The 144,179-nt window shown below is 43.2% G+C and overlaps 2 protein-coding genes across 2 annotated transcripts; both read right to left on the bottom strand.

Annotated features, from left to right (window-relative positions):
* Nucleotides 1-331: 331 nt before the first annotated feature.
* Nucleotides 332-1,878, bottom strand: prr18 (proline rich 18). Its single transcript, XM_041177720.1, has one exon. The coding sequence runs from the start codon at nucleotides 1,699-1,701 to the stop codon at nucleotides 979-981; it is 723 nt and encodes a 240-aa protein (XP_041033654.1). The 5' UTR covers nucleotides 1,702-1,878; the 3' UTR covers nucleotides 332-978.
* Nucleotides 1,879-28,719: 26,841 nt separating this feature from the next.
* On the bottom strand, nucleotides 28,720-89,704 carry sft2d1 (SFT2 domain containing 1). Its single transcript, XM_041217207.1, has 8 exons — nucleotides 89,534-89,704; nucleotides 60,374-60,460; nucleotides 49,574-49,656; nucleotides 41,230-41,311; nucleotides 35,695-35,730; nucleotides 33,801-33,859; nucleotides 30,435-30,464; nucleotides 28,720-29,254 (listed from the first exon to the last, which is right to left on the bottom strand). Exons 1-8 carry the CDS (start codon nucleotides 89,594-89,596, stop codon nucleotides 29,215-29,217), a joined length of 480 nt encoding a protein of 159 aa, XP_041073141.1. The 5' UTR covers nucleotides 89,597-89,704; the 3' UTR covers nucleotides 28,720-29,214.
* Between the last annotated feature and the right edge of the window lie 54,475 nt (nucleotides 89,705-144,179).

The following is a 144,179-nucleotide window of genomic DNA, read 5'->3' as shown; positions in this document are numbered from 1 at the left end:
AATCAAATGTAATTTAAAGAATGCTTACACAGATTTCATTTGCAAATATTTATTGTAAAAATGACAGGAAAAGTTCAGGAATTAAGTTTATTAGGTATAGATTTAAAAAGTATAAAACCTGCATCGTTTAAAGCAATGGTACATTATTTATTTTAAACATTCAAATTGTAAAGTAGTTTACTTTGATTTACTGTACACGTTGCATTTCAGTTGTACATGTTGCCAGCAACTAGTAAGTACAAATATAAAATCTCTCAAAGTCCACTGTTTTGGTAATTCCTCACATTTCATTACAAGTTCATTGCCTGTGAGCGATCACACACTGACTCTCAATTGGTTGGTTATTTCTTTTGATAGAAGCCACGAGAGTTTCATTTTTAATAAAACACTAAGTTGGTAGATCATCTCGATCACACAGCTCTGAACTAAACACCATAGGAGCTTCAATCTCTACAGATTTCGTGAATGAGGGACAATTCCCCAGGAATTGGCAGCACTTCCATTTTTTCCTCTGTTGTTATACAAACATCAAGCCTCTCCCCTCACTTTAACTGAGCCTCATTTTGTGCTTTAGTTTGCTAGGATTTATAGATCCTGAGTTTCTAACGATGGGGTTAATGGAAACAGTATTCACTAGCAATGCTCATCAGTTGTTTAGTCTGCATGAACACGAGCAGCATTATTCTCACTGTTTTCAGTTAGCCCGTGGAAGTAGCAAAGGTGCTGGAGCCAGGGCAGCAGAACAGGACGTAGGACCCACCCCACCCCAGGGCAGGGCAGGGGAGGGGAGGGGATATCCTGGTCTCTGCCTCGCTCTCTCCCTCCACCCCTCCCCAGGCCAGGGGGCAGCCCAGGCTCTGCATTCCCACCACCTCCCCCCACCTCATTGCTCAAAGCGGGGCAGAAGGCAGCTCGGGCTCAGGCCCCCCCACGTCCCCAATTCCCTAGGGCAGGGCGGGTGAGCCCGGGCTTTCCGGGTTAACTGACCAGCCGGGGCAGCCTGGCCGCCGCTTCTACGCCCTGCAGCCACTCCATACACCTTCGCAGCAGCGCCGGGTCGGGTGTTACATCTTCCTCCTCCTCATACTCCACATCGTCGTATTTGTGCTGATCGTTGAGCAGCGAGATCTTCACCAGGCTTCGGATATCGGCCCCCGAGGCCGAGCGGGCCTGCGGCGCCCCCGAGGCCGGCTGGAGCGGCTTGGCCGGCAGCTTGCTGCTGCTGCGAGCCGGGGCCGGGGCCTTTCCCCTCCCCTTGCCCAGCAGCTGCCGCTCCAAGCTGCGCCTCTGGATTACCCGCACGGCCTCGGGGGTCAGGCTGAGCGAGAAGCGCATCTCCTCCGTGCTGTCCATCAGGCTGGTCCGGGACGAGTTGCCGCTGCTCCTTCTGGCCGAGTCCCCGGAGCTGGAGGCCGGTCCGCTGTCATTCGAGCTGGCCAGAGGCCCGGGGCCTGCAGGTTGCGGCTGCGGCCGGCGGCCACCCTGCTTCAGCTTGGCCTCGGGCCACGAGTTGGAAAAGCTGCTGCGAGGAGCGGCCTGGAAGCGGCCAGGGGGCCCGGCCGGCGGCGCTGGGCCTGCGGGTTGCCCTGTCCTCGGCCCCCGTGGGATCACCTGCCGCCTCCCGGGGCAGCCCACGGCCGGGTGGATCGGAGGGAAAGGCACGGCGCTTCGGTATGTCCTCGCAGGGGCGCCCGTCTTCATCACCTCGGCTGCTCACAGGTGGACTGACTGGCCCGAGTGCAGCCGCCGCCGGTTTTATACCGGGCGGGGCGGGCCGGGCTGGGCGTGTGCAGCGTCCCCGGTGACTCTCTGTAAACTCAGTGCTCAGTCTCGCCCGGATATATTGACCTCCCCCTGGCACTGAGCCCAGAGCAGACTGCAAACACCACTCGCTATCAGGCTGCAAGAACACACCATAAATATCAAAGGGAGATCAATTAGTCTATTTCACAGTCTCGCGACATCATGTGTTTTAAATAGCTTGGGACTCCTTACCTAACAGCACTGTGGGAGTACCTTTACAACATGAAATGCAGCAGTTCAAGAAGGTTCAAACACTCCTTCCAGGTGAAATACTAATTTACTCGTACTTTTAATTCAGTTTACTGTATTCGCTGCTCAACGTGATCTCCTCCAACTTGGAAAACCAAATGCTGACCGGGTGACCACTTTGTCGAACACCTCGGCTCAGTACACAAGCATGACCCTGACCTTCTATTGCTTGACGTTTCAATTCACCATCTTGTTCTCATGTTCACATTTCTATGCCTGGCCTACTTCAATATTTCAGTGAAATCCAACAACAAGCTGGAAGAACAGCACCCCATCTTCCAATTAGGCACTTTACAGCCTTCTGGTCTCAACACTGACCTCAACAACTTCCTCTGTTTTGAATCCACCATTCCCCCCCACCCCAAAGTGCCAAGTCTGTAGCTTGTTCTCATGTTTTTGTTTTCAGATTGAGCTGACCTTTATTCAGCTATTAACACCTACTCCAGACCAATGGTCTGTTTCTTTACAACTACCATTACCTTTGCCATTTGTTCCATGGTATCTTTGTCATTAATCTCCTCTGCCCTCAAACCGATTCCTTTCCTCTCTTTTCCAACAGCATAAAACCCATCACATTTCTACCACTCTTCAGTTCCAAAAAAAGAGTCACATTGGACATTAACTATGTTTCCCTCTCCACAAATGCTGCCAGACCTGCTGAGTTTTTTCAGCATTTGCAGTATTTTGCTTTCATCGAAGTATTGTGGACTGTGTGGAGGAAAGTGAAAGACTTCAAGAGGACATGGGCGGACACATGGCAGATAAATTTTAGTGCAGAGAGATGATACATTTTGGTAGGAAGAATGAAGTAGACCATTATAAAATAAAAGACACAATTCCAAAGCAGAGGAACTTTGTACAAATCATTGAAGGTAGTAGGCAAGTTGAGAAAGCAGCTATAAAGGTATACAGAATTTTGAGCATGATAAATAGAAACATAGGGCAGAATTTTCCCCCCGTTGGGGGGGAAGTTTAAGAGCGGGTGCGTGGAAGCGCGCCTCCAATCAGCACCCACAATCGGGGGCCGCCACCATTTTACGTGACGTCTGTGTGTGCGGGGGGTGGGGGGGGGGGGGGGGGCGGGGTGGGATTCCCTGAACCAAGTGTGCGCTCTTTTGCGCATGCACATGAAAAAGCACATTCATCTCCCTGGGGCTAAGTGCTGCCTCAAGGAGATCGGCTGTACAATAAAAAAATGTGAAAAATAGAAGAAAAACATTTCCCCAACACTGTCACATGAGGGGACATGTTCATCAGTTTTAAATACAGTTTAATTAAATTTTTAAAAACCTATACGAAACCTCATCCCGCCTGTAGATGAGGTTTCATGCTTTTTCTAATGCCCACCAGGGTAACTTTAAGGTTGGACGGGTGGGTCCATTAATTACTTTAATGATTCTGTCAATGGCCAATGGCGGTGACGTCGGGAGTTCCACCTGATTTCATCCTGCCCACTCGCCGACCGGGAAATCCTGGCCATAGAGTACAAACAAGGAAGTTATAATGAACCTTTATAAAACTCTGGTCCAGTTTCAACTGGAACATTGTGTCCAATTCTGGGGACCACACTTTAGGAAGGATGTGAAGACTTTTGAGAGGGCACAGAAAAGATTTACGAGAATGGTTTCGGGGAAGAGGGACTTGAGTTACAAGGATAGATTGGAGAAGTCCATGTTGTTCTTGTTAGTGAAGAGAAGATTGAGAGGAAATTTGAAAGAAGTGTTCAAAATCATGAGTAGTTTGGACAGAGAAGATCAGGAGAAACTGCACTTGTTGATGGAAGAGTCAAGAATAAGAGGACACTGATTTAAAGTAATTGGCAAAAGAACCAGAGGTGACATGAGGAAAAACGTTTTATGCAGCTAGTTAGGATCTGGAATGCATGGCTGGGTCAAAATCCTGGAACTCCCTCCCCAACAGCACTGCGGATGTACCTGCACCAAATGGACTGCAGTGGTTCAAGAAGGCAGCTCACCACCACCTTCTCATGGGCAATTAGGGATGGGCAATAAATGCTGGCCTAGCCAGCAGCACCCACATCCCATGAATGAATAAAAAAAAGTGTGATGGAGGCAGATTCAATCGCTTCTTTCCAAAGGGAATTTGATAAGTACTTGAAGGGGGAAAAATAATTGCAGAACTAAGGAAAAAGGAGGGGATTGGGACTTGCCGAGAGAGTCAGCACAGACACAATGGGCCAAATAGCATTCAGCTATGTTGCAATCATTCTATGATTCTTTAAATGGTGGAACAAATTTATTAATGTAAATAGAAGCAAGATCATACTTCAGTTTGCATCACTTTTACAAAACATTGAACTCATGATTTCGTTCCCTCTTGGGTGCAACTGAAGAAGTTTCTTTCGCTGACTCTAACCGATAATACTAAAGTTCTGTACAAATCTCCATGTATAACAGTAATGATATGAGATCACCTCCATAGAAACTGCAGTACAATGATGTAAGAACTGATGAGCTGAGATAATTCAAGATTTATCTTTGCCTAACTGTGCAGCTATGAACCAACCCCACTGCCTCAGAAGTACTCTTGGGCTTTCCAGGTTCCACCCAGTTAACTGAGTTAACATAGCTGTGGATTGTTAATGGAAGAACTTCCATATTGTGACTATGGCAGTAGAAAATTCATTTCAGGTGTGATCCCTCATCAAAACTGTTCAGTTCTGCTGAAGGATCTACACCTGAAACATTAACTTTCAGGTCTCGCCACAGATATTGGCAGAGTTCTGAGCACTTGCAGCACTTTTTCATTTTGCCTCTGAAACCTCTGTTCAAAGTCTAGGAAAGATACATTGCAAGATCAAATCATGGGTTTATGCACTCTCATACATTGAATTTCCACATCAATGAGCATACTGTAGTTACTCATTCTATAAAAAAAGGCGTAGGTAAGTTACAATACCTTCAAACACCATGTGGGAGTTGTGTTGAGGCTTGCATAACTGATGAAAATATTCTTCTGTTAGTAATGTAGTCAAAAATAAGATATGGATCAAGGTCAAAGATTTGAGAATATATTGTTTTTAATGCATGATTTTGAGCTATGTTAGTAAAAGATTTATGTATTGATTCTGTACTTAAAACCAATGCACTGTAGATGGCCTTTGATGCATGTACATTTTGTATGAATAGGAACATTGTCCTGTTATATGTGGGTATTTACTTCTAATACTATTTCTCACTGGGAAACCAAGATGTGGTGTTAAGACTTTTACATTTCTCAAATCAAATTGTAGAATGACGACAACATACAGCAGTATGTAAAGACAGATCTTCACATTCTTACCTTGAATTTTCTGCTTGAACAAAATAAAACTGACTACAGCTAGAAATATGGTATTACACACTCTTTAGTGTAGACATTTAACATTTTGTTGTATACAGTGAGCCTATTCAAATAAAAATATTTTTGTCACTATATTTTGTTTTGATCCCTGTGGGGGAACTGTTAACCAAAATAACAAATTTTACTGAATGACCCCCCCCCTCAACCGACCCGCACCAAGTTAAGAAATTATCAACAGGATTCCAATCTTTGTAGCTTTTACTTTAACATGAATCACACCCAATGCAAATAAAACATGAATCATGTTACAAATGTCCCTGGGCGAGGTCCCCCAATTTGTTAACTTCCCAAATGGGACTCCAATTTTGTTATGCTCCCAGGCAAGAAGGAATGAACTGGCTTCCCTTCTTCACTCAACCAGCTCAGTGTGTCGCAACAAGGTTAATTTAAAATCCCTTCCCCAGTGGTAACTTTCCCCATCCAAATGTATTTTTTTTAGATGGAGCCAATTTAGCCAGGCTTTCTTGAGTCAAAGAACCACTAAGTCTATTAGTTACTAAAAACCTGAGAAAAATAATAAAAATGCAACACACATTCACACAACTCAGAAACGAGGGGCAGAATTTTTCCACTTGTTGAGCCGGCACGGGCCTGACCTGAACAAGTGTAAAATGATGTGCGATGATGTCGGGCGAGTGTCCTGACATCATTGCGCACTCACGTGATATTTTGCTTGGCGGGCACACGGAGTCGGAGCAACGCCCGCCATTAACTAAGAGACCAATTAAGGCCCTTGACAACCCAATTGATGGCGATTTAACATTGCCCATGTGATATTTCGCTCAATTTGCCCACAATTTGCATAATCTCATCCACGGGTGAGATAAGAAGAGTCAGCAGCATTGTCAATGTGAGTGTCATGAAGTTATTAATGTTTATAATATTTTGGAAAGTATTTTTCTTTTAAAATAGAGGTTTAGTCTGCGGGTGTGTCTTAACTGGATTAAAGCCAGCTAGTCTGGGTGCTTTGATATGTACTAGTTCTGATGTGTGAGAGATAGCGTGCATTTACATTTTTTGATTAGAGCATTCAAGAAGTGGGGTGAAAACTGACACCTTTCTAGCAGCTACCAAGCAATATGTTTATATTATTAATAAAATTGGTACCATGAAAGGGGTTTTAGTGTTAGGGAGGTTTAGTTCAGAGGTTGTTGATGCAATGAGAATTAACTCTCAATGGCGCTGGTGGGTAGAACTTCAGTAGTTTTCAGGTGTGCAGAGCGGAGGCTATGTGAGATCAAAAGGCAGCTGTAAGCCTTCAACTGGCTCCACAGAAGCCAAAATGAAAGAACCTCATTTTGAACTTATAAGGTGAAAATTCTTTGCCTGTTGTTTGGTTTAGTCTGTGAGTTGCTGTTGCCTTAATGGAAATTAGTTTGGGAATTTGTTAAAAGTTATGAAAATAGTAATTTGTAGCCATGTGTACATATATTTTAACCTGTGTAAATTAATAAAATGTTTCCTTTAGTTTAATGTAAAACCTCAAGAGCTGGTGGTCTGATTCCTGCATTTAGAGTCGCATCTCAAACATAACATTTAAGGCTGAATCTTAACTATGTCGAGCGGGCTGGGTGGGGGCAGGCATGGAGCCAATTGCCGCCTGCGATCAGCTGCGCGCCGCCATTTTACACAGGCAGGCCAATTAAGGCCCACCCTGCGTAACACACGTTCCGTAACGTTCAGCATTACCTGTGCGGGCAGGGGGAGGAGGGAGAGTTGGGTCCTGTGCGCGAAAGAGCGCAGCAATCTCCTTGAAGCACAGAGCTGCCTCAGGGAGGTTAAGTTGACAATTAAACTTTTTAATAAAGGAAGTAAAAAAAAATTAAACATGTCCCATCATATGACAGTGTCAATGAGCTGGGACATGTTTGTGATTTTGCAAAATTTAATTAATTATTTTATACAAGCTTCAGGAAACTTCATCCCGCCCGTGGATGAGGTTTCCTGAAAAATGCAAAGGCTGCTTGGGCTCTTCGCCTGCCTGCCAACCTTAAGGTTGGATGGGCAGCATGGTTAACAACTTTAATTGCTTTTTTAATAGCCTTAGTAAACTGTTGACAGTTTGGCTGGTGCGCAGTTGCTTCCGGCACACGACCGCCGAATGAAATATTGAAATGACGCGCAATGATGTTGGGACACATGCCCGATGTCATTGCACATCATTTTACGCGTCGGTGTGTCGGGCCCGCGCCTGCATGCTGATGGTAATACTCTGCCCTTAACATTATGGGTTATGACAGTTGTTTAAACTTTCCCTCTGGGATTTTTAAATAACTCCGCTTTACCAACTGCATAGGTCATAACAGTGAGGAGTTTTGGAGATAATTTGCTGCTGGTGGCTTATTGGTACTTGTCAGCTTAATCTCTGATCGGGGCTTCATGCTTAGCATTTCCAGGCTTCATTTCTGGATTCATTGGTGTCTTCCAAACCCCCTGAGGATTCTGACCCTTCCAGGTATCAGACAACCTTCCCTTACCCTGGTATTGGGATTGTGCTCTCTGCTGGAGGCACCTCCTCTCAGGGGGAACAAAGGGGCAGGAGGGAGAGGAGGCCAGGTGTCTCCATGCAGCTACCATGGGAGGGACCTGTAGGACGAGAGGCACAGGCACAAGGGTTTCAGGGCCAGCAGGTAGTCCAAGGTGGAAGGGGCTGCAGAAGATGCCACTATCCTGCTGCCAGGGTTTACAGGCAGCGATGCATCTCCTCAATATGTCCAAGGTGCAATGCTGAAGGAGAATCCACTTCCCCAGGGAGACCGTATCCTCTATCTGTCAGATGATTGGGCCTGGGATCAGCTTCAACTGCGTGACCCCATGCCATTGGCTCTGAAGGTCACAGTGGCCCTCAACTTCTATGCCTCCGGCTCTTTTCAGGTGTCACTAGGAGATCTTTGTGGAGTCTACTAATCATCTGTCCACAGTTGCATCAAGCTGGTGACTGATGCTCTGTTCAGGTGGGTATTGACTTTCGTTCACTTCCATACGGACGAGGCCAGCCAGACAGAGTGAGCCAGAGGATTTGCAGTGATTGCTGGGTTCCCCTGCATCCAGGGTGCAATAGACTGCACACATGTGGCCAGTCAAGGCGCCAGCGGGTCAGCCCGGTGCCTTCGTCAACAGGAAGGGCTTCCACTCCATGGACGTGCAGATAGTGTGTGATCACAGGATGCTGATTTTACAAGTCTTTGCAAGGTACCCTGGCAGCTCCTGTGATGCATACATCCTGAGACATTCCCAGGTGCCGGGGCTCTTCAGTGCTCCAGCGAGAATGGATGAATGGTTGCTGGGTGACAAAGGCTATCCCCTCAAAAGGTGGCTTATGATGCCTCTCCGCCACCCAAGAACAGAGGCAGAGCAGCGGTACAACAGGAGCCACACCTCCACAAGAGCAGTGGTAGAGAGAACCATAGATCTTTTCAAGATGCACTTCCAATGCCTGGACCGTTCAGGGACGCATTGCAATACCCCCTAGAGTGGGTGTCACTGATAGTAGTTGCATGCTGCACTCTGCACAATCTGGCACTGGCAAGGGGGGACCCACTGGAGGAAGAGGATGTTGTCGCAATTGCACAGGCCACAGATGATGAATCCAGTAGTGAGTCAGAAGGGGAGCACGATGAGGAGAACGCTGAGGGAAAGGGGGCAGACCTCAGTAACCTCCAGGGGAGGCAGGGACACCAGGGACACCTTGATCCAATGCTCCTTCAGCTAAGCTGCCAAATAAGAACTACCACCTCATGCCTGGGCTGCCCCCTCCATCCTGGATCGCAGATCCTGGATCCTGGATCCTTTCCTCGGCCCCCAAGATAAACTCAGTGCTTGTGCAATAAGGTTTTGAGCCACCCACATCCAGCATTACATACTGGCCTACCCTGTACCTATAAAACAAATGAAGCACGCTCAGGCCAATAACACAAAAGCAAATGTAATTTAATGTTGGAACTCACATAATATTGAAAGGAACAATATCGGTAGTGTTGGTCACACCATTAAAAAAGAAAAACAAAATGGGTGAACAAAAGATCACCTGTGACCAATCTCTCTTGTGCTTAAAGTGCTTTAAACTTACTTTTGCACGTGCTATGTCAAGGTGCCCCCACGCACACCCCGCCGCACCCCCCCCCCCCCCCCCCCCCCCCCCCCCCCCCCAGCACTGGAGGCAGCCTGCTGACCCTGGTGTCTTATTGGCCTTGATGACCTTGGCAGGCATCCTGTGGCCAGTGGACCCCATGCTGGCCCCGCGCAGGAGGGAGTGGCCAGTGCCATGACTGGCATCTCCGCAGTCATCGCAGCCTCATTAGATGTGATGGTCACTAGCGGAGGGGCGGATGAGCTGCTGCCGTCATCCAAAGTGCCCTGAGAGGAGCCTGCAAAAATGACAGGCAGCTTGTGCACCAATGTGAGGTCGCTGTGGATCTCCCTGCTCATCATTGGTGGACTGCTAACCCAAGCTGGGATACTGGGTGCCCCATCCATCTCATACATGGACATGACCGGCTGAGGTCAGTGCCTGGGGGAGGGCTTGCAAGTCCAAGCACAACCCCAGGAACCCCAGATTCTGTTCCTGGAGCAGTCTGTCCATGAGAGTCACCACTATCTCCATGGAGGAGGCAGTACGCTCGGCGATGAGGGTCAACACAGTGCTCACGCTCCACAGGGACCCCTCCACAATGGAGACAATGGCACACATACCCTGTGGGATCTCTGCCAGATCCTCCTGCGCAACCTGCTGGACATCCAGCATCTGCTGCCTAATGGACAACTCCAGACGCTCATCATCTGCCTTCGACTGAGCATCGTCCTGGTCTCCAGCAGTCTTCTAACTGCCGACGCCCTGGGCACTCTTTGCCTCTGCCTGCAGCTCAAGCAAGTATGATGTGTCCTCATCAATGTGCACCGAGATACAAGCCGCTAAAATAATGCCCACTGCGCTGGCACCTGTTGCAGAGAATGGATGTGACACAGGTGCTTGGGGAACATGGTGGTCCAGAGTCAGGAGTGGCTCTTCAGGGTCCTGAGAGCAAACTCCTGCTGGTGAACCTAAAAGGGAGAAGAAGGACATGTCATTAGCTAAAGTCATCACTCTGTCACTCTACATGCCAGGCACTCTGGTGAGACAATGGAAATCTGCATCATTGTGCCCTCATCTTTCAATGATCAATGGGGACTCCAGGTTCAAGGCTCACATCAATGAAGAGACTGCACCAGAATGGTTGCACAAGCCAAAATTCTCACCTCAGCGCATGGCACTCTTATCTTCACTGCGGCTGCTTGACCGAGGTGCATGGCACCTCTCGAGCTCCAAGGCCTCCTGCTTGTATCTGGAGAGGATGAGAAAGTGTGGGGGTCCTCCACCAGCCTGCGACCTCTGAATATTGTTATGGGATGTCTTCTCCTGAAAGGGCAGAGGAGCATTGATTAGTCCACTCTCTACTTGCAGCACCATTGCAGCCTGGCCAACCCCAGCTGAGGAACACCTTGCAGGGCACATCCAAATCGTGGCCTTCGAGCTGCATGGCACTCAGTCAAAACAGCCAAGGCTCAGCCTCTTGGCCAGCTCTGGCGTGATTGACAGTTGGCTCTCAGACACTAACACCCATGAGCTCTCCGGGGGAATGGCCAGATCAAAACAATTCAACACAACTGACTCATGCCAACACAGTACTCACCCATCCTAAGCGCGGTAGGTCAATGAAGTGTTTCCGGCACTGCACCCAGGTGCGCTGCACCAGGTTGTGGCTGCTCACCCAGGCCGCCACCTCCTCCCATGTCTTCTTTGTGAAGTGAAGTCGCCTCCTCCTCCCATCTCTAGGGACAAGGGTGTCTATTCTGCCCTCCAGAAGGGCAGCAAGGCACTTATCGGAATAACGGGGGGCCGAGTGCCCGGCCAAGTGCCCATCCAATCTCACCTCCTGCCTGGTCTCTGCATCCTCATTTGCAGTCATGTTGCTGCTGCAACTCCAACGTGGGCAGCCTCCCTGGGGCTGCCTGCGCTGTTTTTGAACTGGCTGCCGGGTCGGCCTTTGGACTTGGTGGACAACAGACCCCCACCCACCACCCCTCAGAGGTTTTCCACCGTCGGTCACACTGGGCAGGCCTTAATAGGCCCACCAGCGTGAAATCGAAGTCCAGCCTTGATTGCCGGTGGCTGTCAGCTTCCAGAGCACCCTCGCCCGCCCCCGCTGAGCCTGTTCAACGAGGCAAAATTCTGCCCGAGAATCTAAGAGTCCAAATAAAAGTTTTAATAAAGATACAAATTAGTTTTTGGCTTGTCTATGAGGCACAGATGGTGAAACATTGTGGTTGTTAAGTTGGGTGATTCTGATAGAGCTGACTTTGGTATTTGGTTTGGAGACACTTGGTTCTGCAGGTTGGCTGAAGAAGCTGTCCCATTTCTTTTGTGATTATGGTTTTGCTGACCTTTGCCTCCAGCAACATAAAGAGAGAGAGAAAGAGGGAGAGATCTTCACCTGCGATTGCAGAGGTGACTAGTTGGACTTCTTGTGCTGTCTCACACACAGCACATTAGCACTGTTCTGTGGCTAGCTTTTTAACCCATTTTTCCCTGTGTGTTCCTGTAGGGGGAAAAAAAACATGTCTTGCACCCAGAGTCTGTTTTCTTTGATTTCCGGCCATCTTACACATTTGGAGATATGAATCACCAGGAGATGGATTTAAGGTGACTGCTTGAGATGTGGTAATTAGTCTTTTATCTCTGCAACCATAAGAGATTAATGTTCAGTCTTTTGCATCTTTCCTAACTCCCTTTTAAGTGTTTCTGGAGGAAGAAGGCCTTAACAGCTTTTCAGGTGCAACCTTTCATGTTCTGTCAGGACAGGTCTGTCAGTATAATCCACACAGGAATTTTTCCAGAAAGTGGTCACTTTACGTTATCAGCCATCTCTTGGTCAGTGTCCTTTCTTGTATTACTTTAAAAATCCACACATCATCCTTAAAAAGTTCAATATGCCCGTAAGTAATTCGTGACTGTGATCTGCTTTTCATGGCAATTAACCGGCAAATGATACTTCAAATAAAAAGGTAAATTTCACTTTAAATAGTCAATACAACAAAGATATGTCTTACGTAACCACAAGCACCCACATCACTCCCCTCACAAATGTGGCACTGCTGAAAAAAGAGACATGCTGTCTAAGCTTTTTGCCTTACACCCATCAGGATAGATCAGAAGATTATCAACGGTAAAGTAAACAACAATTTATATTGCATGAGAAGAGAGTGCTGATTGGTTGGCAAGTTGACTCTGATTGGTGAAGGTGTTGCCATGGAGAATGAAGCAGGGAATGTTTAATAGCCAAGCCTTTGTTCATTTCAAACCAAGCAGGTCGACACTAATTGGCCAAGGCATTGCCATGGGAATGAATCATGGAATGGCTGTCCCCCAAGCTTTTGTTTAGTTGTAAAAGGCACAATACGTGGACAGGGTCCTGTGTGTGAAAATATGTGGCTTCTAGCATGTGTAAATGAGCCAAGCTGTGAACCTGACTGATCTTAAATTGGTTTTCAGTGTAGTTCTTAGCACAATCAGAATTGTTTAGAAAGAATTGTCCAATTGCAGAATCACATTTAATGTTGGACAATATGTTTTGAGTTTTGCAAGCATGGCTAGTTGGGTACGGTCAGTACTTTGCCTGTTGTGAACAGCCAAAGGTATGTGATATTGAAAGTACTAACATACAGCCCCTGCTTGCAAAACTCAAAACATATTGTCCAACATTAAATGTGGCACTACATAGCCATCATGAAAAGCAGGTCAGGAGTCCTATCTGACAACAGCTTTCACCTTTGATTTTCACAGGTATGGTTATTATCAGCAAGACACACATCTATGAACCTCCTCTCTCTGTTAGGCCATGATGGTGTAGATTTCCAAAGTTCTTTTATGAACAACCATTTATATCCCATTTCCTGGTTTGGCAACTTCTGGGGAAACACCCAACTCTTTACTGTCTCTGAGCTATTCACACTATTTAGCCAGCTTACACAGTGCCTCCAAGAACTCCTGTCTCCTTTACTGTCAAACAGAAAAAATGACCTCTTCCTGAGAGTGATTTGCTTCTTCTCCTCAAAACAATTCTCCGTGTTCCCCCTTCTGTCTACTTTCTCTTTGTGTCTGCATCTGTGTGTTAATCATCTTCACACTCCAGCTCCTCTGCTTGTAGCTCTCCTTTGTGTTTGTCAATCATTTGGAAGCTTTCTTAACTTCTTTCTTGTTGCTACTGCTTCCAGGTCAATTGCCACCAGGTTAAAAACAAAAAACTGCGGATGCTGGAAATCCAAAACAAAAACAGAAACAGAAATACCTGGAAAAACTCAGCTGCTCTGGCAGCATCGGCGGAGAAGAGTACAGCTGATGTTTCGAGTCCTCATGACCCTTCAACAGAACTAAGTAAAAATAGGGAAGGGGTGAAATTTAAGCTGGTTTGGGGGTGGGGGGGAGAAGTGGGGGGAGATGTTGGGACAAGCAAGCAGTGATAGGAGGAGATAACCAAAAGATGTCACAGATCAAAGAACAAAGAGGTGTTGAAGGTGGTGATATTATCTAAAAGAATGTGCTAATTAAGAGTGGAGAGCAAGACAAGCAAGGTACAGATAGCTCTAGTGGGGGTGGGATGAAATAAGACTAAAAGGGCATAAAAGGTATAAATAAACGATGGGGGGAATACATTTAAAAATAAAGGAAATAGGTGGGAAAAGAAAAATCTATATAAATTATTGGAAAAAACAAAAAGGAGGGGGAAGAAACGGAAAGGGACTGGGGATGGAGGAGGGAGTTCAAGATCTAAAATTGTTGAACTCAATATTCAGTCCGGAAGCTGTAAAGTGCCTAGTCGGAAGATGAGGTGCATTTCCTCCAGTTTCGTTGAGCTTCACTGGAACAATGCAGCAAGCCAAGGACAGACATGTGGACAAGAGAGCAATGTGGAGTGTTAAAATGGCAAGCGACAGGGAGGTCTAGGTAATGCTTGCTGACAGATCGATGGTGTTCTGCAAAGTGATCACCCAGCCTGCGTTTGGTCTCTCCAATGTAGAGGAAACCACATTGGGAGCAAGTTGACTAAGTTGAGGGAAGTGCAAGTGAAATGCTGCTTCACTTGAAAGGAGTGTTTGGGCCCTTGGGCGGAGAGGAGAGAGGAAGTGAAGGGGCAGGTGTTGCAAATTCTGCGTTTGCATGGGGAGGTGCTGTAGGGGGGTGTTGAGGAGTAGGGGGTGATGGAGGAGTGGACCATGGTGTCACGGAGGGAATGATCCCTACGGAATGCCGCCGGGGGGGTGAAGGGAAGATGTGTTTGGTGGTGGCATCATGCTGGAGTTGGCGGAAATGGCGGAGGATGATCCTTTGAATGTGAGGACAAGGGGGACCCTATCATGTTTCTAGGAGGGAGGAGAAGGCATGAGGGCGGATGCGCGGGAGATGGGCCGGACACAGTTGAGGGCCCTGTCAACGACCGTGGGTGGAAAACCTTGGTAAAGGAAGGAGGAGGACATGTCAGAGGAACTGTTTTTGAAGGTAGCATCATCAGAACAGATGCAACGGAGTCAAAGGAACTGAGAGAATGGGATGGAGTCCTTACAGGAAGCAGGGTGTGAGGAGCTGTAGTCGAGGTAGCTGTGGGAGTCGGTAGGCTTTTAATGGATATTGGTGGACAGTCTATCACCAGAAATTGAGACAGAGAGATCAAGAAAGGGAAGGGAAGTGTCAGAGATGGACCATGTGAAAATGATGGAGGGGTGGAGATTGCAAGCAAAATTAATAAATTTTTCCAGGTCCTGACGAGAGCATGAAACAGCACCGAAGTAATCATCGATGTACCGGAGAAAGAGTTGTGGAAGGGGGCTGGAGTAGGACTGGAACAAGGAATGTTCCACATACCCCATGAAGAGACAGGCATAGCTGGGGCCCATGCGGGTACCCATAGCCACACCTTTTATTTGCAGGAAGTGAGAGGAGTTAAAGGAGAAATTGTTCAGTGTGAGAACAAGTTCAGCCAGACGGAAGAGAGTAGTGGTGGGTGGGGATTGTTTGAGCCTCTGTTCAAGGAAGAAGCAGAGAACCCTCAGGCCATCCTGGTGGGGGATGGAGGTATAGAGGGATTGGTGAAGAGGAGGTGGTTGGGGCCAGAGAACTGGAAATTGTTGATGTGACATAAGGTGTCAGAGAAATCACGGATGTAGTTGGGAAGGGACTGGAAAAGGGGAGAGAGAAGGGAGTCAAGATAGCGAGAAATGAGTTCCATGGGGCAGGAGCAAGCTGACACGATCGCCACCAGGTTACATGGACTAGTATTTATTATTATGGAAGAAAATTACAACTGGTCCTTTGCAATCTGTGCAAACTCTTAAAAGTCCTTTTCAAACATTCTTAAAAACAGATCTTTTAAAGGAATTACACAGTTTCCTTACTGTATTCCTTCCAGGTCAAAGGTTATCAAACTCTCCATTGGAAAATATATAATGATATGATATGGCAGGTGGTATTTGCCAGGCTGACCAAATCTACAAAGGAAACTTGGTCACACTATCAACGATTTTACAATTTGTATTTATTACGAGAAGGCTGGTGCATTGAAGTCAGAAGAAATGAGTCCACCACTACCTTTAGAGGTTTTAAAGATTAAATTAAAGCATTTATTAACAAAGAGAAGAAAAATCTTAAACACATACAAGCTACACAGTTATAACAGTTCCCAAAATTTCTCCTTAACCAGATTCCCAACTACACCCCCCCGCTAAGGCAACAGTCCAAATAGATTCCAAATTTATAATGTCATCCAGCAATATTACCAAAAGCACCCACTGGACAATGGATTTCCAAGGCTTTTAACACAACTTAGATTACTGGAACAGCAAACTTCTTTGCGGTGACTACAGGCTTTTCCTCCAATTTTGTTTCACACAGTGACCTTTCGAGATCTCACATGGCCACACCTCACACAGCCTTCCATCCTTCTTTAAATATATTTCTCCCTTCTTGATCTGCAAATCCTATTGTTTCAATTTATTTTTTAGAAGTTACTTTTCCCAGAATATAAAAATCTTCCATGTTCTCATTATGGCCAGCGCTGTTGGGGAAAAATAAACATAACCGGTTTACCTTACATATCTTGTCAGTTGTGAAAACCTTATCACATCCCTTTGAAAATTAAACACTTCTCCACTTATCTAAAAATGAAAATTCCATTCACAATGTCTTTGCTGAGACCTCCCCCTAGTTGACTCATCTTGATTTCAAATGCCTGTTTTACACCTAACTTCTTTGATAATTTAAACCTTGCAGTCTAATCACCTCTAGTTTAATCAAATAAGTCACACACATACACACAACCATACACACATGAAATGCCTGCTTTAAAGTATCGCACAATAATATTAGGAAAAATATGATAGTTCCTTGACAATAAACAACACACTAACCACAGTGACTTGTAGATTGACAAACAGTTCACCCTGATTGGAATTTGTAGAATGTTTTCATCCATTCCTGCAGATATTATATCTATCTGAATAGAAATGTATCTTGAATTCTTCAGTAGGTGCAGTAGGCTAAAAGCCAACTTGCCACGTATTTCTTAAAATCTAGCTTAAATCCAAGGAATGCAGAGAAAAATAGCTACAATATTTATTTTCAAATCACTATTCAATTTTTTATTACAGTCTTATTATCTATTATGAACTATTAAAACAAATTAGTTCAGTCTATTAAATAACCCCTTTAAAAGGTACTATCAAGCTCCCTTGATGGCTAAAGTGAATTTGTCCAGTGATTAGCTGATTCATACAGGCAAGGACAGCACTAACGAAGGTTTGATTCTTGATCTGTGCTGAGTTAGTCAATTTTGCTAATGTATGGAGTTGGTTAGGGAGAGGAATATTGACTACATTTCTGGTTAGTAATTTAGCACTCCCTGTTTGAACTTAACATACACCTGCTGAAAATAGGATCAGACCTACCTGAGATGCCGATGTGATTGAACAATCTGTCACTTACCAACAGGATTCATAGATAAATAAAGGAAACCAAGGCAAAGTATGTACAGTGACCAATGCTTCAAAATCTCAACTTATCAAGGACTGTCTTCAAGAGTGGGATAGTAGAAAATTGAGAAGAAAAATAAGGAGCACTATTTTCACAAAAAGTGGTAAACATCTTTTCCGGTATTGTACAAATAGATGATGCAATGATAAAACACACTGATGTGAAAAGGTGTCATCATGAAGTCTGCAGTGGAGAAATATTTAAGGTAAGATGCTATCAGTGTCTATTTGAGAGTGCAAAGGTTATAAAAAATACTTAATATGGAACGAGATGAATTACGTTGATTATTAGCTGACTAAGTTAGTGCATTGGTCTGACCAGAGCATATTATTTACTTGGATTTTCAGAAGCTCCATGTAAACTGCTTTTAAAGATGATTGAAACTCATGGAAATTAGCTGGCTAGATTGAAAACTTATTTCCTTATTTGAATGACAGGTGAATTGTCCAAGTGCGCTTGGATTTGTATTGGCTCTATCAATATAATGTATTTTTAAAGACATCTTTGTTATAGATGTCTTTAGAATTACCTCACCAATCTGCCTATTTGAAGTACAGGCCTTAAATTCAAATAATCCACAATATGGTGATTAGCAAATGTTAGGCAAAGTGGTTGGCAGGGAGGCAAGATATCATCATCAGAACCTAACAAAATTATTCCCCTGGCTGATAGTATATTGATCCATACAAGCTTACTAAATAGAGGTCCACAAGGGATTGGTGCAAATGATTTTCTCCACAAACTTCTAAAGGAACATAGCAGTGGCAAACACTCATGTGAAATGTATCCATAGATAAAAGGCATGCTTTTATATAACAGCTTATCGTCTGGAGGAATGTATTCAGTTCTGGGTACTGCACCACAGGATGGAAATATTTACCTTGGAGAAAGTGCAGATTCACGAGAATGATACTTGGAAGTTATTGTTAAATCATGAGGATAGGTTGCAAAAGGTACTTCCTTTTGTGTAGATGTTTGAGTGATGCTCAAAACAAGATGTTTCCAATTTCAAAAGGGTTCAACAGGGTACATAATGAGAAACTATTCTTCTAATGGAAGACCTGAACTGTTGTGTTCACTGATTTGTTATATATTTTATATTTCAGAACTTCTTCTTGTGCCTTTCCACGGGATTAAGGATCATCCTAGCCATCCTGAATAACTAGGGCTGTAGAAAGGGCTTTAAACTAAATAGAAGAGATGGGGAGGGGGTGGGGGGTGGGGAGGGGGTCCTATAGAGGGGATATGAAGGCTTACATAGCAAAAAGATATGGCAGGATTGCTGGGTATCATTACCTAAATAGCTGCCATGAGCGAGACAGGAAGGGACAGAGTGTACAAACATAAAAAGCAGCAAATAGGGTCAAAAGGGGAAAAATGGAAAAAGGCAAATTTAATGGCTCTTTACTTAAATGCACACAGTATTCGAACAAAATAAATGAATTAATGGCACAAATAGAGGTTAACGTGAAGCATCTTATAGCCATTATGGAGACATGGTTAAAAGGAAATCAAAACTGGAAACTAAATATTCAGGGGTATATGACTTTTTGAAAGAACAGGCAGGAAGGAAAAGGTGTTGGGGTAGCTTTGTTAGTATGAGATGGAATAAGTACAATAGCAAGAAATGATGTTGGATCGGAAGATGTAGAATCTATATGGGTGGAGGTAAAGAATAACAAGGGGAAGACGACATTGGTGGGAGTAGTCTATTGGGTCCCTATCGTTAGTTATACTGTAGGACAGAGAATAAATCAGGAGATAATGAGGGCATATAAAAAAGGTAGTACATTCATTATGAGTGACTTTAATCTTGATGTAGATTGGGAAAATCAAATTGGCAGAAGTAGCCATGAGCAAGAATTCATAGAGTGTATTCAGGACTGTTTCCTTGAATAATATGTTGTGGATCCAACCAGGGATCAGGCTATTTTGGATCTGATGATATGTAATGAGATAGATTTAATAAATGATATAAGAGTAAAAGATCCCCTAGGAAACAGTGACCATAACATGGTAGAATTTAGCATTCAGTTTGAAAGTGAGAAACTTGGGTCAGAAACCACTGTGCTCAACTTAAGGGTAATTACAATGAAATGAGGGCAGAGTTGGCTGGAGTGGATTGGGAAAGGAGTTTAGCAGAAAAGATGGTTGATGAACAATGGCAGATGTTTAAGAAAATAGTTCATGACTCACAACAAAGATATATCTTAGCGAGAAGAAGGATTCTAGGAAGGGAATAAACCAACCATGGTTAACCAAGGAAGTTAAGGATTGTATCAAATTGAAAGAAAACATACAATGTGGCAAAGATTAGTGGTAAGCCAGAGGATTGGGAAAGTTTAAAATACCAACAAAACATGACCAAAAATAATAAAGAGAGATAAAATTTAAACTTTGAGGGTAAACTAGCAAGTGATATAAAAACGGACAGTGAAAACCTCATTAAATATATAACAAGGAAGAGAGACGCCAACATGAATTTAAGGCCCCTTAGAGAATGAGGCTGGGGAAATAATAATGGGGAACCAGGAAATGGCAGAGTAGTTGAATAAATCCTTTGCTTCAGTCTTCACTGAAGAAGACACAAATAGCATTGCAAAAATACTAAATAATCAAGGGGCAGAACGGGAGAGGAAAAGAATACAATAACTATCACTAGAGAAAAAGTACTATGGAAACTAATGGGGCTAAAGGCCGATAAGTCCCCTGGACCTGATGGGTTGCATCCTAGGATATTAAAGGAAGTAGGTACAGAGAGAGTGGTTGGACTGGTAGTAATCTTCCAAGAATCATTAGATTCTGGAAAAGTCCCAGAGGATTGGAAAACTGCCAATGTAACACACTTATTCAAAAAGGGAGGGAGACAAAAACAGGTAACTTTAGGCCAGTTAGCTTAACATCTGTCATTGGAAAAATGTTAACGTCTATTATAAAGGATGTAATAGCAGAGCATTTAGAAAAACAATATAATTAAGCAGATTTAGCATGGCCTTCATGAAGGGGTAATCATGCCTGACAAATTTATTAGAATTCTTTGAGGAGATAACAAGCAGGATAGATAAATGGGAACCAGTAGATGTAACATATTTGGATTTCCAAAAGGCATTTGATAAGGTGCCACACATAAGACTACTTAATAAGATAAGAACCCATGGTGTTGGGGGTAGCATATTAACATGGATAGAGAATTGTCTAACTAACAGAAGACAAAGTTGGGATAAGGTGGACATTTTCAAGATGGAAATCTGTAACTAGTGGAGTGCTCATGGATCAGTGCTGGGGCCACAATTATTTACAATATATATTAACGACTTGGATGAGGGAAGTGAATGTACTATCGCCAAGTTTGTGGATGTCACAAAAATAGGTGGGAAGGTAAGTGGTGAGGATGACACAAAGAGTCTACAGAGGTATATAGACAGGTTAAGTGAGTGGGAAAAAACTTGGCAAATGGAATATAATGTGGGAAAATGTGAGGTAATGGACTTTGGCAGGAAGAATAGAGGAGCTGAATATTACTTAAATGAAGAAAGACTGAAGAGATCTGAAGCACAGAGGGATTTGGGGGTCCCCATGCATGAATCACAAAAAAGCTAACATACAAGTTCAACAGATGATAGGGAAGGCAAATGGAACATTAGCCTTAGTTTCAAAGAGAGTGGAGTATAAAAATAGGAAAGTCTTGCTAAAACTATACAAGGCACTCATTAGACCACGCGTAGAATACTGTGAACAATTTTGGTCCCCTTATCTAAGGAAAGATATACTGGCATTGGAAGCAGTCCAGAGAAGGTTCACTAGGTTGATCCCGGGAATGGAGGGATTTTATGAGGAGAGTTTGAGTAGGTTGGACCTGTACTCATTGGAGTTTAGAAGAATGAGAGGCAACTTATTGAAAAATAAAAGATTCTTAGGGGCTTGACAGGGTAGATGCTGAGAGGTTGTTTCCCCTTGTGGGTGAGTCTAGGACCAGAGGGCATGATCTCAGAGTAAGGTGTCACCCACTTAAAACAGAGATGAGGAGGAATTTCTTCTCTCAGAGGTTAGTGAATCTGTGGAATTCTTTCCCACAGAGGGCTGTAGAGACTGGGTTGTTAAGTATATTCAAGGCTGAGATAGACAGATTTTCAATCAGTAAGGGAATCAAGGGCCATGAGGAAAAGGCAGGAAAGTGGAACTGAGGATCATCAGATCAGCCATGATCTCATTGAATGGTGGCGCAGACTCGATGGGACAAATGGTCTACTTCTGCTCCTACATCTTATGGTCTTATGATGACTTGCTTCCACTCTGGTTTAATGGGTTCTGAAATGGCTCAAAAGTGCAATGCTCAATCTTCCACATATGGGGTAGGTGGTGCTTGAAGGACTGGGTGGATGGGTTGTTTGGAGGTTTGTAAACTCCCTCTAACACCTTAAATTCACCTCTGCATGTTCCCGACAAAATCTTGATGTGTTCAGTACCTTCATGAATGAGTCTCCTCCATTTTGGTGGGTATGCCTGGCCTCTTCAGGGATGATTTGAGGACAACCCTGAAGTGTTTCCAGTATCCTCCTGGGAGTCTCCTGCCACAACCAAATTCCAAGTAGAGCAATTGCTTCGGGAGTCTGGTGTCGGGCATATGGACATGTTCCGTCCAGTGGAGCTGGAGTGATTTGTGCCTTGATATTGGTTTGGGAGAGGAAGCTGCTGTTTGACCACCTTTCTTGCTACCAGATTTGGAGGATCTTGTGAAGGCACCACTGGTGGTACTTCACCAGTGCTTTGAGGTGCCTGCTGTAGGTTGTCCAAGTCTCCAAAGGTTATAGGAGCATGGGGATCATTGCTGCCTGATAAACCATGATCTCAGTCTTGGGTTTGAAATTCTGATACTCAAATACTCCTTTTCTCAGCTAGCCGAATGTTGAGCTGGCATATTGGAGCTATTAATGAATTTTGTCATCTATGTCTGCCCTCATTGAGAGGTGGTTTCCAAGATACGGAAAATGATCCATATTTTCTAGGATCTCGCCATTCGTTTTAATTGATGGAGTGAGCGGTTTTGCTGTGGGAGTTGGTTGGAAGAGGACCTTAGTTTTCCAGGTGTTTCGTGAGGACCTTAATTTTCCAGGTGTTTGGCCCATTTTTTCATATCCTTTGGAGGAGTTGACAATGACCTGGAGCTCAGTTTTTAAGTGAGTGCGCACACAAGCATCATTTGCATACTGAACATATGAAGGTATACTGAAGGACTGAGGATGGAGTTGGAGTGGTTTTGGTTTTGGATTGAAGGCAGTGGAATGAATAGGTTCCCTATTGTTCTGTAGATTATCTCTATGCCTGTGGGTAATTTGCTGGAGGTGAAGTGCAGTCTTGCAGTGAGGAAGAAGGAGAAGAGAGTTGGTGCACTGACACAGCCTTGTTTGACTCCAGTTTTCACTGGGCTCAGATGTTTGGTAGTTTCATTGGTGAGGATCACGGCTTGCATGTCATCCTGGAGTAGGTAGAGGATGGTGACAAATTTCAAAGGGTAGCCAAAGTTGAGGAGGATACTCCATAAGCTTTGACTGTTGACAGAGTCAAAGGCTTTTGTGAGGTCAAAAAAGGCCATGTATACCATTAGGTACTGTTTCTCACAGTTTTCTTGAATTTTCCATGCAGTGAAGTTCATGTCTGTGGTGCCTCTCAATGGGCAAAAACCGCACTGTTACTCTGGAGGCCACTGGGAGGAGGTGGTTGATGAGGATCCTTGTAACAACCTTCCCTGTGGCTGACACAGGGAGGTTCTTCTATAGTTAACACAATCAGACTTCTCTTCCTTCTTGAAAAGAGCCACGATCACAGCATCCCTGAGGATCCCCAGCATGCACTCCTCTTTCCAGATGAGTTTTATGAATTTGTGCAGCTGTGCCAGGAGTGTATCTCAGCTGTTTTTCAGAAATTTGACAGGGATCCCATCTGCTCCAGAAGTATTGTTGTTTTTCAGCTGTTGAATGGCTTTTTCAACTTCACTCTGGATGGGTTAGTGCCAAGACCGAGCTGGACAGGGCCAGAAAAGGAGCTGAGATTATTCAAGTTGAAGAAAGAGTCTTGGTTAAGCAGTTCTTCAAAATGTTCAGTCCAGCGAGCACTGCACTGCCTACCTGTCCTTCATGCTTGGTTCTCAGCAGGATGGGTCTTTGACTGCTTGGGTCCTAGATGGTCTTAACAGCACTGAAGAAACTGTGATACCTTGTTTGAACAAAGACATAGCCAAGCAAGTGCCAGTGCTTGGACCGTGGGTGTTGCCATGAGGTCTTGTGTTTGACTTGCTGATGGAACAGGGTATTGGTTATGACAAGGTAATATTCTAGACATTTCATCAGGATGACAACTCCATTGGAGTTTGCTCGCTATTCCTTCCTTGCCTATTGCCTCCATTCCCAACATTGGCATTGAACCTCCAAAGAGGATCAGTTTGTCACCTGCTGGGACTAGGGCTAGGGATTGTTCAAGGTCAGTGTAGAATCCCTTCTTGGTCTCATCTGTTGCCTCGTGTAGGAGCATATGTGCTGATAACAGTGGCATGCTGATTTCTCAATCAGGTGAGCTGGGTAGTTATGATGCACTCATTTATCCTATTCTGGGAGTCACTGAGGGGCCAGACAAGCTCATTTTTAATGAAGCCCACCCCATGGAGGCATTGTTCCTTTCCAGGGACTTCATTCCAGAAAGGTATAGCTGCCATCTTATTCTTTCAGTTGACCCTCTCCTGCATGTTGCATCGCGCTTAGGACAGCAATGTTGACATTAAGGTGCCTGAGGTCCCAAACTATGATGAGGGTGCTCAGGCCTTGTCACTGTTGGGATTGTCCATGACTGTCCTGACATCCCAAAATCCAAACTTCATTTTGATAAGTGGGAGATGCACGTGTATGATTTTTTTTAAAACATAGGATGGAATGTTACAAGCCAACTACCACGTGGTTTCAGCAAAACAGAGCCTTGGTCCAATGGCAGAGCCTTGGTCCAATGATGTTTGAAGGCTAGGCTTTACTGTGAGACGTTAGCACAGATGTCAACATCACCCGCAGCATGACAGGAACTGATGACTGCTGGCCCAATCACTACCTTATCTGATCTATCATCTCCATCAGCCTGGCCCCTAAATAGTGGAGGCAACTGAAACAATGCTGCAGGAAAATTAACATTGAAGGCTTCAAAGATCCTCTCAAACTCCAGTCACCAGTGTGCGAATAGGGCTTGGACAACCCTAAAGTTCACCATACCAAGCATCTGCAAAGAGATCCTCAGTCTCTCTACCAGGAAATGTTGTGACTAGTTTGACAAAAATGTCCAAGAGATACAGCACTTATTGAATGGAAGCGCAAAGCTTTCATTGATTGGAAAGTTTACCACAGCTCAAGAGAAAAACAGCAATCCTGCAGGCAGCTGAAGGCAGCAATACAGCATAAAACCCGTCACATAAAGAACAAATGGTGGGTAGAAAGAGCATGAGAGGTCCAAAAACTCGCAGACACCAATGACACATCTCAGAGCAACGCAGAGGTGTCACACCAGATTGTGCGCACGCAAGAGGAATTTATTTACAAGAATTTCTCAAAAGTCTGCAACTTAATGTCTACTTTTTCATTCTTCTAGTAAATTCTAGCTCTTAAGTCCTTCTAGCAGCTTTGTTTATTTTACCCTTGCCCTCCTACCAATCATCACACCAGGCTAAGTAATCAAGCACAGTTAGCAAAGATTAGTCAAATGACACATACATAGAACAATTGTACTATTGAACACAGCAGGAACAACAGGGCATAATCTTAAAATTAGAGCCAGGTCATTTTGGAAGGAAATCAGGTGGCACTTCTTCACATAAAGGATGCAGAAATCTGGAACTCATCCCCAAAATGCTATGGACACCAGTACAATTGAAACGTTCATGACTGAGATCATAACATTTGTTTGGTAAAGATTATCAAAACAAATGATTCAAAAGCAGTTAAATGATGTTGAGGTACCAATCATCCATAATCTAACTGAATGGAGGAAGAGGCGCAAGGCCTACTCCCCTTCCTATTTTTCTAAGGGACGTCATAAAACACTTTAAGTTAATTACTTTTATTGCCATGGAGTTATTGTAGGCAAATTTAGCAACCAATTTGTGCAAAGCAAAATACAAAGAACAATGAGATGAATGACCATTTAACGTTAGTCAGTTAGTGATGCTGATAGAGAAGTAACCTGTGCAAGAGAACTTTGACTCTGCTGAATCCTCTTCAAACATTCCTCTGTCCTGATCGTCAACCTAACCTCCACTTCCAAGCCCCAATTACATGCCTCCCAATTGGCATGTCCCATAGCCCAGATCACAAGCTAGCCTGTTGCTTAGTCCTGATCGTAGGCCTCCTTCCTGCCCAAGACCTGATCAAAGACCTCACCTTCTTCCTGCCAGCCTAATTTCAGGCTTCACCATCTACCAATACTCCAGCCACAACCCTAAGCTGCACCTCCTCCCAGCCCAATCATTGCCCCAGCCTCCTACCTCCAGCCGATATTACAGGCCTCACCCTCCTCTAACCTTATCCCAATCTCAATCCTTGCTCCTACTGCAATCATAACCCCAATCACAGACCTCGTTCCTCACCCACCAAACCCTGATCGGAGGCCTTGCTTTGCTAAGGCCAACAGAGCTTCCACATTTCTGGCTTTGTCAGATTCTCTGGCCTCACTCATACCCTTGCATGTTTTCCTGCAAGTATTGGAGTTTTATTTATGAAATTGATATGAGGTCCTGACAGATTATTAGAATGACAAAAGTACCATATCATTGGATGAACAGAATCTGCATATTATGGATGGCCAGGGACACAAAATTATTCTGCAAATGGAGACGATTTGTGGATCAAAAAATACAGAATTATCAGATTGACATACTGTGATGGAATCCATGGTTTCAAAGCTTGTAATTTTTGGGACAGACCCTAATTGAAAAGAGAAACTGAAATGGGAACCAAAAAGGGAAATTAAGAAATAAACTAGGAGGGGACAATTTCCTAAAGAAACTAAGGCTGACCAAAAAACCCCTAAAACTTCTGGGGAGACCAGATGATTCAATGGTGCAGTACAGGCAGACTGAAGAAGTCAGAGGTTAGATCCAGAAGCTGAGAATAAGCAAAGATCCAGTTGCTGTGGCTGTTTCAGTTACTTGAAGTTAACATTGGTGGATCTACATAATCCAGATCATCAAAAGCAGAGTTGAAGAAGTTCTGCAGACCTGTGCCATTTTTGGTGAAGATGGTGTTCATGAAACTTGAGCTGATTTGGCACTGTCGGCTGGGGATCAGGCTAAATTCCTAGAAGAGAAGCTGAAGTTCTTTGTGACAAAGGCGGAGTTTTGAAGGACTTTGTGACTGAAATTGATTACATAATAGGTTAAGTGGACTGTCGAGCTAATTTGTAAGATCTGTATTTTACTTATATCTGCCATTTAATGTGCAATTTATAGTTTATAATCAACCACAATTTGCCTGTTCATTCATGTTTAACTTATGTTGATTCTGGATTTTAGAATATAGTTTACTAAAATGGTATTGTGTTTGCTGTATTTGACTCTTGTATAGTAAAGTTTCTTCTGTTTTAATCTGCGATTTTGTAGCTTCATTCTTTCAGTAAATAACTGGGATTTCAGAATTTTTTAAAAAAGGTTGCTGGTCTCTACTGAGATCACAACAATACTCCAAAGCACAAAAGGGACAGATACAAAGGATTCTAACCAATCAAGGCAAAAGATGTTTGAAGAGGATTCAGCACAGATTTTGCAAAACAAAACTGTTACACTTGATACTTTTTTTTAATAAATTCCCTCTGAAAATCCATCAAATGCAACAGAAACCAACCTGAAGTTTCCAATGAGGAAAATCCAGCATCACCACCCACTTCCTCAGTATCTAGGCTACTGAGCCTGGAGCCTGTTCATCCTCTCCTCTTATCTTGTAAAGTTGAAAACAGAGGATACATAGATAGGCTCGTTGAGATGAAAAAGTGGCCATGAACTGAGCAAAATTGGTGAAAGCTTTCATCAGGTCCAGGGATATGATTGACCTGAGAATAAGTATAAAGCACAGCATATAGTGACTCTGGGTAGGGCCAGGAGCCACTGATCACATCACAGCAATATCATATGCAGGACATTGGTGAGCAGATTGAAGGTTAATATAAATAAAAACAAAAAAACTGCGGATGCTGGAAATCCAAAACAAAAACAGAATTACCTGGAAAAACTCAGCAGGTCTGGCAGCATCGGCGGAGAAGAAAAGAGTTGACGTTTCGAGTCCTCATGACCCTTCGACAGAACTTGAGTTCGAGTCCAGGAAAGAGCTGAAATATAAGCTGGTTTAAGGTGTGTGTGTGGGGGGCGGAGAGATAGAGAGACAGAGAGGTGGACGTAAACTGGGCGACCGCTTTGCAGAACACCTGCGGTCTGTCCACAAGAATGACCCAAACCTCCCTGTCGCTTGCCATTTTAACACTCCACCCTGCTCTCTTGCCCACATGTCTGTCCTTGGCTTGCTGCATTGTTCCAGTGAAGCCCAACGCAAACTGGAGGAACAACACCTCATCTTCCGACTAGGGACTTTACAGCCTTCCGGACTGAATATTGAATTCAACAACTTTAGGTCGTGAGTCCCCTCCCCCATCCCCACCCCCTTTCTGTTTCCCCCTTCTTTTTTTTTCCCAATAAATTATAAAGATTTTCCTTTTCCCACCTATTTCCATTATATAAAAAAAAACCCACTAGAGCTATACCTTGAGTGCCCTACCATCCATTCTTAATTAGCACATTCGTTTAGATAATATCACCAACTTTAACTTTAACACCTATGTGTTCTATTGTACTATTGTTGTTGACATCTTTTGATGATCTGCTTCTATCACTGCTTGTTTGTCGCTACAACCACACCAACCCCCTCCACCTCTCTGTCTCTCTATCTCTCCGCCCCCCACACACACACCTTAAACCAGCTTATATTTCAGCTCTTTCCTGGACTCGAACTCAAGTTCTGTCGAAGGGTCATGAGGACTCGAAACGTCAACTCTTTTCTTCTCCGCCGATGCTGCCAGACCTGCTGAGTTTTTCCAGGTAATTCTGTTTTTGTTTTTGTTAATATAAATAACCTTGTTATTGCATTTTCTTTCCGGTATAATTACATGAAAAAATTTTGCAGGATCTTGGCTTCCAGGAAATAGACAAATAAACACAAAATAATAAAAACTTTTACCTAAACAGAGTGTATTTGAGTGTAATGTTGGTTCAATATTATATACAAGCTTTTGTTTATAGTATAAAGCAATAATCACTATAATATAGCACTCAATTCAATCTTTGCTAAATAAATGTTGATTATTATATTAGCTTTGCACTCAAATTCATAAGCAAAATTCATTTGTCACACCAGCAATGCAAATAAAAACACAGGTAATGCAAGTACAATGGAATGATGTCAAACATGAAACAATTACATAAAAGATGAAAATTCCTTGAATAAGGACAAAGGCCTGATTCTTTGGAACAGCATATAATCATTAACATGTGCAATAGACATTTTTAAAACAAATTCATATTACATAATTTTCTATGTAATAAACAAATGCATAGTCTTTAGAAGTCATCCATGTAACAAAATATGCAGTAGGCAGGTCTTTCCCTATGGCCACAAGCAACATTCTGAAAGTGTCTCAGTCTTGGCTGTTTTTATTTTCCCCTGGATTTATCCTACACAAGAAGTGCAACACTTTATGACAGCATCCCTAAAAGATGACAGAAAAGAATTAGGAAATGAAGACAGAACTTGCATTTACACGATGCCTTTCACACCTCAGGATGTCTCATAGTGTTTAATGGCCAAATACATACATTTGTAATACAATCATTATGTAATGAAAGAAAAGGTTGCAGTACAAGGATCGTGATATATGAACAATAAATGCACTGATACTCAGTTTAAAAAAAAACAAAACTGGGCTATATAATTAGGTTTTTGTGGGGTCCTCTAGATTCAGAACCAAGTTCCATAATCATTCTGCACATATTAGGATTGTGATGGTATTTATTAACGTCTCTTAAAAAAGGATGAAAGGAAATATACATATAACTACATCAATGGAGCTGCTAAAACCTTTCATGAACTGCTCCATAACAGTAAACCAGGTTCCTTGATAATGAACGAATTACTTACTTGTCTTTCCATTAATACCTTGGAAATTTTTTATTTAAATAGCAAGTGCTAAATGTGGAGGATCAGGAAGCAGAAGCTGAATCACTCAGAATGAATGCCTCCCCAATTATGTTAAGATCAGCTAATAATGTGGCTATTTAATCCCAGAGGTGAAAGTGCAATGAGGTAACTTGATCTTGTACTCATATCCCTTCCCTTTAATAAATGCAATTTTTGTGTGATATTAATGCGTCCACTACCCTGAGTGTATTAAATCACCTATAGCCATTTAAGCTATAAGGAAACAGGCTAGTACAGGTCTGATTTACTAGAGCTAGCTGATTCCCTTGGCTGGAGAGTCTAGAATTAAGGGTCATAGTCTCAGGATATGGGGTCACCTGTTTAGGACTCAGATGAGGAGAAATGTCTTCAGTCAGGAGGTTTGTGAATCATTGGAATTCTACACACTAGAGAGCTGTGGGCGTTCAGTTGTTAAGTATATTCAAGATTGAGATCACTAGATTTTTGAGCACCAAGAAATCAAGGAATATGGGAAATAGGGAGAAAAGTGGAGCTGATGTAGAAATTCAGCCACAATCTTACTGAATACCCTAGCTGGCTCAAGGAACTATACATCTATTTCTTCTCCTATTTCTTATGCTGTTAAAATTGAATCAAGTAACTGCTGAAAATATAAAGACACACTCTCAGGGGACTGTTCGCAGATGCATACTTATATGTCCAACTTAAAAACTGAAATTTTTCAGTCTCACCTTGCAAAGGGAATATATGACAGACTGTACCTGAAAAGGAAATTGGAAAGAGAAAGTCAGAAATCTCACCAAGGTCTGAATAAAATCAAAATATGAATTGTCTCAAAGTAGGAAAGGGACCTGCCTTTTGAATCATCAAGAAATTGTTCTAATCAGTGTTTTGAATTGAACATATAATACACAATACTTCAAAGCTTACTGTAGCCAAACCAATTCACTTAAGATAAAACAAAATCACCACTGCCGTATAAAGACAAACAAAAATCACCACTGCAGTATAAAATCACTATGCCTCATTAGAACTTAATGGTTCAGAGAAATTCCATTAATTTAGATTGTAAAGGAAATGCACCATTGTAACTGTGGTATGTTTTGTTTAGGAGTCATTTATATTAACCCATTGAATAAATGTGCACCTCTACATTTGTAATAACAGATTGTGGTTATAGAGTCATAGAGGTCTACAGCACAGAAAAAGGTCCTTCGGCTCATCGAGTCTGTGCCAGTCAAACAAGTACCTAACTATTCTAATCCCATTTTACAGCACTAGGTCCATAGCCTTGTATGCCATGGCATCACAAGTGCACATTCAAATACTTCTTAAATGTTATGAGGATTTCTGCTTCTACCACTCTTTCAGGCAGTGGGTTCCAGAATCCCACCACCCTCTGGGTGAAAAATTTCTTCCTCACATCCCCTCTAAACCTCCTGTCCCTTAGCTTAAATCTTTGCCCCCCGTCCCTCCACCAAGGGGAAAAGTTCCTTCCTGTCTACCCTATCTATGCTCCTCATAATTTTATACACCTCAATCATGTCCCCCTCAATCTCCTCTGCTCCGGGAAAAATAACCCCAGTCTATCCAATCTCGCCTCATAACTAAAAGTCTCCAGCCCAGGCAACATCCTGGTTATTTCCTCTGAACTCTCTCTAGAGCAATCACATCCTTCCTATAATACGGATTCCAGAACTGCACGCAATACTCTAGCTGTGGTTTAACCGGTGTTTTATACAGTTCCAGCATAATCTCCCTGCTCTTATATTTTATGTCTTGTCTAATAAAGGCAAGTATCCAATATGCCTTCTTAACCAGTTTATCTACTCTGTCCCGCTACCTTAAGGGACCGCTGGACATGCACACCAAGCTTCCTCTGATCCTCGGTGCTTCCTAGGGTCCTACCATTCATTGTATATTCCTGTGCCTTGTTTGTCGTGCCCAAGTGCATCACCTCACACTTATCTGGATTAAATTCTATTTGCCTCTGACCAGCCCGTCTATATCCTCCTGTAATCTAAGGCTATCCTCCTCCATTTACCACTCCACCAATTAGAAGTAGCTAACTAGAACAAATGTCTAATAAACTTGATGCTGATGTTTGTTAGGAGCACTAAGTCAACTGGCACGTTTAAGGTAATTACACTCTCTGCAAAAGGGTTCTGCGGGTAAAACAACAACAAACATTTAAATAGCACCTTAAACATAGTAAAACATTGCAAGGCACTTCAAATGAGGCAAATAGTGCATGAACATTATAGCACTGTTAAATTTTTGGATCAATTCAAAGTGTAAAGGTGAGGCTGTAGCAACCCTTATATTTCTATTAACAGTGCAAAGATTTGGCTTAAATGCCACCAATTTGTGGTGCAGATCCAGTAATAATGTTCTTGTGGAGAATAGTAATCATGCCTATCAACTTCATGGCTCAAGGTGATACTCATTAGTGAGTTAACTATGGCAGCTTACCTCTGTGAAATTGGTTGCACTTTCATCCCACCCTCTGGTTATTCTGATATATCACTGGGGATTGTAACCTTCTATGATTACAAATTTCCTGTTGCCTCTTTTACCTTTTAGCAGTCATTAATCTAGTGTGCTTCCAAGCACTGGTTCATAGCAGATGGCAGTTACTATTTTGGTACGTTTATTATTTAGATTGCTTTGGTCATCTCCCTTTAAGCTGCAATACCCTCCCTTACCAATAATACTCATTCACCTAGGTTCACCTGCCTATTTTTCTTCCTATTCTTAGCTCATTTTTATCCTCCAAATTTTCCCCACTTTGCCACTAGGCATGTACAATTCCCACAATACTGAATACTCTGCAGTATCTCATTCATGCAGCCATTCTTTTATGAACCATAATGTGCTGCTGAAACCCTCATCCGTGTCATTGTTACCTCCAGACATAACTTTGCCAATACTCTCCTGACCGAATCTCCCATGTTCCACAAACATGAGCGCATTCAAACTCTGCTGTCCATATCCTAATCCGCACCAAGTTTTGCTCACCCACCACTGCTGTGCTCACTGACCTGCATTGGCTGCTGGTTCATCAACATCTTAATTTTAAAATTCTCAACCATTTTTTCAAAACCCTCCATGACGTCACTGGTCTCTATCTCTACAACTTGCTCCAGCCCTACAATTTCTAAGATCTCTGTGCTTTCCCAATTCTGGCATCTTGTGCACCCTCAATTTTAGTGGATCTGCATCACCTTCAGCTACCTTGACCCTAAGCTTTGTAATTCCTTCCTTAAACCTCCCCATTTCTTTACCTTTCTTCCCTCCTTCAAAACCAACCTCAAAAACCTTCCATTCTTCAGTCCTAATATCTACTTGTGTGGCTTGGTATCAAATTCTGTTTGATAATGCTCCTGTGAAGTGCTTTGAGATGTTTTACTACAATAAAGGCACTATGTAAATGCAAGTTGTTATCGTTGTTTCTACTATCACTTAGGCTAAAATAGATACTTCAATATTTGGTGAAATAAAGGTACTATTAAAAACTGCAAATAAAACATAATCAAAATTTAGCTTACCATAAAAGTTGTGAATTTTAAAAATTATAGTGAGTAGGTGATTATGTTTAACAGTTATTCTATAAATGATACTATTTGCTTGTTTCATTACGGTTCAATAGTTTGCTTTGACAGTTAAAGTATAAAATAGGGCTGAGTGCGTTATTCTGCAGCTTTGTGAAGAGAAGGATGCCATGGAGGCAGAAGTCATCTGATGAAACATTCTTCACTCGTTTTTTTGACCAGGTTTTGCATGTTAAGTAGAAACAATATCTAGGATATAAAGACTTCATCACACCTAAGTGACAAATCTACACCAAAATAACTATTAAGTAAAATGATTTATAAATGGTTATGGCCACTTTCCATTCGTATAAGTTGAACGGTGGAACAGAAAGCCACCTTTATTCTAAAGGCATGCATTTGGATGGATGTAGCTTTCTGTATCTGAATATACTGCAAACGATTTTACAGATTTAACAGTTACTATAATCAAGTAATAACTGAGATAATATTGGGAGTACATTTGTTTTAATTCATTTTGTTTATGTGCTGAACAATGAGTCTTACCAAGTTGTTGCCATGAACTGCAATATACAGAAGATAAGGGCGAGTCCTTTTTTCTGCCACTGAAACAAAAAAGCAATTTGATTTTCCTGTCTTTTTCAGCAGGTTAAAATGCTTAACACATAGGGTAATTAGCTGACAGCCATAACAGAAAACTACACAAACCATTTTATTGGCCACTGCAGTTGTACTAAAAACTGTTGAATAAAAATCACAAGTACAACTTGCATGGCCAGAATCTTCGGGTCCGCATGTGGGGATGGGCCCCGCTCGCCGACGTGTAAAATGACGCGCGGTTACGCTGGGTGTGCGTCCCGACGTCACCGCACGTCATTCCAATTTTCAGTTCAGTGGACGGGCACTGCAGTTGGCTGCGCGCTTGCCGGACTGTCAAAGGCCTGTTAAGGACATTTAAATATAAATTAAAATACTTAACAGAGCTGCCCATTCAATCTTAAGGTTGGTGGGCAGGCGAAGAGCCCAGGCGGCCTTCGCATTTATCATGAAACCTCATCCACGGGCGGGATGAAGTTTCATGAAGCGTTCATAAATTGAATTAAAGTTTTTATTGAAGTTCATTGAGATGTCCCAGCTCACATGACACTGTCACAAGAGGGGACGTGTCTTAAAAAAAATGTTTTTCTTTATTTAAATTATTGATAATGAAACTAATCTCCCTGAGGCAGCTCTGTGCCTAGGTGTGCATCACGCTGGGCGGACCTTAATTGGTCTGCCCACATAAAATGGCGGTGCACAGCCAATCGCGGGTGGTGATCGGCTGTGCGCCCGCTCAGCCCCCTGGCAGGGAGAAAACTCTCCCCCATGTTGCAGGATTATAGAACAGATAAAAATGGAAGACCAGGCAGAAAATGTGATCTAAAATGTAAACCAGGCTAGAAGATAACGATACCTGTTACTACTGTGACGACACATGCTACACATGAATGTCAAGCCGATACACCATGCACTACATAAATATTATTCCAACCCACACATTCCAGTAGCATCATATAATTTTTCTAATTCCTAACATTACAGTTAGACTAATTTTATTAGGCAATTTCTGATTTTACCTATTCAGATATGAGATCATTTTTAAAATTAGAGATATGGCACCATAATGGGGAGTCCAAAAAAGGGGCACAACTTTAAAATTAGAGCTAGACCATTAAGAAGTGACATGGAAATTTGGAACTCTCTCCCCCCAAAAAGTTGTTGAAACCAGGTCAATTCAAAATATTAAAACTGAGATTGATTGCTTTTGTTAGGCAAAGGTTACAGCATCAAGATGGGGAGATGGAGTTAAGATATAGATAAGCCATGATCAAGTTGAATGGTCGTACGCACTCGAGAGGCTGAATGGCCTACTGTTGTTCCTGCATACTTAATCTTTTGAATGCAATATTTTATCTATAGTGCAGCTGGTGCCACAAAAGAGAAGGTACCATCTTATAATGTTTCAAAGAAACCTAGGTGGTCAATGTACTTAACAGCAGTAACAAATTTGGAAGCAAGTTACAAACATGCATCTTAACTCTTTCTGGGGTTCAGTTCCATGTACATATCAGTGCTCATTGAAGTGATTATTCTTCACATGAGAACTTGAAGAACATTGGCAATCACCTTGCACACTTCCAAGCAAATAACACAAGACGGGTGATCAGGAGAAGCTATCCTGACTGATTTCTCTTTCCCCACTTCCCCCAAGCTTTATGTTACCTCAGCATAAACCAAAGGTTGAATCAGGGAGAGATCTTTTGACCTGTACAGCTTAGTATGACAGAAGTTTATGGATTTACATACTAGGCAATTGGGGGACCTCCATAAAATTTTCTTCTTAATGTTAATTACATTTTATACCAGAGCAAAAAAAGGGGACACCATATATGGCACCTACCCAAAAGACTGCACATAAAGTTAAGATGAAGCATAGCTATAGAATAAAAGAGAAAAATGTTATTTTAAAAAAAACTACTACAGTACACATGCAAGTAATTCCAGTAACTCATACTCAAACAAGCCACTGCTACAGCTACTTGGAATGCTCACTTTGGATGAACTACTTTGCAACCATTCAATTTGCAAGAATTTGCCTGCCTGAAGGCTGTATGAACAAACATTTTCTCCTCTTATAATACATTCTTTTATTAGTTTATTCACACTAATTACCTGTGGACATTAATAGAAAAAAAGGAGATAACCTCTTTCCATTTCATGATTAATTTTGAACTACATCAGCAGCCTAGAGAAGGAAATAGTAAGAAAGGAGAAACAAACCAATTTTATTCTTGAAGTGACACTGTATACCATAATAGAATTTGTTTGTCACCCACATATTGTAACTGCTGTATAATATGAAGGCAGAAAGATGGTGTATAACTTATTAGAAAATAAATTCTGATACTACCATCCAAAGTAATCCAACAATAGTTTGTTGCAGTAATCGTATTTCCCTTTAGAAGTGTGGTATGCACCTGGTGGAAGTTAACTTCCACTACAAGTTCGACAAACATATAAAGAATCTTGCACAATAATTGATCAGAAAAGTGTTTCTTCTATAGTCGACAAAAGATCATGTTTGTAGCTTGTGTTTAATAACTCTTGAACAGGTAACAAGTTAATTCAGAACAAACCATCTCCTCGTGGATGATGCAGTAAATAGCTTCAGCATCAACGGTCAATCTGATGTACATCCTGGAAAAGGGATCATGAGCAAAATTTTTCTGGCTTGTTGATGGTGATTTCTGGTCACCAGATATACCAATATCTATAGACCAGTGAGTGGAAATCTAACACCATTTAACATTCCAGGCAGTTTATTGGTAGTTTGGAGGTAAAAATTCAAAGAGAGATCTGATCAAAATAGCAAAGAGCAGGAGCTCTCAAACAAAACAAAGGAATACATTGCCCAGGGAAGCACTTCAAAGTAGAATGGGAGAAGTGCCAGTTTGTTCATAATTTTTTTTTTTTAAAAAGGACTGAATCTTTATTATTTTCTCTATGATAAACTTGGCTGACTCCTATGATATGAGGATGACAATGTAATGTAAAGTGCACCACTCAAAGTGAATGCAACAGTCTCTCTTTTAGTGGTCATCAGTTATGTAGCCAAAATGCCAAATTATTTTTCAAACAGAAAATTAGCTGAAGTAGAGAGATATTAAGAATCTACAATATTACACAAATATAAAAATTAACCAAAAATCACTTTGCCTTCAATTAATGTGGAACGTGTGTTTAAATCTTAGCATTAATGGTGTACATTTCAGTGCCAATTCAACACACATCAGTTTATTTTCTCATGTCCATTGTTCCTTAATGGATTTCCTCTCTATTTTCAAATGTTTTGAATTAACGTCTTATCCATTCGAATGACATTCAAAATAGTAGCTCTGAAAGGATAATCTATTAAGTGGCATGGGGTTATCACTGTCAAATCATATTAAAAATAACTTGAGAAATTAGGTATAAAGATAAAGGCCCTTATTGTAAGCTAGAGTTAAGGTGGACAAGTTGAAAGACAACAAGGTACATTCGGATGCAGTGTTTATGTAACACTTGGGGATGGCATGAATATATGGTCAGAAGATCACCTCGGAGTAAAATACAATATCAAAGTTGTGAACAGTCTGGTTCAGCCTCAGTTGTTGTTTTTCCTACCAAAATGTAAAACTTCACACTTCTCTGCATTAAATTTCCTCTGCCATGTGTCCACACGTTCCACCAGCCTATGTCCTCTAAAAGTCTATTATTAACTTCCTCACAATCCATAATACCTACAGGTTTTGTGTTCTCTGCAAGTCCAAGCCGTCAATATATATCAAGAAAGTCAGTGGCCCTAGTATTGATCGCTGGGGAACCCCACTGTTTACCCTCCTCCGGTCTAAAAAGCACAACTATCTACTTGCTGTCATTCAGCTAACTTCCTATCCGTGTTGCCACCGTCCCTTTTATTCCCTGAGCTTCAATTTTGCTGGCAAGCCTACTTTGTGGCACTTTATCAAATGTGTTTTAGATGTCCATGAACAACAAATCAACCACATTACCCTCATCAACCCTCTCTGTTACTTCATCAAAAAGCTCAATGAATTTAATTAAACACAATTTGTCTTTAACAAATTAATGCTGGATTAATTAATCCACACTTGTCTAAATGACTGTTAATTTTGCCCCAGTTTATCATTCCTAAAAGCTTTTCCACTACCAAGATAAACTAACTAGCTTGTATTTGCTGAGTTTATCCTTACACCCGTTTTTGATCAAGGGGGTAACATTTGCAATTCTCCAGTCCTCTGGCACCACACCCGTGTCTAAAGAGGATTGGAAGATTATGGCCAGTGGCTCCTAAATTTCCACCCTCACTTCCCTTAGCATTCTCAGATCCCATCTAGTCCTGGCAACTTATCAAATTTAAGTACAGCCAAGCTTTTCAATGCCTTCTTTTTATCAACTGTTCATCGATCCAGTATCTCGCCTTGGCTTTGGCAACATCATCTTCTTTGGTAGAGACAGATGTGAAGTCCTCATTCAGTCGCTCAGCCATGCCCTCTGCCTCCATACATAGATCCCCATTTTTGCCCCTGATCACCCTATCCATCTTTTTATTAGCCTTTTACTATTTAAATGCCCATAGAAGACTTTTGGATTCCCCTTCATGTTAGCTTCCAGTGTCTTCTTATTCTGCCTTTGCCTTTCATTTTCCTTTTCACTTACTTCTGAACTTTCTTTAGTTTACTTTGCTACAGTTTAGTGGGAACAAGAGGTGGTGACATGGGCAAGGTGAGCGTGGAGAAGGCATGAAGGGAGGCAGGAGAAACTAGAGAAAGATAGGAGTTCAGGGTAAAGGCATGAGGGAACCTTAGAGGAAGTTTGGTCTGGTGGGCTAAGGGAAGAGAGGGAAGCAAGAGGCGGAAGCTGAACGGATCTCCATCTTAGTGACAAAAAAGCCCATGAGCTCCTCATAGTTGATGTTGGAAGCAAGGGGGAATAAGGCTGCTGGTTTCCATAGCAGAAAGAAGCTAGGGGTTATCTCTGCATTACAGGAATAGTGAGCAGTTGGCCGGTAGGAGCTGGGCCAGTTAATGCTTTATGTTGCCCAGATAGATCTGGCTATGAATGGCAGTAGACCACCATATTCGTTCAAGTCTGTGACCCTTGGATTAAGGAATGTGGACTTGAACAAAAAATGCAGATGGTGCAACAAAAATCACTGTTGTAATGAATGTTAACTGAATCGTTCCAAGGCTAGTGTTGGGAAACATTCACCAATTTAAACAAAGAGACTGATTAAAAGATACCAAGAACAACACATGGCAAACTGTTGGAATGTGTCAATAATGAGTAACAGCGTGAATAACCCAAGAATTTCTCGGATGACATTTCAAAGTCAGAATTAATAACTGAAAATTCCAACAGGTTAATTATTAACCAATAAGAACACTTGGGGATTGATTAAACAGGAAGAAAGAAGAACATTTTGAATAATAGAAGTTGCTTTTAGGTCAAGAAGCTGCTTCCAACACAAGGAGCTATCTAGCATTGTATGTGGACGAACCCAGTCAAAGCACCACTCGGGAATATTTTGCTGCTTCTGACTTCAAGAATGTGCGTTTATGTAACAGAGTTGTCCTCAATGTTGCTCCTACTGCTCGAGGTAACTCTGCAGTACAAAGGGGACTGAGTATAAACACATCGTAAGTCTAAATGCTCCACTTCCTCTGGAAAAGAGGGAGAAAATAAAGGGGAAAGAAAGGAGTCTGGATTGAAATCTATGAACCTTTCATGATCCTTGCATTGTTTTGTGCTGGTCTGAACAAAGTCTTGAAGAACAAATTACATTTATACAGTACCTTTTATGTCCTCAGAATATTCCAAAGTGCATGTTACAAATTTGGTCTACTGTAGATATATTTATGGTTCAAGAGTGTAAGCTGCTTCTGTAAACAGTTAGACAATCTTACTTTTGAGAGCATTGCCCACAATGCCCTATGTATAGTAAAGAGAGACCTAAAGACAGAAACCCTATGATCAGAACTGGATATCGGTACCTTTTTCGCATGTATTTTGTCAATCTCTCCAATGATAGATCATGTTAACACTAGAAAAGGCAATATTTGGTTCAATTTAAAAGAAAAACTGTTTTCCTCCCCACAGCAAGATAAAATGTAGAGGAAAGCTTTGAGGGTGTGAACTCAGTACATTTCAATCTCCTGTAAGTTCACTGCATCATGTACTAATTCGTATACAGAAGATGGTCACTAAGCTGACCCAGAACTTGCAAGCAGTTCTGGGCCTATATTTTGTACCTTACTCAGATGGTGAATTATTCAGCTTGTATGGCAATGAGGAGCAAGGAATTGCCCAGTCATCTGGAACCAAGTATTTAAAGATCAGCTTTTAGGTAAGGAGTTTGTTTTTTTTGAAATATGAATTTTTCCTTTTCTACTACTTTTCAGGATGCCCTGATGAGCTGAGCAGGTTGCCCATGTAGGGGTAAAATTGTTATTCCAGTTGCCTCCCAAGGGCTGCAAGAAGGTACTTAACATATTTTTAGCCACAACAATAATCAACTAATTTTTTTCTAATGGGAAAGACTGTTGCCAATGATGGGTACGGTCCACTAAAGGGCAGAGCAGGCAGGGATCACAAATGACTGCTTAAAGTGTGATTTCCTTGAGGGACAAAATCCCAGGGAAATTGTCCTTTATCAGGAAGATTGCACGTAGAGGTTGAATTTTGTAGACAAACTGAAATCATAAACATGGATGTCCATTCTTGCATATTTGTTCAGAGGAGGAAAAATAGGAGTCTAAGTTACTGGACTGTCAAATTCACGTTGCTAGATTGACAATTCTACAACAAATAATCCTGTTTAAGTCGAATAATGGATGAAACAGATATTGAACACAGCAAACAATGTTCTACTGCAAGAAAAATAGGTGTACACAAACATTATAATTTGAAAGAAACCTTTCCAATCCATTAACAAAATAACATTTGAAGCCCCAATGGAGGATGAAAGCTGACACAGTGATCGAATTTTTCAGCAAGCTTAATACCCGTAGTTTAAAACAGGGAAGTACAAGTGCAGCATTATCAAAGCCAAGGAACGGCCGACATATTTCCAAAGATTACAAATAGTATTTTTGTTCATGGGGCTTGCAAGAAAGGAAGATCAAAAACAAAAAGACTAACACAAAGCAGGCTTGCACAATGACAACTTGGATCTTTGCGAGCTTCAAAAAGACTTGCACTTTTAAAATTATTCAGAATAATTACTGGAAAAATAACAACTTCAATTCCTTACAAGAGTGTCCTTTTAAGATAGAATACCTTGTATAGGCTTGCTGAGATTATTGAAAGAATACAAGCCGAATTTACAAACACTAGAACTGGTAAAAGCAAGAGTTTTGTGTTATAAAGTTCTAATTACCAACATAACAATAGTGGCAACCAAGCGGTTTGGGTCAACCATTTTCTTCAGTTGCTTCAATGGTCCCATGAGAAAGCAGGTGCTGGAATGAAGAGACAGACAGCAGATTATGTTTTCAGAAACTAAGTTTTGCAAACAAGAGTCTTTTGAGCAGAGGAAGAAAGAAAAAAAATCTACAGTTGTCAGGTAATAAATGCCCGATTATGAATAATCTCAACAAGAATCATTCCTTTGCTTAATTGTAAACAAAAGATTTCTTGATGTGCAGCTTTTCACACAATAGTATTTATATGAAAGTAAAACTTGTGTTCGTTAATGTAGATTTCACTTTGTCATCAATGTCAACATGTCTTGACTTTGCACTTAATACTAATTCAAAGTATTAATTGTATTAAAGAGCACTGAAAACAGTTACCCTACATGCTTTCTCCAATGTCTTCACTGGTATGTGATGGTTTGAAAACAAGTCACAGAATATTCAAGACAGAAATCAACAGATTTCTAGATATCAAAGATATCAAGGGATATGGGGATAGTGCAGGAGAATGGAGTTGAGGTAAAATATCAGCCATGATCTAGTAGAATGGCGGAGTGGGGTCAAGGGGCCGAATGGCCTACTCCTGCTTTGTTTCAACAACCTGACTGCATCTCCTACAAACTAAAATCTGCATATCTACTGCAGATCACAGCAAAGTTATCTTGGAGAACACAGGGTATGTCTGCCACTGAAAAGTGGCAAATGTCAACTTTAGAACACTTTACAGCATAAACAAAGAGAAAATGATTTACAATTAAAAGCAACACAGAAGCAAAATATAAGGAAAATACTGAACACCATAAAATTTGTATAAAATAAAGAATGGAAAGAGTCTAAATGTTGATTTAAGAATATTGCTTTCAGCTTTTAACAATTTCTTGGAATAAGCTGTTTTTTGAATGAATTAGATAAATTCATGATAAAACTCATGTTCCTTGCTAAAGAATAGAGTCTCAAAAAATACCTTTTGGGATGGATGAGACATTACCACAACAATTTACATTTATATAGGACCTTTAATGGCACTTCACAGAAATGTAAGCAAGCAAAACTGACAGTGAGCAAAGGAAGTAAAAAAAAAAGGACAGGTGACTAGAACTTGCAAGAAGTTGGTTTTAAGAAGAGTCTTAATGAGCTCAAGGGAGAGAATGCCAAAGCTTAGGCCAGTAGACCGCTGAAGGGATGGCCTCCAATGGTGATGTGAAGGTAGTGCTTGATGCACAAGAATTTAGGGTTGGAGCAACACACAGTTCTTAGACAGCTGTAGGGGTATGGCCAAGGGGGGATTTTAACATGAAGATAAGAATGTTAAATCGATATATTGGTGGACTGGGAGACAAATGTGGGTCAGTGAAGACAGGGGTGGACGACTGAGTGGGATTTGGTTCAGATTAAGATTTGGATGACCTCAAGTTTATGGAGGGTGTAAAGACTAGCAGGGAGAGCATTGAAATATCAAATCTGGAAAAAATATACGCATGAATGAAGGGTTCAGCCTTCAGATAAGCTGAACAGGGGTGAGGATGGGCAATATTAGGGAGGTGGAAGTAGGCATGCCAGAGGTGGTGTGAGAAAAGAAACCAGTGTAGTTTTTCTGGCTACGACTCCATAGCAAAAAATGGAATCAGGTGACGTCTATCTCAGCTGGGCAAGGGAGTACAGACGTTGGAAGAGAGTGGTCAATCCTGTCAATGACTGCAGAGGAGTCAAAAGGATGAGGATGGGTAGTGCATCACGGTCACAATCACAGGTGTTATTTGTGACCTAGGGCTGTTCCTGGGTTGTGGGCATAGGCAAAAGCCTAACAGGAGATGTTCAAAGATGGAGTCGTGGAAAAATTGGGCACAGATTTTGGAGGCAACAATATTTTCAATAGTTTTTACATGCAATATGCAAGCTTCAAATTTCCAGGGAGCTTGGTTGTTGCTGGCAGTCAAAACTATTTCCTTGAGGAAGTCAAGCAGATTTCCTGTGGATTTTCTTTTCTACATTTCAGCTATATTCTTAACACAGGATAACCTGGCAAAACTCTAAGTGGTTACTACCTTACCTACAGCGGTGGTGGAGGGCAACTTATTTTCTCATTTAGAATCAACAATCCAATAAGGATTGTAGATGGTGTGGCTCTGAGTTAACATTTCACACTTGAAGGACCAACCTCCATTCAAATCCATGGGTAAAATTTTCAGCTCGGCGGGTGGGCGTGTGCCCAACCTGAACAAGCATAAAATGATGACGTTGGGCATGTGCCTCGACATCATCGCGCACCTGTGCAATATTTCGGCTGGTGGGGGCACGCCAGAGTCGCAGCACGCCTGCCGACAATTAAAAGGCCTATTAAGGCCATTAATAAGTTAATTAAAAGAAATTTTTTGCTTCCCATCCAACCTTACAGTTGGCGGGCAGGCGAAAAGGCCAAGCAGCCTTTGCACTTTTTTTGGAAACTTCATCCATGGGCAGGATGAGGTTTCCAAAAGCAAGTAAAAATCAAATAAAAACTTCATTTTTCATTAATAACATGTCTCATGTGGCAGTCACATGAGGGGACATGCTTCATAACATTTATAAAATCTTTAATTTTTAAAAAAAATTAGTTCGTCCGCCTCAGGGAGATTATGTAACCTGCACTCATGTGCATGCACGAAGATCGCACTCGCTCGGCTCGCAATCCTCCCTCCGTCTGCACAGGGAGTGCTGAGCACTGCTGCTCATATTTCACGCTGGGCCAGCATGAAATTGCCTTCCGGGCTCGATCACAGGCAGTTGTTGGCTTCTCGCCCATCCCCTCCGAGCCCGCATGCCAAAGGCAAAATTCTGCCCCATGTTATGTAAACTATACAGACCCACACAAAATTCTTATTTTTGGCAACAACATTGAGATACTTTCCAGCTCCAAAATTCTACAATTATAAACAATAAACAAAGTTAGTACTAGTCTTTACTGGCTATTTGTGCAAAAATCAGCCACATGTTGCAACACCTACAATAAATAGGCTTCTTCAAGTTCAATTATCTACAGTAAAATGGTGGGAAATAAAATTTGCCTCAGTTTTTAAAGGAAACAAATTGCGTAACATTTTCACAATGTAGATTATTATCAGTCAACGTAACATTAAATGAGTCATTTTCCATGAGCTCCATGCTTCAGTGCCAATATTTATTGTCTCTCCTGTTTTTATGATGTAGATGTGAGTAATTGTTTTGTAACTAAGTACTTGGATTGATGAAAGCAAGTACGCAAAACTGCAACGTAAATTGAACTTTGGTTCACAGTTGCTATTTAGACAGAATCATTCATTTGTTTTTTATTCCACATAGGTATTTTACATGTCCACCTGTTCATTCAGTCTTTGTATTGCTGTGATATTCATATTGGATGATGCATAATATTTTTGCATGCTACACTGAAGAAATAATCCCCAAAATATTGCCATCATAATGCACAGCACAATACATAATTCCAAAGCAACACAGAAATCCTCAGGTGTCTTTTATACCTGACAATTAAGACCAATTTGCCTGGCTTTCAATATATTATAGTTACAGTATGTTGTAGTTTAGTGGCTTCAAAAATACAGACTCACATGCAAAACACAGTGAAATCCGATACTTGGGTAACTTTACCAAGTTACTTACGAAAGTAACATATTGCTTATTGACAGTTATGTCCTTGAAAAGAAGGAAAGTGATGGTCACTGCCAACTTGCATGTCAGCCATTAGTTTACAACTAAAGCTTCTTTTAAGAGATCCACCTCACTTGCAGCATTATATCTTTTAAGAAATTAAACCTTTGAGAATTTTAGATATTCAAATAATTAAAAAGGATATGTTTTAATCAATTTTGTTCTTCCTTCTAAACCCCTTAATCAATTCCCAGAAATTCTCACTCTACTTTAAGGTGAATGACGATTCCTCAACATGTAACACAAGATAAGGAAATGCCCCCCCGAAATAATGTCACTTTTTTCATTCTATATATCCTTATTTTAGGCACAATAAACATTCTTCCTACTTCCTTTTTCTCTATGCAGATTTGACATTCCTCACATATTTTCACGTATAGATTAATAGAACAAAAAATTGCAAATGCTGGAAATCTGAAATAAGATGCTGAAAATTCACAACAGCTCTGTCAGCCAGCATCTGAAAAGAGAAACAGGTCAACATTTCAGATGTAGACCTCGTGTCAGAGAATATTGTCTACCTATTTTATTACCATCTAAGTAGCACATATCACATTGATAAGATGCTCATAGTGTTGGGAGGTGGGATGGGAAGAAGGGAAGGCACCCTTTAAGATGATGTTTGGTGTAGATGTAGCACTGTGCACATAAATAAACTGGGAGGGCAGTTACTGTTTTGAGTCTCTGCATTGTGCAACTGCACATAGCGACAGGTGTCACAGAAAAGAAATAGGTGATCAATAGGAAAGTCAGCAAAATGAATGATGGGCAGGAAGTAAGTCATAATGACAGATGGTGAGCAGGTCATAAGGCTGTGAAGAGAACAATTCAGGGGCAGAATTTTCAGCCCCAAGAAGTGGGTGTGTATGGAAGCGCATGTGAAAACTCATCCTGATGGATGGCATACTATTTGCTAGCACCATCCTGTCCCTGGGCCATTTTCCTGGAGGTGGGATCGGGGGCAGAGGAGCTACCTGCCCACATGCTTCGGGGATCCAATTAAGGTAAGTAAATGGCCAATTAGGAGAGGCAGACTAGAATTTTGCAGTCAGCATGCGGGCACCTGCAGCACCAGGAACTAGGTGAGGTGCCTAGAGGCGCCTCCCAGAGAGGTCAGTGCTCAAGTCTGGCTTTGAGGCCTTCCCCACCTATCCAGACAAATAGGCCACCGTGTAGTGGGACTCCCCCATGATGGTGGTGGCTTGGCAGCTGTGGCCATTTTTTAAAAGTTTAAAATGTTGCTGAGATGGCGCCTCAAGATGTAGGCACCTCCCCTCCCCCGTCCCGTTCACCCTATATGGCAAGCTGCAGCTCTTTCCGAGTAGGAGGTCCTCCTATTGGCCCTTCAGCTTCATAAGCCTGTCTGCCATCCTTAATTAGGTGGTGAACGTGCGCACAGGCCAATTCAGGGAAAATCACTGCCAGGTGGTTGTTCCCCACAAAGGTTTCAAACCAAAATCCTGCCCTACATGTCAGAATAAAAGGTAGGAATGACACTAAGAGCAAAAGCAGAGAAGAGGTTTCCCTCCCTTTTGTCAGTATAAATGATAAAGCAAATGGTGAAAAATTTGTCATTAATAGTGTGATTAAAACTGGCTGAGAAATAAATATCAGAATATGTTCTGTATGATGCATGTTTAACTTGCAGCAATTATAATGTCTAGAGTCACTAGTCTCCAATACAATCTCTCCCAGCACAACTACTTCAGCTGTTTTCCTGCAGTTGCAGAAGGAACTTTGGTCAGTGTGTGTGTCTCCATTGTCAGATTTCCAGCATCCTCAAACACATCTGCTGCCAAACCTCTTCGTTCACTTTGAGTCATTTCCTCTGAACTTGTTTTTTATCTATTCCTTTGATGTATTAAATTACTAAAAATAAAATTACTGTATATTTCAGCCACATAGACTTTTTATTTCATTATCATTCATTTCACTGTTCAAGTTTAGCATACCAGGAACAGAAACAGTGGGCAATTCAAGTTTTGGGCAGGAAAGGCTGTGAGAAAAGGTAAACTGTTTATAAAAAGTCTGCAGCAGTTGTGGCTGTTTACATTTTTTTAAAGAAAGAACTTGCCTATATTTAGCGCCTTTCAGAACCTTGTTGTGTCTCAAGGCACTTTACAACAAATTAATATTTTTGAAGTGTGGTCACTGCTGTAATTCAGAAAAGGCAGTAGCCAATTTGCAGAAACAATAATTAGATAAATGATCAGATCATCTGTTTTAGGTGTTGGCTGAAGGACAAATGTTGGCCTGGTTACTGGGAGAACATCCCTGCTCTTCTTCAAATGGTGCTGTAGATCCTTTCCATTCAACAGAGAGCAGATGGGTCTACAATTTAACATCTCATTCGAAGGACAGTTCTTCCGAAAATGCAGCACTCTCAGTACTTACGTTCTGAAGTCTCTGACTAGTTTTCAGTTTGAAAAACTGCTTTATTTAAACAGTGATTTATTGAACGTACAGGTGGTTAAGTCACACAAGCAATATGTTTTCCTGGTGGGAACTGCTTCATGAGAAAGGGGGAGAAGCAAATGTGATGAGCAGCTTGAACAGTGCTCTTGGCAGAATGAGCCCAGTGGATGCTTCAAGCTGGTAATGAATTGTGACTTGTCAATAATTATGCTCTATTGCCATCTAGTGTCAGAGATCTAGAATGACTGTTTAAATACAATCAAAGTTCCATACAATCTGTCCATCTGTGTCAAATAATCAGTTGGGTAATGGGGTTGGTCAGGTTGGGCCAGGGTGGGGGTGAGTGGGGTAGTGTGGGTTAGTCAGGGTGAGTTGCTAGGGACGGGGACTGGGGTCAAGGAGTCAGACGGTGGGTCAGGTCAAGTTGGGAGGGAGGTGTCGGGTGGTTGGGGCTAGTCAGGTCGGGTGGGGGGGCAGCTGAAGGATTGAATGAGCTGAGGCAGCCAAGTTAATCTTGATCAACTTATATTTTAGCATTGCAAAAGTAAGCAACTATAGAATGAAACAAGCAGATAAGTTTTGTCTTGCAGAATATTATTCTCACCCTGCTCAAATATTGTTGTTAAAGTTATTGAATATTTTGAGGTGTAAATTTCCTCATGTGCCACTTGTGGAGTGAGTGGCCATATCCTCCCTGAGATAAACAGCATACACTATACCAAAAAATTAGAAGGGCTAAAGAATGATAAAATTTATTGATAAGTGTAAGGTAATGCACATTGGCACAAGAAGCAAAACAAGAAAGGAGGTGACCACTGGCAAGAGCAGATAAAGAAAAACAAAATGAATTGGATATGGCAAGAAATCAACATGGAAGCACTCATCAACAAACCCATTCGTGTTCTAGATAAATCTGGAGGATATCGGACTTCATCTGGACAGTTATTTCCATTCATCCTTTAGAGTGTGTGAATGAGGCCTCAATATAGCACTCATTGGCCTGAATCTTCCGTTCAGAGTTGGAACCCTATTTCCGACCCTGAGCAGACAAAAGAATACAGGCTTATCTTCCTCTGATTTTTCAGGGCAGTCTTCTGGTGGGGGACCTGTTGAACTGATTCAATTGCAAGAATCCCTGGAGCGAGCAGCAGACAGAATCCAGGCAGAAACTATGCCCCATTTTTATGACACTAGCTGCCAAATACTGTATAGCGTTTAAATGTCCCAAAGCTTCTTTGAAAAGCTAGCCCTAAGAGAAGGTAAGTGGGTAAGGAGCAGGGTAGGGCAGACGGGTGGGGGATGGGTGGGGGTGGTGGGTAAGATGGCTAGCGGGTAGGGTGGCGAATGGGTGGGCAATCAGGATCTATTCAGGTCGAGTGTGGAGGGGGAGTAGGCTTGTGTGGGCTAATCAGGGCGGGTTGGTGGGGACACGAGGAGTTAGTTGGTGGGTCAGGTAAAGTCGGGAGAGGGATGTTGAGTGGTTGGGGCTAGTCAGCTCGGGTCTGGAGGTCGGGAAGAGGGAGTTTGCGGGGAGGGATGGGGGTCAGTCAGTGTGATTGGGAGGTTCAGTTCTGTAGTTACCCAGGTGTTAGACTAGATTTTAATCTGTCTAACATTTCCTGGGTAAATGTCCAGGTAAAGAAGTTGGAACTGTACAAAGTCTATGACTCTAACTCAGAATTGGAGACTTTTTCAGAGGGTCCAGGGGAGCAAGGGAATTGCCCATTGGAAGTTCAAACTACCTGCGCAATTCCCATGGTATCCTTGCATTGGGACTTCCAAGGGGTCCCATAACACATCTTCTGAGGTAGGCCCAGCCTCCGACCGTCTGGGCCATTGTAACTTACTACTGTTTAGCATTTAGCAAAAAAGACTAATATTTTAGCAGAACATAGAAGACAAGGAGGAATTGTATTTTTGATAAAAGCTACTTCGTTGGTTTAAAAGGCACCAGTTAATTGAGATTTTTACTTTGAAAACATTTGTCAACAATTTCTATTAAAAGAATAATTGACAAAAGTAATTAGGAGATTGAAAGACGACAGTGATTAATGAAAGACGACAGAGATTAATGAAAAACTGAAACATTAAGTCAGAGCAGATCCCTTAAGTCTCGAACAAAAAGCCAGACATAAAGGAGCAAATGTATCTATTATGACTAAAAATTGTTGCTGTTAAGTTGGGAATATATAGTATGAAGTCACTTACCTGGAAAGAGCAGCAATATTTCCTAACGTGTAAAAAACTGCAAATAATTTTATTCCATTGGGAAGCCAGAGCAAAACTGTTCCCTGAAACAGTAAAAGAATACAAAGGGTAAATGCTCCAATTTATCATTCAAGCTCCAGCAATGCTTACCCTTGGTGTGTGCATGCATGTCACCATCTTCACCATGCACTTCAAAGGACTTTCAATAACCTTTTGAGAGGAAGGGAAAGGAAAATTCAAAAAAAGTGACCTTTACTTTGGTCTTCTTCATCCTTTGCCTTATTTGCCCTTTTACATGCCTGGGGATTGGCTCATTAGTCAACAAAGAAGCCATCAAGACATTTGGCTGAAAAAGACAATGGTGTCTGAACGATACATGCTATTTATTATTGATGTGAAAGCAACCTTCCAGGGAAAAAGAGATATCCTCTGAATTGTGAATCACAACAAGCTGCAAACTGATTTGTGTTGTTGTCCCAAAAACTTTGTGAAAATGACATTTCATACTTAACCTCTCCATGATTTTCATAAAGATGCCGCATTTGCATATTAATTGCCCACTAAACTCATCACAAAGTTATCTAGTAACAGATAAGTGCTCTTTTAATAACCTGATAATTGTTAATTGCTGCCAATTAATCTCTCTTGCCCAGAAAGTGAATTATAGCTGTGGAGTCTCATTCCTCCAGGTTATGAATTGTTATAGAGTTTAAAAATGTCATTTTAAAAAAGAACCATTTTTTCTTACTCTTCCTTCATCTCTTTTCTCTCTTGCTCAACCCAATCTTTCTTTCCCTCTATTCCCAATTCTCTGCCTGATTTGTCATTGACTTCACCCATTCAAATTCATTGTCTTTCTCAGTCTTTTTGCTCATTTCTCTATCCTTAAATCTCATTGGTTAATGAGATAGACTGTTGATCCTATTGGTCACCAAGGTTCCTGCTGTTCTGTTGCCACCAATACACTATTATTAGCTTGCAACTCCAGCACTTTGTAAGCAAAAATGTTTAACAACTAAATGGTGCACAAACAAATCGAACTAACAGGGTACAAACTGAACGATGCCTTCTCCAGCAAACTCTGGCCCACAGCTTCATAGAAGCTTTCATATAGTATGAAGTCATAAGGTAGAAAATGGTTCCTCCAATTGTGTAAGGCCCCAAAGTCATTACTCACAGAGCAATCCTTAATCCACGGAGGAGTGGGGGGCAGGGTTGGAGGGCAGAGCGGATGATCAGCAATGCAATAGTAATCAAGGATTCAACCATGAATGGAACAGGCAGCCATTTCTGCAGCCGCAGGAGGTACGTTGTCTCTCTGTACCAGGGTCCAGCATGTTACTGAGTGACTGCGAAACATTATGAGGCGGGGGGGTGGGGTGCGGGGGGGTGGGGTGGGGTGGGGTGGGAAGATTGAACAGCTAGAGATGTCAGTCCATATTAGTGCTGAGGACATGGATAGAAAAAGGGATGAGGGTCCTGCATGCAGATTTTATGGCGTTAACCATAAGACGTAGGAGCAGAAGTAAGCCATTCGGCCCATCGAGTCTGCTCTGCCATTCAATGAGATTATGACTGATCTGATAATCCTCAGTTCCACTTCCCTGCCTTTTCCCCATAATCCTTGATTCCCTTACTGATAAAAAATCTGTCTATCTCAGCCTTGAATATACTTAATGACCCAGCCTCGTCAGCCCTCTGTGTAAAGAATTCCATAGATTGGCTACCCTCAGAGAAGAAATTCCTCATCTCTGTTTTAAATGGGTGACCCCTTACTCTGAGATCATGCCTTCTGGTCCTAGACTTGCCCACAAGGGGAAACAACCTCTCAGCATCTACCCTGTCAAGCCCCTAAGAATCTTATATGTTTCAATAAGGTCAGCTCTCATTCTTCTAAACTCCAATGAGTACAGGCCCAACCTACTCAACCTCTCCTCATAAGAAAATCCTTCCAAACCCAGGATCAACCTAGTGAACCTTCTCTGGACTGCCTCCAATGCCTGTATATCTTTCCTTAGATAAGGGGACCAAAATTGTTCACTGTATTCTAGGTGTGGTCTAACTTGGGCCTTATATAGTTTTAGTAAGACTTCCCATTTTTGTTTTTACTCCATTCCTTTGAAATTAAGGCAAACATTCCATTTGCCTTTCCTATTACCTGTATGTTGAACCTGTATGTTAGCTTTTTGGGATTCATGCACAAGGACTCCCAAATCCCTCTGTGCTGCAGCCTTTTGCTGTCTTTCTCCACTTAAATAATATTCAGCTCCTCCATTCTTCCTGCTAAAGGCCATAACCTCACACTTTCCCACATTATATTCCATCTGCCAAGTTTTTGCCCACTCACTTCACCTGTCTATATCCCTCTGTAGACTCCTTGTGTCATCCTCACCACTTCTCTTCCCACCTATTTTTGTGTCATCCGCAAACTGGGTGATAGTACGTTCATTTCCCTCATTTAAATCATTAATACATATTGTAAATAATTGAAAATAAATAAAGAAAAAGATGAATAAGTAGGGCCTCAAAGGAATAATCTCCAGATTGCTCCCTGTGCCACGCATGAGTGATTACAGAACTAGGAGGATATAGCAGATGAATATGCAGCTGGAGAAGTGATGCAGAGGGGTGGCTTTAGATTTCTGGGACATTGGGATGTATTCTGAGAGAGGTAGAGCCAATACAGGCTGGACAGATTGCACCACAAACAGGGCAGTCGCAAATGTCTTTCCTGGGACGTTCACTAGGGCTGTGGTAGAGAACTTAAACTAATTTGGCAGGGACTGGATATGATGACTTGTCAAAAAAAGAGTAAACAAGATGCACAAAGGATTGGGGTAGACAGACTAAGTAGGAAATAGTACAGTATCAGCTGGGATCAGATTAAGAGAAAATACAAGGTTTAAAATAGATATGCAGTGCATGTGTGCAAATTCATGAAACATAGTACATAAAGTTGGTGAGCTGCAGTTGCAAACAGCTACATCAGAATATCATGTTATGGCAATGACAGAGGCCTGGCTCAGAGAAAAAAAAATCAGGATGGGTACTAAAAGTACCCAGATACAAGGTGTTCAGGAAAGATAGGGAATGAAAGAAAGGAGAAGGGACAGTAGTATTGATTAAGGAGAATGTTACAGTGCTGGAGACAGAGAATGTTCTGGAGGGGCCAAAGGCAGAATTGATTTGTTGTTATGGCACAACATATGGCAAATACTAAGCTGCTCAGATCCCAGAGGGAAACGTGAAGCAGCTGCCACAACTATTTGCAACTTGTATTTATTTTGAGATGTGGGCTATGAATTCAGTAAAAAAAAGACCACCGAGGGTTAGAGGGTTTTTACAAAACTAAATTAAACATTTATTAATAAAAGAAATAACGTTAAGCACATATATTGCTCTACAAATTACTATGATAGCTCCTAGCTCCCCTAATTAGTCTAATACTCAGTTACACCTCTGTTAAGACAACAGTAAAAACATATGGGGCAGAATTTTGCCCTTGGTGGGTGGGTGGGCCCCACCGATTTGGCGGTGTACAGGCAGCCGACCCCTACCGCCATTTTGAGTGGGTGGGCTGCCCGATGGGAAGTGCTATAAGCGCTATGTGCTTCCTGTGTCGGCGGGGTGGGGGGGTGGATTCCCCAACTGTCAAAGTGCGCACTGCTCCCTGAGACAAAGTGCTGTCTCAGGGAGATTACAGACAGTCTAAAAAACTTTAAAAATAGAAAAATTAAAAAATTATTAACATGTCCCCCTCATGTGACAACGTCATATGAGAAGGGACATGTTAATAAGAAGCACAGAAACTTTTTATTTAAGTTTTTAAAAACGGACATGAAACCTCATTCCTCCAGCGGATGAGGTTTCATGTTTATTCAGAAGCCCGCTGGAGCTCCTGGCCTGCCCGCCAGCCTTTAGATGGGCAGGTCTTTAATTATCTTAATTATCCTGTCAATGGCCAATTGAGGTTGGCGGGCGAACAGCTGGTTTCGCTGTCCGCCTGCCTTCCTAAAGATTTAAATGGACCGGGATGACGTTGGAGGTTCCTCCCTGAGGCAGCACTTAGCCCCAGGGAGATGGGTGCGTTCTTTCGTGCATATGCGTAAAAGAGTGCACTCTAGGCCTAGGGAATCCCCCCCCCCGCCTGCACAGGGAGCACATAGTGCTTCCTGGCGGATGTCACGATGGGCAGACCACTTAAAATGGTGGCGCACCCCCAATTGGGGTTGCCAATTGGAGGCGTGCCCGTTCCTGAACTTCCTCCCCCCGCTGACGGGGAGAATATTCTGCCCATGACATGTGAAAGAAATCATATTGATAATACAATTGAGAACCAGGCTGACTGTAGAAAGCCCAGAGGGGAAAAGGGAAATAAGAGAGAGAGCGCGTGAGAAGGTAGTTGACAAAAAAGTGAATCCAAGTCCTCTTTAGCATAGAAATGGCCGACGGGTAGTAAAAAGAGGGGTGTGGCCAATTAGGAACCAAAAAGGAGATTTAGGCATGCAGGCAGCAGGCTGAAGAACTATATGAGTTCTTTACACCTGTCTTTTCCAAGAAACAAAAATACTGTCAAAGTCATAGAGAAAGAGCAGGTTGTTGAGATATTGGGTGGGCTAAAAAATTGAAAATGTAATGAACCGTGAGGAGGACAGTGATAGACTTCAAAAGATTGGGCTAGTGAAATGGGTTGACAAGTGGCAGGTGATACGTGTGATATGATACATTTTGGTGGAAAGATCAAGTATTTATATAAATTAAGGGTACAGTTCCAAAGGGGATTCAGGGACAGACAGACCCAAGGGCATATGTGCACAAATTGTTGAAAGTTGCACAGCAAGTTGAAAAAACTTTTTCAAAAAGCATATAGGATGCTGGGCTTTATAAATAGAGGGACAGAGTACAAAACAAGGAAGCTATGATGAACTTCTATAAAACATTGATTCAGCCACAATTGGAATACCATGTTCAATTGTGGGCAACACACTTTAGGAAGGATTTGGAGGGGGTGCAGAAAAGACTTATTAGGATGGGATGAGTGACTTCAGTTACGTAGATATACTAGAAATGTAGTGTATTTGGATTTCCAAAAGGCATTCGTAAAAGGTGCCACATCAAAGGTTACTGCACAAAATAAGAATTAGTGATGTAGAAGGCAACATATTATCACGGATAGAGGATGGTTAGTTAACAGGAAACAGAGTACGGATAAATGGGTTTTTTGTGGGTTGGCAAACTGTTACCAGTGGAGTGCCATAGGGATCTGTGCTGGGCTTCAATTATTTGCAATTTATATTAATGACTTATAAGGAGGGGCCGAATATATAGTAGCTAGATATGCCGATGACACAAAGACAGGTAAGAAATTAAGTTGTGAAGAGGACATTGAGTGTACAAAGGGATTTAGATTGGTTAAGTGAGTGGGCAAACATTTGGCAGATGGAGTATAGTGTAGGAAAATGCAAACTTGTCCACTTTGGCACAGAAAATAGAAAAGCAGTACATTATCTAAGTAGGGAGTGATTGCAGAACTCAAGGTACAGAGGGAACTGGGTGTCCTGGTACATGAGTCACAAAAAAGTTAATATGCAGGTACAGCAAGTGATTAGGAAGACAAATAGGATATTGGTGTTTATTGCAGGGGGAATGGAATGTCAAAGTATGGAAGTGTTGCTACAGCTGTACAGGGCCTAACTGAGACTGCATCTGGAGTACTGTACAGTTTTTGTTTTCTTACTTAAAAAAGGATATAATTGTATTAGAAGCTGTTCAGAGAACGTTCACTTGACTGATTCCTGACATGATGGAGTTATCTTATGAGGAAAGGTTGAGCAGGTTGGGCCTACACCCATTAGAGTTTAGAAGAATGAGAGGTGATCTTATTAAAACATAAAAGATCCTGAGGGGACTTGACAGAGTGGATGTTGAGAAGATGTTTTCCCTTGTGGGGAAGCCTAGAACTAAGAGACAGTTTAAAAATTAGGGGTCACCCATTTAAGAGTGAGATGAGGAGATTTTTTTTCTCTCTCAGAGGGTTATAGTTTGTGGAATTTTATTTCTTAGAGAGCAGTGGAGGCTGGGTCAATATATTCAAAACTGAGTTGGATAAATTTTTTGATCGAAAAGGGAGTCAAGGGATATGGGGGGAGGGGAAGCAGACAGGAAAATGGAGTTGAGGACACGGTCAGATCAGCCATGATCTTATTGAATTGTGGATCAGGCTCATGGGGCCCAATGGTCTATTCTTAATTCTTGTGTTCTGTGGAGAAGCTGGGGAAGAAGAGGAATTGTAATCAGAATTTTATTTTAGCAAACAATAAATTAGTTTTTTTTATCCTCTGGCTCACAAGTCAGGGTTGCCATATTATCACTTAGTTGATATTTTAAAGACATTTTTGTGCCTAACTTTCTTCTTATACATTCATGGGATGTGGGTCTTGCAGGCAAGGCCAGCATTTATTGCTCACCCTTTGCTGTCCTTGACTGCCACTTTCTTGAATTGCTGCAGTTTGTGCGGTGTCCCACAGTGCTGTTTGGAAGAGTGTCCCAGGATTTTGACCAAAGGAAGAGATGGTTAAAATTTTCCACTCAGTGTCTGGTGATTTTCTTTTTATTTGTGTGGTTCAATTGGGAAGGTAATGAATTGTGGAGCTCTCCTGGAAAGAGTGCTGACCTCCTTCAAGGCATGATGGACAGTTATCATGGCAAAGATCATCTTGTGTTGCTTGGACGAATCCAGTTGTCAAGAAAGTAAGGCAGTGGAGTCCTTAGGCCTGGAGGCAGAACTATTTCCTGTGATAAGTGGCAGCAGTTCTAGTTGGAATGTTTCCCCAACAGCATCTGGCAAAAGTACAGTTTTCTGAAGTGGTGATGGCCATAAAAGTTTCATGACTTTTGTTCTGTGGACCCTGGTAACTGGGTATTTGTGAGTAGTTTCTTCAGTGATAGTGCCCTTGTTCTCCTGCTATTACTGCATAAGGCTGAGGGTATGCCAATTAGCAGTGTAGTACAGTGAAGTACTTTGGAATCATGGAAGATGCAGTATTTAGATAAATAAAACAATTTCTGTTATAACTTAATAACATTTCTCACTTTTTTTGTCTCAGGTACATATTTATATTTGGTTTACACACTTGTGGTTAGGCATTCAAATGTTACTTGATAATCCAGAAAATTCTGAAATCCAGAAATGCCTTGGTCACAGGCATTCTGGACTAAAGTGGCTACATTGTAATTACATCCTCTCAATTTTGCATCTCTGAACCCCTTAGCCTGTATTGCAGAGAAACTCTTTTATGGCCCAACCAATTCCTTTACTTTCCAAACGGCCATGAGTTTTGCCTTCAACTATTAATCCATTTAAACATTAAAATTCTAGCACCTGTGTGAACATCCTGTTCGTTCATGCCAATATAAACTCCTTATAATGGAAATTGCCTATATAGAAGATTTATCATCATGCACTCTCCTCCCCACAATGGAGACACTTCAGCGCCACAACTAGTTAAAGTATAATTACAGCATGACAACTTTACATGGCCAATTAATGGAAATATAAAAAGAACTGAATTACTTCTGTGAATCCTGGAGATTGAAGGCTGTCTATGTACAATAAGGTGGGAGACTGCAGCTTTTTTACGATATCTAGAAAAATATATAGGCCAGGATTTTCCCGTCAGTGATTTGGGGGTGGGGCCCGCTCGCCGTCAGGAAAGTGGTGCGGGTGAACCCACGAAGTAATCCCGGTCTCTTTAAATTTTCTTCAGGAAGGCGGGTGGACAGCGAAATCAGCTGTCCGCCTGCCAACCTGTCAATGGCCAATTAAGGCCATTGACAGGCTAATTAAGATTGTTAAAGACCTGCCTGTCCAACCTTAAGGCTGGCCAGGAGCCCAAGCGGGATTCTGATTATACATGAAATTTCATCCACTGGCGGGATGAGGTTTCATGTCCGTTTTTAAAAAGTTTCATAAAGTTTGTGTTTCTTATTAACATGTCCCATCTCGTGTGACACTGTCGCATGAGGAGGACATGTTAATAATTTTAATATTTTTCTATTTTTGGAGTTTTTTTTTACCTGTCAGTAATCTCCTTGAGATGCTTGAAAGAGCGCACTTTGACAGATGGGGGACCCCTCCCCCATCCCGCACAGGAAGCGAATAGCGCTTCCTGTCGGGCAGGCCACTGGGTGGGCCTTAATTGGCCCGCCCACTCAAAATGGCGGCGGGCCCTATTTCGGCGGCGGAGTTCGGCTGCCCGCCCGTCGCCAAGCTGGTGGGGCCCGTCCGCCCACCAAGGGCAAAATTCTGCCCATAGTCTTTTAATTATATTAAAATAATTTTCTTCCACAGTTTATTATCTCCACCAGTGTAGGATCCGTGAACATGGGGATCTCGGGTAAATTGATTTTTTTTAAAAAGAGCATTGTGTTTTTTTTAAAGAATGTTATTCATTGGTTTAGAATGTTGTGGATTGTCTCAGCTGCTGTGGTGCAATTTATCACAGCTGTATGAGATGAGAGCAGAGTTTTCACAGCAGATTGTTGTATGTGGATTGGTCTGAAGCCTCCTCAGTGAGATGGGAATCTCTTAATAAAAAGATATTTTTTCAGCCTTGCAGTTAGAGCCTCAACCTGGCAGGGAAAAGCCTCAAGGAAGAGCCGCATAATTGAAATAATGTTGAGTTAACACAGTTGGGTGGAGTTAAGCGCTTTACTGAGTGCTCTCTTCGCTTGTTTAGGTCTGTTTTGACCCCTGCATGGGAAGTGGGTATCGCTGGCAAGGTCAGCATTTGTTGCCCATCCATAAATGCCCTTGAATTGAGAGGACAGTTAAGAGTCAGTCACATTGTTGTGGGTTTGGAGTCACACATAGGCCAAACCAGATGACAGATTTCCTTCTCTAAATGACATTAGTGAACTAGATGGGCTTTTAAATGACAATTGATGGTAGTTTCATAGTCACCATTACTGAGACTAGCTTTCAATTCCAGAGTTATTATCTGAATTTAAATTCCAGCAGCTGCCATGGTGGGACTTGAACCCATGTCCCCAAAGCATTAGCTTGGGCGCTGAATTACTAGTCCAGTGATATTACCACTACCCTCCTGTCTTCCCATAATATGGTATCCAGAACAGCACACATGGTCCAAATGTGGTCTTAACTAAGGTTTGATGCAAGTTTAGCGTAACTTCTCTAGTTATCAATTCTATTCCTCTAGAAGTAAACCCTAGTGTTCGATTTACTTTTCTTTGCCCTTATGAACTTACAACACTAATTTTAATGATTTGTGCGATTGTACTCCATGATCCCTTTACTCCTATATCCTGCTTAGGCTTTTATTTTCCAAACATTTCTAACCTCCTTTCTCTTATCAAAATGCAATACTTCATACTTGACTGTGTTAACATTCCTTTACTAATTTTATGTCCATTCTGCAAGTTTATAAATGTTCCCTTGTAATTTATTGCAGTCCTCTTCAATATTGACTATATCTCACTTCTATATGGTGTCATCCCCAAATTTAGAAATCGTATCTTTGATTCTAAAGCTAATATAAATTGCGGACAGCCACAAGGTGAGGCAGCTTCTACTTAAAATTAACTTGCAGAGTCTCTGGTTAAATTAGTACAACAATAGGCACTTTAGGCTGAAATCCATGTCCTGATATGGTTCTTAAATACACGGAAATCAGGAGGGTGTGTAGGCTCACTGCTTGAACTTTATGCCAGGTATAGGATAACATCAACCATTTTAAAATATCCAGATAGTCCAATGGACATTTCACCTTGTGCAATTCAAGTATGAAAAATGAGTTGCCTGGGAACAGAATTTCAAGTATGCGTACAAAAGCCTCTTTATTGTTGAGATCAGTGAAAGGCACAGTTAACTTAAGTCGGCAGCTGCACATCACACCCTAAAGACACTAATCTTAAGACTGGTCATGTAACAGCATCCATAGATGGCGGGCCAAAGCTACTTAAAGTAACTCACTGGGACAAGATTATTGCTATATTTCAAAACTTAATCAGTAAGCCACCTGATTTTCACACGGTGAGCAACCTGAGTGCTACAGACAAGTGCAGTCGTGTATCTTTTCTCTGATTTTGCTCCTATGAAGCACCTTGGGACACTTTCCTATGTTAAAGCCCCATTTAAATGTAACTTAGGCACATTAAATCAGGCAGTACATAGCTGTCTGCTGTGTAAAAATTCAAAAATCAGACACATTCAAAATGTATCAGGCCACTTGAAATGTTTACAATCGTGTATTTGTTCAAATATTTTATATGCCAGGTGACAGCATGAGGTAAAAAGGGTGTACAATGCATATTATCCATTAGATTAAAAATGCTGACTCACGGTTATAAAACGTGTTGTGGGACATCCCTACTATTTCCTGCAAATGATTCAATTGGTGCCAGCTGCATCCAGTAATCTGCCTGAATCATCCACCACATGTCAGTACAGTAAATGTTGTCAGGCTACTTGTTCAACTGGAGCATCATAGAAACCAGATGCTGCGCTGACCTAATGTCCACACATGCACATCTTCAGCAGGAGTCATTGGATAATTAGAAGCAAGAATTTGAAAGGATATTTTTCAATGATTCTGAGGCCTGTTGTATTGCTAGCTAGAACCTTCATGACTTTTAGAATTCAGGTGCTCACTATATTAACTAGACGAACAAGTGGGGCAGCCCTTACCAGTTGGTTTTAATGCAATGAAGTCTTGACACTGGAATATTCTTAATCTTATTTGAGCATGACTAAAAAAGTAACAGAGTAAAGCTTCAACTTACAAGAATTGAAAAGCAAACTCCAACGGCAAAGCAAATCGCAAACCACTTCACCCTTGTCCCGAAGCTAAGTGACGTTGAATCAAGGACCTTGAAATAAAATCACAAATTTGAGATATAGTTTTTCATTATACACAGAATAAACTAGTATGTAATATTTTAAAAAACAAGAGTAATAAATTAGTTTGGGCCCTGCAGATATCCAAGAGTTTTAAGCTCATGAGTTTAAAATATCTGGAGTCAGAACTCTAGGATCCAGTGAGGGCACATGAGGGAAGATTCAGCAGAAACTAGCAGGGAGCAGGAAAAGTTGATCAAAAATGAAATAACAGCTTTCTTCCAATGTTTCTGAAATTATGCTGCATATAAAATGTTCGTTGGATTTTTGAAAAAAGAGAGATTAATGTTGAGTTGAGATCCAAAATATAAATTTGAGGGGGCAGGAATGTTAACTCAGAAAATGTAAGTCCCACTATTTTTAAAATGGATTTAATCTGAACTGGTTTCCGTTCAACCTATGTAGAAGCACTGCAAGGTGCTACTCACAAGCATCTTAGGGTAAAAATACTGAACCTGTGAAAAGCTAGAAACACAAAACCAAAACTAAATTTATTCTGCCTTGTAGTGCTGCTGGAGAAAGTTCTCACTAATAGTGAAATTTGGATAACATACAATTAATCCAATAAAGTACACTGCAAATCAAAGCACTTCTACTTCAACTATTTTATGAGCTACAAATAAAAAGAAACAATGTTGAACAGATGACTAAATCCTTACAGGTACTTTAAGCACTTACCACAACCACTCAACAACCAACATTCGTAGTCGCTGCCCCAAGATAAATTGAGGAAAGCATGTTATCTAATTATAATAATTTACAATAGAAGCAATATATTATAGTCAATTCTTTAAAAAGCATATTTATGTAAATGATGAAGTCAATTAGATTTAGTATTCTGAGGAAAATGCACCTACAGGACCTAATGGAAATTATAGATTTAAACAATGAAAGTAAAGGAAGATAAACTTTCCTGACCTTTAACTATATTGGGGCAGCTGGATTAAAAAGGAAATTTGATTAATTTTAGCACTGTATTCTATGATAACAAATAACACTGCTATTGAAACCAATTTTTTGAACCTTTTAGACAGGTGAATTCCAATGGGGCTAGTTACCCATATAAACCAAATAGAGCAGAGGTTTTCTTTTGATGAGACCCTTTTTGAAGACCGGGGTCACATTCACAGACTGTTCCCCCCTTTTTTAAACTAAGGAACAGTATTTTACAAAGAGTTCACAATGGTCACCCTGCCTTCGGTTAGGTAAGACGCCTTAAATAGCCAACTGCTTTAAGGATCTCTGTTGTCATGCAGCAATCAGGGGGTGCCACAGAAATGGATCTGTCAGAAGTGCTTCTGGTGCAATAATAATCAATTACTACGTAGCATATACAGATCTGCCAGGTCCAATGGCTTCTTCCAGCAGAGATTCAAACATCAAAAGGTTTCAAATTAAAACAGTGCTGAGATCACTCCATAAAGCACCCCCTCTGGCAATATGCATTGGCAGCTTTTGTTCCTGTCCAGTCTGACCTCCATGCAACGTCCCTAGATAACCTCGGCACACATTCCCTATCTCAGTTTGCAAACCTCTACAGAATGATTGACATCTTGCACTACACACTATCAATGCTGTGGTTAGTTATATCCAAACAGCATTTAAATTTATTTTAGAAGGCAATTTCACACTGTACTTGTTACACTCGATGCAAGGTGCAAACGAGTAGTTCTTCAACAAACTTGATATTACTCCTGATTAAACTTTAACTTAAATAGTTTCAACAGCAGCATGCACTTTTTATGATAGATTGTCTTACTTACCTGATCAGTTCCTGATATTTATCCTTAGGCAGCATGAAAGAAGCAAATTAATAGTAATTTGTAGTTCATTATTTATTATTCACATTTAACCATTTTGCTTGTTGAAGAACAGTCGGAAAGTATTGAGATTTTATCTATCAGCAACTTCAAAAACAGTCATTGGGGCAGCCATTTTGCACATTTCAACAAATTTAAAGTTCCCACAAAAAAAGAACTACATGTTCATCAATGCGGTAGATATTCAGTCGGAAATAGATGTTCTGCAGCATTCAAAACGTAGAGGATGTCTTTTAGTATATGCATTATCTATTGTATTTTCAACCCTGAATGTACCAAATGATTGAGAAAGCCCCTGGGGTTAGCAGCCCTCTTGTATCTTACAGTTTACCCAGTGTTTTTACATGTGCTCAGACATCAAGTGGTCGCAAACTGTTGGACCAAAGAGTATCAGCTTAACCTAATCCCCACCTCATCCCATAGCCAAATATACAAATTTTGAACAGAAAGCAGTCAGCAGTAGCAACTCGGGGTGACTTGCCTTTCTCCTGCCCAGGCTATCTGACACCAACTGGTGTTCCAGCCAAGAACAGCCAGCACATTCTGGAAATCAGACTTGGTCTGTGTGGGACGTACATAAGAACATACGAAATGGAGCAGAAGTGGGCCATTCTGCCCCTCAAGCCTGCTCCGGCATTCAATAAGATCATAGCTGATCTGTTTGTGTTGAGTCCTGCAATCCTACCTACCCTGATAACCTTGCCTAACAAGAATCTATCTACTTCTGCCTTAAAAATATTCAGTGATCCTGCTTCCACTGCTTTGTGAGGCAGAGTGTTCCAAGGTCGCACAAACTTCTGAGAAAAAATTCTCCATCCTATAAGGGTGACCTCTAATTTTAAAATAGTGCCCCCTAGTTTTGGACTCACCCACAAGAGGAAACATCCTTTCCACATCCACCTTGTCAAGACCATTCAAGATCTTATATGCTTCAATCAAGTCACCCCTCACTCTACTAAACTCCAGTGGAAACAAGCCCAGCCTGTCCAACCTATCCTCATAAGACAACCTGCTCATTCCAGGTATCAATCTGGTAAACCTCCTCTGAACCGCCTTCAACACATTTACATTCTTCCTCAGATAAGAGACCAAAACTGCACAGTATTCGAGATGCAGTCTTACCGATGCCCTGTATAACTGAAGCATAACATCCTTACTTCTATGTTTTTGTAATAAAGGATAGCATTTCATTAGCTTTCTTGTACCTCAGTACCCCACCACATAATGCATTTTCCCATTAAGCCATCAAGGGAGCTCTTGATGATAATGATATAACTATTAATTCTCACATTTGTCTTGGTACAGCATACACTTACAGTTTGAAATGAATATACTAAATAGAGATTCGTATCAATCTTCCTATCCAAACTTTGAACTCAATAGGTACATGCAATTCACAGCAAACTTACCAGATTTTCAAGAAATTAAATTTAAAAAACTGAAGTTCCAATTTCTACATTTGAAAAAATCATAAGGGTACTTGTCACATGTTTATGCCACAGTTTATGCCTATGCGCCAAACCACTAACTATTTTCAGCCATTTCCATTGTATATTAATTGCTGAACAACCTCTACATCATCTTCTGGATTCTTCAGTGCTTCATGGGTTTACACTGACAGTACAGTCCTTCACAGCATAGACTGATTAAACAGCCATGACTTGTAACCCCAAGATTAAGAGTTCGAATCTCACAATGGCAAACTATGAAACAATGTAACTTCATCTGAAACAGATGGAAAAGGGTTTGTACTCGAAAGAGTTACAGTTGATTTAATTTCAGTAATTGTAAGCAGTGATCAAAGCATAGGTGACCATGTAAATGAAATTATGCTAACAACTGTGCCAGACCAAACTGAAACCTGCATTTGTGATATAGGTGCTTTCAGGCCAAATTTTCAGTAAGTTTTCTCTCCCTATTTGTAATTTCGCACTCATCAAGATGGAAACTGTTAACATTGAAAAATGGAACACCCGCATAGTTGCCCTAGTAGTACTTGATGCTGGAAAAATGTCATATGCCACCATCTCCTGACAGAGCCAAGCCTGGTCCAATGCTCATCACGTACTGACGTGTCTGCACTTCTAGCAGGAGCGCTGAATAGCTATCAGAAGCAAGAACTTCAGATAATTTTTCACTTCTCTAACATGTTAATTGTAACAAACATTCTGTCAACCAGCAAACCCAGTGTAAAGCAACCAATCCTGGGGCTTTCTATAAGTAATTGCTCAACTACTCCAGTTTTTGAAATTGTTTTGCCATTGGTTTTAATCCCTTACAGTTTCTATCAACAAAAGTATGCATTAATTACTATTACCATCACCAATATTGTGCACTATTTGCTAATTTCCAAGAATAACTAATATTCCATTAAATGGATTTATTTAAAATCACGCCCATCCTCAAAATCAAAGTTACTGATTTGCAGTGACTAGGTTAAACTTCATTTCTATTAAATGGGATTTTGGGATTTTTGCAGGTCTTTCAAGGATTAAGTTCTGCAATTTTACTTGTTTATAATGAAGACCATTGATTTATTGCTGACTGATTTTTTTTTGCATTATGTGGAATTAGGGGTTTGTCAAGACTTTAAACCTATGCTTTGAGGATTACATTATCTGAAGCCACTCGGGGCACATCGGATGGTGGGTGGGTGGTGGTGGGGGGGGGGCATTGATGCAGACAGGAATGCAGAGTGGTAACTGACAGGAAACCAATGCCCAAGATCATAATTTAGCAGACTGCAAATATTCAAAATATGGTTTCATTGAACAACAGTACAGCAGAGTTGAGACTAAAACACGTTTATCTGGCATTTGCACTGAATCAAGAGCATAAGTCACAACCTGTGCAGATTTGACAAAAATTTCAACTTTGCCTCATGGTGTCAGCTGTGGTTCAGTTGGCAGCACTATCGCCTGGGTTCAAGTCCCACTCCAAGACTGGAGTGTAAAAATCAAAGCAGACGCTCTTAAGAAATGCCATTTTATGGATATGACATTAAACCGAAGCCCCGTCTGCTCTCTTAAGTGGGCATAAAAGATCTCATAGCATTACTCTGAAGAGCAGAGTGGCCCTCAGTAACCCGCCCAATATTTAACCCTCAACATTAAAAAAAATCTGATTGTTATCACATTGCTGTTTGCAGCAGTTTGTTGGGCAGGAAAGTTTGCATAATGGTAATGTTACCAGACCAATAATCCAGAGATTTGGACAAGACTCCATGGACACGAGTTGAAATCTCACCACAGCAGCCAGGGAAATTTAAATTCAAATAAATAAATAAATCTGAAATTAAAAAGCAAGTCTTAGTAATGGTGACCATGAATTGACTGGATTGTCATAAAAATCCATTTGGTTTATGAGCTTCCATGAGAGAAGGAAATCTGCCGTCCTTACCTGGTCTGGTCTACATCTGACTCCAATGTGGTTTACTCTTAACTTTGTTGTGTCAAACCAAAAAAGTCAAATTATAATAACACCCTGCATCGACCTAGGCATAGGAAACAACAATGGTACATCCAATCCAGTTGGCCCTTCAAAGTCCTCCTCGCTAACTGGGGAACTGTGCCAAAATTGGAAGAGCTGTGCCACAGACTACTCAAGCAACAGCATGACATAGTCATACAAGTTAACTGTATATTAATTTGTATTTAATTATAGTAGTGGGCCCAAACCGGGGATTCCCTTGAACCCATATCAATAGACAGATTAAAACAGTGGTTGTGGGGTTAGGAGGTGTATGCTTATAATGTGTAACTCCATAAATAAATATAAAAGTGTGTAAAGATTGGCTCTAGTTCTATTATTCACCAACTGGCTTTCTGGAAAACAATAGTCATTGCTGGATGGTGAGAAGGGTATTACTGCTGACTCTGCTGCAGTTGACGTAGCCTGGAGCCTAGGAGGAGGGAGGATTTTGATTTGCTTTGCTGCTGACTCCCCATGTTGGAAGGAGGAGAGAGGAAAGAATCAACAACAACAATAAGAAAGACAACTTTCAAAACTTCTGCTCAAAGGAGTGAGAGCGAGAGACCATCAACAACAGTAAGAGGTGGGTACTTGGTGCACTTTCACAAGCCCTGTTACTTGGAGGAAAAGGGAGGAAAGAAAATGGAAGCTGGAAGATTGAGAGGACCGTGTGCATCATTGTGCATGCTTTTCCTTCCCACTCCCTGGACTGGGACAATTGGAGTTGCCTGGCATTTGCACTGAATCAAGGGCAAAAGTCACAACCTGCATAGATTTGACAAAAATTTCAACTTTGCCTCATCGTGTCAGCTGTGGTTCAGTTGGTAGCACTATTACCTGGTTTAAGTCCCACTCCAAGAGCACAAACTTGGAACTCAATAAGTACATGCAGTTCACAACAAACTTTTCAGATTTTCAAGAAATTAAATTAAAAAAATCTAAGTTCCAATTTCTACATTTGAAAGAATCATCAGGGTACTTGTCAAATGTGACACTAAGCCACAGTTTAAGCCTATGTGCCAAACCACTTATGCAAAACACACTTATGCTCTTGATTCAGTGCAAATGCCAGATAAATGTGTTTTAGTCTCAACTCTGCTGTACTGTTGTTCAATGAAACTATATTTTGAATGCTTGCAGTCTGCTAAATTATGATCTTGGCCTTTGGTTTCCTATCAATGCCTGGGTGAAATTTTTTTTCTTCTCATTAGCTTAATCTGGTGGAGGACTGTCCCTGGGCGGTTCCGGCTGACCCAGATGAAGCCATCTGACCCCTAATAAGATTATCACTACCAGAGATTAACATGCTGCCAACACCCACCCACTGAGCTACATTTTGAGTGGTGACCCTGCCCTTGTACTCTGCCTTCACCTCCCTTTCGCTATCTCTCTGTTTTTGAGAGGCAACCGACATGACTTTCAGTTGTGTCTCAATTATTTTTGTGCATTAGATCTGCAGAGAAAGGGAGAAGCAACTCTCTCATTCCAATTCAACAGATGGGTGGTTTTTCCTCCTCAGTCCCATTTGTGCTGACAAAGACTGCCATCAAATATATCAGGCTTGAGATTTGAGGTGGGTGTAACTTACAAAGCTTCAATAGTGACTCCATCTTCACTATTGGTGGGGTCTGCGAGGACCTACGCAGGATTGGCTGCCTCTGCTGCTCCGGCAACACTATCACCGTTTATGTTCATCACCAGAAAGCGCAAGGTGAAGAGCTACACCCACACCAACATGAAGATTGAGGCATGCGCCAAAGCCATGGCTGGGACTGTCAGCCCTTCAACCATCATAGTCACATCAAAAAAGCATGGGAAGGCTGTGCTCTGAAAACCGTGCAGGCAGTTTACCCGCCCCTTGAGAGGTGGCTCATGGTGGGTGGCACCTTCCTGTTGGTGGGCCCTCTTGTTCCAACTGCACAACAATTAGTCAATTCAAATTCCCTGCCCATTACCTTGGATGAGCTCTTCCTCCCCTACTTCCATTAACTGAGGTGGAAATAGTGTAGATCCCGCTCGGCTTCAGAGAGACCACCTTCCAACACATCTTACCCTTGCACTGCCCACGTCTCTGTGCAGATGGACAACAATGGGGCATTCTCTATCCAGCACCAGGGGGACACCTACCATGCCTTTGGGATGTGTGCATCACACCAGTAAGGAGGTGGGGCAAGCACAAAACACCCCCCTTCCTCTCAGGTTGGCAAAACAACCTAGGTGTCTGAGGCTGGCACTGCCAGCCCTTCCTCTCTGCTCCTCTTCCCATGCCCAAACCCTTGGGCATGCAGTTAGCATAGGTTGCCAGCATCAGTGTAGGTGCAGGCTGGTGGGGAGCTGGGTTAGGGAGAGCATCTGTGCAGAAGAAAGGTGCAGCATAAAGCCAAGCACCATGAGGCATGCCCCCAGGATAGTAAGAGCCAAAACAAGACTCTGCCCACTTTGGCAGATCATTTACATCCCATGACCAGAACTGGATGTGGGAGCAAAGGAGCAGAGCCAGACCTTTTGATAGATATGGAGGGTGTCTCTTTCTCGGAAAAGGAGGTGCAACTCGGTAGCAGAGGCGATCTGGAGAGGAGACATTCCTCTGTGGAAGAGTCTGAGCCTGTTGTGGATGCTGCCACTCCCTCACCCCATTCTCATGTGCTGTTGTTGGTGAGCTCATTCATCCCTTGGTAGAGTGAGACAGATCCTTCTGTCTGTCTGTACCCCCAAGGGTGGAAAGGAAGTCATGCCTAAGGTAGGGGCGGTGAATCCTCCCTGTATAACCCAGTCACTTGCTGCTAGATCAGGTGTCCTTGAGGCCGAGGCAGCAAGATCGATGAGGCTGAGCCTGTCTGACCGCACGCTGACAGCCGCAGGATCTGCTCAGCGTGGTCGAGGATTCAAATAAATTGGCTGACACATTGGTTCATTATGTGATGGTGGTTGGGGGTGGAGTGCCCTTTCTCCATCTCTGACTTTGGTGCTGGGTGAACAGGTGCTAGGGATGGAGCTTTTCCCTGTGTTGCCTTGTGCCAAGGTGAACGAGGCCTGAATCAGTGCCGCCCTCTCGCCCAGACCTCCCAGAGAAGGCCAGGGAGCATCCTTTTGTCAGTGATCTCAGGAGTTGAATGGTGTCAGAGATGCACCCTGATGACCTGAGGAGGATAGTAGCTCAGTGGAGGACACTGGGGATGATTTAGAGTTCAGACAGATTTCATTTGGGGGGTGGGGGTGGAAGTGGATGTCCACATGCCCCATTCTGAATCTCCCCTTATTCCCCTTGTGGGACTCCCAGAATTTCTGATCATAGATTGGGTCACCATAACAATGTGAAGTTGTCCCTTGACTGATGGTTGACCGCAAGGGAGGTGATGGCATAGTGGTATTGTCGCTGGACTAGTAATCCAGAGGCCTAGGGTAATGCTCTGGGGACCCGGGTTCCAGATGGTGGAATCTGAATTCAATAAAAATCTGGAATTAAAAGTCTAACAATCACTCGCGAAATGATTGTCGATTGTTGTAAAAACCCATCTGGTTCACTACTGTCCCTTTCAGGAAGGAAATCTGCTGTCCTTACCTGATCTGGCCCACATGTAACTCCAGACTCATAGCAATGTGCTTGACTCTTAAATGTCTTCTGAACAATGGCAATTAGGGATGGGCAATAAATGCTGGCCTAGCCATCGATGCCCACATCCCGTGAATGAATAAAAAACTCATTAGGTCTGTCTACTCTACATAAGGAAGGAAATGAGCCAACTCGAGACTCAAGAGTTTCCTCAGTGGGTTGCTGAGGAGATGAAGGATCACAAGTGCCTCCACTCCCTCCCCACAGTACGGTGTAGGTGGTGGTTATCTTAGCAGCTAACTTCAACATCAACAGCAGCAAAGAGTCATTTTGTAGATTTCTCAACTTTTCACTCCTTAAGGCTTGCTTCCTGAAGGAAACCACAGAAGACAAGGCAACGCGTCTCCTGCAGTGGAAGGAGTGACCTGCGTGAGCCACTTCACCTCCAATTTAGATGGGGTGGCTATGTTGCTGGTCCCAAAGCTCTTGGGGTGGGGGTGGGGGGAAAAAGGGGGATCAAGGAGCCTATGCCAGACTGCTTACTTCATTTCACTGTCTGGCTGGGGCACTGTGCTTCATCTAGTGAATGGATAAGTCTATCAGACTGGCATGCAGCAAATGTGTTTTTCTGATGAAGTGACCACTTATCTTGGTTCCACAGATGCCAGCAAGTACGTCATTTTCTGGGTTTGTGGGGGGGGGGGGTAGATTTCAACAGGCAAGGAACTGCTGCAGTACCCACCACGGGACAGCAATGGGGAAGTTAAGGCACCTGATCAGGACATCTGACTTGGTCTGGCTAAATCTCCAAACTGACTCCAGCATCTTTCACTTTCATGAGCTCTGGAGGAGGGGGTGCTAGACCCTACTTCGGCCTATGTCTCCTGCGTACTGGCAGGCTCCGTGCAGCCGGTGCTGTGCTCGGGCAATTGCATGGTGTAAGCAGAGTTGGTTCCGCTCTGTGTGCAGATGGAATCTATGTATTGGTATTTTAACCAACTGCTATAGGAGGACAAGCTGCCCCAGGACTTATTCCGTTGATTGTGGGATGACTGGAGAAGGAAGCAGGGGCCCTAAGGCTTTGATGGGATGTGGGCAAGACTCACAACGGCTTCTTCTGTTAGGATTTTATGAGGGGTTGACAAGGAAGTGGAAGATCAGGGTCAAGCAGTTGGAACAGGTGGTGCTCGATCTGGATTTCCATCTTGATCAGGCCACTGAAGACCTGGCCCTGCAGAAGGTGTACAAAAAGAAAGGCGCACCAAAGGATCTGCATCTCATCAGGTAACAAGACACATTAGAGAGGTCACATATCTGGTTCCTCCAATCCACGGACTCCCAGGCTGCCTGTAATTTCTGCAGTCTGGAGGTGTTTCACATCTGTGAAGGATGTGTAAGGTGGCAGCCCCTTTTTCATTATCTGAAGGGCTGCTCTTCAATCTCACGCTCCTGATCTGTGGCCTCCTGGCACAGAGGAAAGTCAGGGGAGTTCCTCGTGAGATGGCCTCTGGGCCTGTTCAGGTGACCATCAACAGGTCCAGGCAGTGGGCAGTCGAGAGGGTCATTCAGCTCGACTGCCTGCATTTCTTCCAATGGCTACATCCACGCCCAGGTATCTCTGGGGAGGGAGCATGCAGTGTCCACTGGTATGTTTCACTAATGGGCATGGTTGAGGGGGTGGGGGGTGGGGGAAAGATGGGGGCAGGGAGTACTGGAAGGCATCATTAGCCCTGGAAATGTCACTTTAATTTGATTGGCTAAGTTTTCTTTTAAAGATTTTAGTCTTTGTTCGTGTTTTATTGGTGCCCCTTTCAAAGGGGCTCTTGGTTACTCTTCATTAGCAAGCTTCTGGTTTGATCAAAAGAGCTTTAAATAAACACAGACTAAAAGCTGTGGTTGAGCGGTTAGGAAGTGTAAATTTGTAATGTGTTACTTGTAATTAATTAATATAAAAGTGTGATAAGATTGGCTCCAGTTCTATCCTTCAGCTGGTTTTCTGGAATGGTTTCCTAAAGGTGAACATTGAAAGCAAAAGAGAAAAAACAAACATAAAACTACAATCCTATTAGCCAGGGAAAAATGGCAGAAAGCAAATATAAATGATCACGGTGTGATTAACCTCTGATGTTCTTGGAACCCGGACTACATAACCACTTCATTCTTCCACTGGTAATGTGATCACGGGTTATGTCCCCACCAAAGAGAAATCAAGGTTTGGCCTTGTCATTAATGTCTCCTCCAGAAATAAAGTACTTTGTAAGTTGGATGCCTGTCTGTTAGATAGTTATGAAGGCTTGCATCTTCTATGAGAGTTCCTGGATATTTTCTTTTAAATTATTTGTTAAATGCCTATGATACATCATTACACTTGGATAGATTTCGAATAACAGGCATTCATTCCATGGAGGAATATATCTCAGATTTTAAGAGATTGAATAAAAGATCGAGAAAATTCAATTTGGGGGATCCTTGAAACAGTTCTAGTGTTTAAATTACTGGGCTGTGTTAAGGTATCTCATATGTACAGGCTCCTCTTTCTATTTGCTGTTCGGTTCTCAGAGAGGGAGGCCCTGTTGGATCAAGCGTCTGCTGCCATGAAAAGTATTCCTGGGAAAACAGTCATTTCCTTCAAACGTTGTGAACAAATGAGGCATTTTGCTGTGACACAAAAGAGGGGACCCAATAATTGTCAAAAATAATTTTAAATCAAATACCCTGTCCCACCAGCAGAACAGACCAAACCAGGATGAAGGTAAAGGTATACAGTTGGGAGCAGGTGTCTTTGGGAGTCCTCGGTACTGATTCAGAACCCCAAGAATTCTCATGGTATCAGGCCAAACATGGGCAAGGAAACCTCCTGTTCATTATCACCGCCTGCCCTCCCTCAACCAATAAGTTAGTACCCCTTTACTTTGAATACATCTTGGAAGAGGCACTGAAGGTAAGCCAAGGGCACAGAATGTACTTTGGGTGGGGCATTTCAAGGTGTATCACCAAGAGTGGCTCAGTAATACCACTACAGGTTGAGCTGGCAGAGCCCTAAAGAACATATCTGCCAGACTGGGCTTGAAGCAGGTAATGAGAGAACCTATAAGAGGGAAAAAACCGACTTGACCTTGTCCTCACCAATCCACATGTCATAGATGCATCTGCCAATGACAGTATTGATCGGAATAATAACTGCACAGTCCTTGTGGAGAGGAAGTCCCTCTTCTCACTAAGGAACTGTCCTTCATATTGTGTACCACTACCACTGTGTTAAATGGGATAGATTCAGTTCACAGCAGAAGCTCAAAACTGGGCATCCATGAGGCATTGTGGGCCCTCAGCAGCAGAATTGTATTCCACCACAATCAGGAGCCCCATGGTCCAGCATATCCCTCACTCGACATTATCATTAAGCCAAGGGACCAACACAAGTTTAATGAGGAGTGGAGGAGATCATGCCAGGTGTAGCACCACGTGTACTGAAAAATGAGGTATCAACCTGAAGAACTATAACATTCTAAACAGCAGAGCAGCATGATATAGAAAGAGCTAAGTGATTCCACATTCAACATATCAAAGCTCTGAAGTCCTACCACACCCAGGTAACAAAAGGTGGACAGCGCCATGAATATTCTGAATGATGGCAAAGCCCAGCATGTTAGTGCAAAAGGTAAGATTGAAGCATTTGCAACCAACTTCAGCTGAGTGAAATTTTGACCAAACTGTTGGACTGAGTTTCTGCAGTTAAGCACTTCAAATTAAATGCAACCCTCACCCCCTCAGTGAGTGAACTTACACTCAATTAATTCAAGCAATCCACATTACCTGGATGGCTGGATCTTTTTTAATACAAAACCTTGCAAACATGAAAGCACTACTTTCGCACATGATGATGCATTGCTATACAGCACCTGGTGTAAAAGTCATAGTCGCTTGTGTAGCGCTTACACAGACTTTTAGAAATACTATAACTAGTGTCCTGGATCTAAGACATCATGCTATATTTTTATGAAAAAAACTATACCAATGTGGTTACTTCCTAAAATTAAAAAACTGGAGTAAGACTTTATAAAGGCTGAAGCTATGGCTGCCAGTAGCCCTGAACAAAGGGAAATGTCTGACAATATCAGAGAAGCTGAAACTTCATTACCTCTGAAAAGACACTAATGACACCTGTGGCAGAGATCAAATTCTAAGGGAATTATACAAAGGCCATCTACATTTCCTAAGCCAGGCCCGGCCAATGAAGACTGCCAGTCGGTTAGGACAAAGGACCCTGCACCTTTCAAATTCTTAATGGTTGAACATTAACAATCTCAAGAATCCAGACAAGGAACATACATCCTTTGTTAAAGCCAAAGTGGAGAAGTGGGAGTCATGTCACATGACCCCCTAGCTGGGAGAACCAGTTACCCTGTCTCGCTGTACTGTCAATCAGTCCACCAGCTTCCATCTACCAAACAGCAGCCCCAGAACAAGAGCTCAGTCCAGGTGAATGCCTGGCCCCCATCTACACTGTTTCCACTGGAACTTCTGTATCAACGCCTACAAGACTAATTCATATATACGCGCCTATCCTATCACGGAAGTCATCTCTACTGGAAAAGTGAATTAGCCAGGATCTGTCCTCAACCTGCCGAACCCTGTGAAAGAATAACCACTGTACTTTGATTCTGGTCTCTGGACTCACGTAAAATAATTAGTCTTTACTCTGTGTTCTTTGACCTGTAACTCTTTCTTTTTCTATCCCTCTTTTATTGTATGAATATACCAGGGGCTACATAGTGACACCATCCGCGCCCTGATATCCCTGTTTTTTGAGTGTGTGGAATAAACTAGCACTGAGTTATCTCGAGTTTGCTGTGGAGTTTATTAATAGAAATTAGATCACACCAAAACTGAAGGGTTGGGAAATACGCCACTGCTTTTGAAGGGGTAATCAAAATCAAAACACCTTTCTGTTTACAGATGGGTGGCGAGAGGAGAAATCAGGGTCAGGGATGTTTAAATTAAACCCTCTCCTGTCCGTAACACTAGGTTTCAATTTTTTAGCTCCTTACATAATTTTCTGGTGTTTTGTGGGTAGGAAATTGTCATAGAAATTGTAGAATTCAGAATATGTCTTCCTTCGTTCCAATCTACTCTCCAGATGAAGGAAAGTGATATTGTGATACTTGATCCATCTCTTCTTTAGGGTGCAACCTAAAATAGAGGCAAGGTTTCCTCAAGCTCCTTGGGATAGATTACATTAAGCAGCCTGAGATAATATACCAAGCTCAACATTGCCCACCTCAAATCACATTTTAAGATTGTTCCGCAAGTTTTATATTTGGATACAGATTTGTGAAAATCAGAATTTTGAACCTTCATCCTAAACATCTACCTGCAATAACTATCAGCGTAATTTTGTAGTGAAAAATCGTGTTTTAAGCATGTTTCAACAGCAGTTTGCAGTGCGCTAAATGGAACCGTTGCACATTGTGTCAATCACAGGAGCTTTAGAGTTAACAGTGGACAGTTTAATTAAATTGTCAGCCAAAACCACTACAAAAAGGAAATGTACTGAGTTATGTGAACATTGGAATACAGCATAAGGCAAAACAGTACAGTCTTTCCTGTTAATCCAACACCATGTGAAATATTGTAAGCAGCTCCTGCATTTAGTCATAGAAAGGATATTATTTCCCTTGAAAGGATACAGTGTTGAGGTAAGGAAAAATGATAAAACCTAGTGTTAGGGATCTTAACTATGAAAGCTGAACTTTTCCTGGAAAAGAGCTTTTGTACAATCACTGAGTCTGCAACTGGTGAGGTTCTGTAGGACCTGTACACTTGGTTCGATGCAACAATTGACTCGTTTCAATGTATCCTTTTAAGTGATCTATACAGATGCAGCCAAATGAAATCTAGTGAAAATGCCTCAAACTAGAACCTGAAAGTAAGCTTCCATCTAAAATCAACGACAGATGACAAAAAGCTTGTTCAAAGAGCAGCTTCTTAAAACGAGAAAGGTAGACAGATTCCGGGAAGTTCCAGAGCTTAGGGCATAGGCAACTGAAAGCATTGTTGTCAATGGTGCAGCTACTTCATCAATGACCTAACTTCCAACAGAAGGTCAGAAGTGGGGATGTTCGCTGATGATTGCACAATGTTCAGTACCGTTCGCAACTCCTCAGATACTGAAGCAGTCCATGTCCAAATGCAGCAAGACCTGGACAATATCCAGGCTTGGGCTGACAAGCGGCAAGTAGCAAGTAACATTTGCACCACACAAGTGCCAGACAATGATCATCTCCAACAAAAGAGAATCTAACCATTGCCCTTTGACACTCAATGGCATTACCATTGCTGAATTCCCACTATCAACACCTTGGGGGTTACCATTAACCAGGAACTGAACTGGACTAGCCATATAAATACTGTGGCTATAAGAGGAGGTCAGAGGCTCAGAATCCTGCAGGGAGTAACTCATCTCCTGACTCCCCAAAGCCTGTCCACCATCTATGAGGCACAAGTCAGGAGAGTGATGGAATACTCTCAGCTTGCCTGGATGAGTACAGCTCCAACAACAATCAAGAAGCTTCATACCATCCTGGGCAAAGCAGCCCACTTGATTGGCACCCCTTCTGCAAACATTCACTCTCTCCACCACCAATAAACAATGGCAGCAGATGCACTACGAGATGCACTGCAAAAGCTCACCAAGGCTCCTTAGGCAGCATCCTCCAAACCCACAACCACTACCATCTAGAAGGACAAAGGCAGCAGATACATGGGAACACCATCAGTTGGAAGTTCCTCTCCAAGCCACTCACCATCTTGACTTGGAAATATATCGCCATCCTTCACTGTTGCTGGGTCAAAATCCTGGAACTCCCTCCCTAACAGCACTGTGGGTGTACCTACACACAGGGGCTAAAGCCATTCAAGAAGGCAGCTCACCACCATCTTCTCAAAGGCAACCAGGGATGGGAAATAAAAGCTGGCCTAGCCAGTGATACCCACATCCCATAAGTAAATTTTTAAAAAACACTAAAAACCATGAAAGATATAGAATAATTTTTCCAGCCCTTAAATCGCTCCATGGCTTCACACCCAACCCTATCTCCGTAACCTTCTTCTAGGGTTATGAATTTCTTACTCCAGTCTCATGTGTAACCGCGCCTCGCTCTGTTCCACCATCAGTGGCCAAGTATTCTGTCATCTGTCTTATTTCAACTTCTTTCCTGAAAACCTTCCTTCTCTATTTGTTTCTTCACCTTCATGTGCTTCTGATTTGTTAACAATTAAAAACCCTTTTTGAAGCATACTGCTTACAAGTTTTGGCTTACGTGCCACCTTTGTGTGTTTCTGAAAACATAGTTGAGGGATTGTCATTAGTGGTGGACAGGTTGTGGACAACCTTGGTGAGACACAAACATTAATGTTTAGATGCATATTGTTTAAACTTATAGAACTACATAAGGTTTTTCTGCAAAAATGGTTATTAAAAAACTTTCAAGTTGTTCAGTATTTTAACTGCAGGCAGAAGAACAGAAATGCAGATAATTCGTATTAATGGGACATACTTGTGAATCCCAGGATCAGTGTGCTGTGGAAGCCAAAACTTAAAGGTCCAAGATTTTTGCTGCAATTGATAAACCCATTTTCTGCTCACAGCTTTGTAAAAAACAATGTCTATGTTCACTATTTGATTTTGATAAGCTGTAGCACTTCTGAATCCTGAATTTACACCGTAGGACAAAATTCAGCGCACAAACACCTCAAAAACTAGTCCTTTTTGGAAGGACTATCAGTCTCATAGAAAGGTGCAGACAAAAGGAATGCCTTCTTGTCATGGGGATATTCCAGTTAACATCCTTTGTATAATATAGCATTACAACCCAAGGCCCTACTTCAATGCCATAGTAAATAAGGGTTGAATCACACAACCTGGGCAAACCAAAACAACATGGCAGTGGGGCTGAAGGGAGTTATTACAGGCCATTCACAACTTAGCCATCTTTACTGACCTGAGCTGAGCTTCCAAAAAAGGAGCAATGACAGCATGAATATGAAGTTGGCTGAGTGACAGGAAACACAGTAGTGTTACTTGTTACTTGGTTGGAGAAAGGTGGGGTTCCCCAGGGGCCGGTATTCTCGGTATACTGTATATTAGTGACTTAAACTTGAGTTCACAGGGCACATTTCGAAATGCACAGATAACACAAAGTATGGAAGTATTGTAAACTGTGAAAAAGGCGATGATAGACTTCAAGAGGACATAGACAGGCTGGTGGAATGGGTGGATATGTGGCAGATGAAATTTAATGCACAGAAGTGCAGAGAGATACATTTTTGTTGGAAGAATGAGGAGAGGCAATACAAACTAAAGGATACAATTCTAAACATGGTGCAGGAACAGAAACCTGGGGGTATATATGCATAAATCATTAAGGATGGCAGGACAGGTTGGGGAAGTGGTTAAAAAGGCATACGGGATTCTGGGCTTATAGAGAGAGAGTACGAAAGTGAGGAAGTTATGATGAACCTTTCTAAAACATAGGTTTGGCCTCAATTGGTGTATTGCATCCAATTCTGGGCACCGCACTTTAGGAAGGAAGTGAAGGCTTTAGAGAGGGGCAGAAAAGATTTGAAATTGGTTCCAAGGATGAGGATCTTCAGTTATATTGGAGAAGCTTCTACTCCTTAAAGAGAAGGTTGAGAGCAGATTTGATAGAGATGTTCATGAGAGATCGAGACAGAATAGAGAGAAGCTGTTTCCTTTGGCAGAAGGGACAAGAAGCAGAGGGCATCGATTTAAGGTGATTGGTAAAAGAATCAATGGCCACATGAGAATAAACCTTTATATGCAGATAGTGGTTAGGACCTGGAATGTACTGCTTGGGAGCGTGGTGGACAGATTCAATTGAGGCTTTGAAAGGAATTGGATAAGCACCTGAAGAGCAAAAATTTGCAGGGCTACAGGGAAAGGGTGGACGAGTGGGACTAGCCATGCTGATCTTGCAGTGCCAGCATGGAAAGAATGGGCCAAATGGCCTCCTCCTGTACTGTAATCATTCTATGTTTCTTGACCTCATATCCTCCTTCAAAAAAGGAAAAACCTATTTTCCTGTTTGGCTAAACACACTTTAGTGCATTGACTTGTACTGTAATCACATGACCCGAGGTAACAAGTTAAACAAACAGCATTTGTGGTGAGGAGAAAACAACGTTGCCAGTGTTAAATAGCACAGGCTCACACATTTATGCAAATATATCGGAATTGGCTTTGTCAAACCAGCATTTTGTTTTACTCACTGAAATATATGAAATGGCACTGTTTCCAATTTTAAAACAATGCATGCTCCACAAATTCATTTGCTCATTTTTGGCCAGATATGCCTTTGTACCATCTAAATACGCTGCAACAAAGAAAAATAGTTGGGATACTGACAGAGTACCACTTTCAGATAAAGTTTATTTGCTGGCTAAACTGGTAGATAGCAGAGATTACAAACAATCCTGTTACAGTAGTGTTGTCCAATACATTAGCCATATGTGACAAATGGGGAACCCAGACAGATTTAATTGTATCATGCGAAAAATAGGATAGTTCTCCCACTTTCTTAGCCAAAATTTATCCTCAAACAATGCCTAAAATGGCATAATATGGTCATTTATATCACTGCTGTTCGGGGGATATCTACTTGCTGTATGGAAATTAAATGCTGCGCTTCCCACACTAAAAAAAGTGACAACACTTTATAAGTAACTAACTGACTGTAAAGAGGTTTAGGATGCCCTGAGGTTGCAAGAGATACAATATAAGTGCAGGTCTTCTTTAAGTAAATAAAAAATGACTAATAGATACTATTGTTGGGCATGTCATCCAATGCCTCTGTAAGCTGCACATGTGGCCGCATAGAAAATCAGAAGCTACTGTGCAGTCCACTCATAAACTTTCCCTGATGCCATCTCAACACTCATTGGGATAGTCTACTTGTGTGTACTTGATGTGCATTTTTTCAATATCAGGACATTTTGAAGACAGAATGAAGAGACAGGGCAAAGAGGTGATGCAGTTTTGCTGGGGGCGGAGTAGTGCTATAGTGAAGAAGCATCAGTAATGGTGGAATGGGAAAAGTGAAAGCTGGTGCTAGAAGAGGGAGGATTGCTTGAGAGACATACAGCTAAACTTTTGAACATAACGACTGGTAAAACATAACCAAAAATAGAAAAATCTCTTTGGTCAAAGTCTAACAATTCGGATTTTGAATATTTAATAGAATGTGCAGATCTTAGTCACTCACTGAGATAATCTGATTTTGACATGTCTTTCAATCACAACATAGATCGAGCTACCTCCATTTTTAAAGGAATTAAGTAACAATTATTCAAGAAGGTTAGAGACCTGATGCTTGAATAAGATTGATTTTTCTTTCAGTATTGATGTAGCAGCCTGTGTTTGGCAGTTTACTGCACAAATCTGACTAGGCAATGCCAACCATAAGCATGACATAGAAAACTGTCTGATGGCAATGAGGGAGTTAAAAATGGTCTTGGTTTGTCCTGTACGATGTGTCAGGGGACTAAGACCCCACACTGTATATTTTTACAAAATATATATAGATATCACGGAATTACAGAATCACTGTGCAGAAGAGGCCCTTCGAGTCTGCACCGACACGTGAGAAACACCTGACCTACCTAATCCCATTTACCAGCACTTGGCCCATAGTCTTGAATGTTATGACGTGCCAAGTGCTCATCCAGGTACTTTTTAAAGGATGTGAGGCAACCCGCCTCCACCACCCTCCCAGGCAGTACATTCCAGACCGTCACCACCCTCTGGGTAAAAATAGTTTTCCTCTCATCCCCATAAACCACCTGCCCCTCACCTTGAACTTATGCCCTCTTGTGACTGACCCTTCAACTCAGGGGAACAGCTGCTCCCTATCTGCCCTGTCCATGCCCCTCAATCTTGTACACCTTGATCAGGTTGCCCCTCAGTCTTCCCTGCTCCAACGAAAACAACCCAAGTCTATCCAACCTCTCTTCATAACTTAAATGTTTCATCCCAGACAACATCCTGGTGAATCTCCTCTGCACCTCCTCCAATGCAATCACATCCTTCCTATAATGTGGCGACCAGAACTACACACAGTTCCAGCTGGGGCCTCACTAAGATTCTGTACAGCTCCAACATGACCTCCCTACTTTTGTAATCTATGCCTCAATTGATAAAGGCAAGTGTCCCATATGCCTTTTTCACCACCCCACTAACATGGCCCTCCACCTTCAGAGATCTATGGACACACACACCAAAGGTCCCTTTGTTCTTCAGAACTTCCTAATGTCATGCCGTTCATTGAATACTTCCTTGTCAAATTACTCCTTCCAAAGTGTATCACCTCACACTTTTCAGGGTTAAATTCTATCTGCCACTTATGCGCCCATTTGATCAACCCGTCTATATCTTCATGTAGCCCAAGACACTCAACCTCACTGTTAACCACCCGGCCAATCTTTGTGTCATCCACAAACTTACTAATCCTACCCCTCACATAATCATCTATGTCATTTGTATAAATGACAAATAATAGGGGACCCAGCACAGATCTCTGTGGTACGCCACTGGACACTGGCTTCCAGTCACTAAAGCAGCCTTCTGTCATCACCCTCTGCCTCCTACAACTAAGCCAATTTTGAATCCACCTTATCAAATTACCCTGTATCCTTTGTGCATTTGCCTTCTTTATAAGTCTCCCATGTGGGGCCTTGTCAAAGGCTTTGCTGAAATCCATATAAACTACATCAACTATACTACCTTCATCTACACACCTGGTCACCTCCTCAAAAAATTCAATCAAATTTGTTAGGCATGACCTCCCTCTGACAAAGCCATGCTGACTATCCCTGATCAAACCTTGCCTCTCCAAGTGGAGATAGATACTCTCCTTCAGAACTTTCTCCGTTTCCCTACCACTGGCGTGAAACTCACTGGCCTGTAGTTCCCTGGCTTCTCTCTACAACCCTTCTTAAATAGCAGAACCACATTAGCTGTTCTCCAGTCCTCTGGCACCTCCCCCGTGGCCAGAGAGGAATTAAAAATTCGGGTCAGAGCCCCTGCGATCTCCTCCCTTGCCTCCTTCAGCAGTCTGGGACACAAATCATTCGGGCCTGAAGATTTGTCATCTTTTAAGCCTGCCAACACCTCCAATACCTTGCCACTCTCTATATCAATTTGCTTATGAACCTCGCAGTCTCTCTCCCCGAGTTCGACACATTCATCTTCATTCTCTTGAGTGAAGACGGATGTGAAGTATTCATTCAACACTCTAGTGATGTCCTCTGGCTCCACCCATAGATTGTCCCCTTGGTCCCTTATGGGCCCTACTCTTTCCCTGGTTATCCTCTTCCCATTGATATACTTACAAAATATCCTGGGATTTTCCCTACTTTTACCAGGTACAGCTTTCTCATATCCCCTCCTTGCTCTTCTTAAGCTCCACCCTGCACTTTCTGTACGCCACTAATGCCTCTGCTGATTTGCTTCCTTTGTACCTGCTAAAAGCCTCTCTTTTCCTTCTCATCGTAACCTGAATATCTCTGGTCATCTATGGTTCTCTGGGCTTGTTACTCCTTCCTATCACCCTAGAGGGAACATGTTGAGCCTGTACCCTCCCCACTTCCCTTTTGAACACCCCCCACTGTTCCTCTGTAGATTTTCCACAAGTAACTGTTCCCAGTCTACCTTGGCCAGATCCTGCCTTATTTTACTAAAAGTGGTCTCCTCCAATCCAAAACATTTTTTTGCAGCTTGTCTATTTCTTTGTCCACAACGAACTTAAACAGTACCATGTTGTGGTCGCTATCACTAAAATGCTCCCCCCACCACCATCTCAGCCATCTGTCCGGCTTCATTCCCCAGAATTAGGTCCTGCACTGCGCTGTCCCTTGTTGGACCCTCTGCATATTGACCTAAAAAATTCTCCTGTACACATTGCAAGAAATCCACTTCATCCAAGCCCTTAACACTATGCCTATCCCAATTAATGTTGGGGAAGTTGAATTCACCTAATATAATTACCCTATTCTTATTGTTTTTACACACTTCATGGCTAATTTCTAAAATTTCAAAAACTGGGGGAAAAAAAACCTTTTAAAATGGCTAAAGCTATGTCTGTCTGTGATCGTTGAACCAGAGGAGCTATCTGGCAGTTTCACAGGAACTTACACTTTGTTATCTCTGAAGAGACTCTAACAACCACCTGTGGGTGCAGAGGCCAAATTCAAAGAGAACTGTACAAAGACCATCTTAATTTCATAAGCCAGGCTGGCCAACCGGAGCCTGTTCATCGACTAAGACAAAGGACCTCCCGTTCAAGTCTTAATGGCTCGAATGTTTAATAATCTCCGGGATCCAGACAAAAAGATACACACCTTTGTCAAAGCCAGAGTGGAAAGGTGGGAGTCATGTGATATAAATCTCTAGCTGGTGGAACCAGTTATATTACCCTACAGTATTGAAAACTCATTTTCCCATTTATATCTACAAGCCATCTCTCAGAAAAGTGGCTCTTTCCAGGTTGAATGCTTGGCCCCATCTACTGTGTTTCTACTGGAACTTCTGTACCATCGCCTACAAAACTAATTTTTCTTATGGGATTTTCTTATGAGGAGAGGTTGAGTAGGTTGGGCCTGTATTCATTGGAGTTTAGAAGAATGAGAGGTGACCTTGTAGACACAAGATTCTTAGGGGGCTTGACAGGGTAGATGCTGAGAGGTTGTTTCTCCTTGTGGGAGAGTCTAGGGCCAGAGGGCATAACCTCAGGGTAAGGGGTTGCCCATTTAAAACAGAGATGAGGAGGAATTTCTTCTCTCAAAGGGTAGTTAAACTATGGAATTCTTTACTGCAGAGGGCTGTAGAAACTGGGTCTTTAAGTTTATACAAGGCAGAGATAGACAGATTTTTAATCAGAAAAAGAATCAAGAGTTATGGGGAAAAGGCAAGAAAATAGAGTTGAAGATCAGCTATGATCTCATTGAATGGCAGAGCAGACTCGATAGGCCGAATGGCATACTTCTGCTCCTACGCCTTATGGTCTTACTTGCCACTTTCAGAACAGTCCAGTAAAGGTGAGCTTATATTTCAGAGATGCAAACAAAAGACACGGAAATAATATAAGCAAGAGTTAAAAAACTATCTGCAAAAATTGTAATGATGGAATGGACAGGTTTCAATAAGAAACAGATAAACTTTATTACAGAGTTTTCAGGTGCTACATGTTCGATCAGCGGTTTCGTAAGGAAACCCGCCCACCGCATTCCCTGCGTTTAGGGCTCGTTGGTCAGATCCTCCAGAACATCATGTGATCCCTGATAGACAGCAGGAGAGGCTATACCTTCATTTACCATAGTTCCTCCCGCTTTAGATTTTTTTACGATTTCTATTAACAAGGAAACATTTGAATATCCAACATATACATATATAAAACTTCAGGTGATTAAAGATCCAATCTCTGAGATGCTGTCCTTATATGACTAGAGCGGCATAGCTCTACCACTTGAGGTTCCTCAACAGGATCAACAAGATCCGAAACTGCAGCATGAGACATCATTAGAAAGTGGCAGCCTGGGTTTGGCAACTCTACAGAGACATTGGGCACGTCTATTCTAGGCTGATCTGTCACCTCAGGAATTGACAGTTTGACGTTAATCACTGGCAGAATAGTTGGTTGTTGAAATGTCTCTCTAACATGAACATGATCTACGTGTTTACAAACAATTCCATCCTCCAGTTGTACTTGGAAGGATAAGAGATCAGTCTCTGAGACAATGGTTCCAGGAACCCAACAAGGACCACTTCTGAAATTTTGCACGATACCCTGTCACTTACACTGAATGTGCGAACTTTGTTGTGTATAGCATGGTTTAACTTTTGATTCCTCTGATTCCACTCTTCCCCTCTATATTTGGAAAAACCAGGCTTAACCGTGCAGGTGGGTGGCATTTCATCAATAATTCAGAAGGTGTTGAACCCGTAGTCGAGTGTGCCGTCATACGATAACTGAGAAGAAAGCAGGAGAGTCGAGATTCTGGAGTATCTTGTGATAATCTTTTCATACCAGACTTGAAAGTTTGTACATCTCTCTTGGCTAAAACATTCGATGAGGGATGGTAAGCGGCTATTTTAATATGTCTGATTCCATTCAGATTCACGGGACAGAATTTTTCCCTCATCGTGCAGGCCTGACCCAATCGGAAGAAAAATAGTGCGTGATGATGTTGGGTGAGCGTCCCAATGTCATCGTGCATTTGCGCAATATTTCAGTCGGTGGGCAGGCGTGAGAGATGACAGCGCGCCTGCTGACAATTAAGAGTCCTATTAAGGCCCTTAATCAATTAGTTAAATTGAATAAAAGCAAAAAACTGCAGATGCTGGAAATCCAAAACAACAATAAAAATACCTGGAAAAACTCAGCAGGTCTGACAGCATCTGCGGAGAGGAATACAGTTAATGTTTTGAGTCCGTACGACTCTTCAACAGAACTAAGTAAAAATGGAAAAGAGGTGAAATATAAGCTGGTTTAAGGGGTGGGTGGGACAGGTAGAGCTGGATAGAGGATCAGTGATAGGTGGAGATTGCCAAAATATGTCATAGACAAAAGGACAAAGAGGTGTTGAAGGTGGTGTTAAATTGAACTTTTGGTTGCCCGTCCAACCTTACGGTTGTCGGGCAGGCAAATAGACCAAGCGGCCTTTGCATTTTTTGTGAACCTCATCCATGGACGTGAAGAGGTTTCAACCATTGATTAAAAAAACTTTTGAAACTCATTTTTAACATGTCCCTACTCATTTAACAGAGTTTCAGTGTACGATTCACGCTGGCTGGTCGTTAATTGACCAGCCAGCGTGAAACCGCGGTCGGGGCCCAATCGCGGCAGCAGTCGCTTTCACGGCCACACCCGGGCCTGCCCAGCGAGGTAAAAATTCTGCCCAAGAATTTCTGAAACTCTGAGCTGGTAATGACTGGAGTGTTATCAGAAACGACGATTTCAGGTAGGCCATGTATGCTAAAGCAGTGACGCAGCTTCTCGATAGTTGCGCTTGGTGTTGACGATTTTACTTCGAATACATCCATCCATTTAGAATATGCATCTATGATCAACAAAAACATTGCACCTAAGATTGGTCCACATAATCGATATGTAGTCTAATCCAGGGTCGACCAGACCACTCCCACAGACGCAGCTTCTGTTGTTGCTGACAATGGAGAAGTGCTTGACCATGCTTTCAATGTCACTGTCAATGCCTGGCCACCAGACGTAGCTTTGCGCAAGCATTTTCATCTTCGATATGCTTGGATGCGCACTGTGAAGCTCTGTCAAGAGTGGTTCCCTAGCTTGTGATGGGACGACAATTCTTGATTCCCCCAAACAAAATTCCATCTTGACAGCTTAACTCTTTCTGGCATGGAAGGGTCTCAAATCTTCAGATACAGGCAAATCTGACCATCCTTGCAAAATAAAGTCGCTGGCTTTCGACGATATCGGATCTTGTTCGCCCAATTTCTAATTTGCTTCACACATACAGGCAAAGAATCCAAGAAATTCAGTAATAGCACAATTTCTTGTGGAACAGGAGCATGCACAACGCTATCTGGTAATGGGAGATGACTGAGTACGTCCGCATTTGCAATGTATAAGCCAGGACAGTACATAAAAGTATATTCAAACGCAGATAATATCAGAGCCCAACGTTGTATTCTTGCTGATGCTATTGGCGGAATGGTCTTATCCTCACTGAATAAACCCAATAATGGTTTATGGTCCGACACAATGGTGAAAAGTCTGAATGCCCAAATAAACCTCCCTTTTCTAGCTGGGAATAACCCTTCTTGGCTTTAGAGAGGGTTTTCACGACATAGCCAATGGGCCTTTCTGCTCCATTTATCATTGCGTGAGATAACATGGCAGTCTGTCGAAGGGTCATGAGGACTCGAAACGTCAACTCTTTTCTTCTCCGCCGATGCTGCCAGACCTGCTGAGTTTTTCCAGGTAATTCTGTTTTTGTTTTGGATTTCCAGCATCCGCAGTCTTTTTGTTTTTATATAAATGCAAGTTTCTTCACTTTCACAAAGGCTTCTTCCTGTTGCGAATTCCACAACCAACGGTGACTCTTTTGTAACAAGTGTAATGGTGCCAATACAGTTGATAAGTTAGGCAAGAAGAGACTATAGTAGTTGATCACTCCCAGGAAGGGCTTGAGTTCGATTACATTGGATAGCAAGGGTGCATCTTTTACTGCCCAAACTTCCTCTTCTACCTGCTGCAAACCCATGGAGTCCACCCTGTGACCCAGGTAAGTAACCTCCGGTGCTTCAAATGTACATTTTTCCTTCTTTAACCATAAGCTGGCTTCCATGAACTTCCTTAGCATTTCCTCCAGGTTGGCCAACAGTTTGGTCTCGATCGGCCAGTGTTTGGTCTCGGTTGACCCTGTGATCAAAACATCATCTAGGTATACTGCCACTCGGGGAAGTCCTTGCAAAAGGCTCTCCATTGTTCTCTGGAAGATCGCGCATACAGATGATACTCCAAAGGGTATGTGAGTTTACTGATAAAGACTCTTGTATGTGTGTGTTAATAGTCATGTAATCTCTTGACGTACTATCTAATTATTGGTAGGCGTGGCTCATATCTAATTTCGTACGTGACTTGCTTCCAACCAGCTTTGCATACAGATCGTCTATGCTTGGAATGGGGCACCTGTCTAGTTTTGCTGCCTTATTTATGGCCAATTTATAGTCCCCACTAATGTGTATGGTTTGGTCAGGCTTAACCACTGGGACTATGGGTGCTGCCCATTCTGAGAATTGGACAGGTTGGATGATGCCCAGCTTTTCTAACTGGCACAATTTTGTGTCCACCTTCTCCTTCAATGCATAAGGCACAGGTCTGGCCTTGAAGAAACGTGGTGTTGCCTGAGGATCCACATATATCTTGGCCTTCACGCTTTTAACTTCCTTAATTTATCCCGAAATACTAAGTCATATTTTCTTAACAGGTCAAGAGCTCCTCCGGTTTTCAGGTGAAATATCTCCGGCCAGTCAAGCTCGATCTTCTGTAACCAGTCTCGATCTAAAAGACTGGGTCCTTCTCCATTCGCTACTATTAGAGGCAGCTGGGCTGTCTGTCACCTGTAAGGCACTGGTACTGTGGCAATGCCCTTTACCTGAATAGATTCTCCAGTGTATGTCTTTCATTTAGTGTTTGAATGCTCCAGGTTTTATTGGCTGTCTACCTTCATTAAGGTATTTGAAAGTGTGCTCTCCCACCACTGTAGTTGAGGTACCCATATCCACCTTCATTATTTGTGGCTTCTCATTAACTTAGATTGTGACAGTGATAGATTTGGTTTTTACAGAGGTTATGTTATACAGGCAATAAATGTCAGTGTCGGCAGCTTCAAGTTCTGCTGTATTTTTTAATTCAATCATGTTGGCTTGCTGCTTTATGGGCTGTTTCAACTTGGCCTTACTACGTGACCTTTCTTATGGCAGGAACGACATTCTGCCTCCTTGAATTTACAGGTGCTGATCCGTGGTCACCTCCACATCTACAACAACTTAATCTTGGAGTTACTGCTGGGCTTTTACATGTTTCTAACTGTGGACATTGCCTCTCGTTTTGATGCTGTGGGTCTGGTTTTCGTGTCACGCCTGGCGGTAGGCACTCGCCCCACATGAAGTACAACGTCATGCTGTACGTGTTGCAAAGCCTGCAAGTCTCCACACAGCACTTTCCATGGCGAGGGGGTTTCTAGGGTGTGCTTAAAGTCAATGTCAACCTCAACGAGTAAATGGCGCTGTATGGCGTCGTATTGAACTCTACAAACTAATCAGTCCCGCAGCGTGTCACGTGTCCCTGAAGTCGCAGTGTTTTGTCAACTGCTTAAGGTTTGCTACATTGGTTGCGGTGGACTCTCCTGGGGCCCTAACTGGAATTAAATTTAAAATGCCGCATTAATATGGATGGCTTTGGCTGGAAGTGCGTTTTCACAAGGTCCATTAATTCAATATAAGAATTTGAATCGTGTGTGCTCGGGGACATCAGGTTGTGGTGAGATTGTATGTCTTACTGCAACATACACTCAAAATGATGGCTTTCTGCTTTTCCTCTGCAATAATTTTGTTTACTACAAAATAAAATCCAAGGCGGTCTACATACTGGCTCCAGTCTTCCATAATTGCATCATAAGGATCGATTCTGCCGAGGAATAGCATGACTGGTGAGTAGTCTTTTCTTTTTGTTAAGATTCAATGTACTCAAGGTAACAAGGCAAGGTGCAGCGTGGAGCTATTTTATCCTCGTCGCCAAATGTAATGACTCGATGGAGCAGACAGGTTTCAACAAGAAACAGATAAACTTTATTACAGAGAGCTTTTTGGGCACGACATGCTCGATCAGGACTCTCATCTGGAAGCCCCGCTAGGTTTCTTGCGTTTAGGGCTTATTGGTTGGAGCCTCCCAGAACCTCGCATAATGTGACCACAAAGAAAAAGCAGGAGAGGCTATACCTTCAGTTACTATAAAAATGCCAGGGTATATCTATCTTACATGTTTTGCATGCTAGGAATGCAGATTATATGAGCTTGCTTCCTCAATTACAAGAAGTATCAGGGGTAAGTTTGAATGCAATCATCCAGACATACTTGCAACCAATTGAAATCTTGCTTCCTCAGTCACAATGCATGTAACTTATTGAGCAAGGTATGCAGGGCGTTAAACGGAGAGGGAAATGGATTTCATAAGGCTCCTGTAGGAAAAAGCTGCATTGACATCATTTACTTCACGGGTGTTTTAGACCAGTTTGAAAGTGGGTCACCATGGGCAGTGCACCTTCAATGACGTATGACCGTGCTGAAAGCATGAACCAAAAAACTCAATGTTTCCACGGGTCACCTATTTGTTGTATGGCGTGCTCGACTTTCTGGAGTATTTAGTAAATACTAAGTCTACAACACTTCTAGGGTCGTTAGGACTGATACTCGTGGCGAACATTTCACAGTTTGTCATAAAGGTGTAAAAGAAAGCGGAATTTGTGCAGGCGGATCTACAAAATAGAAGTGGCGGGATGGGGGTGGGGGAGCTGCTGCGGCGTTAACCCCGAGGGACAGACACTCGGCCCGACACTCCGTGACTGGAAAACAGCAGCCGAGGTTTTACCTGTGCCGTCAGACATTGTTCCTCATCGTCCTGGCCGCTCAGCACTCTCCGCAATTTCTCCATTGATTTTAACCCGAGCAAAAACACCCGAAAATGAAACTTCCTCTAAACTCTGGACACCGCGACAACCGGAAAACAGCGGAGTCACCAGTGAAACTCTCCCCCGAGCTGCTGTATTCATCTTTCTAACAGCCCGGACAGGTTAGTATGTAACACAGGGAGATGGACTGACCGGGTCACCATGGAAATGAAAGAACAAGGGCGGATATGGCAATTGCTTGGTGGAAAGTGGAACACAGAGAGGGTGAAAGAAATAACTTTGTAAAACATGAGAAAAGGAAGCAGGAATACAGGAGTCCATATGAACCTGTTCCACCGTATAAAACTATCATGAATCATGATAAAAACAAAAAACTGCGGATGCTGGAAATCCAAGCCAAAAACAGAATTACCTGGAAAAACTCAGCAGGTCTGGCAGCCTCGGCGGAGAAGAAAAGAGTTGACGTTTCGAGTCCTCATGACCCTTCAACAGAACTAGGAACTACTTCTGTTGAAGGGTCATGAGGACTCGAAACGTCAACATGAATCATGATCTCAACTGCGCTTTTTCGCACTATCTCCACATCCCTCGATACCCTTCCAGTCCAAAAACATAGCCTTAAATTTACTGAACGACCAAGCATCCAGATCCTCCTGATGTAGACAATTCCAAAGCTTCACAGCCCCGTGAGTGAAGAAATTTCTCCTCATCTCAATACTAAATGACCGGTCCCTTATCCCGAGACTGTGCCCCTTTAGGTTCCTGAGCCAGGGCAACAACCTCTCAGTGTCTACCCGTGTTTTAGATTTCCCAGGCAAGAGAAACATGAGGGAGGAGCTGGCCAGAATTGACTGGGATATGAGCCTAGCGGGAAAGACAGTGGAACAGCAATGGCAGGAGTTTCTGGGAGTAATTTGGGAGACACAGCAAAAATTCATCCCTAGGAAGAAGAAGCATACTAAAGTGAGGATGAGGCAACCATGGCTGACAAGGGAAGTCAGGGACAGCATAAAAGCTAAAGAGAAAGCATACAATGCGGCGAAGAGCAGTGGGAAACCAGGGGATTGGCAAGCCTACAAAGACCAACAAAGGACAACTAAAAAAGAAATAAGGATGGAGAAGATTCAATATGAGGGTAAACTAGCCAGTAATATAAAAGAAGATTGCAAGAGTTTTTTTAGATATATGAAGGATAAGAGAGAAGCAAAAGTGGACATTAGGCCGCTGGAAAATGACGCTGGAGAAGTAGTAGTGGGGAACAAAGAAATGGCGGAGGAACTGAATAGGTACTTTGCGTCAGTCTTCACAGTGCAAGACACGAGTGACATCCCCAAAGTTCAAGAGAGTTGGGGGGGCAGAGGTGAGTATGGTGGCCATTACCAAGGAGAAGGTGCTAAGAAAACTGAAAGGCCTGAAGGTGGATAAATCACCTGGACCTGATGGATTACATCCCAGAGTTCTGAAGGAGATAGCTGAAGAGATAGTGGAGGCGTTAGTGATGATCTTTCAGGAATAACTGGAGTCAGGGAGCGTCCCAGAGGACTGGAAAATCACCAAAGTAAGCCCTCTGTTTAAGAAGGGAGTGAGGCATAAGACAGGAAATTACAGGCCAATCAGCCTCATATTGGTCATTGGTAAGATTTTAGAGTCCATTATTAAGGATGAGATTTCAGAATACTTGGAAGTGCATGGTAAAATCGGGCAAAGTCAGCGTGGTTTCATCAAGGGGAGGTCATGCCTGACAAGTCTGTTAGAATTCTTTGAGGAGGTAACAAGTAGGTTAGACAAAGGAGAGCCAATGGATGTTAACTACTTGGACTTCCAGAAGGCCTTTGACAAGGTGCTGCACAGGAGGCTGCTCAGTAAGATAAAAGCCCATGGCGTTAGAGGCAAGGTACTAGCATGGATAAAGATTGGCTGTCTGGCAGGAGGCAGAGAGTTGGGATAAGGGGGTCCTTCTCAGGATGGCGGCTGGTGACTAGTGGAGTTCCGCAGGGGTCAGTGTTTGGACCACAACTTTTCACTTTATACATTAATGATCTAGATGAAGGAACTGAGGGCATCCTGGCTAAGTTTGCAGATGATACAAAGATAGGTGGAGGGACAGGTAGTATTGAGGAAGTGGGGAGGCTGCAGAAGGATTTGGACAGGTTAGGAGAATGGGCAAAGAAGAGGCAGATGGAATACAACGTGGGGAAGTGTGAGGTCATGCACTTTGGTAGGAAAAATAGAGGCATGGACTATTTTCTAAATGGGGAGAGAATTCAGAAATCTGGAGTGCAAAGGGACTTGGGAGTCCTAGTCTAGGATTCTCTTAAGGTTAACTTGCAGGTTGAGTCGGTAGTTAGGAAGGCAAATGCAATGTTGGCCTTTATTTCGAGAGGACTAGAATATAAAAGCAGGGATGTGCTGCTGAGGCTTTGTAAGGCTCTATTCAGACCACATTTAGAATATTGTGAGCAATTTTGGGCCCCGTATCTCAGGAATGATGTGCTGGCCCTGGAGAGGGTCCAGAGGAGGTTCACGAGAATGATCCCAGGAATGAAAGGCTTAACATATGAGGAACGTTTGAGGACTCTGGGTCTATACTCGATGGAGTTTAGAAGGATGAGGAGGGATCTGATTGAAACTTACAGAATACTGAAAGGTCTGGATAGAGTGGACGTAGGGAAGATGTTTCCATTAGTAGGAGAGACTAGGACCCGAGGGCACAGTCTCAGAGTAAAGGGAAGACCTTTTAGAACAGAGATGAGGAGAAACTTCTTTAGCCAGAGAGTGGTGAATTTATGGAATTCATTGCCACAGAAGGCTGTGGAGGCCAGGTCATTGAGTGTATTTAGGACCGAGATAGATAGGTTCTTGATTGGTAGGGGGATCAAAGGTTACGGGGAGAAGACAGGAGAATGGGGGCTGAGAAACTTATCAGCCATGATTGACTGGTGGAGCAGACTTGATGGGCCGATTGGCCTAATTTCTGCTCCTATGTCTTATGGTCTTATGATCTGTCAGGCCCCTCCATGCACGTTTCAATGAGATCACCTTATTCTTATAAACATGAGAGAGTATAAGACAAATCAGTAAATCAACTCAGTCTCTCATCATAGGGCAACTCTCTCATCCAGGAACATTCATTGTACTGCCTCCAAGGCAAGTATATCATTCGTTAGATATGGAGATTGTTTGCGTCTTGGAAATGCAATCTTTACTAAATGTACCACCTGGCTTGCCATAGTCATGTGACTCTGCCATGAGGCAAGTTGACTGTAGGCTGCCATTTCTTACTAGTTGGATTAAGCCTCTCATTGAGAACACACTGAAGAAGTACCGCTGTCCTTATACATGAAACATGGTGCCAGGAAGAGATTTTTGAACCCTGGAAGTGGGACAGAGAAGAAAGCTCAGAAAGGCACACAGAAATGTTCAAATCTGAAAAAGGAGGCTGCTTAAAAAAGTTCATGAAAAGCACTGAGCTGCAGAACAAGGACAAAGGAAAAGCAAACACAAAAGGCAAGCAGACACATATCGAAAGCTGCATTTAAATACTGGATGAGTGTACATGGCAAACTTTGGAAACTTTCCAATCCCAGCTCCAGTCAAACTGAACAGTGATACATGGCAGAATTGGCAGTTTTTCCACTTACAATAGCAAAGCTGTGAGATTTCAATACACTTAATTAACAAACCAGAATCGATAAAAGTAGCCACACCTCTGACACTGCTGGGGAGGAGCTGCTACAAAGTGCATACCTAACAGTAGAACAAAGAAAAAAGACAACAGAGATTTTGAAAGCCTTGAATGAATGCTTTGAACCCCAAGTGAATGTTACATATGAATGCTATGCCTTCAACACAAGAGTACAAGATGCACAAGAAGCCATTGAACAGTACGTGATTGCAGTAACACAGCTTGCAGAATTGTGCGAATTGAGACAGCTAAAAGATGACCTGATTGAAGATAGTTTAGTCTTAGGCGTGAGAGCCCCCTCGGTGAGAGCATGTCTACTGAAAGATGAGAAACTGATGCTAAAGAAAACAATAGACGTGTTGAGATGCGGAAGTTGTGAAATGTCAGCTAGAGCATATGTATAGCAGAGCAGACCAGGAGATACATTATGCTGAGAGACAGTCCAGAAGCAATCGCAGACAAAGGCCAGGATGCAGATACTGCAGAAGACAGCGTATAAAGGGAAAGAAGGATTGCCCAGCATGTGGAAAACAGTGTTTTAACTGCAAGAAGCAGAATCATTTCACACAAATGTGTTTGGTTAGCATAAAGCAAAACAAGTTTATTCAGATAGCCAAAAGAGAAATATCAGCAGATCAGCCTGGTGAAGAACTATATAACATACAGCAGATAAGTTCAGTCAAGTCTATAGGAGACAAATGGTTTGTGACTGTTACCATGATGACCGCAGAGGGAGAGTATCAGGCAGACAAGAAATGCCACAGGTACATCATGCAACATAATGACCTTCACAGAACTGTGTGAAGTGGCTCAACATGGCAATCCAAAAATGAAAGCCTCAAAAGTAAGATTGAGGCTATATGATGGCACAACACTCATTCCAGAGGACAAATTAGTCTGAGAGCCCAATGCAATGGCAAGAAGGAAGATCTCAAGTTCCAGATCATAGATGGGACTCATCTCAGCTGGAGAAGCCTAAAGCTTGGGCTGGTAACCCTGAATGTGCCAACATAGGAAGGGCAACAAAAGACCCCAGAGAGTAGGAAACAAAAGACTCCAGAGCGAGGGAGACAATATTCAAGTAAACCACAAGATGGTTGCCGACCATGTCAGTGCAATGAAATTCACGAGCCAAAGGTAAATGAAACAGTTCTACAGGAAAATGTTCACACCACAGCTGAACTGGAAGATTTAAAGCACAAGATTCAAGCTGAGTATATACCTTTGAACATGCACAATACACTGAAGTCTTAAGTGCACTAAGCTGTGCGAGATCTGAATGTCAGAGATGCCATAAAGGGACCAGGGGGAAATAATGATCCCCAATATCACAGCTGGCAAATCAAAGCGAAGTTGAAAAAACTCAACCAGATCTACAGGCACAACCGCAGGGATATATGATCAAATAGCAAAGCTGCTCTTTCACCGCAATCAGCTGGTCACGGGAAGGGATCTCACCAGCTATAATGAATACAGAACTGCCATCAATTTTAAAGGTCCACGTATCCCCAACAACTGCAATGGAACAACAACACTCACCAAGGCAACAAGTGCCACTGGAACGACACACTCTCTGGACAAGGAACATCACCCAAACATATAGCCAATGTCAACACGTACATGGACCATTAAGAGATCTGCATGACTTAAAGACTGTGTGCGCAATGCATGTGCAGAGACTGATTAGTAGAACAAACTGTTGTTAATGCATGATAGTCGTGGATAACTTGGGTAACTCACAGTCACACAGGACCGTGCATGCAAATGTACCTCTTGTTCGCTAGGAAAAGGGGCATGTTTAGGTCTTGGAAATACAATCTTTACTAAGTGTGCTACTTGGCTTGCCATAATCATGTGATTCTGCCACAAGACAATTTGCCTTCCTAACTACCTGCTGTATCTGAATGCTAAATTTCTGTGTTCCTTGTACAAGACCATCCAAATTTCTATGAATAACAACATTTAAAAGTTTCTGACCATTTAAAAATATGCTTTTCTGTTTTTTCTATCAAAGTACATAACCTCTCATTTCCCAACTTTATAACCCATCTAATACCTTTCTGCTCACTCATTTAACCTGGCTATATCCATTTGTGTCCTCCTCACAACTTACTTTTTGATCTAGCTTTGTATCAACAGAAAAAAAATTTAAGTACAATACTCATAGTCTCTTCACATAAATCATTAATAGAGCTTGTCAATACTGCAGGTGAATCCTCCAGCACTGATCCCTGCCAACTTGAAAATGTCCTGAAAGTCCCCACACTTTCTCCTTCTTATTCATTAGCCAAACCTGTGCTAATGTATTATCTCCAAGCGCATAAACCCTCATCTTGTGTAATAACCTATTGAATGCCTTTTGAAAATCAAAACGTACTTCATCTGCTGGTTTCCCTTAATACACCCTGCTAGTTAAATCCTCAAAAATCTCGAATAAATTTGTCAAACAGGAATTCCCTTTCATTAAACCACGCCGACTCTGCACAACCATGGGCAGAATCTTACACCTCGCGGGCAGGTACACACCTGACCCAACCGGGCCTAAATTCGCTCAAGATGATGTCAGGCGAGCATTCCAACTTCATCCTGCACATGCACAACCTTCAGGTTGACAGGCGTGCACGGGTATCGGTGCCATGCCCGCCATCAATTAAGAGGCCACTTAAGGCCATTAAAAAGCCACTTGATTCCGATTTTACGTTGCCCATGCGATTTTGCGCTCATTGCACAGGCAAAACGTTCAGGCAGGCAGCCCACTTCTTGCAAAACCTCATCCAAGGACTGGATAAAAAAGGTCAGCAGCATTGCCATTGTGAGTAGTGAGTTTAGGAGATAGTTTGTTGCTGGTTGCTTATTTGGACTTTACAGCTTCATCTCTGTTCTGAGCTTCATTCTTAATTTTTCTAGGCTTCATTTCAGGACTCATTGGTGTCTCCAAGGCCCCCAGAGAATTTTGACCATGTGGACCTTCCAGATATCTGCCAGCCTTCCATTACCCTAGGAATGGGAATTGTGGTCTCCACTGGAAGCACCTTCCTCCTCTGAGGAAGAGAGGGACAGAAGGAAAGGAGGCCAGGTGTCCCAATGCAGCTTCCAAGGGAGCAACCTATAGGGGGAGAGGAACAGGCACAAGTGGCCCAGGGCCAGCAGGTAGCCCAAGGTGTAGGGGGCCATAGAGGATGCCATTATCCCGCTGCCAAGAGTTTACAGGTAGAGTTTACATGCCAAAGGAGGCTCCGCCTTTCCAGGGAGCCTGTGACCTCCATTTGTCATATGATTGGGCCTGAGATCACCTCAAACTATGTGGGTGGACACCCCATGCCAGTGACTCTGAAGTTCACAGTGGCCCTCGACTTCTACGCCTCTGGCTCTTTCCAGGGGTCAAGGGGGGATCTTTGTGGAGTCAACCACATATGAATCTCTTTTACAGGAGAGTTTATGTCTCTTGATGGAATGTGTTTTCGTTGAGAATTTTGAATTATTTCTTTAAATGTTTGCCACTGCTTATCTATCTCCATTCCCTTTGACCTGCTTTCCAAATCAACTTCAGTTAACTCATCCCCATACTTATGTAACGGGTGTAGTATGAGGGTGTTCAGGGCTGAAAAGGTTAATGTGTGGGACTGGAGAAATGGTACTGGCCACATGATGATGTTAGAGAGAGAATCACATGATTAGGAGTCATGTACTCAATGCTTAGACTGAGTAACACCTGTAGGCTTTAATATATATGTATATATATATATATATAAATTGTTATGTTCATACAATAAACAGTTATTGTTCAGACTATTGTTCATGTCTCTGCAACTTAGCCAGTCACAGCCAACATACAACAATGGGTTTTATAATTGTCAGACTCTTGTTTCAGACTTAAGTATGTCACTTTCAAACTTAATGTAAAATTTTGTCATATAATGACCACTCCGCTCCATAAGATCCTTTACTATGAGATAAAGCTTGTCTTAATACACAAGATCTAAAATAGCCTTATCCATGACATATTGTTCTTGAAAATTTTCTCTGAAGATCTACCTTAAAAGGTTTCACTAACCATGGATTTTAAAGTTAGTGTCAAAAGAATAGCACATGCCATTCACTTTACTGACAGATTTCGTGGGCTATAGAGCCCGGACTTGCTCTAACTTGGCAACAGTTTCAGTGCCCCACCTCCACCCACTCTGCAGGCGATCTGTGACATCTGTGAAATTGAAAAGAAAAGAAAAACTTGCATTTATGTAGTGCTTTTCCAATCACTGGTGTCCCAAAGTGCCAATGAAATGCTTTTGAAGTGTTATAGAATTGATCTTCAGACAACTTTTCTTAGTGGAAACATTTAACATTATTTACATGACAACAGCAGCAACTACACATTTTCATTAAACCCCATAACTAAAGAAGAACTCCCACCTGTAGAGATTCCCTGCACTGTTAACACATTGGTTTACACAGATCATATGATCTTATAATGCCAAATTATTCTTAAAGCTACAGTCCTACATTTCCTAAAACTATAATTACTACAGAAGTGAAGTCACTGTTTCAATGTAGATAACATATCAGCAAATTTGCACACAGGCCCCCACAAACAGCAATGTGATAACGACCTGATAATCTGTTTTTGTGATGTTGATTGAGGAATAAATATCAGGCAGGACATTGGAGATAACCCTCCCACTCTTCTTTAAAACAGTGCCATTAATTATAAATTAATATGCCATGATTGCAAGGAACAGCTAGGCTTTTTTGTCAATCGGATTGAAGAATCCTCTGAGAATCTAAACCAGGAAGTGCAAAGCAGGAAATATAAATTAACTTTAAATAATATTTAGGAAGCAAGATAAAGATTGGGAAAAACAGATGGGTTTAAGAGAGAGAGGGACAAAAGAGCCAGGCAGAAAAGTGAAATACAGGGAAGGTTACTCTTGTTTTCCACAGCAGGGAAGGTTACTCTTGTTTTCCACAGTCTTAGAAAGACACACAAGAGACAGGCAGAAAAGTTAAAAAATAAATTTCTAGTTTTTAAAAAAATTCCAACACTCATTTTCTCCAGAGGGAAATTACACTTTCAAGGCCAGGAAGATTGTTTACATACTATTAAAAACTCACTCCTGCATGTACAGCCCTAGTTTTTTCAGCCATTTTTAGTGCAGAACTAGTGGGTGAGTCCTTTTCACTTACTGGGTTACAGTCATTTCAATGCTGAGTCTATTGGTGAGGGCTGTAAAAGCATAGCTATGGAAGGGTGGGTTATTTCTGACACCAACTTCTGGATTTATACTTTTAACTGCACATGTGCAGATGTCAGAAATTGCTGTTTGATTTACCCTGTTAAGGCACTATTAGCCTCAGCTGTTATTTTCACTGCAACATCCAGCCATAATTGGACTGAAATTTGTCCAAAGTTGCACCATTGAGCTGGCATTCCACCCAGTGATCCTCTTCTGAAATGACTGGTGAGTTGTGTTAATTTAAGTGTCCATTGGACATAGCCTTCATAACATGGAAGTGGGGGACAAAATTTAAATTTAAATTTCCTAAAAGAAAACAAAGGTGGCATTGGGTTGGGCAGCTCCTGTTTTACCAACAGAAGAAAACCTGCACAGGTGCCCTGACTTATGGAAGCATCACAAGTATGATAAGTTGAATATAAATAATATCTAAAATAGTCTTATTATTCTAAATCATAACTTTAATTAAAGGTATAAGCAGTTAGGTCAAAAACCAACCATGGTCTCATTGAATGGCAGAAAAGGCTCAGGGGGATAAATGGCCAACTCCTGTTCCAATGTTCCTATGTCCATAAGTCCCGAGCACATCACTGGCATCATCTGGGCATTGACAAGGCTGTGCAAAAGAGGTAGACAACAAAAGTGACCTTCTGTTTGTATCTTCTTTATATGATAAAAGGGGTGTTTGGGTTTGGAAATGCAATGCTGCACTGATTAACTGGCTTATCATAGTCATGTGACTCTGCCATGAGGCACTCTGCCTCTGGAGGCAGACATATGAAGATCAGTTCAATAAAGGCTCTCACTGAATACACACTGAAGAAGTGCAGCTGTCCTTATAACTTTTTTTATTCGTTCATGGGATGTGGGCATCGCTGGCTCAGCCAGCATTTATTGCCCATCCCAAAATTGCCCTTGTTCAGAAGGCATTTAAGAGTCATTGTCAGCTTTGACTGTAGAAGCCATATTGACTAATTAATGTTGCTGCAATGACATTAAGATCTGAGAATAACATAAGATTGGAATATAAAATATTGCACTGAATTGAATTCCTATCCCTAGAGCTTTACAGTCCTGTCAACTGTTAAATTTAGTGGTTGGCACAAAAGCTTATTGGTGCTACAAAATCTTATAGAATGTTCATGGACTAAGCAGTCCCTTTTACTGTTCTTAGACAGGTGCGGTGGTACTTTTAGGCTTTTAATATATCTGTTAGTAGATGTTGATAAAGTGTTTCCCCTACAATTATTTCTTAATTTGCTGTGGGTCTGCAGTCACATGTAGGCCAGTCCAGGTAAGGATGGCAGATTTCCTTCCCTAATGTACATTAGTGAATCAGATTGGATTTAATGAAAATCGGCAATGGTTTCATGGTCATCATTAGACTTTTTTAATTCCAGATTTTTGTTGGATTCAAATTCCATCATCTGCCGTGGTGGGATTTGAACCCTGGTCCCCAGAGCATTACCCCTGGGTTTCCGGATTACCAGTCCAGTGACAAGGCCACAAGCCCCCCATACTTGAAGTGAAGAAAAAATAGATTTTTAAACCATGCAAGAGGAGCAGAGAAGACACTGAGAACCCAGGAACACAGAAAGGTTCAAAACTGCAAAAAAAAAGCTACTGAAAAGAACAAAGGAAAACAGACAAAGGCTGTAAGTGAAACAGCTGCAGAAAAAAACGCTGCTGAGAAAAGGACAAAAGGAAAGCACACACAGGCTGCAAGTGAAATTACTGGCTGCACAGAAAAAGGACAAAGGAAACACAGAGGCTGCAAGTTATTGAGTGAGTAAAAATGGATGCAGTAAATTTTCCAATCCGATCTACAGTAATACTGAAAAATGATGCATGGCAAAACCTGCAGTTTTCACTCACGATGACAAAATTATGAGATGGCAACAGACGTAATGAACATGCCTGAATTGATAAGAGTGGCCACAATGTCAACTCTGCTGGAGAGGGACTGCTACAGAGTGTATACCACCCCAAATCTAACAGACATGCAAAGAAAAAAGACGACAGAGATTTTGAAAGCCTTGAATGCACATTTTGAACCCCAAGTGAATATTACATATGAACGTTATCTATTCAACACTAGAGTTCAGAGTGAAAACAAGACCATTGAATAATACATCACAGCAGTAACATAGCTAGCAGAATCATGTTAATTTGGACAGCTAAAAGATGATCTGAAAGATGTCTTAGGTGTGAGGGACCCCTCAGTGAGAGCAAATCTGCTGAAAGATGAGAAGCTGATACTAAAGAAAACAATAGATGTGTGTTGAAATGTAGAAATTGTGAAATAACAGCTAGAGCATATGTATGGCAGAGCAGACCAGGTGATATATTATGCTGAGAGACAGTCCAAGCCAATTGAGCTGAGCAATCGCAGACAAAGGGCAGTGTGCAAATACTGCGGAGGGCAGCATGCATAGGAAAAGAAAGACTACCCAGCATTGGGAAAGCATGCAAGTGCTTGGCCAGAAAAAAGCAAAAACAAGCTTATACAGTTGGCCATTGGAGAGATTTCAGCAGATGAGTCTGATGAAGAACTATACAATATATGACAGGTTGGTTCAGTCAAGTCTATAGGAGCCAAATGATTTGTGACAAGGATGACTGCAGAGGGAGAGTATCAAGTGAACAAGAAGTGTCAGGTATACATAGGTGCATCATGCAAAATGATGACCTTCACTGATCTGTATGAAGTGGCTCAACGTGGCGATCCAAAACTGAAACCCTCGAAAGTAGGATTGAGGCTATTTGATGGCATACTGAGAGGACAAGTTAGGCTGACAGCCCAATGCATTGGCAAGAAGGAAGATATCAAGTTCCAGATCATGGATGGGATGCAATGGCCACCCATTTTAGCCGGAGCATATCTAAATCTTGAGCTGGTAACCTTGAATGTGCCAACACAGAAAGGGCAACTAAAGACTCCAGAGCGAAGGAGACAGAAGACGTCAGAGAGAGAGAGACAATATTCAAGTAAAACGCAAGATGGTTGCTGATCATGTCAGTGCAATGAAATGCATGAGCCAAAGGCAATGAAGCAGTTCTACAGGAAAGTAGTCCAGAGACTAATGTCACGCCACACACGAACTACTTTGCAATAGCAAAATAGATACTGAAACCAGAAGGAGTAATTGGTGTGAGTGAAAGATCAAGGTGAAACAACAGAAATCCAAATTTAAGTTTGGCAAGACTGCCAAGCCATTGCCAGAACTAAGCATCGGAGAGCCAGTCAGAGTACAAACCTTCACTACTCTCGACAGATGTCAGCCCACATGGAAACCTGCACATGCATTGACAAATTGTCACCTCGATCGTACGCAGTGGAAGTGAACAACCAAATATAACAGCACAACCACAGGCATATCTGAATAACTATCGAAGCTATCCCTTCACAGCAATTGGGGGGGTCGGGGAGACGTGATCTCACCAGTTGTACTGAGTAAATAACTACCATCAAGCCCAGTGGTCCCCAACAACTGAAATAAACAACAGCAATCACCAATGCAACAAGAGTCACGGGAAAGACACGATCTGGACGAGGAACATCACCCAGATGAACGCGTACATGTTCCATTAAGAGATCTGCATGGCTTAAAGACTATGGGTGAATTCTCCCATCCTACCCGCGGTGGGTTTCGTGGCGGGCAGGTGCGAAGAATCCAGCTGGAGGCAAAAAATAGGAAACCTGCCACCATAAAAACAGGTTGCAATTCTCCTGATGGTGTGTTCCTGGTAGGTTGGTTATCCTGCCGACTAACGACGCGAATGCCATTTACATTCATTGACATGTCATGAATGCTCATTAAAACAACTGCATGCCAGAATCCTGCCACGTCTTCCAATCTTCCGTCACACCAGCGGGAAATTACGTCGGCCTCAAACCCATTTGAAAAGGGGTGGCATGCACGTGTCAGACCTCAGTTCGCTGGTAACTTCGAGGCGAGTGGAACATATCTGCCATAGTGCTGTGCCAGTCTTGTTGCGATGAACGTCACACTACTGGGGTTGTAGGGTTAGACTGCTTTCATTGTCCTGAGGAACACCACTGTGCTGTGGTACTCATGCAGGTTTCCACTTTCAGAGATTAGCACTTCAACCAGGGTTGGGCTCACAAACGCAATGGGGTCAACGGGGAAGGGAAAGTGCAAACACGAGTGGGAGCTTTCTGGGGTCGCCCTCTAAACTCTTGTTGCTGCCAGAGTGAGTAGGAGTCTGCTTAGACAGAACGGAAGAAGACCTCCTTGCAATGAAAGCCACTTAAAGCCATTAGCACTGTTTAAGGATTTCCCAGAACTCAGTGGCTTCATATCACAGTCACTGCATCTCAAGTATAACACATGGGAACCTAGAATTTGGGAATGGAGGCAATAGTGATAGAGACACAGCTGTCTCATATATGGAATTCCATCAATGAAGGCCTGTCATGTGTTTACCAGATGTGACACTCCTAACAGGTCAAAGGGCATCCACTCATTGACCATGAGCAACTGATTGGTTATTAATATGCCATATCAGAGATTGGAGCACAGAGCTAGGTTGGGTCACTCATCTCAATTAAATTTCAGCATCCCACGCAGGGCTCAAGATGTTACATACCTGCAATACCGTCTTGGTCACCTCGATGTGTGTGCTAGTGTTTCAGGGACAAGGCAGCATCAGCCACCATGCAAGTAGAGCAGGAAAAACTAAGGGGACACTTACAGTCTCCAAATGCATCACTCTCTGAGCTTCGCTTTCTTGCCACTTGAATCATTAATGTCTTCAATGTTTCCTCTCAGAGAGAAGGCAAAAGCAGATCTGGAGCCAGGGCTCAATGCTGCCTTTATCAGGGTCCTAATGCAATAGAGGAGGTAAAGGAGGGAGAGGCAACTCCATGTGCAGCTCCAGCGGGAGGGACATGGTCAAGCGGAGCCACAACATGAACAGGAGTTTCAGGAGGAGTGACCCAGAGAATGAGGGCAACTCACCAGACCTAGGGTTTATCATCCAAGAGTCTCCTATTTATAAATGAGCGAGAGGCAATGCCATCTACGTCTGCACTTGTCCCGAGATCTAGTACATCACATATGCCACCTTCACCTTTGTGATGACCTGATGCTACATGGAGTTGGAGTGTATTTCCTGCCAATGGCTGTGAAGGTGACTGCCGCCCTCAATTTCTTGGCCTCTCATTCTTTCCAGGGATCAACAGGCGACCTGTGCAGCATCTCTCAGTTGTCAACACATTGATGCATAAAGGAGGTCACAGATGCCCTTTACAGGAAGGCCCATCATTTTGTCAGGTTTGGTCTGGACAAAGATAGCCAGGCTGCAAGATTCACCAGCTTTAGTGCCATCTCAGGCCTCCCTAGAGTGCAATGTGCACAGACTGCACCCATATAGCTTTATGGGCTCCATGGTAGCAGGCCCTAATGTTTATAAACCACAAGGGCTATCATTCCATCAATGTACAACTGGTGTATGATCACCGGAAGCACATACTGCATACTTGTGCATGGTACCTTGGGAGTTGCCATGGCTCCCATATCCTGATTCATTCCCAGGTGCCTGAGATTTTTGAGGGGCCATTACGTCTGCAGGGATGGCTGCTTGGGGATAAGGGATACCTACTGAAACATTTGACTGACGATACCGGTGCGTCACCCTCAGTGTCGTTCCAAGGAGAGGTACAACACTGCTCACAGGTCCACATGCTCCCTTATAGAGCTTCTGAAGATGTGTTTCAGATGCATGGACCGCTCAGATGGCTCACTCCAATACACACCCAACAGGGTTTCCCACACCATCGCAGTGTGTTGCACCTTTACAACCTGGAAATGCAAAGAGGTGACCCCCTGCCAGAGGATGACCTGGAGGAGGATGAGAGCTTATTAGAGGATGAAGTTCCAGAGGCCCAAGAACATCAGGGGGCTGCTAAGGGTCAGTATGGGTGTAATCATGCCATGGAGGTAGGAAGATGTGGGGGACGTGCCCATGATACGTTAATCACTGACAGGTTCCAGGAACAGTAAAGTCAAGTGAACGAATATGGCCACATCTCTCCTAGCCCTCAACACCATCTTCTTTCAATGCAGGAGATGTCCACCCACTTGCAGTGAGAACGAGTCCTGCATTTGCACTTTCCTCATGAATCACCAGGCCGTGCTCTTTGCTTTGGTTCATGGGGCCCTGTGAGTGAGCTTACTCTGGGAGAGCCCACTAGGAACAAGATCGATGCAAGAGAAGACTTGAAGCCTTTGCCGCCATCTAATGATGCAAACACTGCTGCGACTGAGATGTGGACATGCCTAGGAATCTCCTCCTCCTGTGCATGTCTTTTGTTCTGCCATTACCACTGAGGAGACACACATGCTGTGAGATATCAATGCTGATGAGCTGCCCTCGGTCAATGATGTTCTTTGACGAAGAAGGGTTAGAAACGCTTACTTCACACACTTCCAATAAAGATTTAAACACATCTGCCTGAAATCACACAAGGGGTGTAGATACTAGTTCAACTGAGGTTGACATCACAGAAATGTTAATCTCACAGTGGGACACGGTGACTGAGTGGGAGGAAGACTAAACCTCGAAATAAGAGGATTCCAAAGTACAAAATCACAATGCCTTCAGTTGACAGGGACATTCACATAACTATCACATGTATTAACATAAGTGCAATTTAGTTACATGTCTTACACACTCATGACCCAAAAGTGACATCAATTTTTCTTAACTTGCCTAACTCTGGTGCTACGCCTGATTGGAGCCCCCACTTCTGCAGCAGAGGTGCAGGCAGCCTGTTGACTGCTATGTCCTGATGTCTGTGATGACCTTGGCAGATGTCATCTGGTGGCCCATGGCCTGGAGGGCCCCGGCCCAATAAGGGTCACCTGCTCAGGGTCCGAAGCATCCTCAGCAGCCTGAGAAGCTTGAGTGGATGGGACCACAAGCTGAGGGGGCTGTGAACGGCTGCACACCCTTGAAGTATCCCGAGAGGAAGCCTCCGGGGTGTTCGGCTGACACTCATCCACCCTGTGGGTACCAGAGGCGCCCTGACTTCTGCTAGAGATTGTCCACCCAGAGGGATGTCAAGGGGCCACGTCCCCCATGTCACCTACATCCTGATGGTGCCCACCAGGATGTGCGGTCATGGACTGCAGGCCGAGCACAAATCCGGCAAGATCTGCTGGACCAAGGTCTCCATGGTGATCGCCAGCCTTCCCATGGTGACCTCAAGGCGTTCACATGTCAGAGCCACAACATCAGATAGAACGCGGACGGACTCCTCCATCATTCGCTCTAGTCTGCTAAACGACTGCCGAATCTCTGCCTGATGTTCCACCGCCTGTCATTGCATCTCCAGCATAGATTTGGTGGCTGCTTCTAGAGGCTCATCATCTGACTTGGACTGAGTAGGTGGCTAGTCTCCAGCAGCCCTCCGAGTGCCAGAGCCCTGGGTTGTCCCTGCCTCTGACTGCTGCGGGGTTGTGTCAATGAGGTGCTTCCCAGCAAGTAAGCCCGCGTCTAATCTACATCTGTGCCCCACTGATGTGTGTGTCTCTGAGCTGCGGAGGGTGCCGTGATGGTTCTTCAGGAGCTTCTTCCTTGGATGAGGTCCAGGGGCTCGCCTTGGTGTTACTGGACTGGCTTGAGGGCCTTGATGTGCTTGTGTCTAGAAAATAAGAAAGGGAGCTTCAGTCAATGAGCATGAGCTAGATAAGACTGTAGGTGACTCACTGTGAGTGTCAGGATTTGATGAAGTGATAGAGCTGTGATCCATTCTAGGTTGGTTGGAGAGGCCGATCTGCCCTTCTCCACAGAAGCGATCCCTTTCATCCCCAACCAGCTCGGCTGCAGCCTCCTCAAATTCACTGAGGGCGAAGATGTCGGATGTCCCTTCCCCCGGTCTGCGTTCTCTCGCACCTATTGTGTGCCAGCTTGGCCAGCATGAAGGGCATGTGGTGAGAAGGGATGGAGCAGATGTTGGGTGAGATGCATGTCCCCTGTGTGTGGTGTGCCCTTCCCTGAAGATCCAGAGGATGGAGTGTGAGCAACATGATAGCTGGGATGGTGGTGATGTGAAAGTCTCAGTGAGAGAACAAGTGTTGATATGTGTCCCCTGCTAATGGTTGCGTGAAACCCCTGAAGTGAACAGATGTTTGAGTGCATGATGCCATGATGAGAGTTTGATATTGGAGGGTGTTGAAGGATGACTTGCCCTGGCGCAATGGATGAGATCATTCGTCCTCTTCCTGCACTAGGTGTCAGCCACACTGACCTGCTCCACTACAGTGGACCAGGCCTGAGAGGTGAGGCTGCTGTACTTCCTGCAGCCATTTGTGGGGTAGAGCACGTGCAGTTGTTCCTGCATCCCTCTAACTAAGGTGTGGAGGGCCTGGTGGGTGAAGCAGGGTGCATACTTTGTCCTGAGGCTATCTACCTTTCTCTTATGAGTTGCAGTTATCTCTGGTGGACTGAAGGGAGTGAGGTTGTGTGTTGGACTGGCGTTTAAATATGGCGCCTTGACCTTTGAACCTGCTAGCTGACGGCGGACGGATGAATCAGCTCCCAGCCTGCCAGGTGATTTGGAGCGAAATGCGCCTCTGCATAATTAATGAGGCTCCAAGCACAGAATCAGGTGCGAGTTGCCACTGTTAGGGGGGAAATTAAATATATGAAATGAAAATGCAGTAAGAATTTGCTGATCACACTTAAATTTCTAGGCAACCATTACTGCTAAACATATTAACAGTTGAATGTTATCAGATGAACATTGTACAGCCTTGAGAGTCAGACTGGAGACAAAAGTATGACATAAATTAGGTTAAGTGTACTCCTCTCTCAGATGGGGAAGGAGCTAAAAGGTTTTAGCTTAGATATGGGAAGATGAACAATGGACAAAGAGGGGGCTTTGATGAAGCACAAGTTGTCTTGAGTTGCGAGGATCAAGGTCCATGTATACGTGCCTTAATTCTGATTGGATATTATAATTATGCGGACATGCTTTAGAATAATTGAATAGCTAAATCACATGTTTATGTACACAAAAGGATAGAGATGGTATGGAACCAGTGTGTTGGTTACCAATTGGATGTATTCAAATGTACTCAAATGTATATGATAAGAAAAAGTACAAAAGTAATGAAATATAATCAATCTGGGAGCTGGGTCTCCATTCTTAGGAATGGTTGCGGCGCTCTTGCATATGCTTGACTAAAACCGGTTAAAAGGAAGCCTGAGTCTCATGTGGGCGTTGTGGGATTGGAGTGTGTAACATCTCCTGTTCAGTGGCGTAGCCAGCAGGTTTCACCTGGACCTCTATGAAGGCGGAACAACAATCTGGTGAGTATTTTCATTTGAAAGATACGCTCCGGTTGTTAGTGTCAGACTAGAACGGAAGTCTAATAGGGCGAATCCGAATGTTTCAGCCAGGGAAGCTCAGGTGGACAATTGAGGCAATTGAGCCTCGGGAGATGGAGTGTCTCAGAGGAACTGTGTGTCCCTGTTTAATGTGTGAATTGAGTATGACTGAAATTCGAACTCAAGTTCATTGCGGAATGGGGAGGTGAAGGAACCATGTCCCTTCACCTTTCCAGGAAATAGTTGTCTATGCATGAGAACAGTGAGTAAATAGTGGGTAACTTGGACAACCCACAGCCACACAGAATCGTGCTTGCAAAACTGTCTTTTGTTCGCTAAAATAGAAGGGATGAGTGTATCTTTTTTTAATATGAAAAGCAGGATGTTTGTATCTTTTTTTAATATGAAAATTAGGATGTTTGGGTTTTGGAAATGCTTTACTGACTGATTGGTTTGCTATAGTCATGTGACTCTGCCATGATGCACTCTGCCTCTGGGGGCAGACATCTTAAGATCAATTCAATACAGATCTCCCACAGTCACACACTAAAGAAGACTACTGTCCTTCTCCTTGAAACACCCTCCCTGTATGTCGCACTCATAGGAGACAGAATCTCAGAATCACAGAGTTTTAATGGCACAGAAGGAGGCCATTCAGCCCATTGTGTCTGCACTGGCTTGCCAAATGAGCATTATGACCGAGTGCCATTACCCTGTCTTTTCCCAGTATCCCTGCACATTGTTTCTATTTAAATAATCATCTAATGCCCTCTTGAATGCCTTGATTGAACCTGTCTCCAACGCACTTCCAGGCAGCACACTTCAGACCCGAACTGCTTGTTGTGTGAAAAATTTCTTTCTCACATCACATTTGCTTCTATTGCAAATCACTTTAAATCCGTGTCCTCTCGTTCTGGATCCTTTTATGAGTGGAAACAGCTCCTCCCTATCTACTCTGCCCAGCCCCCTCATGATTTTGCCAGTGTAGTGTCTTTTCAAGTCCAGGAGCAGTCCCACGAGGAGCCCCTCTGATCTGCCCGCTACCCACCACACCAGGTAGGAAAAGTTTAGAAGTTTGCGGATAACCTTTGGCAAAAAATTGAGGATCATCCTTTAATTAATAAACTGGACTGTGAGCTCTTACACTCCACACAGTGAATCATGGGTTCAATTGTAGATCTTAAAACTCCTGCAGTGGCTGAATGTCAAAACAATAGTTTGGGGGAGCAGCAGCTTTTTGGACTGTTTTTATCTGTCCATGGGATGTGAACAATGCTGCCAAGGCCAGTATTTATTAGCAATCCCTAATTGCCTTTAAGAGCACGGGAGTGAGCTGTCATCTTGAACTGCTTCAGTCCAAGCGGTGTGGGCACACCCACAGTGCTGTTTGGGAGGGAGTTCCAGGATTTTGATCCAGCGGCAATGAAGGAACAGCGATATGTTTCCAAGTCAGGATTGGTGTGTGACTTGGATCTGCTGTCCTGGTCCTTCTACATAGTAGAGATCATGTGCTTGGAAAGTGCTGCCAAAGGAGGCTTGGCAAGTTGTGCACTTCATCTTGTAGATGTTACATACTGCTCCCATCATGCTCCCATGAAAGGAGATAGACCTTCTCATGTACAACGCTAAGCTGTAAATCTATTACTGAAAGGCATCTTATTATTTTATGTAAATCGTTTGTTTTCCTGGAAATACAAAAAATACAAATCAAATATCACCTTTATTGTGATGAGTTTCTCTATACATTTGCCAAGCAAGTTTTTCAATATATAAAACCTAGAAGATTATCATCACATGAGCACCTAACGTTGAAGATATTCATCTGAAGTTGGAAGGGCTGTCACCCAATCAGGAAGTGCTCTACATCTTCCAGAGGATGTCTATTCTAAGCACATGGGTACACATGGTGGCAGGGGCCGGGGGAGAGTTGCGGGTGTGGAGGATCTTAGAAAAGTATCTCTCCTGTCATGTGAAGAGAGGGAGTGGCACTCTCTCACACATATAGTTGAATTTTCAGCCCTCCCCAATTGTCCATGAATCTTCTAAAATTGGATAAGCAGGAGAAAAACTTGCAAATTCAGCAAAATTGGTGTGTTGATTTGTATGCACTGCAAACTTGCGAATGAAAGAAAGTTTATGGAGATAGCAAGAGAGACTGCCTTTTCCTGTCCTAACACCACGAGTCAAAAGGTAAAGAGAACTTGAAACTGTAAAAATATTGTATCTAATCCTCCCTTTCTAAAGGCACTGAATCACAGAATTGTTATGGTGCAGAAGGAGGCCATTTGACCCATCATGTCTGCAGTGGATCTCCAAATGAGCATCATGACTTAGTGCCATTCTTCTGCTTTTTCCCCGTACCCTTGCACATTGTTTCTTTTTGCTTTTTAAATTATTCAATATGAAATATAATCAGGCCATTTTCTTTCACTGCAGTTTGCGTGTAAACAATTTATATGACCCTCAAAAGACTCTGGTTCACTGTTAGGTCATTATTCGCTATCAACAATGAATTTTGTTTACTGGTGTAATGGAGCAGAGTGACCCTGGCGGAACCCAAACTGAGCACCAGTAAGCAGATTATTGCTGTATAAATGTCACATAATAGCACTGTCAATGACACTTCCATCACTTTGTTGATGATTGAAAATAGACTGGGGGGGATATAATTGGTTGGATTGGCCTTGTCCTTTTTGTGAACAGGGTAATGGGCTATGTTGCACATTGTGGGGTAGGTTCCAGTGTTGGAACAGCTAGGCTTGAGGTGTAACTACTTCTGGAGCACAAGTGTTCAGAATCACAGCCAGGATGTTGTCAGTGTCCATAGGCTTTGCTGTACCATTGTAGAAAGACTCCATTACTCTAATATTTCATCCCTTTTGTGACAAAAGCTAACCGCATTTCGTCTTTCTACTTGCAATTTAACTTTCTGTGATTCATGTACATGGACACCCAGGTCCCTCTGAATGCAAATATTTCCCAGCCTCTGAGCATTAAAACAGATAACTTCAACTTATTTTCTCCCATTTGCCATGTTCCTGCCCTCTTATCCAATTTATGTATATCCCTCTGCAGCCTCTTTGCTTATCCTCCTTATTGTTTACTTTGTGTCATCATCAAACTTGGATACGTTAGTCCCCACATCTAAATTATTGATACAGATCGTAAATAGCTGAGGTCCAAGTACTGATCCTTGCAATACCCTGCTAGTTACAGCCTACCAATCCCAAAATATTCCATTTATTCTTACTCTCTTTCTTTTGTCTATTAACAGTCTTCAATTCACTCTAATGTATTACCCACAAAACATGACTCCTGATTTTCTGGAGAAGCCTCTTGTGTGGTACCTTATCGAATGATTTTTGAAAATCCAAATAAACCACATCTCCTGGTTCCCCCTTACCAATCTTACTAGTTACATCCTCAAAAAATTCAATAGATTTGTCAAACACGATTTCCCTTTCATACATCCAAGGTGACTCTGCTTAATCATATGATTCTCTAGCTGCCCCATTACCCCGTCCCTAATAACAGTTCTTTGCATTTTGCCTGCTACTGATGCTCAGCTAAATGGCTTACTGTTCCCCTTTTCTCTCTTCCTCCTTTCTTAAATAGCAGGGTTATGTTTGCTACCTATTGATCCTTGGGAACTGTTCTAGGATTTAATCAATTCTTTTATTATTCATTTACAGGATGTGGGCATTGTTGGCTAGACCAGCATTTATTGCCATCCCTAATTGCCCTTGAGAAGATACTGGTGGGCTGCCTTCTTGACCCCTGTAGTCCATGTGGTGTAGGTGCACCCACAATGCTGTTAGGGAAGGAGTTCCAGGATTTTGACCCAGTGACAAATCAGGAGTGGTTTTGAGGGAAACTTCCAGGTTGTGGTGTTCCCATGTATCTGCTGCCCTTGTCCTTCTAGATAGCAGTGATTGTGGGTTTGGAAGGTGCTGCCTAAGGACCCTTGGTGAGTTCCTGCAGTGCATCCTGTACATGGTACACACTGCTGCCACTGTGCATCGGTGGTGGAGGGAGTGAATGTTTGTGGAAGGGATGCCAATCAAGTGGGTTGCATTATCCTGGATAGTGCCAGGCTTCTTGAGTGTTGTTGGAGCTGCACTCATCCAGGCCAGTGGAGAGTATTCCATCAAAGCCCTGACTTGTGCCATGCAAATGGTGGACAGGCTTTGGGGAGTCAGGAGATGAGTTACTCGCTGCAGTATTCCTAGCCTCTGACCTGCTCTTGTAGCCACAGTATTCATGTGGCTAGTCCAGTTCAGTTTCTGGTCAATGGTAACCCCCAGAATGTTGATAGTGGGTGATTCAGCGATTGTAATGCCATTGAGTGTCAAGGATTGATGGTTAAATTCTCTGCTGTTGGAAATGTTCATTGTCTGGCACTTGTGTGATGGGAATGTTACTTTCCACTTGCCAGTCCAAGCCTGGATATTGTCCAGGTCTTGATGCATTTGGACATACACTTCTTCAGTGTTTGAGGAGTCACGAATGGTGCTGAACATTATGCAATCATCAGCGAACATACCCACTTCTGACCTTATGATGGAAGGAAGGTCATTGATGAAGCAGCTGAAGATGGTTGGGCCTAAGACACTACCTTGGGGAACTCATGCAGTGATGTCCTGGAGCTGAGATGATTGACCTCCAACAACCGCACTCATCTTCCTTTGCGCTAGGTATGACTCCAACCAGTGGAATGTTTTCCCCCGATTCCCATTGACTCCAGTTTTACTTGAGCTCCTTGATGCCACTCGGTCAAATACTGCCTTGATGTCAAGGGTAGTCATCTCACCTCTGGAGTTCAGTTTTTTTGTCCATGCTTGAACCAAGGTTGTAATGAGAAGCTCAGTGACCCTGGTGGAACCCAAACTGAGCATCAGTGACCAGGTTATTGCTGAGCAAATGCCGCTTGATAGCACTGTTGATGACCCCTTCCATGATTTTACTGATGATGGGAGAGTAGACTGATGGGGCGGTAATTGGCAGGATTGGATTTGTCCGTTTTTTTGTGTCCACGACATGCCCAGGTGATTTTCCACGTTGTTGGGTAAATGCCAATGTTATTGCTGTGCTGGAAAAGCTTGGCTAGGGGTGTGGCAAGATTCTGGAGCACAAGTCTTCAGTACTATTCCCAGAATATTGTCAGGGCACATAGCCTTTGCAGTATCCAGTGCCTTCAGCTGTTTCTTGATATCATGTGGAGACATAGAGTCACAGATTCATAGAGGTGTACAGCACAGCAAAAGGCTCTTTGGCCCATCGAGTCTGCGCCAGTCAAACAGGGACCTAACTATTCTAATCCCATTTTCCAGCACTAGGCCCATAGCCCTGTATGCCATGGCATCGCAAGTGCACATCCAAATACTTCTTAAATGTTATGAAGATTTCTGCATCGACCACCATTTCAGGCAGGGAGCTCCAGATTCCCACCACCCTCTGGGTGAAATAATTCTTCTTCACATCCCCTCTAAACCTCCTGCCCCTTACCTTAAATCCATGCCTCCTGGTTATTGATCCCTCCACCAAGGGGAAAAGTTCCTTCCTGTCTACCCTATCTATGCCCCTCATAATTTTATACACCTCAACCATGTCCCCCCTCAATCTCCTCTGCTCCAGGGAAACTAACCCTTGTATCCAATCTCTCCTCATAACTAAAACTCTCCAGCCCAGGCAACGTCCTGGTAAATTTCCTCTGCACTCTCTCTAGTGCAATCACATCCTTCCTATAATGCGGATTCCAGAACTGCACGCAATACTCTAGCTATGGCCTGACCAGCGTTTTATACGGTTCCAGCATAACCTCCCTGCTCTTATATTCTATGCCTCAGCTAATAAATGCAAGGTTCCCATATGCCTTCTTAACCACCTTATCTACCTGTCCCACTACCTTAAGGGACCGCTGGACATGCACACCAAGGTCCCTCTGATCCTCGGTACTTCCTAGGGTCCTACCATTCCCAGCATGTATTCCCGTGCCTTGTTTGTTCTGCCCAAGTGCATCACCTCACACTTATCTGGATTAAATTCCATTTACCACTGATCAGCCCATCTGACCAGCCCGTCTATATCCTCCTGTAATCTAAGGCAATTCTCCTCACTATTTAAAACCCCACCAATTTTCATGTCATTCGCGAACTTACTGATCAACCCTCCTACATTCAAGTCTAAATCGTTTATATATACCACAAACAGCAAGGCTCCCAACACCAATCCCTGTGGAACCCCACTGGACACAGGCATCCAGTCACAAAAACACCCCTCGACCATCACCCTCTGCTTCCTGCCACTCAGCCAATTCTGGATCCAATTTGCCAAGTTGTCTTGGATCCCATGGGCTCTTACCTTCGTTATCAGTCTCCCATGTGGGACCTTATCAAAAGCCTTGCTGAAGTCCAAGTAGACTACATCAAATGTGTTGCCCCCATCTACACACCTGGTCACCTCTTTGAAAAATTCAATCAAATTGGTCAGACATGACCTCCTCTTAACAAAACCATGCTGACCATCCTTGATTAATCCCTGCCTCTCCAAGTGTAAATTAATTCTGCCCCTCAGAATTGCTCCCAATAGTTTTCCCACCACTGAGATTAGATTGACTGGCCTGTAGTTCCATGCTTTATCCCTTCCGCCCTTCTGGAATAACGGTGCCACATTGGCTGCCCTCCAGTCCTCTGGCACCTCTCCTGTGGCCAGAGAGGTATTGAAAATTATTGCCAGTGCCCCTGCTATCTCCTCCCTTGCCTCACTCAACAGCCTGGGAAACATTTCATCCGGGCTTGGAGATTTATCTACTTTTAAGCCTGCCAGATCACTTAGAACCTCCTCCCTTTCTATGCTAATTTCTTTAATTATATCACAGTCCTTCTGCCTGATTTCCATACCCACATTGTCCCTCTCATTTGTGAACACCGACACAAGGTATTCATTTGGAACCCTACCTACGTCTTCTGGCTCCACACCAATTTACCACTATAGTACTTAAAGGGCCCTATTCTTTCCCTAGTTATCCTCTTACTCTTAATGTACTTGTAAAATAACTTTGGATTTTACCAGCCAATGTTTTTTCATGCCCCCTTTTTGCTCTCCTAATTTCCTTTTTAAGTTCCCCCCGACACATTCTATACTCCTCTTAGGCTTCCGCTGTTTTGAGCCCGCAGTATCTGCCATTAGCTTCCTTTTTTCTCTTTATCCAATCCAGTATACCCCTCAACATCCAGGGTTCCCTGGATTTGTTGGTCCCACCTTTATCTTTACTGGAATATGTTGGCCCTGTACTCTCCCTAGTTCCTTCTTGAATGAGTCTCACTGCTCTGACACAGATTTACCTAAATGTAGCTGCTCCCAGTCCACTCTGGCCAAATCATATCTGATCTTATTAAAATCGGCCTTGCCCCAATTTAGAACTCTGATTTCTGGCCCATCCTTGCCCTTTTCCATAACAAACTTGAATCTAACGGAGTTATGATCACTATCTGCAAAATGCTCCCCCACTAATGGCTCTACCGCTTACCTGGCTTCATTACCTAAAATTAAGTCCAGGACCACCCCATCTCTTGTAGGACCTCCTCCATACTGGCTTAAAAAGCTCTCCTGGATGCATTTTAAGAATTCTGCTCCCTGTAAACCCATCACACTATGACTAACCCAGTTAATGTTGGGGAAGTTGAAATCTCCCATTAGTACTACCTATTATTTTTACACTTCTCTGAAATGTGTCTACATACCTGCTCTTCTCTTTCTCTCTGGCTGTTTGGGGGCCAATAGTACACTCCCAGAAATGTGATTGCTCCTTTTTTATTTTTAAGTTCTACCCAAATGGCTTCATTTGAGGGGCCTTCTAAGATGTCGTCCCTCCTTACTGCTGTAATTGATTCCTTGATCAATATTACGATATCCCCTCCTCTTTTACCTCCTTCCCTGTCTCGCCTGAAGACCCTATGCCCTGGAATATTGAGCTGCCAATCCTGCCCCTCTCTCAACCATGTCACTGTGACAGCAATGACACCATACTTCCATGTGTTAATTTGTGCTCTTAACTAATCTGCCTTATTAGACTCCTTGCATTAAAATAAATACCATCCAACCTTGCCAAACTCCCTTGTGCCTTAACTGGCCTATAATTTTTATGCCTTCCAGACTGACTTGCTCTCTCTTCTAATTTTGACTGTGCATCTCCTGCTGCTGAACCTCCTCTTAGGATCCCACTCCCCTGCCAAGTTAGTTTAAATCTTCCCCAGTAGCACTAGCAAACCTCCCTGCAAGGATGTGGTCCCATTCCAGTTCAGATGCAACCTGTCTGCCTTATACAGGCCCCACCGCCCCCAGAAAGGGTCCCAATGTCCCAGAAATCTAAAGCCCTCCATCCTGCACCATCTCTGCAGCCACGCATTCATCTGGACTAACCTCCTATTTCTATACTCACTAGCGCATGGCACCGGAAGTAATCCAGAGATTATTACTTTTGAGGTCCTGCTTCTTAGCTTTTTTTAACCTGCTTCCTGGCTCCCTAAATTCTGCTTGCAGGACCTCATCCCTCTTTCTGCCGATGTTGTTGGTATCAATATGTACCATGATCTCTGTCTGTTTGCCCTCCCCCTTTAGAATGCCCTGGAGCCATTCAGTGACATCCTTGACCCTGGCATCAGGGAGGCAACATACCATCCTGGAGTCACGTTTACGGCCGCAGAAACACCTGTCTGTTCCCCTTATTATTGAGTCTCCTACCAGTATTGCTCTTGCCTTCTTTTTCTTATCCTCCTGTGCAGCTGAGCCACTCACAGTGCCATGAGCATGGCTGCACTCCCCAGAGGAACTGTCACTCTCACCATTTTCCAACACAGAAAAACGTTTCTCGAGCGAGTGCACCCTGGGCATTTCCTGACTACCTTTCTTCTGACTGAAAGTGAATCAAATTGGTTGAAGACTGGCACCTGTGATGCTGGGGACCTCTGGAGGAGACCAAGATGGATCATCTACTTGGCACTTCTGCCTGAAGATTGTTGTGAATGCTTCAGCTTTATCTTTGCGCTGATGTCCTAGGCTCCACCATCATTGAGGATGGGGATATTTGTGGAGCCTCCTCCTCCAGTGAGTTGCTTAATTGTCCACCACCATTCCCAACTGGATGTGGCAGAATTGCAGAGCTTAGATCTGATCCGTTGGTTGTGGAATCACTTTGCTCTGTTTATCACTTTCTGCTTATGCTGTTTGGCATGCAAGTAGTCCTGTGTTGTGGCTTCACCAGGTTGCCACCTCATTTTTAGCTATGCCTGATGCTGCTCCTGACATGCCCTCCTGCACTCTTCATTGAACCAGGGTTGATCCCCTGGCTTGGTGGTAATTGTAGAGTGGGGGATATGCCAGGCCATGAGCTTACAGATTGTGGTTGGATACAATTCTGCTGCTGCTGATGGCCTACAGCGCTTCGTGGTTGCCCAGTCTTGACTTGCTAGATCTGTTCGAAACCTGTCCCATTTAGCACAGTTGTAGTGCCACACAACACAATGGAAGGTATTCTCAATGTGAAGACGGGACTTAAGTCTCCACAACGAATGTGTATTGATCTCTGCTACCGATAATGTCATGGATAGATAAATCTGCGGCAGGCAGGTTGGTGAGGATGCGGTCAAGTTTGTTTTTCCCTCTTGTTGGTTCCCTCACCACCTGCTGCAGACCCAGTCTAGCAGCTTTGTCCTTTAAGACTCAGCCAGCTTGGTCTATGGTAGTGCTTCTGAACTACTTTTGGTGATGGACATTGAGGTCCCGCACCCAGAGTACATACTGCGCTCTTGCCACCCTCAGTGTTTCCTCCGAGTGGTGTTCAAAATGGAGGAGTACTGATTCATCAGCTGAGAGGGTGGCGCACGGTACGTGTTAATCAGCAGGAGGTTTCCTTGCCCGTGTTTGACCGGATGCCATGAGACTTCATGGGGTCTGGAGTTGATTTTGAGGACTCCCTTCCTACTGTATACCATTGAGCCCACCACCTCTGCTGGGATGGTGATGGAGATGTCTGGGACACTGACTGTAAGGTATGGTTCTGTGAATATGACTATGTCAGGCTGTTGCTTGACTAGTCTATGAGACAGCTCTCCCAATTTTGGCAAAAGCCCCCAGATGTCAGTAAGGAGGAGGTTGTCATTTCCGGTGTATAGGTCGATGCTAGGTGGTCTATCCAGTTTAATTTCCTTTTATTGACTTTATAGCAGTTTGATACAACAGAGTGGCTTGCTAAGCCATTTCAGAGGGCATTTAAGAGTCAACCACATTACTGTGGATCCGAGGATGGCAGATTTCCTTCCCTAAAGGGCATCCATGAACCAGATGAATTTTTACAATAATCGACAATGATTAGATCTTTATTCAATTCAAATTCCAGTATCTGCCATGGTGGGATTTGAATCCAGGTCCCCAGAGCATTACCTTGGGTCTCTGGGTTACCATCCAGTGACAATACCACTGTGCCACTGCCCAACCCCAAAACCTATACCTTCTCTATCTCTGTAGCTACCTCTTTTAAAACCTTAGGAGGCAGGTCGTCAGGTTCAGGGGATTTGTGGCCACTTCATCTCATCAATTTCTCCTGTATTATTTCTTTACTTATATTGATTTCATTAAGCTTTTTACTTAGCTTATTGTGGATTCAAGAGGAGCAAGTGTCCTCCTGTCTCCATATATAAATCCACAGGTTGCTGCCACAGACCACTTGCCCCACTAATGATTGTGTCCCCATCAGCCTCTCCCAAAGACCTTGGCCAATGTCCGAGCCACCTGACCTTGCTGCCACTGCAATTGGCAAGCTGCATCTGGGACCACAAATTTCTGGGCCACTGATTCTCAAGATTGCTACCTAACAAGCCCAAGATCCATCCTTTATCAAAATATGATGGTACATAAGACCTAAAATTGCAGTTTTGATTCCTTCTTCCATAGATGCTACCTGACCTGCTGAGTGCTTCCAGTTTCTTTCCCCATGGTTTGTCTGTCCCTGCACCCCCTGCTGTGCTGGTGTAGTCTCAGCCGTACTGAACCAATTTCTATAATTGAAACTAATTTTATCTCTCTGCATACTGTGATGAACAAGAGAAAAGCCAATAACATAATCCATGGTGGGAAGTCAACGTCATAATAAAACATGCTTCACTTTGCAGTATATAAGTTAGTGGACAGCACAGAAAAACAAAACACTGCTTTGAACTAATTTATGAAGTAGATCAGGGATGCACAAATTCAAAAAGGCAAATGGGAAATGTAGGACTGATTTGAGGAAGTTCTTCAAAGAATGATCAACGGGTTGTGTAATGGAGACTCAAAGCTTTATAGTGATAGAAGACTATAGTTTTTTTGCATGTATGAATTCGGATCATTGAATAGTCACAACACAAAAGGATTGTGTCTGTGCCGGCTCTCTGCAAAAGCAACTTCGCTTGTCCCACTGCTCTGCCCTTTCCCTGTAGCTCTGCAGATTTTTACTCTTCAGATGCTTTGCCTTTGAAAGCTGCAATTGAATCTGCCTCCATCACACTCTCAGGCAGTCTATTCCAGATGCTAACCATTCTCTGTGTGGAAAAATCTTTCCTCATATCACCGTGGCTCTTTTGCTAATCACCATAAAGTGATGTCATCTGGTTCTTGACCCTTCTGCTGAAGGGAATAGTTTCTGCCTTCTCTGTGTATAACCCTCATGATTTTGAACACTTCTAAATTTTCTCTCAATTTTCTGTTGTCTAAGGAGAACAACTAGAGTTTCTCCAACCTATTCATAACTGAAGTCCCTCATCCCTGGACTATTCTTATAAATTGTTTCTGCCCCCTCACTAAAGCTTTCACATTCTTCCTAAAGTGTGAGGCCTAGAATTTGACACTTACTTCAGTTGAGGCTGAACCAGTGTTTTATGAAGATTCATCATAACTTCTTTGCTTTTGTAATCTACTCCATTATTTATAAAGCCCAAAATAGGCTAAATGACCTTTTTAAACTATATTACCATCTATGTATCTAAATATATATTCTTGGGCAGAATTTTTCCCTTGTTAGTTGGGCGCAAGCCTGACCCAAATGAGAGTAAAATAGTGTGCGATGACATCGAGCGAGTGTTCCGATGTCATCGTGCACTCTCGCTATATTTCACTCGGTAGGCACATGCAAGAGGTGGCAGTGTGCCCACCGACAATTAAACGGCCTATTAAGGCCCTTAATCAATTAAGTAAGTCGAATTTTTCGCTGCCCGTTCAACCATTCAGTTGGCGGGAGGGTGAATTGACCAAGTGGCCTTTACATTTTCGTTGAAACCTCATCCATTAGCGGGATAAGGTTTTGACCAGTGATTTAAAAAAATAAAAACTGTTAAAACTCATTTTTAACATGTGCCTGCTCATGTGACAGAGTCACATGAGGGGACATGTTTTCCTTATTTTTTAGTTCTTTATTTTTATTGTTCCAAATCTTCAGTTCCCTGAGGCAGCTCTGTGCCTCAGGGAGCTTTCACTGAGCACAGCCCTGTGCATACGCACACCTCAATGCTCATGTTCCTCCCATCCCCACCCCGGCAGCGCTGAAGCTCCCACGCATGTTTCACGCTGGCTGGCCGTTAATTGGCCTGATTGCGGGGAGTGGTCGGCTTCACGACCATTCCTGGTCCTGCCCGCCGAGGGCAAAATTCAGCCTCTTGAAGGCGTATTAGTCATTTGGAGCTACTTTGTAGAATGTTTAAAATATGTGCTTAGCACCACCTGGTGACTGAAACTGGGAACAACATTACAACATGAAGCATGAATGTTCAACGAATAACCATGATAATATTTCTAAACTAATTAGGTTTTAAGTTAGTTAAATAAAACACAATAAAGATGGTAGGGCAGGTAATCAGTGTAACTGGGTGCTGATGGATACCTGTGTGATCCACGGCAACCCCATCTGCAATAAATGTCTGCAGCTCGAGGAACTTTGGCTGAGAGTTGATGATCTGGAGTCCAAACTTTGAACTTCAATGCATCATGGAGGGGAACAGTTATCTGGACACTTTATTCAGGGGGCAGTTATACCCTTTAGACTAGGTACTTCATATTTGGTCTGTGGTCAGGGAAAGGAAGGTGTGACTGTATGAGAGGCAGGAATGGGGTTCCCAAAGCTAGCAATGGAAGAGCCTCAGCCCTTGCAATTTTCAAACAGGTTCAATGTTCTTGCAGCCTGTATGGACGAAAGCAGGGACTGCAGAGAGGATGAGCAAACTGACCAGGGCACTGTGGTGCTGGGGACCATTCAAGAGGGCAGAGCATAAAAGGAATGTTGTTGCATTAGGGGACAGAATAGTTAGGGGGAAGATACAGTTCTCGACAGCTGAGATCCTGAATCCGTGGCTGTGTTGCCTGCCCAGTGTCAGGGTTAAGGACATCTCCTCAGGGCTAGAAAGGAACTTGGAGTGGGAGGGGAAGGATCCATTTGTTACAGCCCATGAGGGTAACACTGACATAGAAAAGACTAAGCAAGAAGATTCTGCTAAAGAAGTATGAGCAGCTAGGGACTCTATTAATAGCAGAACCGCAAACATAATAATCTCTGGATTACCATCTGAGCCACAAGCAAATTGGCATAGGGTAAATAAGGTCAGAGAGTTGAATGCATGGCTCAAAGATTTGTGAGGGAGAAATGGGTTTTAATACATGGACACATTACTTCTTTTACCGTATCTTGAAAAAGTAATCTCATGCAGAGAAGCAGAGTTTTTCTTGTGCTTGCAGATTGCAATTTTGCTACAGGAACTCAACCATAGCTTTCAACAGGACAAGCCAGAAACCTGCTCCTGCTTGATGTACCATTGTGACTTCATCACCAGACACCTCCAACCTTTATTTTCTTCATGTAACTGAAAGAGAATTTCCAGGCCTGCAATACTTTCGACGAAAGAAGCTGAGTAATATTGACTTGGGACTTTAAATAATCTAAGTGCATGTTACGTCTTTGGAAATCATCTTTTGTGTTTGTGTGTGCATGTGTTTATGCATGTGTGTGCGTGTATGAATGAGGAATGGGTAGTTGTTGCCTACATTTTTGAGTGGTGATAAATAAATGATTATCCTTTCTTTTGATTTTGCTTACCAGAAAGCATGTTTCATGTTGTCTGAAAAGTCACAGCACTCAAAGGGTTAAAACACTTCTTGTCTAAAATACCTCTTGTTGTGGTCATTTGAGAGTTGGGAAAAATGGGGGAAACTCTGCCACATCTCTTCTCTGTCTAGAACAATAGCATTATGATAATGACCAGATAACCTGTGGGTGATGTTAGATGTGTGACCATGACACCAAGAATGGAGATTTGAAGTGGTGGCTACAGACAAAGGAATGTGTGGAGCTCCAATGTGTGGCAATCAGAGGAGTGTGCTGCAGCATTACCTCAAGGGAAGAGTCAGAGAACTGTGGTGGTGGGATTGAGAGTGGCAGGGGGTGGGTGGGGGGGTGGGGGGTGCATGCAGCCTTTCCATGTCTTCCTTCTATTGAACCCCTTGTGAATGCTTCATTGCCAAGATTTCCTGTATTGGTTTTAAGCCCTGCAGGGGTGCTTTTAAATGCTCAGCCTTCTTTGTCAGATTCAGTGCACCAACCCATCTGCCCTCTCTGATTGGCTGGGAAACCCAGAGGGGGATGCTAATGTCATGGCTGAGTTAAACTGCAACAGCAAAACCTGGTCCAGCAGCAGTCAGGTATTTTTTTTATTATTCCATGGGATGTGAGCATTGCTGACAACACCTGTTACCCATCCCAATTGCCCTAGAGAAGGTGATGGTGAGCAGCCTTGTTGAACCACCTGGATCCCCGACCTGCTTCTCCAGGAACTCTGTTTCCCTCTCCATAGATACTGCTGAGTGTTTTTTTTTTGTTTTTACTTCATATTTACAGCATCTGCAATATTTTGCTATACTTCATTTGTCTGCTTTTAATCTTGCTTATCCCATTGCATCTGTAGGGAAATGGACTCTAGACTAAACCCCAGGGTAAGAAAATTCTTGACAAGGAATAACCTTATTGGCAAAAGGGATAATCACTAATTTAGAATGCAAGCTAACAAAGTTTATTGGACAACAAAGATTAACACTTAACATTCTACTAGTTTAGGCATGACATGACATAGTTCAACACATGTCGGTGTGTCTTTCCGAGGATACTGGGACTTCTGGGATCTCCTCTTCTTGGTTTCTTGAACCTGGTCTCTTGACTCATGAGATGTCCTCTGAGATTTTAACTTAATCAACTTAACCCTAACATACATACAAATCCTTTGCAGCTTTAAGGCTGCAACTTTATTGGATCCTGCTCTCTCTCTGGTGAAGACAGTTTTCTAACAAAAGACTATTCACTTTCTCTTAAGACAATTGCCTTTAGCCCTAATCTTGGATTCTCATACCGATCTGGGTTCTTACAGCAACCCCCAACCTATGACAATTACCTGTCCGCTGGCAATGCCCCACACAAGTGTTAACTTTCTAGAAAATGCTCTACTACTGACCCCTAACTTTCTTTCTTGACAAATGTCCCCAACAAGTGCCCTGAGGTGAATGCCATCCCCTGGCAAGTGCAAAACCCCCAGTGATGCTTCATACGTAATACACGTGACATGAATTAGGAGCAGGAGTAGGCCATTCAGCCCCTCAAGCCTACTCCGCCATTCAATAAGATCTTGGCTGATCTGAATGTAACTTCAACTCCACATCCCTGCCTACCTCCGATAACCTTCCATCCCCTTGTTAATCAAGAATCTATCTAGCTCTGCGTTAAAAATATTCAAAGACTCTGCTTCCACCACCTTTTGAGGAAGAGAGTTCCAAAGACTCACGGCCCTCTGAGAGGAAAAACTTCACCTCATCTGTCTTAAATGAGCGACCCCTTATTTTTAAACAGTGACCCCTAGTTCTAGATTCTCCCACAAGAGGAAACATCCTCTCCACATCCACCCTGTCAAGATCCCTCAGGATCTTAAAAGTTTCAATTAACTCACCTCTTATTCTTCTAAACTTCAGCAGATACAAACCTAACCTGTGTAATCTTTCCTCATAAGACAACCCTCCCATTCCTGGTATTAGTCTAGTAAACCTTCCCTGAACCGCTTCTTACACAATTACATCTTTAAATAAGGAGACCAGTACAGTACACAATACTCCAGATGTGGTCTCACCAGTGCCCTGTACAACTGAAGCATAACCTCCCTACTTTCGTAATCAATTTCTCTCACAATAAGCGATCACATTCTACTAGCTTTCCTGATTACATGCTGTACCTGCATACTAACCTTTTGTGATTCATGCACTAGGGCACCCAGATCTCTCTGAATCTCAGAGCCCTGCAATCTCTGACCATTTGGATAATAGGTTTTATTTTTATTCTTCCTGCAAAAATGAACAATTTCACATTTGCCCACATTATACTCCATTTTCCAGATCTTTGCCCACTCATCTAACCTATCTATGTCCCTTTCACAATTTACTTTTCTACCATATTTATGTCATCAGCAAATTTAGCAACCATTCCTTCAATCCCTTCATCCAAGTCATGTATATAAATTGTAAAAAGTTGAGGCCCAGCACTGATCCTATGGCACACCACTCTTCGCATCCTGCCAATCAGGAAAAGACCCATTTATGCCAACTGCCTGCTTCCTGTTAGCTAGCCAATTTTCTATCCATGCTAATATGTTACTTCCTACACCATGAGCTTTTATTTTCCGCAATAATCTCTGATGTGGCATTTTATCAAATGCCTTCTGGAAATCAAAGTACAGTCCATCCACCAGTTCCCCTTTACCCACAGCAGATGCCGACTCCTTCAAAGAACTCCAATTGATTAAACATTCCTATTTTTGTACCATTTTTTTCAGGCAGCTTTCACAACATCAAGCCCAAATATGTGCACAAATAGCAACTTCTATTCAAACATTTACAATTCTTGACCAATGGAAAGAGTGTTCCTGGCTTCCCCAAAACAATCTAACCTTAATTTATACCCTTTTAACCAGAGACCCATCTTCAGACTATCCGTCTAGCCAATCAGTATTATGGTCTTGGCTTCTGTTTACTGCTAATTGGAGCCCAAGTGTGCAAAATATGTCCTAGCTATAACTCCACATGTTCTTTCTTAACATTCCTGACTTGGAAATATATCATCGTTCTTTCACTGTTGCTGGGTCAAAATCCTGGAACTCCCTTTCTAACAGCACTGTGGGTGTACCTACACCACATGGACTGAATGGGATGGGCGATAAATGCTGGCCCAGCCAATGATGCCCCCATCCCGTAAATGAATTTAAAAAAAGAATTTAAGCCTTATCAACTACTCAACTGTGCCAATGAGGTGAAGTCTAACACTGGTTAAAATTCTCCCTGGTGCTCTTTATTACCCCACAACTTTGCCTTCTTTATAAAGCAACTTATCATGGGGTCGTCTCCCTTTTAAATTTAAGGCACTGCTGTTCACTTGTTAAGCTCCTTTTAATTTTTATTACTCTCCGATGAGTCGTGGTTGTCCTTTTTACCATTTGGTTCGCACGCGTCATCCCACTTCAAATTAGCGTTTTGCTTTTATCAACTATCTTCTATTTCTTTGACTCACTTAGGTGCTCCCTCTTTCATATATGCACATTTGCCATCTTTTTTTTTAAACTTTCCTTTAAATTAGGAATCCCCTTTTTCGTTCCTTAATCGCATTTCCATTGCTTGCTCTTGCTGAGGCTTCACCGCCCTTAGATTTCCTTCCGCTTCAAGGTCTGGGTGAAATCTGGTCTATAATTTATAGAGTTTCTAATCTACCTAACATCCCACCTCATTGGGTGGATTTTAAATCATTACAAATACAATCAACAAAAAAATATAACTGATTAAATACCATCCAGAACAACATGTCAAGACTGTTTCATGGAAATTAGTTCACGCCCATCTAAGCCGTTTTTATTGTAATTTATTATTTCACGCAATGTTTGCATTGGCATCTTTCGATGGGGATGTTCTAATCTTTTCCGAGCATATTCCTCACTCTACGACCACCTTCGCTCAGCGCCAGATGATGTTTCGGAGTTGTGACTGTTTCCATGGCTCTGTCGCTTTGGGATGCGCTTTCCCATTGGAGCGAGCGATGCTGCAGAGACACACACACAGGATGTAGTGACAGACGCAGCTGCTAGTGAGGGTGATGGCTGTTGCAACGTACAAAACAAGTCACATCTGCATCTGGATTGCTTTGAGAAGATTGGATCTGAACGGTAGGGCCAGCACCAGACAAGGCTTGCGGCGAAACTCTCTTTCATTTTGCTTTTATACTGACGCTTTACAGAGCAGATGAAGGATTGCCCTCAAGTGGTGGACCAAGATTTATGTAATGTGTATCTATATTTATTAATTAAATTGGCCCAAAATTGCGATCGAAGTAACGGGGAGACTAACAGCTGTTATAAATGTGCAAACTCAGGCGAGGGCAGATGTACGATTAAAAGGGGAAATTGGGAAGTTGCTGTCTGAGACGTTTCGTTCCTCCGTCAAATCACCATCTGGCTGTTTGGCTCCCTAGTCAAATGCATCGCGTGGCATAGAGATCCTGTATTTGTTTAAAAATAAAAACAAAAAAACTGCGGATGCTGGAAATCCAAAACAAAAACAGAATTACCTGGAAAAACTCAGCAGGTCTGGCAGCATCGGCGGAGAAGAAAAGAGTTGACGTTTCGAGTCCTCATGACCGTTCTGTCGAAGGGTCATGAGGACTCGAAACGTCAACTCTTTTCTTCTCCGCCGATGCTGCCAGACCTGCTGAGTTTTTCCAGGTAATTCTGTTTTTGTCCTGTATTTGTTTGTTAGAAACAGCAGCAGAAAATTATTTCAAACTGATAAAAACAATCTAAGCATCATTCCCCACCCCGCCCCCCCCCAAATAGAAAATGTATAAAAGTATATAACAATTCAAAGTTGACATTAGAGGACATGCAGTCAAGTTTCTTTACATATGTGGCACTCAAAGGTGCCTCACTACAATTACAGGTTCTAGTATAGTTACAGTGGCCCAGACCTTCCCTTCAGCATTGATGCTGTGCCATTGCCGCTGCCCGCGAAGATTTCAGGCTTCAGGAGGGTTGGGTCAGTGCGCCATCCCCACGGATAGTCAATGAGCAAGGAACAGACAGATGAAGAGAGGACACACCCCTTTTTTTTACAACATTAGCTGGCATATTCAGGCATGTTTTTAATGGTCTCAAGTCCTTTAGTGAGTGGGTGAGTGGGAAAGTGAATGGGTGGCTATGTGAGTACATACCAACATATGAATTGGGAGCAGGAGTAGGCCCCACTCGAGCCTTCAATAAGATCATGGCTGATCTGAAAGAAACCCCAACCCCACATTCCTGCCTACTTTCAATAACCTTTTACCCCCTTGTTAATCAATAATCTATCTAGCTCTGCATTAGGTGGGTGGGTAAGTGAGTTAGTCCAGGTGTGATGTTGATGAGTTTGTGTAAAGTGGACATGGAAACACAACAATTACCACCAGGAATTGTGCCAGAGGGTCAAGCTCAGGGACCACAAGTGGAGGAGGAGGTTGAGGAGGAGGGTGAAGAATATGGTGCACCAGAAGGTTCCATATAGACAGCCTGCATATGGGAAGGATGCTTGCCACCATCTAATTGAAAATTGTTTTGGAGAGACCCCCTCACTATCTGACTTTGCTGCACTGTTGCCGTCTGCCTCACCTTCCATGACTGAGGATCCAGCAGTAAGTCCAAAATCTACACTCAATCTGCTACTACCGAATTACTGTAACCATTTTTTGCCTACATCAATAGAAACATGACACAACCAACAGCACTTACAAATAATGAACTATCACCCTGGTGCTTACCCATATAGCTTTCCTTTCAGTACTAGAGCCCACTATGGTGCTTCATTCACCGTCTAACTATCCACTGGCAGTCATCAGATGCTGCATGATGTTGGACTTCCGAGGTCACTGGATGGAATTGGCCAGCCTCTCCATGATGGACAGGATGGGTTCCTGGCTCTGTGTCAATGAAGGAACTCCTCCATCTCTCTAGTCATGACCCTTAGGCTTTCAGGCAGGCTGTTCATTGCACCAAGTATTTAGTTTGTCAAAGGAGAGTGGTAATATCACTGGATGATTAATCCAGAGATCCAGGCTAACGAGCTGGGGGCACAGGTTCAAATCCCATCATGGCAGCTGGTGGAATTTCAATTTAATTAATTAATAATTTTGGAAATTAATGCTAGTCTCAGTAATGGTGACCATGAAACTATCATCAGTTGCCATAACAACCCATCTGGTTCACTAATGTGCTTTAGGGAAGGAAATCTGTGATGCTGACTTGGTCTGGCCTACCTGTTACTCCAGACCCTCAGCAATGTGGTTGACTCTTAAATGCCCTCTGAAGTGGCCTAAAAAGGGAAATTAGGGAGGGGCAACAAATGCTGGCCCTGCCAGTCACATCTACACTCCATGAAAGAATAAATTTTAGAAATCCAATAGCCTTCTCTGAAGCTTGCAAGACTGACACCTGACCTCTCAGCAGCAGAACTATTTTGTGACCTTGCCCCCATAGTGCACCTTCCATTTGGTGTGGCTGATGCCTGCTAGCACCTGGTGCATGTGACTGTGAGGATTTGTGCTCTGCCCTTGCCTCCAAGTTATGTGATCCCAGTTTCTGAGTTGGTGCCTACAGCAGTGGTAGCATTTGACATGGCATCATCTCCCTTGCTGTCCTTCTCCACTTCTTCTGTGAGAGTGAAGTGGCTTTGTCTCCTTTTGAGTTCAGCTGCAGGCACATGCGGGGGTCTATGGCAGAACATGATGGATCTTGCTGCTGGAAGCCTGCAAGGGGGGGAGGAGTGTGTATGGGAGCGAGGTGGACCTTTACCTGGGAACCTGCAATAATAAAGGTAGAAGGGTTAGAGTGCAGTGTGTGTGGCCACTATCGGAGAATGTGTTTGATGAGACCATATGGTGCTCTGAATGAGGGTTGGTTTGGGGGATTAGGGTTCAGGAATTGTTGTGGATTGGTACGGAGGCTGGAGTGGTCACATTACTAGGCGAGATGTCCCCTGATCTGTCTGTGACCATGGTCTCTGCTACTCCACTCCCAATTACCACTGGCACTAAGCCCACAAGGGAACCTCCCCCAGTCAGGTCCTGCAGGCACCTGTAATCTGCTATCATGCCTGAGAAGGGAAAGAGTAATCGTCATGAATGAGTGTATTGACAAGTGTGGTTGTATATGTATGATTCTTCACATAGTTGAAAAGCTCAGCCTCATAGCTCCAGGGACCTGGGTTTGATTCTGACCTCTGATGTCTATCTGTGTGGAGCTTATATGTTCTCCCCGTGCCTGCATGGGTTTCCACCAGGTGCTCCAGTTTTCTCCCACTGTCCAAAGATGTGCTGGTCAGGTTGATTGGCTATGGTTAAATTGCCCCTTAGCATGTGTGTGTGTTGTGATGGACTGGCATCCCCTCCTGGCTGTACTCTGCCTAGCATCCATTGCCTATCATGATAGGCCTTGACTCCCTGTGACCCTGAATTGGATAAAGCAGTTCTGGAAAAGTGAGTGTTTGCAAGATGGGATCTTACCTTGACTGGTCGTGTAAAATGTTTAATTTCTTGTCACTCTGGAGCTTTTTTTGCGGGGGCAGTTCTCCTGGTTGTGGCCTTCTAGACGATCGCCTCCCACATTTCCCGAATTATTTGCCTCCCTGGCTTCCTTTCAGCCTGTGGGTACAGGACATCCCTCTTCCACTATGACCCTGCAGTCCACCTCTGAGCACGAGAATGTGGAAGCCTCAGAGGATGTGCTGTCACATCTTTCTCCTGCACCCTCCACCAGCGCAGATACAGTCACCACAGTGGGTATGTGGTCACGGTTTAAGATCTGTTGAGCACATCACAGACACATAAAAGGATCTTCTGGAGGCTATGACAGCCTAAGCCCTAATAATCAGGACTGCTGGAGATTTAGCCCCAGGGTGATGATGGGCCTCTTTTCATGGCCACAAAAAACCTACTGGAGTTGCAGAAACAGGCAGGGAAACATCTGGCGGAGCTGCCAGAGGCATTGTGCAGACATGCACGAATGATGGAGGAGTCCATGCAGAGCATGTGGCTTGTCATGCCTCAGGTGGACGAGGACTTGGCTTCTTTCATGGAGAGACTGGTGTGGCAGGTTCAGCAGTCCAGTTAGTGGCTGCCGGCTATGCGCTTGGACCTGCATGCCATTGATCTGGCCATGGGCTCTATGCAACAGTGATTAGGCAAGAGGGGCAGGAGGCACTTGGACCTCTCTCCAGGTGGCCCTTTTCCTCAGGCCATAAGTGAGGTACCATCGTGCACCAAGAGGGAGGAGCCAGTCACTTTGGGGGCTTCCTCTCAGCATGCTCCAAGAGCCAGTAGCTCTTCCTCAGCCCCTCTGCTAGTGACCCCAATGCCTTTAGTAGCCAAGGCCGAAGAGGATGCATCTGTGCAAGTGCGAGAGCCCCTCAGCATGCCAGGCTTCAACAAAACAGGACAGCCACCAAGATCATCTCAGGCAATGGGGAATCGTACTCAGCAGCCTGTCTCCACCTCAGCTGCAGACGCTGGTGTTGCACCACATTGTAATGTCTATAAATGTAAATCACTCAAAAGTTGACAGGGTGTTACAATGTTAGGTTGCAGTATATGTTAGTGAGTGATTAAATATTTTTATCAATTTATTCATATGATATTTTTGTTGAGGGACCTGGTTAGTAGGGCAACCACTTGCATGAGAAGTAGTAATCCCGTATGGGTGAAGGGTGACTATTGAAAACTCAGTGATTGGAATAGCAAGGATTTTGTTTTATTTTTTCATGTGATTTTAGCATCACTGGCTGGGCCAACATTTGTTGCCCATCCCTGATTGCCCTTGGGAAGGTGGTGGTGAGCTGCCTTTTTAAACCACTGTCATCCATGAGGTGTAGGTATGCCCACAGTGCTTTAGGAAGGAAGTAAGAGAAATTTTGATCCAGCAACAGTGAAGGAACAGTGATATAGTTCCAAGCCAGAATGTTGTGTGGCTTCGAGGGAAACTTGGGGAAGGTGGTGTCTGCTGCCTTCATCCTAGGTGGCAGAGGTTGTGGGTTTGGAAGGTGCTATCGAAGGAGCCTTGGCAAGTTGCTGCAATGCATCTTGTAGGTACACCGTACTGGCATTGTGCATCGATAGTGGGGGGAGTGAATGATTAGGGTGGTGGATGGGCTGCCAATCAAGCGGGCTGATTTGTCCTGGATGGTGTCAAGCTTCTTGAGTGTTGTTGGAGCGGCAAACATTCAGATAAGTGGAGAGTATTCCATCACACTCCTGACTTGTGCCTTGTAGATGATGGATGAGTTTTGGGGAGTCAGGAGGTAAGCTACTCCCAGCCTCTGACCTGTTCTTGAAGCCACAGGATTTACATAGCTGGTCCAGTTCAATTTTGGGCCAATGGTAATCCCCAGGATGTTGATAGTGGGGAATTTGGTGATGATGATGCCATTGAACATTAGATTCAGATGTTTAGATGGTTAGATTCTCTTTTGTCGGAATGGTAATTGTCTGATACCTATTTGATGTGAATGTTGCTTGCCACTTATCTGAATGTTGTCCAGATCTTGCTGCATTTGGACATGGACTGCTTCAGTATCTGCGAAGATGCAACTGGAACTGAACATTGTTCAATCATCAGCAAACATCCCAATTTCTGACCTTATGATGAAGGGAAGGTCATTGATGAAGCAGCTGAAGATGGCTGGGCCTAGGACACTGCCCTGAGGGACTCCTGCAGTGATGTCCTGGGACTGAGATGATTGACCTCCAACAAACACAGCCTTCTTCCTTTCTGCTAGGTATCAATCCAGACAGTGGAGAGTTTTCCCCCCTGATTCCCACTGACTTCAGTTTTGCTAGAGCTCCTTGATGCTACACTTGGCCAAATGCTGCATTGACTTGAAGGCAGTCACTCTTTTGTCAATGTTTGATCCAAGGCTGTAATGAGGTCAGGAGCCAAATGGTGGAACCCAAGCTGAGCATCAGTGATTAGGTTAATGCTGTGCTTCTTGAAAGCATTGTTGATGCCATCTTCCATCATTTTTATGATGCCCGAGAGTGGACTGATGGCGTTGTTTTTGGCCGGATTGGGTGGAGTGACTTGTCAGTGCTCATTGGGCATTTGATGTTAGTTGGAGCTGCAGAGATCATGTGGATGTAAGGACCTCATGCTTGCTGAAAGCTATTCAGAATGAGAGACCCATGTCTGTTGTGCATCTTGCCATAGCCCTGGTATTTGATCCTAATGTCCCAAAAATCAGGGTTTCTTGCTCTAATGCATTCTCCCCCATCATCCTCATCAGATGAGGAGAGTGGATCCTCTATGTCTGTGGCTGGAAAGTTCGCCCCACGCTGCTACATGAGGTTGCATAGGACACAACAGAATATTGTAATCCTTTGCATGTTTTGAGGTGCATATTGTGGTGCTCTGTCGGAGCAATCCAGCAGTGGTACCTCCAATGCTCTATTGTAACCCTTGTTGAACCATGGCAGGCATCGTGGTGCTACTTGGCTGGGGGTTGAGGTTTTCTGATTGGTGTCATCAGCCAGCTCCTGAGTGGATAGCCTCTGTCGCCCAGGACACATCCCTATAGCTTTGCGGGTGCCTCAAAGAATTGTGGCATATGGGAGTTGTGAAGGATGTATGCATCAAGAGAGCACCATGAGAGCCAAACACACATTTGAGGATACTTCTCCTGTGGCTGCACACCAATTGCACATTTATTGAGTAGAACCCTTTTCTGTTTCTGAAGGTTGCTGGCTGGTCCCAGGGATTGCCACACACATGCAGTTGATTACTTGTTGCCAATGTGGGGCACTCGTGATGGCACCGAACCTACTGATCTTGCAGCCTTGCCCTCTGGTTCCATACTGAAGTACACAAAGATGCCAGACTTTTTACATAGTGCATTGGTGAGCTCTCTGATGCCATGAGATGCCATGCATGTTCCCTGAGGAGCCCTGAAAGGAGCCACTGGCCAAGAGGCTCGATGCCTAAGCTACTTTTAATGCCTCTGGCATTGGGTTCTCCCCCAATCCAAGGGGTCATAGCTCATCCTGAAGGAGAGCACACAGGACTAAGGACTGCTTCCTTGGACATCCTGAGCTGCTTCTCAGTCAACTGCAGGTAGTTTAGAAGCATGTAGAAGACTCTAGGATGTGCCCCATCTGCTTCTTTCCCCACTTCCTTGGCCAGCATTAAATTACACCTCTTGACTTTACTGTGTATAAATTGGCTAAATGTATTTGTCTATAAAGCAATACTTCAAAATATTTAATTGAATGTTGCATGCAATATTTTTCTTAAATATTCATGTTATTCTGTATTTTTGTTACAGTGTTATTTTATTTTTTTGGAAGAGACAATTTTCAAATTGCAAGGTCTTCAGTTTCTTTTCCTACAATAACCTTGTTGCAGAGTTGCAACAGCTTTACACAGTTTGGCTGAGAATAATGAGTCCATGCAGGAACAAGAAAGGCAGGTTGATTATACCTCTCGTGTCAAAAACATCATATACTACCTTTGGACCAGCAATTACTTACTCAGCCAGTCCCAACACTGTTTGTTGTCTCATAACTACAAGAAGTCATAAAACAATGGCATTTCCTCCTGAATGACTTCAGACAAAATTGTCAACAGGGATAGCTTTACACGCAGCTTTGCGGTCACCATGGTAATATGCTTCTGGGCTTCCAAGCAAAGGTCATATTTGTCCATCTACTTCCTCAAATGCATCAAGTTAAATAACAGGCAATAATCTGAATGCAAAGAACACCTTCATCATTCTGCCTGTTGAAAGTAAGCATCAATTAGACAGTGCACAAAATGCCATGTGCAGAGTCTCCCAAGGATAAGGAAGAGGATGAAGAAATGGAACAGGCAGATTTGCAGGAATGTGGAATAACAACATCATCTCCTCAAAACTGGTCAAGTGGTTGAGATTGTGAAATCCACTGACAATGAGAATCCTGTTCCCTCTGCAACTTGTGTTTTGAAAGACTGCTTGCCCAAATCCAGTCTAGGACATGCTGTAATTTATTTTAGGTAACCATTCAGAAGAGTAAAATATGTCTTTGGCACCACTACAAACTCCCTACCATTTCCTATTTGCCAAGTTCAGCTTCCACTTCTCTCCATTATATGGGCCACCTACTTTCCATTTCTACTTCAGTCCATCTAGCTTTGCCATCTTCGGGATAGAGTATTCCAAAGCTTTCTTGGATGGTCTCCCATCACCTATCCATCGTAAACTTCAGCTCATCCATAACTCAGCTGTCCTTACTGTCCCATGTTAAGGCCAGAATTTTACCAGATATGAAAGAGACGGTGGGAGCTTGGGAGGGGACATGCTTTCACAGAAGCCTGATGTTATGATGTTGCTTCCAAATTTTATGATTGATGAGAAAGATGGAGGGCAGACCTGTTGCTATGACACAGCGGAATCTAAAGGCCTGTGATTCCGTGCACTGTTTGCAAAATACAAAATACCTGGTAAAATTCCATTCAATTGATTGTAAAATCACTACGATTACCTTCCAAACAAGTTATATTGATATCCTGTTGTCATAGGGCAGGTCTTTTACATCACTCATAAAATTCAGAACCGATGTCATGATGTTGGGCTTCCATGCAAGTGTGTCCCCAGATCTCCCCTTATGTTCTTACAGGCCTGGTATGATTCAAGTCAGCGTGTAAAGAGCCCAACTCTATACTGCCCACTGAAGCTCACCCAGTGCCAATGTCTGAGCTGGTGACTGTGAGTGTCAGGTCAAGTGATGAGGCCTCTTCATTGGTGCTGTGCTGTTACTCCCTCACTCCTTCTCCTGGAGATGCGACTGGGGATGTTTGAGTGCAGGAAATGAGAGAGGGAATGTTGGGGTGATGGTAGGGGATTCGAATGTGAAGAGAAACTAGAGGAAACAATGCTTCTTAAGATGATCCTTAAGGGACAGCTGACCCACCTGCAGAATCACAGCACCTCTCCTGCTCTCCACCTAATTCCTACCAATACCCCCAGTGCTGCATGATCCTGGAGCCCTCTTCACCCTGCCGTTCCATTTTTAATGGGCTGGATGTTCTGGGGTGGGGGCGGGGGTGGTGGATTATCCCGAAAAGTTCATCAGCATTGTACCGATCAAAATCCAAGCTGCCCTGCAGCTATAATACATTGGTGAGGGGGGGGGGGGGTGGGTGGCACAGTCTTAATTGGACCAAAGTGGGTCTTCCCCACCCCACCTCCATCTGGGAGGAAGTGCCACTCGAAAGATCTGCTGGCCAATCAGCTCTGTAGTCCCAGCAATGCCAGAATCGAATAGTTGCCACTGCTGGGACTACAGACAGTTTATGAAGATAAAGAAATGATGGATCCTGGACACCAGGTAAGTCAGGGATTTTGATCAGGCCTACCTGGCAGACTCCAGTGAGGTGGAGAGGGTGTGGGAGCTCAGGGTCAGGTCTTAGAGGCCAGGGGGAAGCATAAAGGGGGTACAATCTTGAGGGGTGCTCCAGGTAGGCACAGGAGACCCCCAAAGGTGGTACCCCACCCACTTTCTGCCTGACAACAGTCTGCGCCATGAAAGCAGGCGGGTCGCTCATCTTGTCTTCACCTTCCCCAACTGCATGTAAAATTGAGGTGGTGGCAGAATGAGACTCTTAAATGGCCATTAATTGGCCACTTAAGGGCTTCAATCAGCCTAAGAGTGGAAAGACTACCTGATGTGTTGACTGCCCACCGTAAGATGGGAGACAGGTTGGCGGAAAGGTGGTGGGCATGCCACCCATTTTATTTTATGAACCTCTCCGCCTTCAAAGAAGTCATTGGTAGACTGTAAAATTCGCCCCTTCATTTAGAATTGCAGCAATATTGTTCAGCATCAACCTCCTGTAATTCAGTGCAGGTTGCCTTTAATAGGGACAGACTGCCTTTAAAAACAGCCATCAGCACAATGTTGCATGGCTGCTTGCTGGGTAGAGGTAGCATGCAGCATGCAGAGATAGCCAACAGTGAAAAACCACTGCAAGCAAGTTGCGAAATGTGATCTCTTCCTTTGATCAATTGGACAAACCAATTTTTAGCAGCATATCCCTAAACACCCTTGGCTAGCAAAAATCTATGAACCTCAGATGTAAAATTATTAATTAACCTAATACCTAATGCTTTTCGCATGAGAGAGTTCCATAATTATACCACCCTTTGTATAAAGAAGTGTTTCCTAATTCTTGCTGCATGGCTTGGCGATGATTTTCTGGTTGTGTTTCCTTCTCTGTATTCCCCAGCACTGGAAGAAAATTCTCTCTACCTACCCTATTAATTCCATTCAAGTGCATTTTGGACATCTGAGGTATAATCAGTCTGCCTTTCTTGTTCCCATATGAAGTCATTTTTCTCATCTAAACTGTAATGCCTCTGCAGCAGACTGTTGTAGAGAAAGGAACTGGAGGCCCTGCAATGTGAAAACGATCCCTTCCAAAACAGCAAGAATAATGCAGTGAAAATACAGAATAAACTACATTTTTCAAGAAAATTAATTATTTTGAAGTATTGCTTTGTAGGCAAAACATTCAACCAATTTATACACAGTAAGTTCAAAGTCTCTAATAGCACTGGTGATGTTAGTTGAAAGGTGAACATTGGTCAGGACAGCACTGCTTTTCCTTGTATAGTGTTATGGGATATTTATAATCCATCTAAGAAGGCAGATGGGACTTGGAATTAGTACATCATTTGAAGGATAGTATCTTTAATACTGCATCATTCCCAGTGCACTACTCTGAAATGCTCAAGACTCTAGAAGAGTAGTTTGAACCCACAATCTTCAAGCGCAGAGATATGAGAGCTGCCATTGAGCTAAAGCTGACTGCTGATTTATGGGTGAGCTGCACCACAGGGGAGAAGCTGATAAGATAATTAAAATCCTGCATGGATTGATATGCTAATTGCCAATGCAGAGTCCCAAGATTTGGCCAGTTTCTTCAATGCCAAATAGTCATGGCAATCTATGCACCTGGTTTAGCGTCTGTACTTGATACCAAGGTTTTGTTCCACTAACAGAGCATCTTAATATTGGACTATGAAGAGGGTAATGGGCACAGGTTCTAAGACTTAATTCAACCATCTCACAAAGCATTACAAAGAATTTGAAGTACAGAAACACAGGGCAGGATATTGAAGTTGGCGAGCGGGGGCCCACTCACTGACACATAAAATGATGCGGGATGTCGGGCGGAACTCCCCACGTCACCCCGCCTCATTTACATTTTCAGGTCGGCGGGGACGCAGCTGAATCAGCTGTGCACCCACTGACCTGTCAACGGCCAATTGAGGCCATTTAAAAAACTAATTGAAGTAGTTAAAGGATCTGATTGTTCAACCTTAAGGTTGGTGGTGCAGGTCGGGAGCCCTGGGGGGCTTCAGAAAAAGCATGAAACCTCATCCACAGGTGGGATGAGGTTTCATGAGGGTTTTTAAAAATTTAATAAAAGTTTAATTAAAAGTGATGGGCATGTCCTAACTCATGTGACAGTGTCAGATGAGGGGATATGTCAGGGAAATTTTATTTGTCTATATTTCACATTTTTGAATTTGGCACCGATCTCCAGGAGGTAGCACTTTAGCCTCAGGGAGATGAATGCGCTCTTTCTCGTGCATGCATGAAAGGGCGCATTCTCAGCTTAGGGAATCCCCCCACCTGCACAGGGAGCGCACAGCGCTACCTGGTGGACGTCACGCTGGGCAGGCCTTAATTGGCCTGCCCACATAAAATGGCGGTGCACCCCCTATTGGGGGTGCCAATTGGAGGTGTGCCCGCTCTTGAACCTCCCCCCCGACGGGGAAAATTCTTCCCACAGAAACAGGCCATTTGGACGAACTCTTCTGTGCCAGTGTTGGTGCTCTTTATGAGTTTCCTCTTAAGCTGCTTCATCTCACCATATCTGCATATTGTGCTATTCAATTCTCCCTCATGTACTTACCTAGCTGCCCCTAAATGCATCTATGCTATTTAACGCAATGACTCCATGAATGGAATTTTACTGCCCCATCGTGGCAGGGGCAGGGCTGTAAAATGCAGTGAGCTGTTCAAAAGTCCATTGACTTTGGCGGGACTGTAAAATCCTGCTGGCGTTAACTTCTACTCCATGTGGAAGCAAGTTTCACATTCTAAATACACCCTAGGTAAAGAAATTTCTCCTGAAGTCTTCATTGGATTTATTAGTGACTATCTAACATTTATGGCCTCTACCTTTGGACTTGCCCACATTATTTACTCACTAACTGTACGCAGCTCTGTTTAGTCACAAGGGTAACTAACTGTATAGAGTAATTGGTTATTCAACAGGTTATATTTCCTCATTTACTTTATAAGATTTCAGGTTATTCAGCAGGTAAGGGCTCCTTGTGTGTAACTGTACAGAGTTGCTATTTATTCAGGGTAAAGATTGTGTAACTATGGATTTCCTGTATTTACAGCATGATAAGGTTACTTTGTAATTGTACAGTTTCAGTCTATTCAACAACAACAACTTGTATTTATATAGCACTGAATTCTTTCACTATGTTGTTTAAAACAACCTCAAATGAAATATTAAATAGTTGACTCAGTTGAACATTGGGTAAAGAAATACATCTGCTCCTAAGAGCAAATTCAGATTTTTTTCTTCCCTATAATTTTTGTTGTCTGTCATCTGGAGCTGAACAGGTTACAAGTTAAATGAAGTGAATAGTATTTTTTAATGTCTGCAGTAATTTGTTTATTGGAGGTTTTACCCTCTTCTCAAAAGCCTGGCTTTGATTTGATAGTTTCACCCAGAGCTGAATGCAGTCTATGCATTATATCCACCTTCTCAGGGTACATGAGTATGGTTTATTTGTCTAAACTGCCATAATATTCTTCTTTAGTTTCTCATAGCTTCTGCTCACTTGTTTCAAGTTATTTAAAGAAATGCGAGAAGAAGTTTCTTCTGCCTTTTGTTCTAAATCTAATACATTTAATTTTGTATACTTGGCTCCATGTTCTGGACTCTTCAACTACCCTGCCCTATCCTTTCAAAATTTTAAGTGCTTCTATTATATACCCACATAATCTTCATTAGCCAAGTCTTCAACTCTAATTATCTTTTGCCTTCTATATTATTTAACTCCTGTGATAAAACTTATAATTGCATGGGTTTAAGTCTGAGTAAGTAAGATATGAGCCCGTTTTTAAGGCACTAGCTGCCATAAAGCAGGTAAGTTTAAAAGTTCAGCCATTTTTAGAAGTCAGGAATAAGCTAAGTTTGTTAGGTAAGTGGATAGGATTGGCAGGTGAGGGGTGTTGGTCGAATGATTGGGGGGGGCGGTTCGGTTGGTTGGTGGGGTTGGGGGTCATGGTCAGGTGGTCAGTGGTGTTGGTCAGTTGGGGAGCCGGGGCCTGATTGTTAGTGTTGGGGGGGTTTGGTGGAATGGGAGTTGGGTCTTCTGTACTCAGCAGCGACACTGGAGAGATGGTGACTGTATCTAGTATTGCACCCACCCGAGGTCTCAGATCAAGGAGGGATATAGGCACAAGTGAGTGATGGTGGGAGAGGGGTGAAGTTATCATTGTGAAAGATGTCTGCATTGAGCGAGGACTAGATACAGCTGCTACTAAGCAGGTACTTTAGGAACATTTGTTTCAGTACAGTGTTTACTATTTCCAATAAATTCGCAGATGGTATATATCTTTCCAGTTGTGTTAATTTGATTACTTTCGGAAGGGTGAGAGAAGGGCAGGCAACAAGGGCAAGGGCAAGGGGATGGCTCTCAGCACCTAACAGCCCCCCTCACCTTACCGATTCTGGGTCCCTCAATCACTGACAGCTTTTGAACAAGTGACTCACACTGCACACCACCGCCCGCCCGCCCCCCACCCCCCCCCCCCCCCCCCCCCCCCCCCCCCACTGGGACCCCACAAGTAAACATGTTAGGATTTGCTTGTTGTGCTTCCTGCATGGTGAGCCCCCCCACCAGCTACTGGATTAATACAGGCAGGGTGGGATGAGGCCCTTAAGAAGTGGAGGTGGGAAGGTTACAGAGTCCCCACCCACCATCCTTGCACCCAATTAAGTGATCCCCCATCACCAAACCCACCAAAATCTTGGGCACAAAAATCCTACCGGTATTTGCTTTCATGTGTGATGAGTTTGGATTGATACATTTTAAAAAAAGGTAGGTCATGTTCAAAAGATTCATATATGTTTGGTTGAATTATGAATGGAGTTGTTCTAAATCAACATCTATGTTTACATTTTTATAGATGATGAAGGTATCATTGTGAAAGATGTTTGCATTGAGCGAGGACTAGATACAGCTGCTACTAAGCAGGTACTTTAGGAACATTTGTTTCAGTACAGTGTTTACCATTTCCAATAAATTTGCGGATGGCATATATTTTTCCAGTTGTGTTAATTTGATTACTTTGGGAATATCAAAATCTGTGAATGTATGGATCCTTTACACCCCTTTAAAGAATACACATTTTAATGAAATCTTCATTGCAGTAGATTAGTGCTTAAGATCTCAGTTTGGGGAGGTGTGGCACTTCCCTGAATGAATAACAAATTAGAAGGTAAGCAAGATTGATGTTAATCCTTGGGCAGGGGCTTGGGGGTGCGGATGGTGGGGTAAGGTTGGCCCACGGCCTGGTCCCTCCTTCGGATGAGTTTCCCCACAGAGGTGGCAGGCAATCAATAGCAGTCACTCAAAGCAAGGAGGATGATTACAGTCAATGTATTAACACCTCAGTCAAGGGCCATTTTCTGACATTAACAGAGGTTTCCTGGTATTGCACAGACTTTCCACTGTGTTGAGAACTAGGCAACATTGTGGAGATAGCCTCTCAGTGAGAGGTGGGTGTGCCATCGGAGGCTGAATGAAGTGCCAGTTTGAGGGAACTACAAGGTTCAAGGAGGTTTAATTGTGGGCGCAGGAATTGTTATGAAGAGTTTCCCCTAAGTTCAGAGCACAGTTCAGAGCCTTGTTTTTCTAAACCCTTCATGAGCACTTCTATTTTGAAGCCCTCCCAGGATGCCCTCTTCTTCAGAAGCAACTATCTCATCCACTGGGATTGCCAGACAGCACTCCTGCAGGTCATCCTATGTCTCTGTTCCGTCCACCATCCTTAATTGGATGGCAAACACAGAGGGACCAATTAGTATGTCGCCTCCTATAAATTCGCGTTGCTGGCCTGCTGTCAAGGCCTCAGGTTGCAGATGGTCCCATGCCACGTTCCCAATGCCTGTGGAAAATTCAGCCCCTGACAGTGTGAGAAGAGGGTGTTGGAAGGTTTAGTAGGAGAGAAGCCAAAAAAACTCTTCAGCTGGAGAGCAGTTGGAGACAATGGACAAAGGTCGGGTAAGAAAGTTCTGAGGTTTCCAATGTTCATGGTCCCAGTTTGTCTACTCACTGGGGGAAATGGAGCAAAGAAGTTCAATGTGGGCAGGCACAGCAGGAGAATAATATTCATGATGTTGTTTACCCATTCATTGTGAGGATTGTGTGTTTAGGATGCCACTGTCCTCATGATTAGTCTGCATAGGAACATAGGGCAGAATCATCCCAGATTTGCATGAAGTGCGGTAGTAGGTGGGAAAAAGGATGCTATTCATGCTGTATTGTCCTAATCCTGCTTCATTAATAATGCATTCCCAGGAAACACGCCGTTTCAATGGCGGATGGGGTCTGATTTATCCGCCACGCCATCACCTTGCTGCTTCATCATGCCAGGCACCATATTTAAAGTGCAGCCGCATGAACACCTCTCAGTCCTTCCAGCCCAGGACTGCTGCAAAGAAGGCCTGGCCCTGAAAGGCAAAAAGACTGCAACCCCCAGGTTTAATGACACGTACCTCGAGCGCCTTTTGGAAGTGGTGGAGGTCCTGTACCCCAGCTCTGGCCGCAGAAGGGGCAGCAACATCACTAATCCAGCATGGGAGGCAGCGGCAGCGGTGGTCAGCACCAACACCCTGCAGAGGAGGACAGCCACTCAGAGCCAAAAAAGAATGAATCATCTCTTCTGTTCCACCAGGGTAGATCACTTTTCTCATCACTCTCAACTCAGACACTCACAAACCAATCGCACATCCACAGGGATCTCACTCACTGCAGGCTGAAGGGACGTCACCATTCACTCCCTCACACGTACCTTCATTGTCTTCATCCCATCCATGGGACCACTCACCACCCACACAGGCCAGGCATACTTATCATCTAGCCTGGCAGGCATCCTGCTTACACTCTCTCCATCTCTATTCATTCAGGAAAAGCAGACACACAAGAGAGAGAGGTTGCAGACCGGTGGAGGGATGCCAGAAATCAAAGTCCAGCTGGCTGACGAGGATCTGGACCGGTCCTGTGCTGACAGTGAGGTTGGCAGTGCTCTACCAAGTAAGAGTCCAGCAGTGCAACATCCATCAGACAACCATGCTGTGAGTGATGTGTCCTGTTCCGCAGCCCCGTGCCATACACTGATTATCTCCCCTTGCTTTCGCAGGCACACCTGGGAAACAGCCGACAGAATCGATGACCCAGGGCCTCCAATCAAGTCCCGAAGAAACCTCTGGAGAGGAACCTGAGAGCACCTTCATTGAAGTTCCATCACAGTGCTCACCCAGTGCACCTTCCACCAGTGCAGAGACACATACCTCGGTGGGACCAAGCTTTAGAGTAGCCTCGTGATCACAATCTGATGAGCACATCACACTTTCTGATCCACAGCAGATGGCGGCAGGGACTTCCCAGGTCCCCAGCACTCGGAGGACTGCTGGAGGCTGGTTGCTGAGTCCGAGTCAGATGACGAGCCCCTGGACTCAGTCATGTCACAGTAGCTGGAGCTGCAAAGGCAAACTCGGGAAAATCAGGAAGGGATGTCCACTGCACTCCTCAGATTGCAAGGCATGATGGAGGAATCCGTCCGCCTTCATGCTGAGGTGATAGTACTGGCTTTGAAATGCACCAAGGTCAACACCGGTAGGATGATGGCTGCCATGGAGACCTCGGTCCAGGACGTCGCTCCTGCACTGCTGAGTGTGCTTAACTCCATCACTGTTGCCATAGTTGACCTCCAACAGTGCTAACAAAAGAGGGGTGCGGAACAGCTTGATATCACTCCAGCTACCCCTTCCCCTCAAGTAATCAGCCAGGGGCCTTGGGAGCAGGATCAGCTAATGCACACTCAGGAGCCATGCTCCCTGGTGATTCTGGGAGTGTGGGCCCATCCCAATCCCCTCTACCTGTGACCCCAGCAGCTCCAGCTCCACAGCTCAAGGAGGGTGCCACAGCCACACAGCAGGTCCCCGAAGGCAGGCCAAGGCCCTTCAGGTCTTGGCCCTCCAGAGGACACCCGTCAAGGTCATCACAGGCAGGGTGTAGCATTCAGCAGGCTGCCTCCAGCTCCGCTGGGGATGTCGGGGGAGTACCAAGATGTAGCGGCAGGGTTAGGAAAGTTAAGAAGGTGTAATTGCACAGCTGTAAAGGATGGTCTCCAGCTTTGTGCAAAGCCCTGTATAAGTTAGTGCTGGACTATGTTCCTTCATATTGACCACAGGCTTTCTGGCAGCTTTTCCAATGCATCAAACAGTTTATTGTGCGTGGCCTAGCTGGTGATGCCCACATCCCACGAATGAATAAAAAAAAAGCCAATAACATCCCTTCAGCATGCTGTACCATTAGAATCCTCATCAAAGTCCTCTGTAGCAGCTTTCCTGTGTGACCTTTCCCTCTGGCATACTGGGGCCTGCGCTACCCTTGTCCCCTGCTATCAGGGCAGACCACTTATGCCTGGTGCCTCACCATCTGCAGATGCCACTTTTATGCTTCCCTCTAAATAAGTTGCAGTGCCAATTTCTGAGCTGGTGGCTGCGAGTCTGAAATCAAGCAATGATGTTGTTTATTATCATCATTCTTTTCTGGCTGTTCCTGCATTGCACTTCTTGGGATCTGAAAGGAGAAAGGTACAAAGACAAGGTTGTGGTGTAGAGAGTGGGGGAACATAAGAGGTCCATGCTTACACAGTCTGCAGCTTGTAAATCAGAAGATAGTATCTGATGTGGAGAAACATTAGGCATGCTGATATCACCATTTCTGATGGTGTCAATGTCTCTGCAGGCCACGGCCTCAGCAATAGCCATTCCAATAATGGGCAGCAATGTCACTTCCAGAGTTGTCAGAATACGGAGGTGTGCCTCTTCCCCACAGATCAGCTTCTGATGCTTCCAGTTATGTGTC

Source organism: Carcharodon carcharias, chromosome 2, assembly GCF_017639515.1.
Source record: "Carcharodon carcharias isolate sCarCar2 chromosome 2, sCarCar2.pri, whole genome shotgun sequence".
Taxonomy (NCBI): domain Eukaryota; kingdom Metazoa; phylum Chordata; class Chondrichthyes; order Lamniformes; family Lamnidae; genus Carcharodon; species Carcharodon carcharias.
This window is presented reverse-complemented; position numbering and strand designations above follow the sequence as displayed.

Coding starts and splice junctions, on each gene's coding strand:
- sft2d1 (XM_041217207.1), bottom strand. CDS start 89,596: ATGGAGAAATTGCGGAGAGTGCTGAGCGGCCAGGACGATGAGGAACAA. Junction 60,461..89,533: donor AACAATGTCTGACGGCACAG/GTAAAACCTCGG, acceptor TTTTATTTCAAG/GTCCTTGATTCAACGTCACT. Junction 35,731..41,229: donor TTGCCACTATTGTTATGTTG/GTAATTAGAACT, acceptor TTTATTCTATAG/CTATGCTTCATCTTAACTTT.
- prr18 (XM_041177720.1), bottom strand. CDS start 1,701: ATGAAGACGGGCGCCCCTGCGAGGACATACCGAAGCGCCGTGCCTTTC.